The sequence below is a fragment of the Arvicanthis niloticus genome, chromosome 5, assembly GCF_011762505.2.
Source record: "Arvicanthis niloticus isolate mArvNil1 chromosome 5, mArvNil1.pat.X, whole genome shotgun sequence".
Lineage (NCBI taxonomy): Eukaryota > Metazoa > Chordata > Mammalia > Rodentia > Muridae > Arvicanthis > Arvicanthis niloticus.
Window position 1 is genome coordinate 45,107,126 of NC_047662.1, and position 124,009 is coordinate 45,231,134.

The 124,009-nt window shown below is 43.9% G+C and overlaps 1 protein-coding gene and 1 long non-coding RNA gene across 4 annotated transcripts; one reads left to right on the forward strand and one right to left on the reverse strand.

The window, feature by feature from the left end:
- Positions 1-656: 656 nt before the first annotated feature.
- Plpp3 (phospholipid phosphatase 3) lies at positions 657-76,574 on the reverse strand. Its single transcript, XM_034502326.2, has 6 exons — positions 75,966-76,574; positions 39,527-39,684; positions 25,373-25,653; positions 24,917-24,974; positions 14,775-14,951; positions 657-2,499 (listed from the first exon to the last, which is right to left on the reverse strand). Exons 1-6 carry the CDS (start codon positions 76,102-76,104, stop codon positions 2,374-2,376), a joined length of 939 nt encoding a protein of 312 aa, XP_034358217.1. The 5' UTR covers positions 76,105-76,574; the 3' UTR covers positions 657-2,373.
- On the forward strand, positions 8,617-24,923 carry LOC143442394 (uncharacterized). 3 transcript variants are annotated; one of them, XR_013110548.1, is made up of 3 exons: positions 8,617-8,755; positions 9,003-9,184; positions 23,891-24,923. It is a non-coding gene; the product is annotated as an uncharacterized LOC143442394 (long non-coding RNA). The 3 variants fall into 3 exon arrangements; XR_013110547.1 differs by lacking the exon at positions 23,891-24,923 and adding an exon at positions 17,976-18,159; XR_013110549.1 differs by lacking the exon at positions 23,891-24,923 and adding an exon at positions 10,195-10,403.
- Positions 76,575-124,009: the final 47,435 nt, after the last annotated feature.

Sequence of the window (124,009 nt, forward strand, 5' to 3'; positions counted from 1 at the left end):
CAGTTGTAGTAATTTGTAATTGTTTTTATAGCAGTGAAAAATAAACTAATGCAAGGGCGTCCTGCAGCCTACTGACAGGCTCTTAGAAAAGTTGCACCATCTGCATTCCACAGCATCCTTCCTTGCTCAAGCCAAGAACTGCTTTGGGATGTAAAGAAACATCCAGGAAGAACTGTCTGGCACACAACACTCGTTTCCAGCTTCCCCTTTTTCTTCTAGGTGTGTTGGGGTGGAGTGGGGTCACACAAGTCAGGAGAGCAGGAACCTGCTGCAGTAGAGAACCCCCTTTCTTTGATATGGGCTGTGGGAAAGACTCTCCCTCAAGCTCCCCAAGCCCACCTTATCTAGAGAAGTCTCCATATCTATCTTTGGGGACCCCCACGGCGCCCACCTCCCCTATGAAAACCCTGCAGAGCACAAAAGAGCCTTTTAAGAGGCTGGAGATGAGAGTCAGCCCCCAGCCTCCTTCAGCAAACAAGCTTCAGAGATGAAAGGACAGCTTCTACATCCTGCCTCTGCCATGGCCACTAAACAATCAGGAGCTGGGGCTCCATTAAGGTAAGTCCACTCAAGAGGCCCCACTGCAGTACCCCATTCTCCTTTCTGCAGACTCCAAAAAAACATCCCTTACAACAGTTCAGGCACCAGTGCCTTGGTTAGTCGTGTTATGAGCTTTTATTTAAAAAGCACATTTAATACATGTTTAGTTTCTCAGATACACATTTTTCACTTTGTATGCCACAAAAGTGTTTGAATATTATTCTCTTTACAAAACGGAACCTTACAAAAATACTGACAATTTAATGTTTTTTATACAGTTTTTTTTCTCTAGTTGCAGTTATTTCATTGTAAAACAATGGCTACCACAGAGCTATGATATCTTTAGTTGAGATTAAAAAAAAAAAACAAAAACAAAAAACCTCAATGCTCCTTTAAGCAGCTAAAGTAAATAACACAGGTCGAGACACAGTTTATAATCATAGTGGATATAACTAAAATTGTTTCAGAAATAATATCTTACATAGTTAACTTTTAATGTTTTATACATTATTTATATAATATTTATATATAAAATCATAGCTTGCTATATGTTGAAATGAAAGGACGGAGTCTGGGAGGATGTGCATGTGGTTGATCCATATGGTTACATGTAGCCCTTTGAAAGATTTGAAAAGCACTTTTTCTTTTCCTTCTCCTTTTCCTTGGAGGTTCAGTAGAAGGGTCCTTGTGTACTGTCTAGAGTGGGACCTTGCTTGGAAGGACACTTGTGGATAGAGGATAAGGAAAACTCTCTACACAGATCTAACCCATGTGTTCTGCCCAGCAGAACCCACCACGAACTGTCCCAGGGGTCAACCCCGAGACAATAGTGCTTTACACAGCAAGATCAACTCCTGCAAAGACCCTTTGGGCTCCCTTATCTCAAAGGGTAACCTTTTGGGCATAAAACCGGCTGCTATTCTGGCTCTCCCTGATCCCAAGGAGCCAAAAAAGTTGGTTCATTTTTTTCATTCTGCCCTTTCCCTCCCTCCCTGTCTCTTTACTGAGGCTCTTTTGATCCACCAAAGGTTGGCCATGCCTATGCATCCCTGGCCCTCACATGAAATCCTGGTAGGCATCCAGCAAGGATCTCAAGGGCGATATAGCAGTAACCAAAGTCTACGGGCTTCTACACGTGCAAGTGCCTGGTGATGGACCCTGCATGGCAGTTCCGCGTCACAGTGTGGTGTGTGAGAAGACACCCTACATGTCTTCTGAACTTGTGCTATTTGTGAAGTTCCCTCTTCCACAAAGGGTCTCCTAATCTCTAAAAGTGAGAGGCTGTGGTTGTTAGCCTGGGGATGGGGAGATGACAGAGGCCTCAGGACTTGGGGGTTCAGATTCAGGATCTGATCACTGGACTGAAAAATTGTGTGCTCATTCCCAGTATTTCGAGGCACAAAAACTTCCTCGAATCAAAGTCACAGTGGAGTGGGGTGGGCAGAGGGGCTGATTCAGTGCTGGTTTGAGCCTTGGGTGCTACATAAGAGCTCCAGCTGTTCTGGCCTGGGATTTCTCAGGTCACAAAAGGTGACCACAGCCTCTGCTCAATGACCTAGTGTTTTGCTCCTGACAAGCCCGTGTTCACTAGAACATGAACACTTAGCCAGCTGCACAGCCAGCACGCAGGACTCTGGCACTGTTGTCTCCACACAGGCAAACAACCTATTTTGGAAGGCCACAAGATAAGGCTTTTTTTTTTTTCTTTAAATGTTTTCAAAATCCATCGGGCAAAAAGCTTTTCCCTACATTCTACTGTCTGATGAGATTGGAGAGCAGCAGGAACATGCCGTCAAGCAGTCTTCAGAGAAAGCGCTCTGGAGGCCGCAGCACCTACACCATGTTATGGTGATTGTTCCTGTCGATGATGTCTACAGGAGACAGAATCTCTCTCCTGATGGCAGGGGCGGGCAGTGAGAGGGTCGTCTTAGTCTTGAAGAGGTCGGACACGAAGAACACCTAGGGCACGAATCAGAGATCCAAATCAGTAAATGCCTAGTGTGGCCTAGGAAGAGGCAACAAACACAGACAAAGAGGGCCCGAGTCACAGCTTTTTAACTGGGGGATGAGGCACAGAGAGGTCAGACAGCAATCACTGTGGTCAGACAGGAAACTGAGGCAAGGATTAGCCTGGGTCGTGAAAGAGCAAACCCTACTTTTATAGACTTTTAGTCCGTGCTTTCAATCTGCAACTTAACATTTCTGATTTCTCAAGACCAATGTGTCATGGCAGATAAGTTCCTCACAAGGGACGTGCTCATAACTGCTCAGTTATTAATCCACACTACTTTCCTTTTTCTTACAAAGGAATCCAGAGCGAGACCAATGGTGAGCCAATACAAACTCTGATCAGCAGGAGCTGGAGCAAGGAAAAGAGTCACGGTGATTATATTTTCCTGAAAGCCCCATGATATCAACCATTTGAGAAGGGGGTAGGGGGGAAGTCAAGAAGCCTGGGTCTTGACACTGAGAGTCAGCAACTTACTGGGAAGAGAGGTCAGTGGACAAACCTCCTGCCCTCATTCCCAGCATTCTTCCTCCTCCCCAGCATGTGACCTTCCTGAGTCTTTCTCATAATGATTGGGAAACATTTACAAAACACCCACTTGCAAGATGGCTCAGCCGTGGTTGCTGTCTGAGAGAAGCTTCTGATGAAAGAAAGAGTCAAGAACCCGATAAGCCCCTGGAGCAAGAAGAGTTGGCTTCCCATCGGGTAGCCAAGTAAATATGCAGAATCTGCCCGAGAGATTCACCAACAGCGAGGGGTTTGTACCAAATGATCCATTGTGATTGGCAGCTGTCAGTAGTTTAATAGGAAATCCATAACTGGGTTCATACTGGGATTGAAATATATAAAGATCCTGGCTGGGGACACTGCTCAGTGGTGCCTATCTAGCAGACATGAAGCCTAATCTGCCATAGACAGACAGACAGACAGACAGACACACACACTTCTGTACCCTTCAGCTTTCTGAGCTGAAACTGTTTTTGCATTGTCTACCAAGCACTGTGACTTCCTTCTGACCACTTACTATGAAAATAGAGTTCTTAATTAGCATTTGCTGAACTAAGTCTCTAGCAGTCATGTCCTGGCTACATACAGGAGGCCTTGGACTATTTGCTGAACTAATTATCATTAGTTCATAGTGTTCATTCTACAGTAGCACATAAATCATCAGAGAGCTGTAACAATTATAAAAAGAGGCAGGTGCTGCTGCTACTTTTTAAGAGAAGACAGGGGGCTGGAGAGATGGCTCAGTGGTTAGGAGTACTAACTACTCTTCCAGAGGTCCTGAATTCAATTCCCAGCAACCGCATGGTGGCTCATAACCATCTGTAATGGAATCTGATGCCCTCGTCTGGTGTGTCTGAAGACAGCTACAATGTGTTCATATAAATAAAATAAAATCTTTTATAAGAAATTAAGAGAAGGCAGACTGGCTACAAGATAAATGTGTCAGAATCCTGTGAATCACTACCAAATCCCTTGGTCCATTTTGTACATATACTACCAAATCAACCATTTCGGTTGGTTTTGTTGGGGGGAGGGGCTATTTCTATGCTACTAGAAGAAAATGAAGTATTAGCCCCAAAATGTAACCCCTTAATAAATGGACAGCTTTAGTGTCACTGAATGAGCCAAGGAAAAAGCTAACACTTTGCTCCTTTCCATGGTACAAAGTTTGTCTTCTAGGCAGAGTCAAGTTCGGGTGTGTGTGTGTGGGTGGGTATTAAAACCCACCTGTTTACTACCTGATGGAGGCTTGAAGCTCCTCTACTGGGGTCCCCTACACATGAGGGGAGGAGACTGCAAGCGCCCCTAGTAGACATTAACCCAGGAGGCCAAAGTTCCATCTGTTCAGTGCCTGAGCTTCTCATCTCTTCCATACCTCAAGCCCTCCCCACCCCTCTCCGTATCTCATGCTGCACTAGAAGGATGTTACCACCTGGCAGGTGCAGAGACAGTAGCCAATTCTCTACCTGAAAATTAGGCTCCTTTCATCTTAGCTCTGTATTCAGGAGGAGATCTATGTCTCTGTCTGTGGCTCTCACCTTCCCTGACTTAGCTTCGCCTTGAAAGTATTCTCAAAGCCCTGACTTAAGAGACCTTTGCCCAGAGTCCTTCCTGTATTTCCACCTACCACGGGGCAAATACAGAAGAGAACAGTTCCTCTTCCCACAAATGGTCATCCCCCAGTCTCATTTGATGGTCTCATGCCCACTATGCATTAATATTTCTGTTTCCTGAATGGTCTCAAAAGGCTTGTGCCGTCTGGAATAAAGTTCGGTAAGATGTGTCTTCCCTCGGTGCTCTGGACTGGAGCATGGTTACTGGAGATGGACTAAACCACGTGTTCTCATGTTCACAAAGGTTTGCTTCCTGAGCTTACTCCAGCTCCTTACACTGCCTACAGTACTTTGTCTGTGTAGACATCAGGTACTCAATTGTCTGTGTGTTGTTGAATTGATCAAATGCGCTCTACTTTCTGGGAAACAAGCATTGTGGCTTTGGACTGCAAATGCATACACAACTGAACACTGTGAGAGGTGGGGATGGGGGCACATAGTAAAATGCCACATGCACCCAGCCAAGTGACACCATGAAAACTTGAGCCAGACCCAGCAGCGTCCTGCCTATTGTGGCACTTTGCCTTTGGCGTGGCTTGAGGCTACACAGGCAGTTTTTGGGAATCAGGAAACATGATCTTGTCAAGACTCAAACAGGGTTCAACCTTCCTGATGTTTGAACAGTGGAACCCAAAGAGAACCATTAGAAGACTCTTGGTGTGGATTGTACACTTCCTCCTGAAGATGATTCCCCACCCAGAAAGGGAAGCCAAAGGCCCAGCCTGGGAAGGCTCTGCCCAGATTCAGATCTGCGGCTGGACCACAAGAAAAACCCACTTCCAAATGACAGCCCCGCTCTACAGATCCTCTGCTGCCTCAAAGGATGAACAAGAAGTCTCAACAAGCGAAAAAATGAGACCCCCCCAGAAAGCCAGCCCCCAAATAAGAGGTCTAGATCACACCGCCCAGAACACTTGCTTTCAATTTCATTCTGATTCTTGGAACTTTATAAATTACCAATTTTGAGAGTAAAGGATGAATACAATCAATAAACACTCATTAATTCCTAGTGTGTGTTAAGTCCCAGAACATTAATAAGACAGAGTTCTTTGCTCTGCAGGAGCTCAGAGATCAATGGGGTGGCCAGGTAAATAGCCAACCATGTAATACTATGGTTAAAAAAATTAGAATATACTTTATTTACTCTATTCCCATGTGTACAAGCATGTGCATACTACAGCATACATGTTGAGGCCAATGGATAACTTATAGGAATTGGTTCTCTCCGGGCCCTAGGTATCAAAGTGAACTTGCTAGGCTAGGTGGCAGGTTCTTTTATCAGGTGAGCTCACTAGCTCCAACAATGCTCTGTTTTAAGAACCATAATAGAAGGAAGCACAGATAATATGGTGTTTAACCCAAACACGATCGGCTGAGAATGGGCCTTGAAGGCTGGCTACACGGATATATATTTGAGTTTAGCTTTGAAGACTCAGGGGGTGGTGGCCAGGTGGTGAATGGCAGAGATCACAGCCTGAAAAGACTCAGAAGTTAAAGCCAGAATGTTTTGGAACTGAAGGAAGCTCAGTAGGGCTAAGGCAGAGAGGTCGGTGAGGCTGGGAAAGAAAAGGAAAAGAAAATCTTTAGGCATACTGAAACATCTTTTGACCCCAGAAATCATTGCGTAGTGAAGTATCCCATAGGAAGAAAGGGCATCTAAGATGCTGGTATGTCATATCTAAACAGGAGGAGGAGCCAGAGCAGGTAGTGTGACTGAAGAAAGGATTGCAGTGTCTAGGAAAGGCAGTGAAGACAAGGAGGTGGATTCTGAGATGCTGAGGATGGAATTCCAGCTGACAGAGATGTGGGGTGTGGACTTAGGGAGAAGCACTGGCTTTCTTCTAGTTCTGTTTCAACTCCATAAACCTCAGCACTGGTTATCAGGGAGAAAATTGGGGTGATTCTGTTGGGCTTTCTTCAGCCTTCTAGTATCTTGGGTCCCCAATGTATTGTCTGAGGGAAGTGATTCTGACCTACTGCTAAGTTCCAGTGTTTGGCCATTCTTTGATCGGATGCAAGGGCGGAAGATGATTTACTTACACAAACACCCTGGACAATGTCACCCTTCCTCCAGCAGCAAGGCTACACACAAACAAGGAGGCTCTAGGAATCCCACTCACATGATGGGGAGATAAGAAGCTCACAGTATGAGGCCCCTTGAAATGCTTGCTCTGTACTGCCCTCTGTCCATTGCCTCCCTGTCTCCTACTTCCCAGCCAACCAGGGGTACTGGTCAAAGGCTTTACTCTTTAAAGTCAATGAACTTGTCTTTCAAATCCAAGCCCTGCCATTATTGGGGACACAGTACCTATCTCAGGGAGTTACAGGGTACAAATGTGGGATAGTGCCTGATGGCAAGGGGGAAACTAAGTGACAGCCACCATCAATGGCTGGTATATTCAGTGCCTAGGTATATAAAAATTCCTTATTTTTCTCTACGGGAAGGCAAGAAAGAACTAGGAAAAGCAGAAAGGTAGGTATAGTGATGCATGTCTTTAAACTCAACACTCAAAAGACTGAGGCAGGAGGATCATGTTTAAAGCCAGTTTCTGCAGCCTGGTCTACAGAGTGAGTTCCAGGACAGCCAGGGCTACACAGAGAAACCCTGTCTCGAAAAAAAAAAAAAAAAAAAAAAAAAAAAGCCAGTTTCTGCTATGTATGTAATAAAACAATGACTCGTGTGTGTGTGTGTATACACATATATACATATGCGAGACTCATATACACACATATGCGTATGTATACCCACCCGCGCACACACCTACACACATGTGTGTGTGTGTGAGAGACAGAGAGAGAGAGAGAGAAAGAGAGAGAGAGAGAGAGAGAGAGAGAGAGAGAGAGAGAGTGTGTGAGTGCAGGTCCAGACTCAGCTGGTTACAGAGCTGAGTAGACAGGAGGGAGCTTTCCTTAAGGTCGATACAATCTGCTTGCAAAGGCCTATAATTTCTAGAGCTATCTTGAGGAGTGAGTCAGCATACTGGTAAAAGTCTGTTTTTGATGTCTCATCATGAATCTTCACCTGCTGTGGAGATGCCGGCCGCCCCTAGAGCACACAGCCCCATCCTGCTGGGATGTTGCCCAGCACAAGATAACTAAGATCCATGCAGACCAGAAACCAGAAGTTGCTCATCAGTCCAGCTTCTGCTTCCACTGAAGTGGGCGGCTTCGCCAGCAAAGGCATTTGGCGCGGAGCACATAGTGACAGCAGACTCAACTTGCAGCGCTCAAGAATCCTTGAGGGTTTCAACTCCTGAGACTATGTGAGTGAGCCCCTTGAAGATAGCAATCACACCCATTACACACTGAGACTTTCAGAAACCCCACCAAGTCTCTGTACCAGCATGGGGCAGATAACAGAAAAGCAAGAGAATTTTAGAATCTCAGATGCAAAGGAAAACAAGAGTCGTCTGTCTGGTCAGGGGTTTTGCCAAGTGCAGTCCTTGAACCCTCCTCCCATTTCAGAATCACCTAGAAGCTTCTCAAGTGAGCAGATGTCTGTGGATCTGTGGGTGGCCTGGAAGGTGTACTTTACCCAACATTGTGACGATCTGTGGTATAGACTAAAGCTAAGAGAACAGCAGTCGACAGTGTGGGAGGGGGATGGAGGGTCTCAAACCCTTCACCTGCCATCCTTGGGGCCTATCAACTTGTATCCCGGACAGTAGTTCCTTCGTCTCCACACTGGGAACCACCACAACCTCTCCCACCAGAGCTGGCCCCATCTTCCATTTGTCCCTCATACCACATTGTTAACAACCTTCCATTTTGTTGTTACAACACAGGCTTCGATGTGTGGTCCTTTAAATGCTCTATCGTGCTTCCCTTTCTAGAATGTGAGCTACTCCAAGGCAAGGATCCTGTTGAGTCATCAGAGCCCAGAAGTTGCAGCCCTTGATAGAAGCTGGCCACTTCCCGGGTGACTGCAGACATCAGAGCTGCCCTGTCTTCTGCCTACATTTGTAGAAGTGTGCCTTGGCCTAGGGATTTCCTTTCAGGTTTCTAGTGTTCCACACAGAACTGAGTAGAGAACCTTCTTTGGAGAAGAAAGCCCCAGGAACTGATGCACCCTCATGGCCTAGTAACAGTAAGTACTGTATAATGAAAGACAAAGCATCTTTGGCATCCTAGTCTTTTGACTCCAGAGGAGTTACTTAATTGTAGTCGTTGCTTTTTGACCAATGAAAGGCTTTCGGTGGCTGCTGGCACTGGGAATTTGCCAGTGTCTGTCTTGAGTGTTAGCCTGATGCATATGAGAGGGATCATGATGGGCTAGGAACTTGCTGCTGTGTGACACTTAGCAGGCAATTACAACCTTGTTTCTCTTGCTGCAGTCCAGAACTGAATGATGTTTCCTAATCACCTACTTGCCTCGTATTTGTACTGGTACTTAAAACAGCAGCAGCAGCAGCAGCAGCAGCAGCAGCAGCAGCAGCAAAACAGGACTGAAGAGATGACTCAGCAGTTAAGAGGACTTGCTGTTTTTCTGGTGACCCAGGTTCAGTGCTAAGCACCTGTAAGTATCCTCCAGTTCCAGGGGATCTGACACTTTCTCCTGTCCTCTCAGGGCACCAGGCTCCCATGCAGTACACAACACACATGCAGGCAAAATACTCATACACATAAAATAAAACCTAAAAGTTAAGGAAATTGAGAGAGAGAGAGAGAGAGAGAGAAAGGGAGAGTGGGAAGGAGGGAGGGAGGGAGAGAGAGAGAGAGAGAGAGAGAGAGAGAGAGAGAGAGAGAGAGAGAGAGAGAGAGAACCTGCTGTTCTTGTAAAAGAGCAGAGTTTGGTTCGTGGCCCTCACACCTGTGCCCATCCACTGGACTTGCTCATGTCCAAGTTGGCTCCCACTACACCACTGTCAAGCCGTTAGTAAGTTACAAGGGCAGCTAGTGGGTCACCACCAGCATTTTAAAAGATAAAACAGAAAATTTTAGACAAGCCCTGCCAGCATGCCAACTAGCAAGCAGCAAGATACAAGTGCTTCCTCTGGGTTTCAACTTCATCTCCTCCCTCTCAGCAAAGGAACAGAAACAGGAGATTCTTAATGTACTTTGCAAATGATGGGGTGCTGTAAAGACACTGTTACCATCTCCTGACCTATGAGTTGGCTTCCATCCCTTGCCACATTCACATCCCCGCCTACCTGACAGTGGGGAACTAGGTAGCAAGGTCAGCTCTGGGCATCACTGTCAGCAAGAAGACGAGACATCAGCTCAGGGGATGTGGGTGTCGTTTCTGCCATTCCTCTGGACTCAGGCAACACTGGACTACATCCAGAGGGGACAGGTAGGAATCTCCTCCAAGAGGAGGAAGAAGTCTTACACATTCCAGGGATAGAATGCATGCTTGGTACTGCTGTTTTAGCCCCTGAAACAACACAGGGACCTGGAATTGGTTCTGATTCAGTGTGGAGTCGGGTGTATGCTGGCTGGGCTCTCCTCACTGAGCTTCCTCTCACAAGGCTGTCACGGCCTAGCTCTTCCTCATGTGAGCATTCTTGCCCCCTCTCTCTTCCCAAGGTCACTGCTCTGGGGCAGAGACAAAGAATGCCCTCGCCCTTCCCTGCATCCTGGAGGAAGATAGCAGGCACAAAAGAGCAACTGCTAGGGGGGCCACACCCCCAGGAAGAGAAAACCAGGAAAGACTGCTGTGTGTTTATAAAACTTGGGAGCAGCTGCTTCCTCTGCTGAACCCATAGCCATGGGGGCCTGGCCCTCCTCTGACCCCTCCCAAGGCCCCCCTAATTTACCATCTGTTAGAGGGTCAGTTAGGAGGTGACCAGATATGCAAGTTGTCACCAGACAGGAAACAAACCAATGTCCGCCCCTCTGTCCTACTGCCCAGTTGAATCCAGGTATAGGTTTGAAGCTGTGGTAGAGGGAGCTGCAGAGCTGTGCAGGTAGGAAGAGCAAGGGTTTGCGCAGAGAGGCATTTGGCTCTGTCTGTCCTGTGCAACTGGAAGTCTAGTCTCTGCAAATGAAAGATAACTCGCATGTGTGTTTGTCTGGGAACGTCTCCTCTTCTGTGCTCTGGGTGTGTCTGGGCTGTGGTCTTCTGCTATGTTCCTTTGCCCCCATCCTGCAAAGGTGTGCCTTGGTGTGCTGTCCGGCCAGACTGAGTTCTAGCAGCTGTGCTGAGTTCAAGGCACTGTGCAGACCGAGTTCCACCAGATTCCAGAGTCGTTCCTTTCAGGAAAGCATTTAGTTTGTGAGCAAACTAAACCCACTCTCCCTGGGCACGCCACTTTTGTCTAGACAAATGTGCTTGCAGTGACAAAGCCTCAGACTTGGATGAAAGTACTAGCTGTTGGCCTGCTGTCCAAGGCTATGCAGGAGCTTATTCATGATTAGGGTAACATATGCTGAACCACAGGGGGTCTTAAAGATGATCCCCAAATTTAGGACATGTTTGGGGAGATTGCTCCACCTGAAAGAACAGGCCCAGCTTAGGTACACAGACACTGTCCTGCAGAAAAACCTCTGTGCAAAAAGATGGACAGGCTACAAGGCTTCCAAGCTTAACTGGCATATGAAGGGCCTAGGCTCAGAGGAGAAATCCCACCCAAGGCCACAGCCAATTCATCCTTCGTGATTGCCCCAAAGGCGATCAGCCACCGATGAATGACACCAGGCACCCAGAATAACCACAAGATTAAGCTATGGTATTAAGGCATTGCCAGTCTAGTTGAGCAGACATACACATGAGCAGCTAACGAGCAGGAGAGGCCAAAGCCGTGGCAAAGCAAAGCACTGGGATCTGGGAGAACATTAAAAGAAAGCTGGGCAGTTCTACCTTCAGGGACAGGGGGAGGTGTGGCGAGATAAACACTGGTCCTTCAAATGTATCCAGAAGCCACTCTCCAGACCTGTAGATAATTCCTAGATACTACCTCACACCTGAGATTCAGGTATGGCCATGGGAATGGACACATGGCACCGGGTCATAAATGTAAACAAAAGCCCAAGGAGGAGCAGGCAGGGGAAAGGCCATACACTAAAGGACACAGGTAGCTATAAAAGGCAAGAAAACTCTCCCTTTGGCCTCTTCATGGAACATAGCCTTTTCTACACCCTGATTATAGCCCAGAGAGACTCAATTTTGATTCCTGACTCCTGGAACTTAAAGCAAACATCTGTACTGTAGATTAGGCTTGCTCCTTACATCAGCCACGGGAGACTCATACAAGAAGTTTCACCAGAGATGAACTGGACCGTGCTCTATCAAAAGGAGAAGGAAGCTATCTAGGGCAAGGAGTCAGTGTTATAAAATAAGAAGCTTGGCATGCCTGTGGGTGAGAGGAAGGGTATGCTGGCGGTCTTAAGAGTTTTGGCTTTGTGTCAGACTGTTAAGAGTCAGTTTTGACTTCTCTACTTTTTCTGTGTGCCTTAATCCTTGACTCCTGTGTTCCCATCTTCAGTGAAAACAGTTGCCACAAACAGTGAACACTCTACGGGTCTTAATGAACCTACCCCTCCACTTGGGCAACCAGAGGCCACTGAGGCTTGGCAGGAGAGAGGTTTTCTGGCAGAGGGGGAAATGGATTATGAGCATCTTGATACCCTGTGGCAAAAGTGTTATGTGCTGCATCTGTCTGGAACTTTCTAACCCAGGAAGATGTCACTGCATGTTAAGAATCTTGACTACACAGTGGCACCCACCTTTAATCTCAGCACTCAGAAGACAGGAGCAGATAGATCTCCATGAGTTTGAGGCAAGCCTGGTCTACATAATGAGTTCTAGGTCAGCCATGGTTACATAGTGGAGTCCTGTCTTAAAACTATAATAATATTAAAGAAATAAATATCACAAATATACCTCATTCAGAAGTGAGAAGAACACTTGTTTTCCTCAGGACTCGCTGATCTTAAAGGACACCTCTATCATATGACACAAGCAGAGCAGAGGTCAGACAGCTCAGAACACTAAGGCTCCACTGCACATGAGAACTGATGGAGCTGAAACCTACAAGGCAAACAAATGCCCTCCATCCTTTCAGGCAACCTGGAGCCTAGCCACTCGGTGTCCTCACCAGATACCTCCTTGAAGACCAGCATCTCTGGCCCAGTGTAGTAGCTGGAACTTCGTGTCTGTCTCTCCTTGTAATCAAAACCAAGACGACACAATCAGGCATCTCTCAGTGGGAAAGAACACGCTGGCTTCCTTTCTCCCTGTAGAGCACTCCCAAACTCTCACACTGAGCAACCAGCCATAGCTTCCAGAGACTTCTCTGCCTGAGGCCTGTCAGACGGTTTAAGCAAAACAAATCCCTTAGTGCTGTGCTTCCAAGCTGGTGGGACCAGAAGGTCCTGGATGTGTACCAGGTGGAGTTCGGTATCTAAGGAAAAACTAAGGAGACTGAGTCCCTGTCACTCCATGTTGACAGGTAAAAGGGCAAAAGACAGGGTAAGATTTCTGTCACCTCTTCCCAAACTGTCTCCTTGGTGAAAAGAAAATTCCAGACTCAAAAGGCTAACCGGATCAGCCCAAGGCTTGGGAAGGCCCCTTACAAAACATTTAAATGACACTCTTTAAACAGCTGTCTACACAATTTCTGCCTGAGGTAGATCTGGCTGGCCTGGTGTCTGCTGCCCTTCCCCCAGTGCTAAGCACAGAGGGTATTGGCTGTGAGTCAATCTCAGAGCAGCTCTTTGGCCTTGGGTGACCGAAGTCATCTCTCCAAGCCTGGGTTGCCTCATCTCTGCAGTGGCGCCCGTGTGCCTAAAAGAAGTCACAGGGCAAAGTATCCAGGGAGGTGCCAGCAAACAGTAGGTGCTTTACAGACTCGGGGTTCAACTTCTTAGCCCACTGTGCCAGAGCCAAACAGGATAAAGGCAAACTCTCATTTCCTCCTGGAAAATAAGCTTTGATTCTCCCGAATTCTGTCTAATTGCTCCAGAGCTCCAGAGCTGTAGTATGAAAGAAAGGAAGGCTAGGAATGAGCCCCACACCTTTTAATTTTTTAAATTGGGGGAAAGGGAGACTTCAATTAGGGCAGTGGAGCTCTCTCACAAGAAGATGCCCAGAAGCCAGGCCCCATGGGCTGACCTCCTGCTGAGAGCAAAGCCCAGGAGGGTAGAGACAGCAAAGAGTTACCCTTCCTGCAAATACCCATCCCCCACTGTCATCATGTATTAAAGGGCCAGCCACCAGGGGACAAGCTGGAGGGTGACAGCTGTTCTGGGTAACAATCGGCTCCCCTAATTTGCTTTCTCTTCTGGAGACACACACACACACACACACACACACACACACACAGAGAGAGAGAGAGAGAGAGAGAGAGAGAGACAGAGACAGAGACAGAGAGACACAGAGAGAGAGACAGAGAGAGAGAGACAGAGAGAGAGAGAGAGAGAGAGAGAGAGAGAGAGAGAGAGAGAGAGAGAGAGAACACAAGTACTGAAGATAGTCATCAAAACACTGGTCCCAGCCCGGCCTACTAGCTAGCAGGTAGGTCAGGTCCTTTCACCAGTGGCTACTTTGAGCACTCTTAGATTGTCTCTGTGTTGCCAATCATACTGTGTCTGACCTTCGATGATCTGCTGAAAAAAGCAATCTCTGTTTTGGGGTAACAAACGTGTGCCCATCCTAAGTTCAGTCTCTAAGGAGTTTTGATGATATGCAAGGTCCTGAGCTAGGGGAGGGCCCCTCCTTCAGCAAACTTCTGGTTCTCCAGCTGACACAGACCAAGGTTACTGGAGATCACAGAAGAGTGTAGAGATTTCCCAAGAAGTGGAGAACAACCACCGACTAACTAGTGTCTCACCAAACCAGGCTGTGTCAGGGGACTGTCATTCTGTAGGCACTCACATGTGTGCTTGTGCAACTTTCAGTCTGCTGTGGTCACATACAGAATAAGTGGACAATGTCTAAGCTGTCTTCTGATTATTCCACAAGCCCAAACTTGTGCTCTCGAAGAAGAGGATCCACAGAACCTATCAAGTGATTCCCATCTACTGATGGGGTCCTGGAGCCTGAGGCTCTTGGGGCACTAAGAAGAGACCACTAGGAATGAAGATTCAATTGCTTTAGTCACTGGGCTGGAAACATTTAACAAGCATCACAAGCTCTGTGTGAGTGCCAAGGACAAAGGGCTACTTACTATGCAGCAGGCCACCAGAGCTCCTTGGGCAAATCCTGCCAGGACATCGCTAGGATGATGTTTGTAGTCAGATACACGTGACAATCCCGTGTAGAAGGCCATCATGAGCAAAGTGAACTGCAGGAGAGGGCGGAGCAGCCGGGCCCCGCGCCAGGTGAAGCGGGCCTGCAGGTAAAGCTGAAGGAAAGAGATAGAAGACATGCTAAATGACTTCTCATCCACAGGAACTAGAACGCTAGGCTAGTGTGCTCTACATCTCTGCCAAATAGAACTGTCTAGACGTGGTGTATATACTGTGTACAGAGCACTTAACTGGCATATGACGCCCCACAGGGAAACGCTGATCTTTCGTTTTCATAGCATAACGTTTTGATTTTCTTTCAAGAGATAGGCTAAGGAAAGCTGAGTAAGATAGTACCTACCATGAATTTTTTTTTTTTTTTTTTTTTTTTTTTTTTTTTTTTTTTTTTTTACATACTGCTAGGCACACAGTAGGCATTTAGTAAATGTGACCTTCCTCTTCTGGATCTATACTACTTAAAAAACAGTAACCAAGGTTGGCAAAGGCTTTGTTGCGGGACTGATCACCATGTAATTTACACATGTGTGAGCTTTCTCAGGGATTACAGCTACCTGGTCCCTAAGGACCAACAATTCACTGCAACAGCAAGGACATACCAAGGAGACTTTGGGTACGCTGCTCTGACACTTTCAACAAGGGGATGTTTCTGCTTTGAAAGAAAGCAACTCTATCCAAGAGAAGTTTCCAAGTCACCAGTAGGAACCTGGATTTTGAATTATCAAAAAGAGGAAATGTAAACCAGCCAGCCGATGCCAGAGAACTTTCAAGGGAAGGTTGACAGATATTGCACTGGGTAGGGAAGAAGAGTAATCCTGAAGAAAAATGGAAGAAAAAGACAAGGGAAAAAAAAAAAAATCCAAGTCACACACCACCTCTGGCCCAAGGAAAACTGAAATGACGTCAACTGGGTATTGTCCCCTCTGGAGTTATCTTGCTAGAGTTTCCGCTTTAACCTCTGGGCACAACCTACTTCCCAGGTTCCTGTGGGAACTTGGGAAATGAGGGGGAAGAATCAAGAGGAACAAGGGGGAACTTCCTACTACAAATCAAAGCAGGGGAGAGGCCAGGACAAGGAAGAGCAGAAGGAGGGGCTGCTAGGCACAAGGCAGACCTGAGGTAGGGGCAAAGGCCAGACCTCCCTTCCAGAGACAATGAGACACTTTCCTTTTGGTGGTCAGGAAGGAGCACGCCAAGAGCCAGGGAGCCGAGCTGAGGGGATAGAGAATGGACTATCCCAGAGCACTTGGGCTGTGCAGGAGCTATGTATGTCTAGGACAAAACCCTCAACTACACAAAAAATACAAAGCCACCCACAGAAAACAGCAGGTGGCTCTACCATTATTTTAACCCAATGAGTGTACTAGGATAACATCTAAAAGTGCTGAAAGAAAAACTAGTAAGAGGGTACACTGTTGTTGGCTGCTAATTCTTCTTCTTCTTTTTTTTAATCAAAATAGCTTTCTCATCTATCAACAATAACCAGTTAAAAATCTAAAAGCAAAAACCAAACAACAACAACAAAAAAATCCCACACACCACCTTCCCAAAGGCGAAGACAATTAATACAAATGAATGTAACCAAAACTTCCTCACGAAATAAGGGGCATAAAGGATACTTGGAATAGAGAGCTAGACTCTTATAAATTCTTATAAAAACTAGAAATCTCATTCTCAAGGGAAAAAAAAAAAATCCCAAAGAACAGAGCCATGGATTGGCAGATGCTATGGCAGGTGCTAATGACAAAGAAATGGGAATTTGTCTCCACTCCATATACAGTTATGAGTGCAGAAAGTGTACTGATGTGTTGAATAGACACAGTTAAAGAACGGAGAGGGTGGCTAGAGTCATTGCCAAAGGCAAAGGATGCTGGACTTGAACAAGATAGAAGATCTATTAATGGAAGTTAGGGGAGACTGGTGAGGGCTCTGACTGGGTATACAGAGAAATATAGTGGACAGGGCCTTGGGGGTCAGGCCAGAGAACCCGCCTTTTGTTAGGCAGACCACTTTCTCTTGAGTTGTATTCCATGCAATACTAAGGGTCTCACAAGACTGGAAATGCACTATACCAAGTCTTTACTATAAAATTATGAAAGGCTTTGAGTCCTTTAGGGGAAAGACCCACTTATCCTGAAAAACTTATTTTAGAGAATATCTACCTATTGAAGAAAAAAAAGCATTTGAAATTATGAAAATTGGTTTTAAGTTAAGCACTCAGTTTGATGAAAAAATAATCTAGATGCTTTGTAAGGAACACGCACGGGATTAGGTTACCATAGGCAGTAAACGTCTAGTGACTCTAAAAGCCTTTGGCCATGAGCGACTTCCTGTTTATGCTGCAATACTTTGATATGATGAACCAAAAAATCCTGCCCTTAGCCCAGCATGGTATCTATAATCCAAGCAGACAGTCCAGACAAGCGGATTATGAGTTTGAAACCCTCTCTCTTTCTCTTTCTCTCTCTCTCTCTCTCTCTCTCTCTCTCTCTCTCTCTCTCTCTCTCTCTCTCTCTCTCTCTCACACACACACACACACTATGGGGGTAGGAATGGTCTCTCAGCAAACCAAAACAAGTTCAAGGAAGAAGAGACATTCTGGGTGTCCACTCAGGTTCACCTTCTTCAGTTACTTTTGGTGATGGACAGAAGAGGGGGTGGATAACAACAGAAAGAGCACAGACTTTAATCAGTAAGCCCCCGGGAGCCTGTTTCCTCTCAGGTGAAGGAGAGTAATAACCAGTGTCTGAGAGGCTCCAGTATAGGTTGGTGGGCTACACAGAGAGCGTAGAGTAGCGCAGAGTACCACTGAGTAAGTACAGGCTTTTATTCTTATAAGTAAAAAAGAATAAAGATTTTATTCTTTAACCACTTTTCTTTAAGTAGCTCTAAGATATTTCAGTTTCCTTCACTGAAAAAAAAAAAATCTACAGACCTTGGAAAGCACTTGTGCAGAATCCCACCCTTCCCTTGCTTGCTGCCCGCCCACTTAGGTCACAGGCCTTGGAAGCCAGGGTGGGGCAGAGGAAGGGTGGGCTTCCCAACCGGACAAGGTTACATCTCCCCTGCCACTGACTCAGATGCTTCAGGCTGGGACTCCAGAAAAGAAAAATCTCATACAGGAGCGGAACTCAGGGAGGAGACAGGCATCAGAATAGCTCCAGGAAGAGAGGAAGGGAGTGCTTGTCAATGAGACCGGAGCATTGGCCATGGGAAAAGAATTCCTCGCACAGACTGGGAATGACAGCCAGCAGATGCAACAGCCAGCACTGCCTTCACATCCATCAGGAATTGGAACACTGTGGCGCAATGGACTCTTGGTCACGAATGACCCTGATGTCCATGATGAAGACACCCCTTTGCCTTGACATATGGGTTATTCAATGACTGTGACAATCTTTCCAAAACCAATAAATTACTAAAGAAAGACCTTGTGCAGTGACCTTCCACCCAGGGGCTGCTTTTGATCTGAAGTTTGTTGGGCAATGGCAGTAGGCTTTGTGGCACACCTACCGGCTCTACCACTAAATGGATGAGATTTTCCTGGTGCCTAGCCCAGTTCACAAGAGCCAACCCAGGACTGTGTTTCTGGTCTCCAGAGATTTTCTATCCTGGAGTTTAAGGGCAGTAAGTAATTCTGGAGGCTCCAGTCACTTCCAGTTCATGGTACAGGTCCAAGCGGCCCAAGAAGAGAACAGTAAACCTTGCTGGCCTAGTGCTGCTAAGCATGCCTATGATCCCGAAGCAAAAGGGACTTTCTCAGTATCAGGGAGAGCCTAAGGAGCTTCAGCAAGGACCTCCTCCTCCTCTTCCTCCTCCTCCTCCTCCTCCTCCTCCACCACCACCACCACAGCAGCTGCTTAGCAAAGGAATGAGAAGCTGAACAAAACCAGTTAGTTACCCCGACCACACCCAACCTGCTCCTGACATCTGGTTCCGCCTGTGTTTGTTTCTCTTTGTGAAAGATTCTGAGCTGAAGAATTTGGCTCAGAACTCAGGGGCTAAGCATTACTGGGACACTGTGATGGACACTGAGCAAGAGCTCTGCAGTGAGAACGAACTTCCACATGTCATCCTGCTTTGCTGAAGCCCCACTTCTTGTGTCTAGCCTGAGAGGTGGTCAGTTTTAAAAATGCTGCCAAGCATGCATTTGTGTTCAAAGACTGAAATGACACATTATCAATGAAATCTGTTCTGGTACTAAAAGTAACGGATATAATGAAATCCCCGTGTCCTAACAATTTTTCTTGCTGGTGTTAAGATTGTGCTAAGACAGAGCTGCTGGTTGTGGGTGTGAGAAAGGATTACAATAAGAGGTTTGTGTCTGCCTCCCCTCCCCAGGGCAAGGCACAAGGAACCTTGGCACCTATATCACCCTCCATAAATGGAGCTCTCTCCCTGGTCCTAGAGTTGAAATTCCCACAAGACCTCCTAATACTGAGTTCCAGCCTGGTGTTGTCTGCCCCGGTGTGAGCCTGCAGGGGGTGAGCCCTGCTTTCAGTCTCTCTAATTCTTGCTAAGTCATTTGTGTTTCATGCTGTGATTTGCATACTGGAGAAACAGGTTGGTACAGTCCTCTCCCTTCCTTTCCATTGCTCTTGGGACAGGTGACTTAAGAGAGAAAAGGCAGCTTGTGCTCCTCAGGTCCCTTACTATCCTTTCTGGGAGGCAGGATAGGTCAGCCACACCCAGAGTGAGGAACTTTCTTGCTCTCCAGTCTCCTTCTTGGCTCCCCTCTGGCCCTGGCTCCTGTGCTTGGCAGAAGGCCACATGATGTAAACGAGAGTTTCCCTCTGTAGAGTTATTATTTAACTGCTTGGAAGACAAAAGAATTCTTTTTACCTGACACTTTCTTCCTTTCCAGGAAATCAATCTCATTTTCCATCGTTATCAAGGGGAAGGAAAGGAAATGGCTATTCTGCCAAGCACTGAGTTAGACAGTGAACTAGATACTTAATTACCTGCAACCGCCACAGTCATCCGGGCAGGTGGACGCCAGGGTGCTATGGCGCAGATGAAGACACCAAGGTAGGAGAGGCCATGTTGCTCAAGGCAACAGGGGGCTCTGAATTACACAGGAAAAAAAAAAAAAAGCCTTTCTGAATCTGTGATTTAGCCCAAGGGCTGCTGCTGTCTGTAGAAAATTACTGCTTTACCTCAAGTCTTGGTTTTCTTAAACTTATCTCTTCAGTCTTTGGAGAGAAAAAAAAAAATCCCAAGGAGTGATACAGTTGTCATCTGGGACAAGCTCCAGGAGCTCCAGGCTCCTCTACCGCACCTGTCTCACGTGCAGATATATCTCAAAGGCAGATAAATCACCTGTATAAGTGAGTGAAAGGCACAGGCCCGGGAGTCTCTGCGTTCACTTCATCTGTAGAGCCAATGGTCCTTTCCTCTGTGCTCCATCCACCCCCAGCCTGAATCAGGGAGCTTCACAGACCCTGTCACAAAACTATATGGTTTTATGGTTTTTCTCCACAAAATTACGAGCATTTTTGGTGTTTCCAGGTGCTCGCATGGGTCCTGGCTCACAACAAGTGCTCACAAATGGGTGGATGAACGGACAGATGGAATGAAGAGGAAAGGAAAAACATCTGGTACAGTGGTTTGTCATCCACCCCCCCCACCCCCCCCAACAGCAATCATGTTCCAATGAGAGGTTGGAGCATGTTCTCCCAGGATCTGTGGGAATGCCTCATGGGCACCCCAGACCCTATGCTCTGGGATTCCAGACACTGAACAAAACCTCAATGACTAACAGCCACAGCCTGGAGAATGTAGCCATCAGAGGTCAGCCACTTCCCTGTTTCCTTGGTACCCAACAGATCCTATGACATATAAACAGTTCTCCCGGGGCACTACAGAAAAAGCCAATGGGTAAAGGGATCAGCAAAGAGATTGAAGCCTTGCCCCTAGACCATATGGGCTCATGATAATCTAACAAGTCCATAAGCAGGATGGAGTAGAAAAGATTATCAAACTGTGACTGTCAAATGACTGAGGGTCATCCAACACTCGTTCATTCATCAACCATTCACTGAACACTTGTTAAGGACGTGAAGGGACACAGGAAGGGCTAGGAATGGTGGATGAGGCTGTTTTAAGCAGGGTAGTCAGGGGAGGCTTCTCTGAGGAAACCTGAAAAGGTAAAAGTCAAGGTGCTGCCTTGCAGGGAGGAACCTGCATGTAAACCCGCTGCAGCCTATATATGCACCACAAAAGGGAGAGGTGGGACTCGTGATCCCAGAGGTTAGTGGTCAGCTGTCACATCCCTGCTGCAATACTGTACTGGACACCTGATACTCTGGAGGTAGGAGGCACAGTGTGTGCTTTTATGTAATGTGGGTTTCTCTGGTTCCTCCTGTTTTCACAGGATCAACCCCACCACGATTCCAAACAGCCATAATAAACCACTCATGTCCCCAAGCCCTTGTGTCCATGGGGGCATGCTATCATCTCTGTCTTCCTGGCCCTCTGTTTGAACCGTGTGACCAAGCCTTACAGAGTTCCATCTGCCCGCTCCTATCATGGCACTTGGTTCCAGACAGGTACTCACTAAATACTTGCCAAATGCTTGAATGGGTGAGGCCCAGGTCTGATGCACCTCAGGAGCCCTAGAGAGTATCAAAGAATCTAGTACCACAGTGGAGATACCAAGCGAGCTACAAAAATTGGTGTCTGCTCTGGTGTTACTGTCTTATCCAGATAACCACACTGTCCTTATACCCCGATGATGGAGGAGGGCAAAGGTTAATCTAGATGTGGTCCCTTGGGACACACAAGGCCCAGAGGTAGGACGTATAGCGTATGCTTGTAGGTGCTGTTGCTTTGTTTTTATTAGCATCTGGATCAATCTCTAACAACCCTTAACCTTGTTCTTAAGCTTCTATGCCCAGAGATAATTTAGGGTTTGGGCCATGGTTTTTTCTAAGCCATCCATTTTGCAAATCCAAACCCAATTTGGAGTGCCCTTCAAAGCTATGGAAGCTGCTGTGGATGCCTGGAGCTGACAGGCCCACAGCGGGAATGCCTAGTGTGTCTAGTCAGCCCCTGTCTTTGAACATCATGATTACATGGACAGAAGTTTGGCCCCCATGTCTTCCCTTCCACTTTTTCAGCACATGGAGGACTTTAAACTTTTTAAAAATAGAAACCTGGAGACCCGGTGGTGAACAGCACTGATGCCCACTCTTGCTTTCCTTTCATTTGTTAGATAGAGAAAGTGGGGCCAGATCAGAATAGTGGCAACCGGTCTATAAGATACATGCGACAGTCTCCATTTTACAGATGAACACACTGAGGCAAGTATCTCACTCATAGTTCACAACTAGTGATGGGCACAGCCGGAGCAGAGTCCACATCTTTCTGATTCTAGGGGCAAATGCAGGCAGTGCTGAGCTCAGCTGGTTCACAAATGATTCTCCCCAATGCTTCAGGAAAGCCACGGATTACAGGCTCTTAGAAAAGTTCAGGGTATATGGGGGAAGGGCAGGATCTAGGCCCAACTCTGGCACTTCCTGAAGTCCAACATAAGCTGGGGGAGGGCTGAAGGGCTTGCCTGACTGATCACAGGATTTCTATCCTCCTTCAGGTACTGAGCTTCAAACTTCCTTGAGAAAGTTTTGCACATGGGACCCTGGAAAGACTGGCATTTCTGTGAAATACCACACAAACCCTAGTTCTGTAGAAGAACACAGCTCTCACTTTCAGCCTTCTGCTTCTGAGCTTGCTTTAAGGCAGACAGCTTTGTGTGTACAGGTGTCTGTGTCCATGTGTGTGTTTCTGCATGCATGTTGTCTTCAAGGAATGAACATTGAATGTGTGCATTCTTGCATGTGTTCCTAAGATCCTGTGGTATATATGTAATCAGGTGGGGTGCGCACGCGTGCGCCCATGTGTTCGGGAGTGCCTTCATGCACACATATGAAAGTATACCAGGAGACAAGGGCCATCCATCCATCCATCCATCCATCCCTCCCTCCCTCCCTCACTCTTTCTCTGTCTCCTTTTGTCTCATTTTCAGCTTCCCTCCCCACCTCCCTTCTTCCAGCAGAAATGAAGGCACAAATTTTCCCCTCCCTCAGAGAGATACAAACAGGTCTTCAATGACAACAAATTCCTCACTCAGTCATCCTCTGTACAGACTCCCTTCTGTGACCACAGCTACTGAAGGACCAAGGAGTGGAGTGAGCACATTAAAGCAGACAGGAAGGGTTGCTGTCTTCCCCTTCAGGTGGGATTGAAATTAGGTCCAATGCTCGCCTGCCATATGCTGCTTTCTGAAAAGGCTCGTTTTCAGTTTTTTGTAGCTAACATAATGAGAAGGGGCCACGGTGCCCACTGGGGATGGCCATCCTTCAAGTGCCTTCTCTGTTTTACTGGCTGTACAATGTCCTTATTAACTTCTCAGATTCAAGCCTGTTTCACAAACAAGATAATCAAAGCCAAGCCCCTAAGCTACAAAGAGAAGAAAATGTTTTGTTGTGGCCTATAGACATGGTGCCTGGCACACTGCAGGACCCCCAAACCCATACCCCAAACATGTCAGCACACACCTTCTGGGTCACTGCAAAGGACACTGTATCCAGTACTGGCTTCAAAAGAATTCAGTATTTTTCTCTTGGAATAAAATGAAGGGACATCAAGAAGCAAATGAACACATACAATTCTCCTAAGCACTTTTACAAAATACTGAAATTACATTTGTGAAATTGCTTCCAGCCCTGGTAAAATACACACATGGAACAGAAACCCTAAATATCTGCTAAATTATCCTTTTTAAGAGCAAAACAAAAACAAGCAAAAGAAGAGTGGAGGGGTGCACTGTGCATGAGCGAGTGAGATCCAGGTTGGATGATTTTATAGGCTGGGGCCCACCCTGTAGTACTGCATCCTGGGTAATGGGAAGTCAAAGGCCTCTGAACTTGGAAGGGAGAGGGGGAAAGAAAAGCAAAACAAAACAAACTCTGTTGTTTTTTCCAATTCCTAATTATGTTTCTTAAGTAAGTTGAAATCAAAATGTTCTTTTTCCAAACAGCTTACACTCTTTGGGACTACATCAGACCTCTCTGCACCTTCACGCTCTGAACTCTACTGGAACAGCTGAAGGCAGGAAGTGCTTTTGCTCCTGATCGAATTCATAGAGTGAGGAAAGGCAGGGAAGGCCCTGCTTAACTGACAAAGGGAAGCAGAACCGCCCGTTCGTTGTCTCCCATTAACTAGAGCCATGGAGGCTGCCCACCTGCACCATCAGGGCAAGTCCAAGGAAGCCAGCTGCCTGGGAAGAGCATTGTGTGAACCCAAATCACATCTCTACCCCCAAGGCAAATGAACTCAGGCACACTTCTTACTGTCTTTGGATCCAGGAAATAGGAATATGCATTTCGAACTTCACACATGTCCTCCTGGACACAGATGCGTTTTGTAAAAGCCAAATTGCCCTCAGCAAGCGAGATAAGGAAGGCCAGTGGGATGGGTCACAGGGTAATGGGAGCAACCCTGATGAGCTGAGTCCAGCCCCTGAAAGCTGGGTAAGGGTGAAAGAGGACTGATTCTGTCCCCTGTGGGCATGCCACAATGTGCCGGACACTGTATGGTCACAAACCATACGGTGACCAATGGGAGGGATCATTGGGATCAGAACCCTTGAATCTAAATGGCACCACTGGTGCTTTTGTAAATTTGACAGTTCACCTGGATTCTCCGGGTCTAATAACCTTCTCCCACTACAGTGTGCTATCTGTAACAAAGGTGTCCGTGGCCTTCCAGAGAGCAGTGCTCGCACCGTAAACACTACGCAAGTACCTTGTAGCACTCTGTAGTTTCAACATGGACACACAGTCCCTACTTCACAGCAGGGTAAATAGTATTTTTAATCTGAAAAATAGGAAAAGCTGAGAAAGTAATGGGACTTCTGTTAAGGCAGCACTGAGTTCTGATGAAACTTAATGTTCTCGGCTTTTTTTTTTTTTTTTTTTTGGATTTCACATGAACTATGTCCTCAGAGATGGTAAGGGGATAAACCGGGGTTGAGCTTTGCTCCTGTTGGAGGATAGAAACTTACCACCAGATACAGCATAGTGAACATGGAGAAGGAGGCGTGGCCAGAGAAGAAGGACTTCCTGCAAGAATAAGAGAAGGCTATGAAAAGACTGTATTCACAGGGATTCACATCCCCAGTGTTCAATTGTGTTTGCTTATCTGTCTTCCCATCCTAGACTCTGACCTTGACAGCAGACACTGACAGTCGTTCATTTTTGCTTTAGATACATGCCTGGAACGTAGCAGGCACACATAAATAAACAAGAGAATGAATGAATAGGTTTACCACCACTGTATCATAGTGATTTATTTATACATCGTCTCAATTATTTGGCTGTGAGTTCTTCAAGAGTAGGTACTATGCCTTCTCCCTCATCTATACCAGAGCCCAGCACCTGGGGTATTCAGTAGACGATCTCCAAACTGCACTGTGTCAAAGATAGATAACTGCTGTGTCTGTGTGGTGGTGACACCCTACCTGGCCTCCTGTACTTTGCTGTCATCTCCTCTGCACTTGTAGTTCTCAATGTAGCCCGCAGAGCAATTGATCTGACTGAAATCAGGGTCACAGACGGCTAGGAAGTGAGGCCTCAGGCGCCCGATGGACACTTTGGCGATGTCTGTGAAGGACTGGCTGATGGCACAGCCGAAAAGGAAGCACCCCACTTGCTTATAGAGAGCGGCCACATAAGGGTTCTGAATGGTGGATCGGGACTTCTCCTTGAGGTAATAGATCCGGTAGAATTCCCCTGTGATGATCTGAAAGGAAACCAATGAGGGAGTTAGGGAGGCCTGAGGCATCCTTAAAGACCACATTTAGTGACCTAGGAGAACAGATTCAGTATTTAACTACAAGGTACAATCTACAAACTTCTAATTTCCCATTTAAGTATGCATATTCACATAAACACAAGGGGAGCATTCAAAATGCAAACATGGCTGCCATGTTCTTCTTTAGAAAGATCCTTATATCTCTATAGTATCTCCACACCAACAATAAAACCCACCCACAAAGTAAGTGTATGTATATACACGCTTATGAGACTAACCTATATGTGTAGATATATAGTCATCAAAAAAGGACTCAGCTACAGAAAACAAAAGAAAATTAAGGCTCAAGAGCACGATTAAGGGTAGTTACATGTCGGGGGACCCACGTAGGCAAATCTTAGGGTTCTGGGATGTGGTGAAGAATTATTAGCACCACAAACTCTGTTGAAAGTCTTGCCTCCATGGTGGGTGTTTCCACAGTCCACAGTCAATACCCCAGTCCGATCCCGAGTGAATCTAGCCTCTGCCACCTACTCTATACACTTGGGCTCTAAACCTCTCAAACCTCATGTGCTTCAGCCTCCTTTCCCATAAAAGGAGGCTGCTTGCTTGCAAAGTCACTGGTTTATGGGAGATAACACTGGTGGAAATGTGCTGAGTCATGGAAAGAGGCTTTTTATTTCTTATTTTTATTATTTAACATTTATTTATTTATGTTCTATACTGAGGCTTGAATCTAAGGCCCCACACTGACTGGCATCTCTAGCTCTATTTTTCACATTCGTAGTATGTTGAAAAAACAGAACACTGGTCTAACCTGGGCACAGTGGCACATATCTACAATCCCAGCTCTGGAAGGCCTAGACAGGAAGATCAAGGATTCAAGGTCAGACTGGGCTCCACAGTGAGACTCTATCTCAAAAACAAAGAGAAACACCTAGCTAAAAGCCAAGAAACATTCAACATGGTGCCTTTAGGAGTCTGAATTCCTCAATCAGGGTGGGTTTTCTCCTTAGGTTTGAGAGCCAAAGAAGGAGGCTGGTTCGCATGCTCTTCCCATAATGGACTGTCTTCCTGCTGCTCAAACTGCATGGCTTTCCAGTAAGTGTGGGCCAGAGGTCGCTCTGTAAGGTGACTGTGGACAGCATCTTTTTGTTATTTGATCAAATTGCCTTTGGTGATGCACATGTGGATAGTGCCTCTCTGTCACCGGACCAAACTGCTTGGGCGATGCACAACCATACAGTGCCCCCACCCCCTACCCCCAACTCCACAGAACAGCTGTGGCCACTTCCTGGTTGCAACTTCAGGGCAGGAGCAGTGATAGCTCATCACTCACCACAGAAGTCCCTTTCACACTTCCTCCCACGAAGGATTATGGACCACACTTGCCCTTTCAGTGAGCAGATACGTTCACAACCACAAGGGAAGCAATAGATTGGCACATCCGGGTCACTCCTTTGCAGAGGTTCTGTTATTCCTTTACAGTGGGGCAAGGCATCAAGGCATGAGTCTAATCCAGGTCCTCAAAGGCCCCAAAGTGTGGAGAAGGATGGTGTGTAGGATCAACACAGCAGCTGGGCCCAGGGACAAGCAGGGGCAGGAGAGGGAGCAACACTTGCTGACAGAGAGCCCTGGTTGATAGGTGTGCTATGTTTGTAAGAGCCACACTTTTTCCAGAACACATTGAGGATGATTCTACAGGGACAGGGATGGTCAAAGGCTGGTCCAGTCAGCGTACTTGCCTAGCTATTCCCTGAGGAAGCAGAATATTTAATTCTTCATAGGTGCTCAGAAATGCTCACTGAAGCAACAGACAAAAGTATAAGGAGCAGGAGAGGAGCCAATCCTCGGTGAGATGACGAATGACTTGGAAATGTCCCCAAATCCTTGCCAAGGTCCCTCTGATATCATATAACAGATGAAATCTGAGTGTCATGCCATGGCAGGTCAGAAATGAAGGCAACCTACTCTGTGTTGAAGAGACTGGGGCCCAAATGAATGTGAGATTGGACCCAGGTACACTCATTCTTGATCCACTTCCTTCTTCCAACCTGTTTACACTTTTACCCTTTGGAATCTCACAGGCTAACAAGTTCCAGATGTCTACTGCCACAGTCTCGATGGCTGACTCCTTCTGATTATTTATAAATCACACTCAGGTGTGTTTACATGGGGGTGGGGATGGCCACTGAATGCGTATCAAGTAACCAGGGTGGGAGTGCTCCACTCACCGGGTGAATTTGGAGCAGGTCAGCTTTTCTATCTCCACAATCATGACTTACTACTTCATAAGAGCCATGTCATTAACTCTCCAGCTTCCGAGCTAGCTCCCTAACCAAGCAGAGGCAACAGGTAACAGACAACAGTAAGGTTATTTGTTAAAACCACCTAGAAGCCAGGAGCAGAACCAAGGCTCTAGGCACAATGGCTGCCCTTGGATGGCTCCTGAGTTTCCAGGACCAGACCACTGACTTAGACAAAGAAATCCTGCCTCAAGCATCACACTGTGTGATTTTTCTGTTCCTGGTGAAAAAGAACATGTAGGTTTCTACTGAAAATTAGCATCTTTTACATGGATTTACTGGTTAGTTTCAGGTAAGAGTCACTGCTTTGTAGGACACTTTAGGGAGACTCTTACAGTATGGCCTTCTCAGAGCATACTGAGTGATGATCCTGGTAGTGAGGGGAGACAGAGACAGACAGACAGACAGACAGACAGACAGACAGAGAGAGAGAGAGAGAGAGAGAGAATATGCTCCCTCAAACTCCTGACGATGTAAGTCCCAGCAGCCATTTCTCACAGTTCCCTTCAACTCTACTTTCATTTGGCCAGCAGCTGTCCAAAAGGCAAGCCCATTGTACAGACCGGAATTCTGGGGCTCTCTCTGAAAGATGGGGTCTGGGAGATGACTGAGGAGTAAAATCCACTGTCTCTCAGTTCTAAGACTACCCAGGCTACCCAGGTTTCAGTTTGTTAGTTCTATTGTTATCGAAACCATTTCCTATGGTGGAGGAGCAGTTGCGTCTCCAAGACAGCCCGGCTGAAGCCAGTTAGCAGACGCAAGGCTCCGGGACCACATGGCTTCTGGAGCCGCCCTGACAGATTGCACAGTTAATGAGCAGCAAATTATGTATTTTCTCCATCCCTTGTACAGAAGGGTCGCGGAGTCGACAACACGGCCATAAATCATCATTATGAACCAGGGGACTCAGCTTCTTGTAATCCTAACCCTTGAAGGCTATTTAATGAAACTTGGGCCGCACCTCTGCAGGAGAGACGAGGGCTTAAACCACTCCCTGACGTGCTGCTCGCCTTCTCTGGAGTCTCAGATTTACTACTTTCGGACTTTATTCATTATTCACAATGTTTTCATTCCTGGGTCATAAAATGAGCACCATCACCCCCTCCTCCAAAGGCTTGGTCCCCACCCCTGGGGCCCTCATTCCTGCCTCAGTCAGCAAAGTTCTGATAAGTTTCACTTTGGAAAAAAAAATGCCTTCTATGTTGATCTCTCTCTGAAGCAGCTAGCATCGGATCGAGAGGGGTGATGGCTGGCTGCCAGGCCAGCAAAGAACTCTCCCCTACCTGCCTTTTAAGGAGCTTGGCCCAGAGTCTGGAAACTCATACAGAGGAAGGCATGGCAATTAAGCCACAAGGGGACAGAAAGGGACGGGTCCTGGCTGGCAGGCCAGTGGTTGGGAAGTTGTCTCCAAGTCTAAGAGTGAGCCTCTTCCTGCCTTTTGTGGTGAAAAAGAGCCCAGCTACCCACATCTTTTTGGGGATGTTAACCATTCTGGAGGGGAAGTGGAGAGGGTCTTTAGGCTAGTCTTAGTGGGGGGTGAGGGGTGGGGTGGGAGGGCCATGGTGTGGAGAAAGAGGCACCAACCCGGGAGCCAGTAAGTCTCAGTCTGATCCATCTATTACTTTGCAGCCACATGACTTCACCTGTCTGGGCTTAGGTGTCCCCTTATAGAAAATAGCATTAATAATAGCCACCTGGAGAGGCTGGCAAGGAATTCAATAGGTGATATGTCAAACGCCTGGCACTTCCAAAGGCTCATTTTGGTTTTGGTTGTTTTTTTTTTTTTTTTTAAACTTCTTGCATGGTTAGGAGGGGTTGGGACAACCTAAAAGCGCTATTTATTTCCAAGAGTTCTTTGGAAAAGAACATTTCAAACTGGGATGTGGGAAGTATGCTCTGCCAGGGCAGAAGCAGAAAATGCATGTGTGGTGGTTTTGATTTTGATCTTTCCAGGAAATAAGATAGAAGAAGCCCATTGCAGAAGGACCCCACCACCGCCGCCACCACCACTCAGCTGCTGTGTTATTTTAAACATTTTGCTCTATTTATAAATCACCCCAAGAAAAGTCACATTTTTACACAGTATGTCCTAACAGTTACTCTTCTAGAAACTGAGAAGTCTTCCCCAGTTGACTCCGAAGGGCTGCTGTTCCTATGCTCAGTTCTGCTTTGATAATATTTACTTACATAGCACTTTACAGCTTACAAAGCGCTTTCCCCTCTGCCACCTTGTCCGTCTCTCATGGCACCCTGAGGGTCACTCTGTGATTACTGGTGAAGTGAAGGTCAGAGAGGCCAGTGAGTCACTCTGAATTAGAGGGGGAAAGCAAGCAGGACAGCTTGGCAAGCCCATCACTGACACCAACCCTTCTCTTTCACTCCTGGGTTTTGGTGTGTGTGTGTGTGTTCCCCCCCCCCCCCCCACACACACACAAGATGCGGGAGGAGACTCTCGGGAGCGAGCGGATTTGAATCCCGGGTCAGAGAGAGAGAGAGGAGAGAGAGAGAGAGAGAGAGAGGGGAGAGAGAGAGGGAGAGAGAGAGAGAGAGAGAGAAGCCCCCCCCCCACAGGTGGACGCCTTACGCCTTACGGGCTGTGCCACCGCCGGTTCGCTGTCCTGGGTTCTTCCTAATGGTACCAAGATTGCTGTTTCCTCGAAGTCCAGGAAGATAGCTGGTCTTTGGTCTTCACTTCCGGAAGACAAAGGCACTCAGGTAAGGTCTTTGTAGTGGGTCGGTTGCAACCAGATCTTGGGAGCTAGTATTTAACATTTAAATACAAGTAGCACCAAACCAACCCCCTACACATCTTCTATTCCCATAGTCGCCTGTGTTTACTTCCTTGTCAGCTCTACCCTAACCCCCATATCTCAGTATGTGTATGTGGGTTACCAAACTTCTTTGGGCCAGAAGAGATTCATTGAACAAACATTTGATGATGAAGAATCATTTTTTCTCAGTCTCAAGACTAAGGGAATATAATACACTTGGGTTCTGCCTTTCAAGATGGAATCAGGAATGGAGCTGAATTTTCTCTGAAGCCAAATGTTCCATCTGCTAAAAGGAAACTGCCAGCTCTTTACCTAAGTAGAAGTAAGTGATTGGAAAATCCCCACTCAGTTGTCTCCAGCATTTTGGCACTTCAGTGGCATGCTTCCTGGGAAAGGCCATAATATCACAGACATTTCTAGGGTTACAGTGGCAATTCTGGGATCCATGGGTGTGACAACTCTGACCTCTAACACAAGAATGACAAAGAGGCCAGAGAAACCTCAGAAGCCCATTACGGCTGCAACAATCAGTGGCTGCCCTGTGCCCACAGGTCTGATGAAGAACATGGTTTGAAGTACCGTTATTTTCCCAAATTGCAAGCTCTCCCAGCCAAAAAGCCTCCTTGAAGAGATGCTTTGCCAGTCCATGCCAGTCTCCTGGCAGCTCTCTCCAGAGTGTTGCATGCTGCCAACTTCACAGTCTTCTTTCATGTTAAATTTGTCAGGTTTCCTTGATATTGTACCACTGTGCATTTCTTCCTATTTTCCAGCTACGTTCTCCGTTTCCAATGTCTCCACACCTGGCTTCTACTCTAAGTCTTCTGTAGACTGGTATCTGCTGTGATTTTTAGCTGCTTCAATAGCTCTGTGAAGATAAAATGATCTCCTAAGGACGAATGGGCCCCCTCCCATCAATCCTGTTCCTGGCTTCTGATAATTCATCCAAATGGACACAAAACTGATCATAGTAGATCAAAGTTCAAGATTAAACCCAGTCCCACCCTCCTCCACCAAACAACTTCCACCATCCTTGTATTTCTATTCCATGTGTCCCTAAACCTAACTACAAAAATCCAGAGCCTTAAGACCCCTCGCTTTCCCTATCCCATGGCCATCGGCCTCTATTCGCAGGTCCCTTGTGTCATGTTTTTTCTCTGGTTCCTCTTGTATTGCCATGACGAGGGTTCAGGTTTCACTCTTAGCCTGGTTAAAAAAACGGACCCTGCTATCTTAAAACAATATCCTTGTCGCTCTCTAGCAATTAACTGGAGTGAAAATTCCTCACCGCCAGAGACCTTGACAGTCATGCCCAGGTCTTCTTTGTCTACCTAAACTTTGTCCTTGCCCTTTTCCCTGTTTCTCCAGCCAAACAGGTCTGCTTTGCAGTTCCTGCCAGTGCTTTAGAGTTGCAAAATCTCCCCCATTGTTACAGAAATCCCCCTCTCCTGCAAGTCAGGATCTCTGATGAATATCCCATCTTTCCCCTTCAAGGAGTTCAATTGCCAGCTGGCCTTGGCATCAAATTCAGGTGTTTTCATCTCTGTACCTGGAGTAACAGGCATGCTAAACCTGGCTCCTTCTGGATGCTACACCTGGCTCCTTATCCACAAACAGGAGGGCGGTGCTAGTAGCAGCAGCTTGAGAGCCTCTGATAATTAGACAGGATACATGCTCATTAAAAACAATGATCAAGTCTTTTTATGTGAAAATATCCCAAAATCCTCTTTCTCTGAGATCCCAGGGACTGCACACCTCACAGCCTCTCTACACTTGGTGACCAAGAAACAGGAGGGAAGAATACTAGATTTTCTCAGTTTATTTCTCAGTCTCAAGTAGAAGGAAATTTTGACTAGCACTCTCATCCCTAGAACCTACTCTCTTAGTTTGTTTTTTCCCTAATTCTTTCCCCTCCTTAAGCTGTAACAGCGCTGCTGGTGTTGTATGTGCTCATCTTGTCTCTCCTTTAGACCACATGCTTCAAGGGTAAAATCACATCTTTTATCTCAGCTTATGGGCCACAGTATCTACCACAATGACTGTGTGGTATGAGGGAAGAACCCACTAAGCATCTCCTACACACAGTAGGTGGTCGTCATTGTTCATCCTCATCCTCTCCTACTCTTCCTCTTCTTCTCTTATACTGGGGGGTTGAGTCTAGGCCCTTGCACTTAGCTTGTCTCCTCTGTTTAAATCATCTCACACAAACCACTGCTATATGCTCTCACCAGTGGTCACTTGCCTGTTGGCCTGAATGTTTGGTCTCCATACATGTAACTTTTTAAGACCAAGAACTCAAAGTTTTTATAGCAGACTACAGAAAGACAAAGAACATTCTACATTAGCTCCAAATACATTGGAGACTCAAAAAATTTATTTCTTCATTAGAATACTTGGGCTTTTAAGCAGGTCAGACCCAAGTTTTAATTCTTACTTTGGCTTTTATTCAGCACAGTAACCTTGGCCAAAATTACTTTCCTTTGTAGGCTTCAGTGTCTTTGCTCACTCATTAAATGGGGGAAATAATGGCTACTTCATATAGCTGCTGAAGAGCATTTAAGATAAGGGAAATTAGTTTCTAGTCCCTCAGCTAGCTCACGAAAGGATCTGACTGTATCCCCGCTATACTCTGACTCACACAGAATCTATCCCTCAGACTCATAAGGGCTATTATTTAAAACGGAGACTTGTCAGCTTCATCCTAGATACTGATTTCAAATAGTCATGAGCCCCAAGGTCTGTGCATAGTTAGAAGGGAACTGCTGCCAGCCTCGTCTCTTTCCAGGCAGTTAGAGTGACACAGGCGGTGGAGAGGGAACTAAAGAAACCCTAGACAGAGGTGGCCAATGCCTGTTTGTTAAATCACAAATAGATGCCCCCTTCCACAAGCCCCTAGGGATAAGAGGGTCTCTGAAGAACTCTGCAACCATCTGATCAGGGGACAACATAACTGAAGGATTAATGTGGCCTCTCTCTGTTGGTGGTCTTGGTAATTACACAGATGGAGTGAATTGTAAACTGGGAGACTGGGTCTCCCACTAACTCACTGCTGGGCCAGCACAGCTTCACCTTTTTTTTTTTTTTTTTTTTTTCTTCTTCAGTTGAAAACTCAACTAACCTTTAATGAGGAGCAATGTTGGGGAACCTTGTTTTCTTGGCAGAACTCTTACAGATAAAGGGAGGTTGGGGTGGGGGGGGGGGGCTAATGAAGTCCAGATGTGGGCCAACTGAAGCCTGATCCTGAATAAACAAATCCTGGAGTTATTAAGCTCTTCTTCTTGTCTCTTTTCAGTAAGAAATTTGCATGTAGCACAGAGCATGCTCCCGTGTTTCACATGGAGCATATTTGAGGCTTTGGGGAAACAAACAGGATCCTCAGGCATCTCAGGACCAAGGCTTTTGATTCTCTGTCCATGATTGAAAGCGTACTTGGTCATTTTTATATACTTATACAAAGTACCATATTAGATCATATTGGATCAATCGCTACCTTGTGCAGCTAATAGAACATGAATTTGTAAATAAGAGAAACCAGCACACTAACTACAGCACCAGAGGTAGGCAGGCTGGGCTTTCTCAGGAATTTTTGGAAGGTAGGGGAGGAGGTAGCCAAAAGGATGCTTCCTGGCAATACCTGCTTGAGGTTTACTCAGTGCCTATCATGTTCCATCAGAGGAGAAGACCTGGCCTCTGTCCCTCAGGAGCTTGTCATCCAGCAGGAGGGACCAAACCCATGACAAGGCAATGACTGAGTAGTAAAGGCACTGTTGGCTTGTTTGAGATGGGGCACTTGCTGGATGTCCCCTGAAACAAGGTGCATTTCGCCATCAGTACCCCACACCTGGTACACTAGAGGCCTGCAGCATAGCTGTGGAAGTGGGGCAGACTGTAGAGGCCAGCGGAAAGAGGCGTTACGAGACGATTGCTCTGACTTTGCCAGTTATATGGAAGTCAATGATTATCCTTGAGTTTCAGTTGTCTCAGCTCTTAATGTTCATTCTCCCAGGATGATTCCCAGGGGCCAATAAGAATGTATGCACAGAAAAGCTACCCCACAATGTATCACTACAGAAAAGCAAGCGTGGATCACAATGATCACACATGAGAAAGCACTTGATGTAAAGGCCAAAATAAGCCCAGGGAGTTAATGACAGGTCATCCCACTTTTACAGTCAGATGGTGCCAAAGTGTGAGTTTCTCTGAGGGGAAGTAACGTGCTTATGACCAGTAGGGAGGGAAGATGACCTATGACATTCCCGTGCATTGATTCTTAGATTAAAAAACAATCTATGTGAACCCATTTTGGGGTGTGAGCTTGGCAAGCACGGAGCCCATGTTTACTGAACAGAACAATGAGCATTTGGGGCCATATTAAGATGTTTTCCCATATTATGCCTGACTGTTCCCATATTATACCTGACTGCAATGCAAGGTGCCACTAAAGGAGAGAAAGCTAGATAGGTCGTGGGATTTTACTGGTTGCTCCTACCCTGGCTGCTGCTAGAGTCATTAAGCCTTTTCAAGGCAGGGTAGCGACTGTTGCTGTGCGGACCTGGAAGGAATTCTTATTATGCTATAATTCCAGAATCTGATACACATCTGAAAAAGAGGTCAAAATGACGAGAGTTTTTCCATAGGTTCTGCCTCAGAAAGGTGTCTGCTTTCTCTATAACCTCTGACAACTTGCATCTCGAAATCACCCTCATCTCCTCCACCACCATTCCATTCCTTTGTGTGGCATCTGGGCAAACTGGATCAAGAGCATCCAGATCAGTCAAGGCTTCTCTCACGGTTTGCAACAAGACTGACATTGAGCAGAAGGACCAGGGCGGTTACGCAGCAAGCTGACTTTCAGTTCTTGCTCCCTGGCACGACTGTCCCTCAGGCTCTCTGGTGAGAAGCCTGATGCTTGGTGAAGGCAGCCAGGCTCCTGGGGCAGTCAAGCTGGGCGAGTGGGAAACGTAGCCTGCTGCTGCTGTCCGTAGCTTGTATAGCTTTACCAGAACTGATCATACCAAAGCCGGCTATTCATCTGCCTCTGAGGTCTTCACTGAACTTTCCTCCAGAAGCACTCTTGGCATTATGGCAAGCAAGCAGGCAGGGTACAGGTGACAGGAGCACGCAGGAGCACACATGTCACATGTGCCTCTGGCTGAAATGCATTGGCATCAGGAGCAGTGGGTAGAAGTCCTACTGCAAAGAGGAGTGAGAGACAAGAGCCCTCGGATCTAACTGATTGGTGATATGAAGAGAGTGGGAATTCTTTTCCAGACTCCATCTTGGCTAGGTCATATTACCACACTTTGACACTGTTCTCATTTGTGATAAAGGCAGCTAACATTTATTGAGTAAAATTTACTGTGCCTGGCATTGAGTTACTATTGTGTGTGTGTGCACGCGCGCGCTGCTCCCATTTCAGAACCTTAGCAAACAAGACTATTTACATACTCTTTCCACTTAACAGATGAATCCACTGAGGCTCATCAACTTGCAACCTACCCCTCAGCAGAGGAGCTTGGATGGGAACCAGAGCTTATACCTTTATCCAGCTCTTGGTGTTTCTTTAAGGGTGAACTTGATCAACATAGTCTCCATGTTTCCCCAGAACACAGTAGCTCCTGACCAGGGCAGCTGTTATTGCTGTGCATTTTTTTTCTAGAATTTTTTACATTATTATTTTACTATTGGCAGAGGAGGTTGGCACATGTACCATATTGACCATGTGGAGGTTAGGCCAAAGGAAAACTTTCTGGGGTTGATTCTTTCCTTCCACCTTTAGGTGGGTTCCAGGAATCAAATTCATATTTTTTGTTTGTTTTGTTTTTCGAGACAGGGTTTCTCTGTGTAGCCCTGGTTGTCCTGGAACTCACTCTATAGACCAGGCTGGCCTCGAACTCAGAAATCTGCCTGCCTCTGCCTCCCAAGTGCTGTCAAATTCATATTATAACAGCAAGCTCTTCCACCTGCTGACCCATCTCATCCACCGCCGTGTGCTGTGCATCTTTCTTGGTGTGTCTCTGAACCATGCAATGGCTTGGTTGAGACCTATGTTCCTGACAACATTGCTTATCGTATATTGAAGAGTCCAGCACAGGACTGTTTCAAGAAAATCTGAGTATCTAGGGAAAACATCAAGGTAACAGTGGTAAGTGGACAGGACCATGAAGCACCCAAGAGCAGGTGTGAAAAGAAACTAGGAGTGATGGAACCTCTGGGGGAGGCATGCAGGGGGAGCAGAGCTGCAGACCGGGACTTAGGAAGAAGAGAGCAGCCTCCAGACAAGCCACTTTAACATTTCCTTTGCCCACCCTGGGGTCAGGGAGAAGCCAGGGGCTGTGCTTATGTACAAGGTTGTGCACACTTCATCTAGGGAACTTTACAGGTGTTTGACTTTAATGACAATCCTTTTGAAGAACCGTGAACACTGTTTTGATTTTATAGATGAGAAAACTGAGGGTTACTGATACCGATCTTTTCACTTGATTCACATTGGAACGCTGCTTAATTCACTTTCTACTGCGTGCCTGCCAGCAGCCCCATGGCATGCTGGGAATAACACCTGGTAGAATGCCTGAACAGCATGTGATGTACCTGTCCGGGACCTGTTCTTATCACAAGACTCCTAGATTATAATGTGCTTTCTTAAAACATTCAATTAGCCAATCCCCTGACAGTCAAGAACACCTGTTCAAACCTCAACAAGAGATACTCTATAATTATCTGCCTTCCACAACAAATGCCCTTTTCAGGAAAAGCCATTCTTCCAGGAGAACTCACTCTCACAACCATCAATTTGGAGCAATAGTAAATTGGACCTTTAATTTTTCAGCTTTTGAACAGAGATCCTTAGTGCACCCTCCTAAGCTACTAGTCTGCCAAATGGGTTGTTTTTCTTTTAAAGATTGGAGAGAAATCTACAAGCTCCCTTTGCCATTGCCCAAATTCAAACTGTTGATTGTGTGCCTGGCTTATGAATAAGAGAGAAAGGGGGTGGGGGGAGAGCGCAAAAAGGGTTCTCAGAGTTTACAACCAGAGTAGCAAGTCACAAGAAAAACTTGTGTTACCAGTATCTTTCCTGTCACAACCCAGACCAGGCCAGATAAGCTGACTGCCTATCCCCTGGAGCAGTTCATCTGGAAAGGTTAGCCATCCTGAAAAGCATGTCTGAAAGCTGGGAAAGGGGCTTTGAAATCAGCCAGGCATGGTGAACCCCAGGTCTTACTAGCTATAGGCTCTGAGTGTGTCTGTTATTGAATCACTCTGGGCTAGAAACTTTCCATCTGCATAATGGGGATAGCAACTCAAGACTCTACAGGAGAACAATTCATGGATCTACAGGATTCATGATTCCTATCAGATGTGTTGTCTCTCCTTTTTCACCCCACGGCAGGAGTTCAAGGGCAGAGGATGAACGTAGAAAACACGGGAGGGAGTAGACAGTTGTAAAAATGTAAACCTCACAAATCATTCTACTGGCTTTCAAAGGATGACCCTCCCCGTCTTCTGTCTCAAATGGACACGCTAAAAGAGGGTAGGGCCCAGGTAGGCCATGCCCAAATTCCCAAGAGCTAGTTAGTATTGCTCAAAAGAATTCTGGACCTTGTCCATGTGTGGCACGATTCTGCAGTGTGGTTCATGGGGGCTATCCTTTAAGGGAAGCACATGACAGGCTGGACTTTATACTTACACCCCAGTAACCTGTTCAGCAATTAAGAGTTTTAATACCGTTTTCAATAATTCGGCAATTAAGTATTTTAATACTCACTGTGCTGCTAATTTTATGTTAACTTGATACAAGCTAGAGTCATTTGAGAAAGGGAAACCTCAGTGGGCCTGTAAGCATGCCTGTGGGGTACGTTTTAGATTGATGATACATATGGGAGGCTCGGCTCACTATGGGCAGTGCCACCCTTGGGCTGGTGGTCCTAGGTGCTAAAAGAAAGCACTGGAGAACAAGTCAGCAAGCAGCATTTCTTCACGGCCTCTGCCTCAGTTTCTGCCTCCAGGTTTCTGGCTCCGACTTTCCTTAATACTGGACTGCTACCTAAAAATGTAAACTGAAATAAACCCTTTACTCCCCAAGTTGCTCTTGGTCATGGTGTTTACCACAGCAAATAGACACTCTTGGTCTTTTATACTCTATTGTGACACCATGAAACAACAGGCATCCTCAAGGTTAAAGATGTGGGCTTGCTAGTAGAGGGTGGGGTCTGGATCGAATGCTCCGAATTCCAAGTCCTATCTATCTTACCACGATAGCCACGATAGCCACAGGGCCAGAAAACTAAATAGTAGGCTAGAGAACTGCAAGGACATTGTCACTACTACTGCAGCTCTGTAAAGGTGAGGCAAGACCACAGAAAACACCTTGGCTCGAGGACAAGGACAGGATTCAGCCTTCTAGCACAGCGACTTAGAGATCAGACGATGGTGTAAGAGATGTCTCAGTGCTGATCTCAACTCTACCACTTAGATTAACTAAGTCTTACTCTGTGGACATTAGAAGAGAAAAACTAATACCTACACTCCACTAGAGTGTTGTGAAGATAGTGCATATTAAATATACAGAAAGGTGTTGCTAAATGTTCATACGTTTATCTCCCAGTAGATGTGGACTTTAGGAAATAGCATTAACTGCAAAAGTCAAAACAATACTGAATGAAGTTCTGTTTGGTGGCCATCTCTTTTGGCTGGCTGAAAATGTCGGTTGGCTTGGATATTCTGCAGTACAACACAGGAGGAGGTCAGGTCAGTCAGTATGGCAGAGGCAAGAGGAAGGACACTTACCGCCAGGATGGCGATGACGATGCCCACCGCACAGAGCACAGCGTCGTTTATAGTCTCACTGACTTTCGGGGGATACTTGATGCTCTCATCATTGCAGTAAAACCCTCGATGATAAGGCTTGATGGTGCTTGTCTCGATGATGAGGAAGGGCAGAGCCGCTGGGAGTAAACACATGGGGGAAGGGGAGAGAAAAGAAAAGATATCAGTGCAAAGGACCCGAAGGGGAACATCCTACAGCAGAGGCTAGCCCAAGTATCAGACGGAAATACCAACAAAATTCCTATGTTGTTGTCTGTGGTATTCTGCAGGTCTGTGGAGCTTTCACTAAAGGAGTCACGTCTCCCCTTTCAGTGTCCCAGAGAAAATGGCATTGTTCTCCTGTTTGTTTTTCACCAAAGCACTCAAAGAGGCAGTGGAAGAGTAGGGAACGGGGTCTTCCACAGATCTACCATACCCTGATAAAAATCAATACCAGATTTAAGAATAACTAATGCAGCCCAAGGCTAATGATATTCAGTTAGATGTCCAGAGTGACCTCTCTGGGGCCCTTATCTCTGCTCTGAGAAGCTCATCTGAAGACCATGCTCCTTGTAGTTGTGTGGTCGGGCATCAGAGTCAGACAACTTGTGAGTTGAATTCCAGATCCACCAGCTTCTAGTCATGGAGCCATGGCTCCTGTTCTCAGTCCAACTCCCTCATCTCAGGCACCTCACAGGAAATGCGTGTAATGAGCAGTACTTTCCTGTATAGAAAGCCTCTTTTAAAGGGTCTGGTTCAATAGATGCCATTTCTAAGTCTTTTCCCTCACTATTCAGAGTCATAAACTAGAGTTGATCTCAGCCGGTCCATCTGATATCCCAGGTTAGAGCCCAAGGGCACAGGAAGTACCAGGCTGTTCTTAGAGCAAGCAGTGACTTGTTATCAGTGGCCTGCTAGTTCCATTCTCTCAGAAGTCATTGCTATTAGATTTTACCACCTGCCGAAAAATTCCTTAAATCCCGGAAGCAAGAGCAAATGTCCACTGTAAGTCTTGCATGGATACTATAGTCATCTCCTATAGGGAGCTTGTTGTTGTTTCCAAACAGTCTCATTATGAAGCCCTGGCTGTCCTGGGACTCACAGAGATCCACCTGCCTCTGACTCCCAAGTGCTGGGATCAACCGAGTGCCCCATTACACCTGGCTGATTTACTTCTTGAAAGGCTCTGCCATGAGCATCTATCTTATTGCCTTGCTAAAATGCCACTAATGGCTCTCCCTTGTAAGAGTGACATAAGGCCTCTAACCCTGACCCAAGGCAGGCCCCAGATCAGAACCTTTCTCTTCCAGCCTCCGGCTCTGCCAGTCTTCTGGACACCAAGGAGACATGTACAGGGTTTGGCTCACGCAGATCCTGAGACTGACAAAGGATCATCTCTCTGTTTGTGTACTGAATATTATATTAGAGAGGCCACTCTAAAGCATCCTTTAAGCACCACTGCTTCCCTTCTTCAAGGGGAATCTTTAGCTCTTTTAGGGTTTAACATCAGCCCCTCTAAGTGCCTAAATCCTTAATTTAACACTGCAAACTGGTTTCATCCAAATGTAAAATTCACTTGTGAGGGGGATATGAGGTGGGGGGTGGGGGAGCCAAAGTAAGCAGTTGTTCAAAAAGTAAAGTTCTTTTTTCATTTTTTAAAAAATATATTAATGTCACATTGCTTAAAGCCCCAGGCCGCCTCTGAAAAAGAAAAAAGTACCATGAACGCACAATTTTTCAATTACTTTGGTCCAGACCAGCAGCGATAAAAACCCTAGCTTTCAAAAAAAAAAAAAAGTGTATTTATGTATCACAGTGCATACACACATGGATTTATTTGGTTTTATTCTTTGGATTTATTTGAATTCTACGGCTATTTATTTTGTGACCCCTAACTGCTTCCTGTTAGAACAACAATTTACTTTATCAAATTCATAGTAGTGCTTTGAAAAGAAGAACAGCAACACACCACAGTATCGGGCCTGACCTTCTCAAAGTAAACACAGAGGGGCCCTGCAAGGCAATAACCATTAACTTTTGAAACTCTCCCTGCCTTGGAGTAGAGGGGGTGGGGAGGCAGTGGGTAAGTGTGCAGGCGTAGTAGTGACAGAACTCAGCTGATGTTCTGGGGTTGGCCCTGGGAGAGATATCATATGGGGCTCAGCCCATTTTTACTCTATGGCCTAGAGATTTTGAAATAGGACCAAGTTGGCTATGAAGAGAGGCTGAGAAGCCAGAAACTGATACTATACGCTAATTTTAGAGCTCTCTGTGTTGTGATGATGAGATGCTGCTAGGCTGAGCCATGGCCTCTGAGATGCTTGGGAGCCAAAGCATCTTTTTGTTGCTAAGAAAACCCCTCAGGATAGGAACAGACCCTGGGTGCCTGGCATTTGTGGCTCCAGCATCTATATTCAATAGTTTTCATATGATAGGCCTGTAAAACATGTTTCTGAGGACAAGACATGCATAAAAGAACTCTGAAGTTTCACAGAGCTAGGCTCATGATCTCGGTCGGGGTGGCTGTTCTATTTGAGAAGGTTTTTTCACATCTTCAAAATTCCCCTTCTCCGTCTGCTGAATGAAAAGAATGAAATCTAACTTCAGTTTTACTGGGATGACGGAATAAATCGATGTGTTCCTTCACTCACTCAACAAGTACGTATTGATTTTTAACTATGTTTGTTTGGTCTACAAATACAAGAATAGCCATACACTGCCCTCAGGGAGTTTCCAATCCAGTCAGGGGAGACACAAACACACAGTGTATCAGTCTAGGAAGACTTGGATGAAAGAAATTCAAGGCAGTACTCTGGGCAATAGCAGCGCAGAGTCTAAGACACACTGCAGACAAGTGATGTCAAAAGGAGAAAGGCGCCCGAGGAGATGGCTCAGAAAGAAAAGCCATCTGACTAGTTCTTTTGCCTTCTGTTTGGCTGGGAACAACACAGATAGATGCTTTATTTGCCTGTGGCTTGGGGAGGGTTTCCGGTTCTGATTATACGGGTGCTGACTAGAAACAGACAAGAAGTTTAGATTCTGTTTATTTTCTTGAAAGGCGTGGAGATATCATTTAGAAAACCCAAAGCCCTTTTCTATCTTCCTTACAAACTTGTGGTATTTACTGACGGTGATGCCAGTCAAATCTTGACTTTGCTCCAGAAAGAGTTGATGGAAACTGAATACTACTCTCCCAGCCGGACAGCTTTTTCCAGGCAGGAGACCATGCTTTGTGGCAGGACAGCAATGAGAGGAAGAGAAGGAGGTGTCCTTTCCAAAGCTGGGTGTCTGTCCCCACCAATGCCACTGTTTTTATTATCTTCCATTGTCTTCATTTAGCCTCAAACAAACAAAGTCCCAGCACCAGAGGGCAAGATGCTGGACACAGCCTCTGCCCTGGGGCAAAGTTCATGTGGTTAAGGAGTCACAAACCCAAGAGTGCCAAAATATTCTGAGTGCCATGGTTGAGGCTTGTGTAGAAAGGCACTGAGAGAACAAAACCCCTCCACGGAGCATTAGAAGTGTCTTGCAAGGGATGGAGACTTGAGTTGACATGAGTCGGAGAAGCTTTGGGGCCTATGGACCACGTACACCTATAAAGATGCACTGCAAATTAAAGATTCCAGTCTTGGCAATTACAAAACCTAGCAATTACAATTAGTACAGAATACAATTTCCAACGTTGCTATAGTCAGGAAAAGATAGCCAAACAATGAACAGAAGAAAGAGAAACACAGCACAAAGACTAATAATGCTAGTTAACATTTCCTGAGCAAGCATTATGTGCCCACACTTGAGGATTCCCACACACATTATTGTGGTCTAACAACCTAGTTACTTACTGACTGAGCCATGGAGATAAAAGAGGCTAAGTCTCAACCTCCAAGGGGCCCAAAGGCCAATCACAGAGAAGGAGCAAGTAAAGCCACCCTATGGTTCAGAGAGATTAAAGTGATTTAGCAGAGTCACTCTGTAAGTTAATGGTGAAGCTGGACGGGGTTCAAATGACCTACCTAAATCTTGGGTGCTTTCTAGAGTGAGTCACTTAAAACAGAAGCACCCATGTGTATGAGCAAATGAACCGAAAGCTCCCTCAGTAATGCCCATGCCTCTGTAGGGGAAAAATAAAAAAGGATGAAAGAAACGCTTTAGAGCAGTCAAGGCAGCCCTCCTAGCTAACGTTCTCCTAGCTACCACATGCCACACACAAACTAATTAGACACACACATGTCTAATTCAATCAAAGATCTGAAGCCAATACCCCAGAATTTAGATTTATTGATAATAAAATGTATATTATGAGCTCTCTGCAGCAAATCAGAGCCAGAAGAGACAGAATAATCTAAAGTGTCTAGACCCAGGCTCAAGCCTCTCTCCTCCTTTTAATCAAGGATCAATTAACTTCCCCTACCTCTAGGGGCTTCGTGGGATGTGTAGGCTGCAGAGGAGGCGAAATCTGAACTCAGTGACAAACACTTAATGGGCAGAAAATCAAAGCACGAAGAAAGGCCGCTGTGTTGGGTTCAGGCCTTTGAAACTTCACTGGCTTTGAAAAACTAACACTTGGTCAGGTTGGGTGGTTTGGGGGTGGGGTGTAAAAAAACACAGGGTAAGTTTTCATGGCCCACCCATTGATCGAGTCACGTGGGAAGTGTTACCAGAGTGACCCAGCCCCAAAGCCAACTCCCCGCAGCCATGGCTTCATATCTGCACAAAATTAAACACAGCCACATCTCTCAAAGTGCTTTTCAGAAGCCCTTGGTGAGGAAGGGTGAACAGAGCAAGAGGATAAAGGTGAAGTGACTGCACTTCTCTGCAGGACCAAAATCTGGAGAATCGGAGGACACTTTTGTCCCTGAGATGCCTCTCCCGAGACTCACCCACTTTTCCACTGGACCCAATCTGTAGTTATCTTTCTTGATCTTAGTCAAAAGGCTAAAAATCAGCTGGAGTTTTCTTCAAACAAGCAAAGTCTAGGATCTGTGGGGGTAATAACTGAAGCAACATCCACCGAGCACCTACATGCTTACCAGCAAAACGATACAGGACATATAACACAGGCATAGGCCCTGGCAAAGCATAGCTACTGAGGCCAAGCAGTTACCAGGACTCTCTGGTGAGAGCTTGGTGAACCTTACTGACAGGATAGAGTTACAAGTAAATGCTGTTCAAACCATTTACAGAGAAAAACACTGAGGATCAGAGAAGCAAAGCAACCTCACCCAAGTGCAGAGCAAAGGAGGAGACTCGTTTGGAGCAGATACCAGAGCTACAGCCAGAAGGCACTGAGTTCCCCTTAAAAGGCTTTAGAGTCCAGTTTGCAATTTATTTAATGTCTACAATAACTTTGAAAGTGTGTGTGTGTGTGTGTGTGTGTGTGTGTGTGTGTGTGTGTGTTGGTGGTGGTGGCGGTGTTGTTATTTTCCTTTGTACTCGACAGAAAATTGAAGACAGAAGTTTTCTCTTCTCCAAGGTCTCTGAGTGCATCGATGGGTCACTGGGATTAGAACCCAGGTCCCTCTTTTGGTTTATATTTTCTTCCTCCCTGACCTGACCCTTCTTTATAAATGTACTCTCTGTTAAAATGTGACTAAGTAAAATCACTTAAGGTCAAAATGGTCAACCCAACAACTACTTAGAGGTTCAAAATACAAATATTTATGTTGCCAGTAAGTGACAGTATTTCTATTTAAAGTAATTAATTGCTACTGGTCTTAGAAGTGTGCAAACGTTCTTTGGCTTATAATGTTTGTCCAGATTTTTAGACTGGACACAATCCAGACGAGCAGAATCTAAGTTTACTATGAAGGCGTTTCTTCGGCTTCGAAACAAGCTCCGTGGAAAACACTCGCGGTTGGCTGGTGTGAACAGGCAGTGTTCCGGGTTCAGAGACTTCCCTTGACAAATGCTCATTCTTCATGGCTGGAAAGTTCAGGCCAAAATGAAGAAACTCACGGCAGGTAGAGTCCTGCTGCCTGTTTCCTGAGCTCAAGTCCAAGGTCTCTTGCTTAGGTAAACAGAAAAGAAAGGATAGTTCCCTGAGAACTGGACAGTGTGCTGGGAACTCGGGCTACCATGGTGAGTAAGAGCTTGCACTGTGTTTCAGTTTCCCACCCTCAGGAAGTCTGGAGTCCCACGGCAAAGAGAAACCTGTCTGTGGTCTAATCCTGGGTATTAAAGAGAACTTTGGGTGCTCTTAGTTGAAAGTGCTGATAGTGAAATCTTTACTACTTTTCAGTGCTTCAGATGGAACTCAGGGCCTCAAACATGGTAAGTGAGCGCTTGCTACAAAGTGTCAGGCCTCACACCATAGAGTAATTATCAGTCTTTATAACCCTGGCCACAGCATGCATGATGCATGTCAGAGGACAAACACGAGGCAGGTCCCTCCTTTCACTGTAGGTTATGTGGATAGAAAGAACTTGAGTCATCAGGCTTATGAGGCAAATACCATCTCATGAACCCCTTCAAAAAGCTGCCACATTCACCTAGAAATAAAACAAACCAGCAGCCATAATTGCACCTTTCATTGAAAGACAGAGAGCTTCTGCCAACATTATATATTCCACGAACAAGATCCTTCTCTATAGCAAAACGTAATTGCTAGCGCCTATAGGTCTTATCATCTGTTCCCCTTAGGTGAAACAGAGTCATTTCTCAAGATCTCTTTCTTCTCTTTTAGCACCTTTTAAATATGGACAAGGATAAATCTGCATTCACTGGGAATCTGTTATGTTCCAGGAGCTTCAGATATATTAACAAATTTAAGTCTCAAAACAATCACTTCAATCGCTAGTACATAGTCATTGTAGTCAAGGGTCACAGAGGCTACAATTTGTCCCTGTCCACTTGACTGATAAGAGAAATAAGCAGGACACAAAACAGAACCATCCAGCCCAAAGTCCATGTGAAGATGAGGCCAGATAGATCTTGCTAAACATAACATGAACAATGCCTCGGTAGATGTTCGTGTGCAAGAAAGCCAACTACAAAGCTGTTGAAAGTATATTTAGCCTGAACAAGGACAAGAACCAGGTACTATACAGCTCCAGGCTCTGCGTTGGCCTCCAGTATGCTTCAACAGTTTGGCTGCAGGAGCTAGGGTACTATGCATCAGAGCTCTTCTCTGCAACCACAACTGATCTCCCAGACAACTCATGTTTTAAGCTCCTGTATTAAAACCCCAGTGAGGATCAGTTACTTCTTTCTTCTTCCAGTATATTCATGAAGTTTGTTTGTTTTGCTTTTCAATTTGGTGGTTATTTAATGCATATATGTTTTGCCTGCATGTATGCCCATGCACAATGTGCATTCCTGGTACCTATGGCAGTCAGAGAAGGCATTGGATCCTCTGGAACTGTAGTTACAGTGTGCTTTAAGCCAGCATGTGGGCATTGGGGGTAGAACCCCAGTCCTTGGCAAGAGTAGCCAGTGGTCTTAACTGCTGAGCCATCTCCAGGCCCCATTCAGAAACTCAGGCACATGGATTGATAGGATTTCATCTCTTACGGGGACTGGGGCTGACCCTAGGTAGGTCACTTTACCTCTCTTCAGTTTTTGACATCATTCAACAGGACTTTGTATAATGATTCTCAGTTTACAAAATTGTGGTGGCTGAGATGTGATTTATAGAGTATATCATCACTGGCAGGCTCGGTGAATAATCATTCTGATCTCCCCCCCCCCCCCCCCCCCGTATGTGCCAGGGAGCCAACCAACACAAAGCCTTAGTGTCAGGAACCCTTATAAGGAGGAGCAAGATGTGATTAGAATTCTGTCCAGAATCTCCTGAATCAGCCATTGGCTCATCCAGCCATTTGCCAAAGGTAGTCTGATCCCGAAAGAAAGAAAGAAAGAAAGAAAGAAAGAAAGAAAGAAAGAAAGAAAGAAAGAAAGAAAGAAAGAAAGAAAGAAAGAAAGAAAGAAAGGGAAAGAAATTCTGAAAAGTAGGCAAATGGACGGGCTGTTGACAGCAGTTTGCAGGACCTGTTCCCCTGATGTCAGGGCCACTGCTGGAGCCCTGCCGTACATTCTCAAAGGATCACACAGGGCTTAAGGTCAACAAGTCCAAAATAAAAGTGAAGAGAAAAACACTGCTTCTTATTTATCCAGTGGTGAAACATGCTCTTGTCAGCATGTGTGTGTCCATCTAAGCACCAATGCCCAGGTGTACAAAAACATCATGCTCACGTGGCGCTAAAATAAATATTGTGGACTGGCAGGACATCAGACACACCTGGAAGGCAGTTCGACAGTCAAAAGTTAAAAGGCAAGCCCACAGGCAGATGTGAGGGAAGAAGGTTGGGGCAAAAACACCACTGGAGCCCCATAGGAGCCAAGCTGTGCTGGTTGGCAAGCCAAAGCAGCAGTGGACTGACTTCCAGGCACTTCAAGGTAGAGGGTCTAAGTTGAAGGTCACTCTTTGGCAGTCCACACCGAATCTGCTTGCCAGAGATTATTCTATTTGGCCCATCCAATGCTTACAATTAGTGTTACCATTTAGTAACAGGCAGTCTCAAATCATACCCAGGTTCCCAGCTTCAGAAGCCTGTATTCTCCAGGGTCCACTGGCACTCACCGTATCCCTGCCACTGAGGCTGTGTATCCCCTGCCATATTCATCTCACTCATGCTGTGGATTTTCTTATGCTTACTTGGTCTCTTTAGTGACTTAAGTTAACTGCCTAGCTCTGTAGAGTCCTGGCTTTCCTATCTCTGCATTAAAGGATAAAGGTGTTCTGACAGTATGGAAACAGCCCTGATTCAACAATGTCTCCCATAGTGAGCACTGGCCACAGCCCACGTGTGAAGGCAGGCACTGGTACAAGTGTATACATCTCAGCCTTAAATCAAGTTGACCTTCCTATGTTTTAAGTTGCCCTCTCTAGGATTACGTAAAGCATAACAAAAGGCAGGTAGTTTTGTAGTTTCCATGTAAGAAAATTGAGGGACCAGTGAAAGGCAAGCCTTTTTTTTGAACTCTGAAGCCATCAGCAAGATTCCTCTGTAAGTCTGGTGGTGTAGCATGTAGGAGCACCTCCCTTATTAGCCAGGTAAACAAGGTGTGTCATAATAAATTGCATGGCTATGCAGCAGAAGATATGAGCTAGCCTAACCTATACCTGTCTAGGCGATCCCAAATGGTGTTATCATAGAGTTCTATTTTTAAAGGCAGTAGTTATCGGAAATAAAAACAAACCAGCTTTCACATGCTAGAAGCTCACTGGTCCTAAACAGTAACTAAAGGCCAAGTGAGAAGAGAACTATCAGATACCCTGGTATCACCAATCTTGCTCAAAATGGAGTTTGGCATATATCAGTAATACAACAGAATTCTAAAAGCACAGTGGTCTTACATATCATCATTCTGTTTACCAGGTGGAGCGACTGAGACCATCATGCTGACATAGTCGTTAATTATTCTCCTGGACTAGCCAAGAATCACTTCAGAAAAGAATCCATTTCGGTATCCTTGGCACTGAGAACACTCCCCAGCACTTAGTGAGAGCTAACCAAAGTCTGGAAGAGCCGACTCATCACCAGATACACCCTATGACTTGAAGATTCTTTACCTTCCTTCCAAACTTTAATCTCATACAGATCACAGCCAAACCCAGTTCTCTGAACCCCATCACCTCCAACAACACATTTCCGCAGTAAAGAAGAGACGTGATTCCATTAAGGATTATTCTTGAGGGACCTAACCAGTTTCGGGTGTGGGATGAGTGGCTTACAGGCAGCATCACCTTACACTTGATCTTCAGTTCTTCAGGCTTTTCCACAAAGTGAAATTCCTGTACATTCTTTTTGAACTCTTAGGGGAAGGCTGTGGAATCCCAATGATTCAGCTGTCATGCCCCACCCCACCCCAGCTATCCCAAGGGCAAAGGGGTCACTTTCAGCACACCCATAAGATCCTCTTAGGGAACCAAGTGAGAGGAAGCTTCTCGATTCTCAGAAGGTAGGTCAGACCCAGAGTTGAAACTAGCTTTGCCACTTAACAATCTATGTGATCTTGAGCAAGTTGCTCAATTTCTCCGAGCCGCCCCAGTAAAAGGAGGATCTCAATTCCAGTCTGAGGAGGAAATGTGGTATGGTAGCCATTTAACAGTTAGTTTTTTCCCCTCTTATACCTGAGACTAGCGCTGTTTATAAGATGCCAGTCAACTACACTGAGTGGTTTCCTTCTTAAAACAGCTGTACTAACAGGGACAGGGGTTCTGTCACCTTGAACTAGGACTGCCACTTGTATTGAGCAAGACTGGATCGGTTCCAGGGTGCTGTGGATAAGATAACTCTCGCTCCAGGAGCACACTCCCTGTTCCCAGGCCTGTCAATGTTCTTTTTGTAAAAGGCAGAAACCTTCAAATCTGACAGCTGCCACCTGCACAAATAATTCACGGATGTAATTTTGTAACCGAATACAGGCCCCGAAAAGCAAAAAGTTTGAAGTCCAAAATAATCGCTTTGACCTTCTGCCTAAAGGCTCACTAATCACACATTAATTTACAGTGGATTTCCTCTCTGCGTGCTGTCTATACAGGTTACACTGTCATTTTAGAAGTATCCAGGGAGTTAAGGGTATCACTAAACACCTGATTAAAATACAACCCCAACTTCTCCAGGCATCCGAGGCTTGGTCCATGCCTCATGGAGTCTGCAGAAGGGCACTAGGTAGGCAGAAAAATAGGGGAGAAAAAAAAAAAAAAGGAAATGCCTTACAGAAAAAATTATAGGCCACAAAAATTAATAAAATGTGGTTCCTGCCCTGAAAGAATGCACTTATAGCCAGTGACAGAAATGTCCATGGTGGCATTGGTAAAATGGAGGCATGAGGACACCTGATTAGCCCTCAAAATGTACAAAGACTTTGCTGTTGTTTCAGAACAAACAATAAAACTATTGAAGAATAACCCCAAATCACTGTTGCATGACCATCTCCTTGTCAACTTTTGTCCTGAAGGTAAACATAAGATAGAGGGGAGCCTATCTTTCCCTAAAACCTAAATTTGGAAAACTTTCTGCTAATAAGGAGATGAAACTGCCACTTAAAATGTCTTAAACCCAGAATTATCTTATTTGGGGAAAAGGTTTCTAGTTGAATCATCCCTGGGATAATTACACAATGAAATAGGTTGAAACCCAACAGAACAATGGAAGACATTTGTTCAGTTCTTCATTTGGTCTAGCAAATTAGTTAATCTTTTACCTTAACTAGGTAGGGGTGTGTGTGTGTGTGTGTGTGTGTGTGTGTGTGTGTGTGTGTGTGTGTATGTGTACCAATCTAGAAGGCAAAATAAATTCATTACTAGTTTTTGGCTCATAAATATCCTGTATCCCTAAGATGCCACAAGTGAGTTTGGGAGGGTTAGCTAAGTTTCTGTTGCCAATATGATTTTTAACAATTCCGAATAGATAGCAGTCATTGACATGTGTTTCTTAGTCTTGGTTCTTCTGGGAACTGACATTGTAGACACTGGACCTCATTCTCACTCTGTCCTCTTGTTCCTTTTCTTCATGTGCAGCATGAGTACAGGCCTGGTTTGGCCTAAGGTTTAGAGAGTAAGGGCTCTACAAAAAGTATTGGAGCCATTTCCAAACAAGAAAGCTTTGTCTCCAGGGTCTGTTTTTGGGACACAGGAGCTTTACTAGTGACTTTTACCTCAGCTGAGGAGACTGAGGTTCCTGCTGTTCTTTAGTGTGTGAAGGAAGATGCCAGAACATCTCCAAAAGCACTGTGTGGGTCTTCAGATAAGACTGTGACAAATGTTGGCAGCTCTTGGCTCAGTTGTGCCAAAATGGCATTGGGGGCAGCCAGGTGGGTTTTTTTGGCTGTGCCAGTTCTCTTTCCAAATACTCCTTCTCAAAAGGGATGCTCAGGAACAAGGTTCCAGAGCAGCACAACAGGGGACAGCAGAGGTCAACTGACTTTCTGCAGACTAGGGCAACTGCCATGTTTGTCTCTTAGACTGGAACTGTCAGGAGTGTGTCTCACATAAATAGAAATCCAGGTGCTCTGGGGCTGCCCTTAGTGGCCTTCTCCCCACCCGCTGCAACATGGGGACAACAAAATGTAGGCATTTCCACACCCTAGGGAGAACTGGCTGTAGCTGCTAACTCCTAGGTGGCTTGCTATAGGAACCCCATTGTTCCAAGAAGGCTCCCCAGCCAAGACTCTCTAGGAGGCCAAAACCCTATGATGCATTTTTCAGCTGTTGAGAGAAAGGGTTCTTCCTGGGATGTTTCTTCAGTGGTTCTGGAAGCCAGGTCCTTAATCCTTGCAAAGCAGCATGGAGCCAGGTTCCCTCAGAGGGACACAATAATGTCTAGAGTCTTTCTTGCAAATATAGAACAATTCCCTATTTTCTCCTTTACAACCTCTGTAGCAGAGACGGGAAGGGGATAGCAAAGCCCAGGGGAGGGAAGGTTCCAGGCTTCTCCAACTCCCTCCTCCCTTATGACCCTACCCACCTGACCCTCTGCTGAAGTTACAAAGCCCCCACTGTTCTTTCTGCCTATCTTCCCCCTCCCAGCAGACCTCCCTCCCCAAACACACACATACACTTTTTGGAAGGGCAAAACGCCAAATAACGTTATTCCCCTTCACCATGGTACTGCCATGAGAGCTGCCTGGTATGTTTGCTGGAGAAATGGAAGGTTTTTGTGGAGATCACACCATCCTCCACTACTGTTCCTCCCTTTGTTAGAAATGGACTTGAAAAGAAGAGAAAGGATTCCCAAGTGGAATCTAATTGGTGAGACAAGAGGGAAATACAAGGCTGCTAGATCAGGGACTGGGGGATGCCACTGTGCTTCCGAGAGCCAACATGCTCATGTAAATGCCTACAAAGCCACAAACTCCAGCCTCTCTTTGTCCCTCAAGCACAATGTTGCATTCTATCTGCCATGGGTAGCCCATGAGGATGCCATCATATGCATTGAGAAGGGGAGAGTTTATAGCACAAAGGGAAACCCCCTTCATATCATCTAATCAAAGAATACTCTGTATTCGTTGTAAAGCCATTGTAAGTCACTGAAAAGAGTAAAAAATGGTCTTGGGGAGGAGATGTTGATTTGGCTTTGTGCTTGTGGAATAAAGTATAATCCTTCCCCCTTTGGACCAGTCAAGGCAATGTGACACCAGACTGGTGAATTCTCTGGACCTTAAGCATCCTCAGCTGCAAAACAGGTCCTGCAGTCTTGAAAGGCTATAGTGGGGATTTCCTGAGTTGCGGAGCTGAGCAGCCAGCCACAGAGCAGGTGTGCTGCTGAGGCTTCTTCCTTCCTCTCTCCTCCAAGTACAAAAGGGATGGGAGCTCTGCCTAGGAGGGGGGCAGGTCCGTGAGAAATAATCCATCTCCTGCTGGTACTGAGAACAAGCTGCATAGGCGGCCTGCTGGCCTGCTGCTTGTCCGTCAAAATGACAGAATGGGTCGCAGGGAATTAATTATTCAACATCCCCCCCCCCCCCAAACAAATCCCGTCCAAAGGCACGGTTTGATTCCTTTCAGTACACTGACTATACAAAATACTGAGGGTTCAGTATACTTCAAAAACCTCACAGAAACCCAGGCTGGGCCTTGGCAGGAGTTCCCCGGCCACTGGGTTTTTCTGTGTGTGGTTTATAATAACACGCAAGCCTGATGCCAAGTCCTAATCTATTAAGGGACTGCCAATTAGCAGGGGGCTTAGAGAACTGGGGAGTGGGCCTAATTAGGCTTGCAAACCATTTCTCCCCATTGCCTCTCACAATCTGACACAAGGTATACTAGGCAATTGTTCTAGCTAGAACCTCTCTGTAGCCCTGTGCACACTGTGTTTTGTTTGTGTTAAGACTCTAGACATGAAAGCTGGTGCTCTGGTTCCTGCCTGTGCGTAGATGGCAGAGGTGGGATTGAGGAAGGCAGTTATTCTCAGAGGCAGACAGCCACTATCAGGGGAACTTAATAAAAAGTAATAGTGAGATTCTGTGCTCTGCCTAGACCTATTCAAGCACTTAAAATAGCAACCAGAAGATGAGAATGAATTAGTATTCTTTCCCATCCTTTTCTCTTTCCCTCCCTCCAACTCTCTTAGTGCTGGGAACAAATCCAGGTAAGCAAGTGCTCTGCCACTGAGCTGCAGCTCCAGACCAAGAATTCTTCTTTTTAATGCAATTCCATCTCACGGTGACTTGGCAATCGCTGCTTCTAAATGACATATCTAAATAATATGTCACCTTTGGCTAGAAAAGCTATATAAAAATCAAATACATATATTTTCTATATAATGTAGATAACAGTATGAATATACTGTATACAATTCTAAACTAAATGGAATAGCAAATATTTACTGAGCAGCTGTTATGTGCTGGAGCTGAGGAGTTAAAACAGGTGCTTTAGCCTTCCCCAGCACATCACCTGGAAGGTCTCCACTAGGACTCAAACCTGAAGTCTCCCCATCTTCTCTTCTGCCTTGGTAGAAACTAAGTTTTCAAACGCTTTGCCAAAATATCTTCCAGAAAGAAATAGAGTGACTCCAGAGCCAGACATCAGAGGCTTATTCAGAAGAGGAGGAAAAACCTGAGAAACAAATGGCTATAAGACACAGGAGAAAGCATATGCCTTCTCATGGCCTGGTCTCCAGACAGAGTGGGGAATGGAGTTAGAAGGTGTCTGTGGTAGGAAGAGCCAGAGCTAGGGTTTGGAGGCCCAGAGTCCTTGGTGATTTAAGGAAGTCCATTTTCCCCTTTGAGCCTCTGTATCTAGTGAAGAGAGAAGGCTGTTCAACAGGAGCCTGTCACCCAGCACCTTCTTCAGTCAAGTTCCTTGTTACACTGTACAACCCAGATGGATATGGGCTAATTGAAGATTTCCTAAGAAATGCCGGCCTCAGTCATCTGTCACCATTCTAAGCTGTTTGATCCATACAGTTTTCAAACAAGACTGAGTCGTTCCCCCCCCCCCCCCTTTCTGGCCTGATGTTTATTTAATCCGTATCTTCTCTACAATGCTAGATACTCAGCCGGCACATCTAGGGAAAGGTATAGTTAGGCAGGCTGAATTTAGAAAAGTCACTCTGGTGGGCTGTACTCTGTGGCAAGGCGAGGTAGAGACAGCTAGCTCCAGCCAACTGATGTGTGACTAACTATCAGTGAACAGCCTGGGCATTTCAACACATGTCCATCTACCCAGAATGAGATATGTGAAGGCCTATGTCACCACACTCCAGATCCTAGACAGTAGAACTCACATAAACCCACTCCGATCTCCAAGAGCGTCTGTGATCTGCTCCATCTTTGTCTCACACACCTCTCTACCCTGACTGCTCACATCCCTTATACAGACACCTTCGGGTGACCTTAACATACAGCGCAATTTCTTCCACAGTACACCTGGGTCTGCATTAGATGTGAACAGCTAGCAGACAAATCTGTCTGCTGGCAAGGAATCCAGAAAGGCAAACGCTGGTACACGGTACCGGAGAATTGGAAGACTCTGTCTGCAGCCACACACCTTCACCTTTAACAGATCCCTTGGCCTCTTGGTGATGGGGGAAATAAGAGAACATGTCTGACAGCCTGGCTCACAGAAGGCTCAGGAACTGTTTCTTCTGAGAATGTGGGGTAGTGAACCTTCCACAAGACAAACAAGTGTTAGTATAGAAGCAGGGCCATTGTTTATTACAAATGGAGATACTTGAATATGCAAAATGAAGCCCACAAGCTTTTTGGTTATTTTGTTTTGTTGTTTTATGAAATTCGAGTGACTGAAGATGTCCAAACAAAGTATAGGCTTTGGGGGTAAAATAAATTTGAGTTTAGAGTTTTGATTCACCATTAAGTGAGATGTATAGCCCTCTCGTCCAACTGTAAGATAAGGACAATATGACTAATCTCAAGACTTGCCAAAGGTTATTATAAAATCCCAAGATGCTAAGGTAACTCTGTGTGTGCCTGTACAGCCTTAATCCATGGTGATGACTACTGTTTCTTGTGGCTTTCACAAAACACAGTAGGAAGAACAAAGATGACCCGGGAGGCTCTTTGTCCCTTTGACTTAAATAGCAATAGTATATACAAAGCAATACAAAGTAATAAAGCAAAACATAACAGGCTTTCAATGTTCATTTCAACGCTAAAGGAAGATGGGGGGCGGGGCTTAATACTTGACGAAGGTTTGAATGGAATGTCCTTAGAAGTTCCCCAGCTTCCTTATATTGACAGCACCAACTCTGCTCCATAATGCATTTGGTCATTCTTCATTCATTCACTTCCAATAAATATTAAGCACTTACATTGAACAAAGCACAAGGGGGAGTCACAGGAATCCTGATTCAGGCCCTTCGTTTTCATTAGGGAGCAGTGATTTGCTACAGAGCTGTCAGTGGGAAACGGCATGCATGGGTGTTTGAGCTCTGCACAACGCCAGGAGACACCACTTTGGTTTTAGTCTGAAGTTTCCGTTTTAGGCTGAAACTAAGATGGTGCCATTGCTACTCCTCCAGGAGGGAGCTGGCTAGGCAGGCATCATCGCTTCTGCTCACCAGCTCTGGCAGGAGTTTTCACCTCCTTGTGAACTGGATGCCCCAAGGACCAGGGATGGCTGGGAACATTCATTGTTTATTGCTGTACGGTTTCCCAGCCTTCCCTTGGAACAGACCTGTGTATATCTACAGCATGTATACAGTCTACTAAAATCCTTTATGCAAGAAAAAGAAACAAAAAGCTGGAAAAAGAAAAAGAAAGGAGGGGGAAAGATGATAGAAGGGGGGAGGAAGCGGAGGAGTGGGGAAGAGGAAAAAGCAAGGGTCCATGGGAAATAACAGTTTTTGCGTGAAATGTGACCAATCAACAGGGAATTATTAGGATGCCAGATAGTTTGTAGGTCGCTGTATTCATTGGGACTTTCAAAGGAATGGATCTAGCTTGCCAACAGGCTTCATAGATGTATGACCATAATTAAGTTTCAGCTACGCCTAGAACGCTGCATTTAACCTGGTTTTTAAATAGCATCATAGTGCAGGTCAAAATCAGTTTCATTTAAAATAACCATCAAACACTGTCTCACATCAATCAAATTAGGATCAAAAGAGACATCGGTTTCCCCTTACTCATGGCCTTTGGATTCACAAGTAGGACACAGGATAAAAATAGCACATCAGAGGCAGACACACCTAATGTCAAATCAGAGGCTCCTTCCCTGGCTCCCACTTCCTTACATATATATGAGGGGAGGTTATAGGTTGAAGTGTATCCCCACTCAGAATTCCTAAGTTGAACTGTTTAGAGTGTGAACTAATTTAGACAGAATCTCTTTAGACAGTCAAATTAAATTGACATCACTGGCGTGAGTCCTGATCCAGAAAAATCTATGTCCTTAGCAAAGAGGAATTTGCACAGGTGGATCACACAAAATGGGAATAGCCATAGACAAAACAATGCAATATGCTTAGGACAGCAGACCCTTCCCTCACAGCCCCAGAATGAACCACCATGTACCTTCCCTCACACCCAGAGCTGTGAGACAACACATTTCTGTCATTTAAACTGCCAGATTTGTTTCTTACTACAGTAGCCATAGCAATCTATAGAGAGAGAAAAGAATCTACCCCAGGGAGTTTGTCTGGGGAGCACAGGAAACAATTGAACGTGGCAGGGGAAAACCTGTGTGGAGTTAATAGTGAAGCTCGACTCCAGGGCTGTGTGCACTTAATGGTGACCCTCAGCTCTAATACTGTCAAGTGATTTGATGAAGTAAGAATTGTTTTAATCGTCAACATAGAAAAACAAATGCATGTGTGCTTAATTAATTGAAAAGAAATTAAATAAAAAGGAAATATGCTAAAACGCCAGGATTGTACTGAATGGCAGACTGTGTGACCTTTCTTTCCTAAATTTTGACTAATGCCATTTAAAGTATCAATAATGGAAAATAAGTTTAGATGAATGGTTAAAAATACATGTTGGTGGCAGGAAAAAAAAAAACAACTTTCAATTTTGTTCAATTTTTACTGAGCAATTCATGCATGCAAGACCTTGTATTAGGAATTTAGTGAGTTGCTTCTCTCAGACTTACTTGTCAGGATTCTCTAGAACCCTATGTTCCTTATGAATGTTTCTCTATTTATACACAGAACTATAGCTTTTTCTCTGAATTTTACTGTCATGCAAATACTGTAGTTACAGTTCTGGGCATAGCCTCTAAACACAAACACAGTTGAAAACCCTTCCTGAATGTCCCTCAGTTAACCAGTCAGCTGCTGGAACATCTCTGGTCAGGTGCAACCAGTCCATGTGCTTCCTCCGTATCCATCCCCACTGGGGAACAATGCATTCCTGTGTCTCACAGCAACAACGCCAATCTCATGCTGGGTACCTGTTTGCAGATTCTAGGCTCCTGTACCTCCAACTTTGGATGCCTTCAATCTGAGAGCTCTTACACCCATTTGCTCAGAAAACTGATACACATTTGGAAAATGGAGGGAACACGTGAGAATTCTTCACGTAAGAATATTTGTACCTTCTTGCCTGGACCTCGTCTGTTCAACAGAATCAGTTTTCAAATGTGTAAACAAAGAAAGCCATTACTCCTCTTTGGAGCAGTGGTTTACTTGACTCAGGTCCTCCAGGCTCCAGGCGTGTGTCCTATTGCCAGTGCTTCAGACAAACCCACCCTTAGCTATTTCTTAGTTATTCCTATTGTTTGTTCCCTTCTGCCAGCATCTTACCACAAAGTTGACAGGAAGTGGGTCTTTTCTAGAAGCTTCGGCTGTATAAGTAAAGTTCATAGATGCGCCCACACACACCAACACACACACACACACGCGCACACACACACACACACACACACACGGGGGGGGGGGGGGCTAGCACTCCTCATGGAGTTTATCTCAGTGCGCTGGCCCTGCTAGTATCTCTGTTGGTTGGCTTGCTGCCTGTTAGGATGTCTGTGGTATGAGCATTAGAAGTCTTATTTTCAGGAAGACTAGATGCAAAACCCAGTTAGGATGCAGGAGCTGGCTGGGTGGGTCTGTGAACACTTGCACTGGGGAGTGCTATTCCAGAACTCTGTCTCCACACCTTCTGGTCCTCACCACCCCACCCCACTCACCACCCCGGCCCCCGAGCATGAGTGGGAATTGTGTTTTGTAAGTTTTGCAGCCACATTGGCCTAGCCTAAAGCAGACAGCCAATAAATACTGAGTGATATGGTGGCGGGGATAAATGCACTGATCACAGTGATGGCTTTGGGCCTTGTAAGGAAATCTTTGATCTCCTGGTGAGATAGATACCCTTACTAAACAGGCAATACCCACAGGCCTTTATGGATTGCTCCCCTTTCTGGTCAAAGACAGAGGGTGTTGTCAAGTCCGGATTTTACAGACTGTCCAGACTTGGCTGGCAGAGGACAGGTAGCCTCTGAAACCAACTTTCCAGGGTTTCAGCAGAACCCCTCACTGTATGGGGAAACTTTATACTTCCTCCCTTGATCGCCTGAGTCCCTCTTCTCGGCAAGTCCCAGGGCACTCTTCCAATCCCACAGTGCTCTGTGCTGAAGCCAAGCCCCAGTTTCCAGCCTCAAAGGGCCCTTTGTTTAGGCTCTCTTTCCCAATCAGCGTATCCTGAGCTTGAACCCCTAGCTTTTGAGAACTCTGAAGCTTTGGCAGTAGAGGACTTGCCAGCAGGTTTGCGGCCCTTAGCAGCTCTCACAAGCCTCAATGTGAGGGAATGTCTTTAGCTAAGAAACGCTTTTCATGAGAGGGAGGGGAGGGAGTATTATTTTAAGAGTTGCAAAAACAACTTCAAATCGACTCTTTAGTCTTTAATTGCTACCAGAAGACTGAGAACTTCTTGTTCTCTCATACTTAATTAAGATGATAGTTTTAATCAACTTTAAATGATATTGGTTAATATGCTCTGCTCAATCTCAGGCAGGTTTTGCATCAGAACACTGGAATGCACTAAAGACAAATTTCCAACATGGTCTCCCCACCTGGAAAACACCTTCAGCCAGGGCAGATGGAAAGGAGCTGCATCTGCACAGCTGCCACTCAACTCTCTGGGAGGTTCCAGAGCTCTTTGCAGAGGTCAGACAGGCTGAATCCAAGGCACGCTCGGAGTACACATGCTGCAAATTCAGCAGGCACTCTCCACCACATTTATGTCTTCTAAAGCTTGCCAATCATCTATGACACCCAGCAGTACCCAAACACTTCCGGGGTCAGGGTACACTAGTGTCAAAGAAGCTACTGTCTCTAGGCACCTTCCAATCCCCCCCCCCCCCCCCCAACAGCCTGAGAAGTAGAAATTACTGTCTCCTTTCACAGATGGAAACAGTAGTTGGAGAGGTCACTTATAAGCAAGCTAGCAACCAACAGGTCAAGATTTGAACCCAGAACAGCCTGATGCTAAGACATATCTTTCTATTGTGGCACACAGCCTCTTAAAGTTTAGGACTTCCTGACTAGCTAGGGGAACTATGATGGGAAATTGTGTCATCTGTCCTCTTCAGTGACAATATTTAGAGATTCAGCCATCAGACCCCCAGTGAACCAACAGTATCTTGGGAATACAAGCATTTTAGTTCCTGAGGGCTTCTAAGTAGAATCTACAAGGCAAGGAAACGTAGACATGATTGTGAATGATTTGTTTAAGGTCACTAACTAGCACCAGGGCTAGCAAGGCTTGAAGCCTTGATGCTTAAGTACCTCCATTGAATGGTGATGGCGTAGGGTGTGAGTGCTTTCAGAATGGTTTCTCCTTCTACAACTTGATGAGAAGGAAAAACCATGGGAACAAAGGTCAGACACAGAGAGCTACATGTTGTTTCTTTAGAAGAAGTAAGACTAACATATGAAGGTAGACTTCAACTAGAACAACTGTGCAGTCAAAACAAGGCTGGCAAGAGCCCAGATTCTTGGGTGTGGGTGTGTTGGGGAAGCAGATTATGAAGAGATGGTGAATTGGGGACATTCCTCCTAGAAAATAATTTTACTTGAGGAATTTCTTTTTTTGTTGTTTTGTTTTTCGAGACAGGGTTTCTCTGTGTAGCCCTGGCTGTCCTGGAATTCACTCTGTAGACCAGGCTGGCCTTGAACTCAGAAATCTGCTTGCCTCTGCCTCCCAAGTGCTGGGACTAAAGGCATGCGCCACCACTGCCCAGCAGAATTTCTTTAACAGTATTACTGTGCACTGAGATGCTATGTTAAGGTTTCCAGGACTCTGTAGACCACTGACGTATGAGATCAATATCTAATTTACAAAATAACCAAATCTAGAGTTTAAAGAGATGTTTAAAACTATGTTTCCCCCTGCAGATTTGACCTTGAATCTGTTTGTATAAGATTTTTTTTCCCTCTAGAATCTATGAATCCTCTAACTTCTCAGAGTATAGTTTTCCCATTTATAAACAAAGAGTGGGGAAAGGGAGAATTCTTGATGCTTCGGTCCTCTATCTTGGACATCCTAAGACAATCCTAAAGACTCGCCATTGAAACTGGGATGATCAGAGGCCGCATTGTGCTAAGATGGCTTCATCAGTGTGGCCCTCTCCTTGATAAATAATAGCAATGTTTCTTACTGTCCTTAGCATTCTTCCTCCAAGCCCCTGTTCAATATAGAGTTAACAAACCCTTGTGTCTGTTACTTTTACACAGAGGACATGGTGTATTCCTGTCACCACACCTGCCCAGCATCTGCTCCAGAAAATACAAGAGGCGGGGGCAGTATCCCATTCATCATTAGATCGTTAAATCTTCAAAGCTAGTGTAGTTCCAGGCATAGTCACTGAAAGGACCTATCTTGCATTGTTTAATAGAACAGTTTCCCAGAGGAAGTACCCAGGTACAGAAAAAGAACCAGAGGATACCTCACACCAGGAAAGTTAACAGAGTAAGGGAAAGTGACTTGGCCAAAGTGGCCCAGTAAGTTAGCCACAGTCAGGACATGAACAAGATAACTGTTTGTCTCCCTCCCATCTTGGGTCTCATTTCTCTACTGGTTTCTACAACCAGTGATGGAGCTCAAGGGTGGAGGGGTTACCCATCATGTGTGAGGCCCTGAGTTAAATCCCTGCAGTACAAGAAAATCATTCATTCATTCATTTATTCACTCTCTCTCACTTTCCCTCTTCCTCTTAGAAGCCTTCTGTAAGGTAAGGCTAGTATGAAGTAGGTGAAACTTTTTTTTTTTAAAAGCCATCATGGTTAGCACAAATTCATTTTTGTTGACCAAGTTTACCACATTATAAGATAATATCAAAGCTAAGGTTACAGTCCTAAGTTGTCTTAAGTTAGGTGCACACCCCTACTCTCAGATTCCTCATTCTATTATGGGCTATTACCGACTCTAGCCAGTTTTCTTTCATTTCATCACGATGACTTACAGGAAGCAGGTTTTAAGCAGTACTTACCTTTATAATTACACTTAATAATGCATCTATTTATAGAAAAAGAAGATACCTTGAGATTGTGGAATCATCTGAAACGAAACTTTTATTGTCCTCTTTGGCTTTATGCCCTTACTGTCTAGAATATCTTTTTTTATTTATATATTTTTCAATTAAACTGGTATGCTGTATTATAAAAGAAACTCCAAATTTAATAAGATGGTACAATAGTACAAGGCAAATGCATTTTTTTAAATTTTATTTTGTATCATTAGAAAGATTTACCCAAATCGGCAGGGGGGTGGACTCTGCCCAGAGAAAAATCAAGGAATGCCTGAGAGCTTGACTACCAAGAACGGGGTAGCACATTCCTAACTTGGAGGAAGAGTGACAAGGTTTTGGGGAAGGCTGGAAAAGCCATCAAATGTATGCGTCTGAGGCCCAAGTGTGCAAGAAAGGGAGGCAAAGATGGGAGGAAGGAATGGAGCAGGAAGGGAGGATAAAGGCCCAAGTAGAACCAAATTCCAAAGGGTCTCAAGCATGCTGTACTCTACAGACATGGGGACGGTGCTCCGAGGAAAGGGCCTGGGTGTTCAGAGCTGTCATTCAGAAGAACAACTCTCGAGTACATACTGCCCAAGGACACCTATGGATTGCCACCTGGAGATTTAATCTGCAGAGACATTTTCCCTCATCTTGTACTCAATAATACAATAGCTTGCCCTCAATGCACAGCTTTAGAAATGGGGACGGCAGAGAGAAAGGGGCACATTTTGGACAAAACTGCATTCACATCGCAAGTATTAATTAAAAGTTTCAAAGTATTTCCTGTTCACATGGCACGCCATCTGTCGCAACAATTCATCCTCATTTTATCTGTTCACCAAATGACAGCAATTTGTCCAAGGCTCCCCAGCAAATAACACAAGCATTGAGCCCACACAGAAAGAAGCTGCCTCTCAGACCTTTATTCTTATCGTTTCATTAAAGTATCACCCCAAAACACCTGGCTGTGCTTCTCCACCAATGCTGTGTGTCTGTCTTCTTGACTTCTTACTTGCTCCTTCAAGGCACGCTCTACCTTCTCAGTCTATCTCCCTGGATCTTCCACAGCACACTGTCTATCTCAACAAACAAAGGGAGAAGAGAAGATAGCTGGCCGAATTCAGGAACGTTCTCTGTGGTGGCTTTCAGACAACAGAGAATGGTGGATGAGCCAGAGATTCCCTTTCCCAGTTGCCTTGTGGGTATTTCCTGTTCGACCATTAGTGGTGCAGGAAGAACCCTGCTACCAGTCCTAAGGAGCCCATCAACGACGGGATACTGCTCTGCAATGCTGCTCTGCATTTTAAGTGTGAGTGATGTGTGCAAACGGGACTGCTTGCAGCCCTATTTAACTTTACCATGGGTCTGTGTTTGTCAAAGCTCTATGCCAAACCCCTGAGAAAGAAATGCCACAAAACTTCTTTTAGGGAGGGTAAAAAGACCTACTTTATACACTTGGTCTCATGCTAATCAGGGCACCATTGAAATCCCTGCTGAATAGGAGTCCTACAATGGCCTGGGAAACAGAGGTGGTCTTTCCAAAGCGCTGGCTGCTTCAGTCAAAGCATTTCACCCCCTGGCTTTTTAACTCCTAGGGAGAAGATGGATAAGAAGGGGAGTTAACACTGGGATCAGAGACTGCTATTTCTGTGCAGAAGTCACCCCACTTCTGTGTGACACTTGTCGGCTTCTCTGACCGTTTCTTCTAAGGCATCTGAAGCTGCTGCTCTCTTCGGTATACGTGGAATGGTAGTGGACACAGGGTCCAGCGGCCAGCTAAAGGGAGATTCTAAAACGGCACTTTCCTGGGAATCTTAGTAAATGATTTCTGCTAGAGATTAACTGGTTGAATTATTAATGCAGCATGTCACCAGCCTCCAATAAGAATTGAGACTAGTCCTGCTTTCTAAAAAAAAAAAAAAAAAAACAACACTGAAATGAGCGCCAGCCTCCTCCTCCTCCTCCACAGGGTTGTTGTGAAATTCAAGTAAGTTAATAATGCATGAAGTGCCTTAGTGCACAGCTTGCCACATAATGAGGATTCAGTCAAGTCCATGCCCTTCCAGCCTGGAGGTCAGAGTCTCACCTCTATTCTCTTAAGAATTTACACAGGAACAGGAAATACTGACATGGGTAGAAGGTTTTAAACCCCAAATCAAACTTAAATACTTTATAGGGCCTGATAATTTTAAGACATTCTGACTGCTTCACTTTACTCATAGGCTTGTTAGTGAAAATCTAAATGCCAGCCTTTACTCTCGGAGGGAAAAAGGTAGGCTGTTAGTTGGTTCATGACCGAGAGTACCACCATTCTCTATCCCAAGGCCTGCCACTCAATCTCTCCGAACAGCAGCTGCCTCACGGATGCACAGCACCAATTAGAGGACTGTAGCTCCTTCCGGGCTGTAAGATCAGGTAGGATGGTGATGTGCCTGACCACAGGGTAAGTATTCAAAAACATCTGCTGTCCTAGCCTCCTCCAGCTGACAGAAGACAAGCTACTCCAGGTGTCACAGTGGATTTTGTTGTTTGCTTGGGGGCGGGGCGGGCCAGGGTGGGGGCAGAGCTATGGAGATCTACAGTGAGAAAAACTGACTGAATATCTAAATACAGACTCTCGGACATACATGTTGTCATCTGGAAGAAAGATTGCTAATTGGTAATAAATCTTCAATTTCACCGTTGGGACAAGCACAACTGCAAACAATCAGTTTTAAGGCAAACTCATAATGGAGTTTCTTAGCTCCTCCATCAATGGACTTGGGAAAATTGAATCTAAAATTCATGACAACTTATTTCCCCCAGGGATGGAGAGCCCTATCCTGTGAATGCTTTGACCCAAGATGTATATTTTATTTTCCCAGCCAGTCCTTAGGAGCTCTGCGCTCCTACAAAGCCTCCAAGTTCAGTCCTTTCAAAGGAGTCCTTCACAAAGGTGTTAGGAGCCCATCAGGCCCCCCTGCCAGGCTGCTGGAATTGCTCTTAAATAGATTTCAATGAGAAGCCCCGAACAAAAGACTCTCTAGTAAGTTGGTAACACCTTTGGAAATATTTTTAAAGTCTCAGCTTCCTAGAAGTTCCTCCTGAGCGCAGTGTGTGCAGTTGGTGCAGAACAAAGCGCCACGCATTTAATCAAAACAGCCGCTAAGGGCAAAATGTCAGCAAATGCAAAGATGAGAAATGATGTGTTAGGCTGTTCCTCCCTAGAAGCCTACAGAGGCCAAATTGACCAAAACAGCCCCTTTGGGCAAGTGTCTAATGAAATGGGCTGTGCGGCTGAGAAACATTTCTGCCACTTCCTGTCGGTGGTTGCTAACTTTGTAACAATGTGGGTCATTTGTGGGGAAGAGGCCAAGCGGAGAAGTTCTATTTACTACGTTTAATGAACGAGCTGCATCCGCAGACACTAACCAGAGAAGCTCAAAATTTACCACTACGGCAGATTGAACCCAGGCACAAAAAGGGTCACTAACAGAGTGGTCATTATTGCTGCCTGGTGGGAGCTACACAGGGGCTCTAGTTCAAGGCCCTCCCACTCCTTACTGAGCTTCCCCATAGGACTGATTCCAGGATCCAGAATTCTTTCCTCCTTAGTACCCGGGTTTTGCTCCCCTTCAAGGTATGAGCACTTCCGGCAAATCCCTGGATGCTCCTTCTTACCCTCTCCCCCATTACTTCGAAAGATATTATCCATCATTCTCTATGTTTGCTAGCCTAAGCATGGAGAATATCAATTGCATCTCCTAGTAGACAAAATTAAGGAGCAAGGCCATAGCGAACTGACTGGTGTCACTCAAATGGTGAATTCAGAATGCTGATGCATGGGCTAGTCTAGGTAGATGCTGAGGCTTAAAAACAAATGAATTGAAATTATTTTATATTTACATATGTTTTGTCTGCATGTATGTCTGTGAACCATGTGTTTACAATACTCAACAAGAATACTCAGAAGAGGGTTTTGGACCCCCCTGGCCCCACTCTGCTCCCAGGACTGGAGTCATAGACAGTGAGCCACCATGTTGAACGTAGGATTCCTGCAAGAACAGCAGCCAGTGCTCTTAACCAATGAACTACATCTCTCTAGCCCAGGATGCTGAAGCTAGCTTTAAGTTAGTCTTCGAGAGTCTGTTGGTTAGTAAAAGTACAGTATACATTAGATATTTCTGAGGTATCCAAACAACCATAGGATGTACCATAGTTGCCTTTACTGAGAGAATCACAAATGTAACTCGCTTTGGACAACTTGGTCCCTCCAGACTGCTTACTGATAGAAAAGCAGGCGTGGGGTAAGAGGGGGAAGAGAAGACTTCAGCAACACATAAGCAGGAGAAAACAGTGGTGAAAACCAGCTTCACCAGTCGGACTCCCATCTCAGTTCTGGAACACTCTTACCATTTTCGACCTCTTTCAACTTCAGCTCTATAAAGTGGAGATAAAAGTGACTGGAACCTTATAGGCTCCTTAGAAAACCTCATCGGAACACATGTACAGCATTTAACGGGGTGAGAGGCCCACGGCTAAAGCCCAAGGCATGTAAGTAACTGCCATCACGTTGTCAGGCTCCTGTCCAAATTCCTGTAAGCACTAGCTGAGTGAGCTGTGCATCCATTCACCCTCTCTGAGCTGAGGACCCGGTGATCAGCATTGGCTTTATTCTTGTTAGTCTTCTGTCTAAACTCCACCTCCACAGTTACCTGGCAACAGCCAAGTAGGCCTGGCCCACTATAAAAGGGGCTGCTTGCCCCCCTCCTCTCTGAATCTCTTGATCTCTTGCCTCTAGCTTCTCTCTGTTCCCTCCTCCCTCCCCTCTTCCCTTCCCCCTCTCTCCACCTCTCCACGTGGTCATGGCCGGCCTCTACTTCTCTTCACCTAAACTTATGACACCACTTAAAAGATCAAAAAATCTGTTCCTTTGTGGAAAATGCCCTTAAGAACAAAATAATCGTGCAGTGAGTTCACAAGTATCCTAGTTGCTAAGACAATGTATTCTTTTTCTTATATGTTTTAATTAATGTGGCACAGGCATGATGGAAATAATTTGGGAGTTCCTCAAAAAGTTAAACATCTGATATATGATCAAGCAATTTCACTCTTAAATATAGAGACCCAAGAGAATTAAAAACACAAGGGCCTTCTTCCTATTCATAGTAGCTCAAATGGGAATAACCCAGCAAGGCATTAAGTAATAAATCTATAAACAAAATGTGGTTTATCCATACAGTGGGATATTATTGGGCAATAAAAATAAATGAAGTACTTCTGATACATGCTAAATATGGATAGGACTTTAAAACTTGAGGAAGGAGGAAGAGGAGGAAAAGAAGAAGACGATACTATTGATTTGAGTACATTCTCTATGGGAGAAAAAAGTGATTAGTGGTCATTAAGACCTGGGATGGGGAATAGGTCAAGATGGAATTCCTTTTACAGAGGTAAGTTCTAAAGTTGGTTATGGTAATAATTCTCTAATTCTGTGACAATAAAACCCAGTGAATTGGGTGACTTAAATGGCTGCCTCACATGGTATTGTGAATTATAATCTCAACACGGTTGTTTCTAGAATGTCTTTATAACACAAGACATACCTGTAACACAAAACCAGGACAACTTTCAGTTGACTCCTTTTAAGGGGCTTTTAAGGACATTTTAAGTCCTAGGCGGATGACCTACCATCTCAGTTTCACTGTGGGTGACACACATGAAGAAGCACCTACTAGTCATACCACAAGGCTTTCTTCTATAGGTGTCACACATAGAGTGTTGAACAGGAGGCTGACCTTGACACAGTTCCTAGGCTTCCAGCCAGAAGACCAATAGACTCCTGTGCTAGCTTTGCCACATCTTCTCCCAGGTGTCCCTAAGGACCTTGGGTTCAGAGCACTCACTCACTTGCCTCAGTTCCCCCAACCCTCCAAGCCAGAGATCTTTCTCCCAAGCCTGAATTAGATTAAGTATTATTAATAATTAATAGCTTTAATTTATTATTTTATTTATTATATATATATAATTTATTTTAGCTATAAATTAAATATAAAATTAAAACTTACAATAATTTTAAATACTTCTGTAGAGCTCTTCTAAACTTTTCCTTCTACCTTAAACGGACCTTACACTTGTAAATCAGTGTAGCCACCACAAAACAAAGTAGAAACTCTTCCCTCAAATTTGGAGTTACTCTAGAACCTAGCAGTTCCTCAAGAATACAGTTGCTAGCTATATGAAAATTTCCATAATCAAGGGAAAGCAAAACCCAAAGATAAAACTCCCTTTGTTCTAGTGGTTCTCCACAATAATGTCTAATCTGCCACTTTCAGCCCCATTTTCTCAGTCTGGTATTAACCCTGTTTCCAGCCTCCTCTCTGGCCTCCTCTCTCCCTGGCCCTCAGGATGTAAATGGACCACGTTACACCTCAACTTCCGCCCAAGGGCTTCCCAAATACATTTCTTTTCCCCTGTAGTTCCCTCCCCTCTACAGCCCCTTGTCCCCTTTTTGGCTTCTGGGCTATTATTTCTCCCTTGGGACCCAGTTTCATTCCTTTCCCTCCATCTCACCCCACTGCGTTTACATTAGCCCTCCTTTAAGGGTCCCATGTCATCATTAACCAAAGGCTGCTTTCCCTTCACCAACCGGGGAATTCCTTTTGGGCAAACCTAGTGCACTTTGCCCATAGCAGTTGCTCCAGGAACATCTGTAGAAGAGAAGATTGGAAAGGCAGGTGCAAACACAAACTTGATCAAATCCCCTCTCTAGATATTATACAGATTTGCTCTGTAAACTAATTGGGGTGGAGGTGGGGCAGCTATAAAGACAACATCAGTGAGAATGGCTTCCTTCGTGGTGTGTAATTGCATATTCTGCACTTTAGGGGCACATATACAGGAACCAACACACACTGCTTGCTATGACAAAGCATTTATGCTGATTTGCATTTCTCTGCAAAACTCACCAGACCTATAATTTTGTTAATTTGTGACAAACCTCAAAAACACACCATCAATACCTGATTACAACATGTACTTTGAAAGCACACAAAAATCAACTATCTTTCAAAGGCCTGCCTGTGGGCACCACCCTTACCGTATTGTTTGCTGTGTTTTACTTTTGGGGCTATCAGAGCATCATAACTTATACATCCACCTGGACCCAAGAGAAGAATACCACCAAGAGGACATTCAAAGATATGGCCTCCCTGGGTTTTGAGTGTTAGCACTTCCAGTCAGCGTATGATCTCAGAAAATTTAGTCCCAGACTCCATTTCATCACCAGCTGTGGAGAATGACTTCTACCCCAAGAACTGTTCAGAGGCATTTTAAAAAGCCCAAGCTTTGAAGACGTGAGCTCCTTTTCTGTTCTCCTGGGGTACGTTATAAAATGTGATGTCTGTCCAAGCTCAAGTCACTAAGCAGTGAGCTGAGGTAAGAGCTGCACCTTCTAGACCCAGTACCAGCTTTAAGGAAGAGAACAGATCAAAACCTGCTTAGTCTTCCAAACCCACACCAGGAGTCTCTGGCCTCACAGAGATTTGGACTAAAAGTGAAACCTGTTGGTCTTGTTCCTCTTTTGACTGACATAGGCAAGGAAATAACAGAAGACTCTCAGAGTAGTGCCACATGAAAGGTATCCAGTATGGAACACCAATATCAGAAAGGCAAGACCTTGTTTCTCCTCCTGTTCTCTCACAGTCCCTTGGCAATAAATAGCCAGTCCAGGCCTCTGGTGGCCACAGGTGAGCAGGACATCAGGCTCCCATGCCCACACTATCCCAGTTTTTATGAATGAGAAATGAGGCCTTGGTGGGGTTAGATCACATAGTGTGAAGGAGCTCCCATCACTAGGAAGAGAGGAGGGGGGAGAGGGAGGGAGGGAGGGAGGGAAGGAGGGAGGGTGGGAGAGGGAGAAGGAGAGAGGGAAAGAGGGAAAGAGGGAGAGAGGGAGAGAGGGAGAGAAAGAGAGAGAGAGAGAGAGAGAGAGAGAGAGAGAGAGAGAGAGAGAGAGAGATTATGCATCTCAGCCTCTCACTGGGAAACTGGGAAGCTTGGCCTTTTCTTTCAGGCAGTCCACTATTTGCTCACTCCTTCAGAAAGAGCTATTTTTCTGATTGAGATTAAACACATAATAATGTTGGCATTGCTCCTAACAAAATCCTAAAGAGTCCATGAATCTAGCTAGGCAAGGAAGATTTGTTTTATTAACCATCCACAGAGAGACTAAGGCCACCTTGAACTGATACCCAGTTCAAGTTCAGTTAGGTTCCACTGCCTACTCTACTGTCAAGTATGGTCTTTAAGGCTCCTGTGCTGTGGATGAAGTCCTGTAGGGCAGGTCACACATATCCGGGCTCTACTAAAATTGATGGAACTAAAGAACACATCTTCCCTGGGCTGCACTGAGGCGTGGGCAGTGAGGGGGATGAACAGCCCCAGGACAGGGTGCTGAGCACGAGGAACTGCTCTGGGGCGCAGCTTTCCCAGCTTAGCGTCAGTGTCTAACCCACATCATCAGCCAGGATAAACAGCAGAGAACATCCTTCCTTAAAAAGCAAAGAGCATCCAGGAAACAAACACTTCACTTATTTGCAAGGACATGTACTCTTTCCAGTCAGGCTTCCCCTGCACTGCCCCAGGTCAAGAAGAAGTGTAAGATCTAAAACGGGTCATTTGTCCAAATCCTCCCCACCCTTCTAGGAGAGCTGGAGTGGTGAAGTGGGGGGGGGGGGAAGGTGGCTGTTATTTGTTTGTTTTCTTCCCCCTCCGATGCTATGGACCATCTCTTTTCCAAAGGAAGAGAAAGAACATCAGGCACCAAAGGTGACCAAGGCGCCTGCCCTCTGCCTCCCCAGACAGGTCAGAAACCCGCCCCTCTTTCTTCAGCTAACAGACACCATTCGTGACCACTCTGCAAGCTTTTCTTCCTCAGATGCTTTCCCTTTAATAAGGAAGAAAGGAAAGAAGGAAGGAAGAAAGGAAGGAAGGGAGGGAGGGATTAAAAAAAGAAGGGCTTTGTCACAGAGTCCTGGAGGGATAAGGAAAGAGGAGGAGCTGAGGCCGGGATCATTACTAATAAAGACAGTGGCAACTGGCCCTGACAGCAAGAACACACTTGTGAACTTTGCACATTCAATCTCTCACCTCAGCTGCAGGCCACAGGCCACAGCCTGTCACTACTTCCCTGGTTTTACAAATGAGGAAGCTGAAGCCTGGAGAGGTCAAAGGCCATTTGTCCAAATCACACCTGTGGGTGTTAGCTTTATGTCCCCTGCAGTCCCAACAGAAGAGACTCCACAATCTCTATCGTTTTCCCAAGACTTTGTCGAGTTAACTTTGATCTGCTCAAGCCCCCACTTAGCAACCCAGTGTATTCCTGTTTCACCTCTCACTCACATAAGCTTCACAACGGCCAACAACAAGCCGAAATCGAGGCGCGACAAGTGCTGGAACATTCAGTGCAGGGACAAAAAGGCCACTACATAATTCAATTGCCCTGAAAACATCAAGCACGACACAATACAGTGATTCTAAAACAGGCCTGATAAAAATCAGCCGAAGGTTTATGAAAATACAGAATGCCAGGTTGTGTCCCAAGCCCCGCTGGGGGAAACTTAGAATCTGTATTTCACACCAGATGGATGTTTCATCAGGTGAGTTTATTAAACGTGGACATGAGAGGCACTCTCCACATTAAAGGTTACTCCTCAAATGCTGTGTAGAATTGAACTGACACACGAGGTGGGGTTTCTCCAAAAATATTACTGCCCACAGGAGGATGTCCTTGAATACGGTTTCATCAGCACCATGCTGTGACCAGCTGGGCTTTGCCAGCCCAGACAACTGCACAGGAAAGGGTAAAGAATCTCAAATTGACAGGCACGCAAAGGGCTAAAAATGGAAGGGCCACCAACTCCAGTTTTAGTATTCTCCCACCCAGGCGGCTACCTCTGAGATATCTTTTAGGATTTTAAGGGGGAAAAAAAGAAAGAAAGGGAGGATGGATGAGTGGGACAGCTATTCTGGACAGTAAGAAAACAGAGTTTGTCTACCATGCTAGAAAAATAACCTACTAAGTGCAGGCCATCTTCATGTTCATTACAGTGCATGCAGGAGAGTTGGCCGGGTCATTCAACAGAGGATTCAAGAAAATCTGTTCCTATATTGTGTGGTTCAACATAGTACATTAAGTTATGAAAACCAACACTGTTTCACTGAATTATTTAAACATGCCTTAAATGCAATAACCAAGCAAGGGAACATGGGAGGCACCTGCTATGCTTGTATAGATGTTTGTGGTTGATTGATCTAAATTTCAGAGAGAAAGTCAAAGGAAACATTCAGCCAAGGGGTGGGCGGCTACCCAGTTACCACCAACTTAGGTTAATTTTCATCATTGTCTTTGGTCAAATTTGAGTGTCTATAGCATATCTGCCAGGGTGCTCACAAAACTGGGAAGAGCTAAGTGTAAAATGATCTAGTCTCTCTCGTTTGCTGCCCTAGTAAGAAATCTATGTCCAGAAAGTAATTTAGTCCAAATCACACAGCGAGTAGTCAGTACATGTTCAGAACTCACACCTCTGGGCTTCCCAGTTTTGCTGCAGTTCCTAGAAAAAAAATACAGAAATGTTCTCTTCCTATGAGATCTGGGTCCCAGTGCATTGGACAGTGGCTTGGAATTTTAGACATAACTCACTCAATAAGCCATTTTGCAGTGGAAAGAAATTAAAGCCCATAGAAAAATCAGTGTGTCCACAAACATGTAAGTAGATTTGGAGTCAGCCAACCACCATCTAAGAAACCTTAGTTCCTATGTGTAAGGGTTCCGTTCTGTTCTCTCTATTCCACTGCCCCTCCCATCATCAAGTGGTACATAGCAATGAAGAATAATGCACAAACAATGACATTGACCCTTCATGTACCATGTATGGAACCAGCTATAAGGTTATCATCATGACTATTTAATCGCAAATAAAAACCTTTGGTTGAGAACAACCAGATTGAATGGTGTGGTTGTTAACCACCTACATTGTGTATTGCTGATAAGAAGAATTAGAACTTGTTTGGTCCAAATGGATGATGCCCCGGGGAAAGTGAAGAGGCAGGCAGCTCTGAAGCTGAGCTAGAGAATTTGTCATAAGGTCGGAGTCTCCAAATGGGATAAAAGACTCCGCTTATGCTGAGAATCAGGGAAGAACCGAAGCTGACTTCCTTGAGAATCTGCCCTTCCTTCCCTCTTTGAGAGGAGCCTTTTCTATACCATGAGATGGCATTAGAAGTGGCACAGTGGAGCTTACGTTAATTGATTTATATTTTTAAAAGCAGCTAATAGAACTTAAGACAACTGGAGATCTCTGTGGTTCTCATGGCATTCCACGCCCCAGAACTAATGTGAGGGGAAAGTAAGAAGGGGTACCCCACTGAAACAGGAGCAAAAAGGGTTTCAGAGAATCTACTAGGCAAAGACTTGCAATTGTATTTAAAAGCAATCAGTGGAGAAGGGTAACTGGGCATGGCCGTAAGCTCCCAACAGGGTTCTCTCATACCAGATTCTCTTGGCCTTCAAACAAGAGTGGACTTTTTGTTTTTCACCCAGAATTTAACATTCCGAAAAGGTATGTGAAGCAAGTTACACCACTTGAGTATTTCCATTTACATAACAGGCACATTGCAGCATCAGCTTTTAGTTTTTCCAGATACTAGGGATGAAGCTTGGTCTATATTCCTATGGGAGAATAAACAGAAAACTGTCTCTCTTCCTAATATATTAGTACCCTGTAATGCGGACCATATGATCAATAAACTGTAGAAAAATTAAATCATACTGACAGTCTCAGGCAAAAACTGAACCAAGTTGAAACATTTTTTTTTTAGGACGGCAGTGTGTAGAATATTAAAATCACATGTTGCATTATTAAATCTTCTTTTGGAAGCCAAACAGAGTTATGTTGCATAACCACCTCAAGATACACGCTAATCTAACAGATAGTTTTTCCAATTAAAGGTATTAGGAGGCATTTAATCAGTAATACTGTCCTATAGTCTGTGCTTATGGGGAAGTCTGACAACTGGTTTAGAAGTTTCACTCTTGAGAGGCACTTGCTGCAAATGAAGAGCTGAAGTGCATGCATGTACACCACACCCCTAAATTCCACCCTGAACACACAGAAAAACATTGTCATTGTCCCTGCTTACACTATAGTTAACAGGTATTACTCTCTGCACACTGCTTAATACCGCTTTCTTCTAATAAGAATGCAACGTTTCTGAGTGCCTGCCTCCCCAGCAGAAGAATGTCTAGAAGGGAGAGCAGTGGGTGAGAAGGCTGTCAGAAATCCAGCTCTGCTTTCCTAATGATAAAGCAGGAGGCAGGGGGCTTACCAACACAGGCATCAGAGATCCCACCCACCAAGGAGACACTCAAACCCTGGGAGGCCTCAGCCAAGGTAGCTGCATACAACTTCTACCTAGTTAGTGGTCTCCTCTTCCTCCCCTCACCCCAGGACCTGGAAGGATCTTTTTAAAATTCAAACAACTTGATTATAAGACCTTAAGTACTCATCTGGTTCACTATGCATGATAATAAGCCTGCTGCCACCGGGAAGGCAGGCCCCCCAGTGACAATTCCTCTGAATAGCATCTTAATGCTGAACTGCTGAGAGCTGAGCTGAGAAAGGGATCTACAGTGAACTCCCTTGCCTTTCACAGACCGCAATCTTTCCTCCCAACTGTCTCTATCACAAGAGGACCCTTCTTAATTTTAAATTCTAAGAAACCCACCGGCTCACAAAATTCTCCCAGGGTAGTTGGGCAAGAACAAGAAAGAGGCCACTGCCTAAGAGTCCTCAATAGCAGTCCTGGCTGCTAAGCCAGGTCGCCACAGTCTGCCCCGACTAACCCCCTTCCAAAGGGATGAAGCCTCCGTGCAGGAGTTCTATTTTGAGGGAACTGAACTGGGAACACAGATGTTTCTTCCGTTAGCAGTGTTGGCAGAACAGCTCCTGGACGGCATCCGAGTTCCTAATGCAGGAAAGGGCCTCACAGACCATCTACTTGAATCCACTCATTCAACTGAAGAGGAAACTGGTGGCAAGGGGCAATGCTCTGGTGACAAGTTTTGCACACGTTTACATCAAAGGTCGCTTTAAAGGAAAAAGTTCAATTTTTACTTCAACCCTGAAACTATGGTGGATGTACATCAATTGCTTTTCTCTTCCCCCTTATCCTGGTTCAATAAATCCTCTCTCTCCCACTCCAATTCCTGTGCCTCCCACCACCCTTTCAGCTGAAGCTTGCATCTGTTCTCATAAACAGAGGTGCTCTAGCGCCTCTACTTTGAGGGAGTTTAGTTCAACTGTGGCCCCCAAGCAAGACCGTGGCCGCCTTTCTTTCAGTGGCCTCCCGGCACGAGTCAAAGACTGAGCTAGTTTAAAACTGATGTCGGCGAAACGGCCTATCATCTGGCACACAGTAGGTGATCAACAAGTGATGTGCTTCTCGCTGCCCAGCACCTGGCCGGGTAGAGCCCCGTTCCACCCTCTGGGGCTTTCAGCCAAGCGAGTAGCGAGTGACAAGGCCAGCTAGCGCGACTGGCCCAGCAAGGCAGCGCGACGGAAGGGGTGGATGTTTACATGCAGCCGGGACGAGCAGCGCCACTCCGGTAGGAGCCTGCCTTGCTCGGAGACCGAGATAGGTCTCACTCACATCTGACTCGGATATAGAGCTGATAGCCACAGGTTTCCTCCAGATCTTGGAGCTCGCTCACACCTTCCGAGGTGCTGTGCGGGACTCCCAGCTGGAGATCACCCCTAAGGAGGTAGTTCCAGCTACCGCGAAAGCACAAGCACGCCCCAATTTGAATTCACAGGCCGGGGATTGGGGGTCCGGGAGGGCAGTGAGCTCGCGGCCAGCACGGCGCCCAAGGGTGGGGGAGATGGCTGCGGGACCCTGGGGGCTGACAGCGCGGCGGGGCCCGGGGTTGGGAGCTCGGAGGGAGTTGGGTGGGACCCGTGGGGCTGCGCTCACCCATGAAGAGGCAGAAGAGGTCGAGGCAGATGAGCAGCACCCGCTTGCTGCCGCCCTTCCTCGGGTTGTTGTTGAGCGCCGGGCTGCCGCCGTTCTTACTCTCAGGGACGATCGCCTTGTCGTACTTGTAACTTTGCATGGCGCTGGTTGCGGGGAGCCTCCCGGGGCGATGCGGGCCGCCGCTGCTCAGGAGCGGGTCTGCGGGCTCGGGACGCGGCGGCGAGTGTGCAGCCCGACCGAGTAGTTCCAACTGCAGACGCGGGGAGGTTTCCCCTCTGGGCGCCTCTGCTTTCCTCTCAACCCCAAACTGTTCGCTAGTCCAAGGGGAAGAGAGCCAAATCCCGAGCAGGAACTTTTGCAGAACTGTGCAGCCTTGGACGCGCCCGGCTGGCGTGCGTCTGCGTGCTGGAGTTTGCGAGTGGGCAGCGTCGGCGTCCCGCCACGATCCTCCGCAGCTACTTAATGAATGGAGCAGCGCGGAGCCCTGCGACTCGGCAGCGTCCTGCAGCTAGCTCTCCTCAGCGTCTGCCCAACTCCAACTCTGCCTCCTCCTCCTGCTCCTCCTCCTCCTGCTGCTGCCGCTGTGATCGCTCGGTTTGTTTTCTGAGCTTATATTTCACGAGCGCCTTTAAAAAGCGAGGGGGGAGGAGAAGGACCTCCTTACTTGGCTCCAACAGGATTCTGAAAGCACAGCCCCTTCCTTAAGCTGCCTAAAACGTAGGATAATTAAGGCCACATTTCCCCCACCCCCTTTCAAAAAAAAAAAAAAATCCTAAAAGAAAAAGTTGCTCTCAAACCAGAGAATCCGGGAGCCCCTAGCGTTCAGAAACTCCAAAGCATCACAAAAGGGGGAAAAAAAAAAAACACCATATAAATAAAAAGAAGCATTTTCTTGCTGACCTTTGATTAGGAGTGGGGAGAGGGTCGGTGGGAGGTCTATAATACTAAAATGCTTTATTTATTTATATATTTATTTACAAATTTCAGCCTTGAATTGGATTATCCTAAAAATACAATTTTCAAGGAAAGCTGGGTTTGTTGTTGTTTTGGTTTTAATGCTCTGCACTGGATAGCTGGGCTGGATTCAGAAGGTCCTATGACTCCGGATCCAGACTCCCTGCTCTAGAATCCTGACTATGTCTCTGTCCCTTAATTTCCCCACGAGTAAACTGCACACACTAAAGTTTTTCTCCCCAGGCAGTCATGGTGGAGATATAATTGATTATTTCACAGTAGCTTGTACAACAGAAGATCTCCCGGTTGAGCCAATACTTCTAGTTACGAATGTGGGAAAACCAAAGCCAAGCCTGCCCACCCCTTTGCTTGTCCAGCTGGCCTCCAGCATACCAAGCGTTATTGGCCTTGACTTTCAAGGAATCTAATGCTTGAATGTTCTCTCTCATAATGTTGATTACTTTTATATGAGTTGATTTTTTTTTTCTTTCAAGAAAGAGAATCAACATTTGAAGGGCCAGGAGGCTCCCCTACATCTTCCTTAGTGTCAAGCACGGAACACAGTGCAGTGTACAAATGCACATTTCTTCCTAGGGTCTTTATAATACAGAGGTGGAAATGGTTCGATGGTTCTAGCATTTTTATTGTTGGTTTTTTGAGACAGGGTCTCTCTATATATCTCTATATAGCCCTGGCTATATAGAACTCTCTATGTAGACAAGGCTGGCCTCAAACTCACAGAGATCTGCCTGCCTCTGCCTCTTGAGAGCTGGAATTAAAGGCAACTGGTTATAGTTTTATAAAAAAAAAAAAAAAAAAAAAAAAAGATTATTCTCTGTATTATTCTATATCAATCTGTACAGATTTGTGTTTTGTCTGCATGTGTGCCTGTGCACCATGTGCCTGAAGCTCCCACAAAGGCTATAAGGGCTGTCAGATCCCTAGAACTGGAGTTACAGATGATTGGGAGCCACTGTGAAGGTGCTGGAAATCCAATCTGGGTCCTCTGTAAGAACACTGATTGCTCTTAATCTCTGAGCCATCTTCCCAGCTCCAAATTCTAGCTTTTGGACACACAGTACAAATCCTATCTGACTGCCTTACTGAACCATTCCATAACTCTGTATCCCAGTCTCCCTTTCAACTGCACACCCCTGACATCCTACCCTTCTGCCTACATCATAAACCTTTCTCCTCCAACTAGCAAACTGTTTTTCCTCCGGTGCACCCTGATCTTTCACCCCCTGTCCTTGCCCTGCTCAATTCCTGCACAGAATTAATTTTTACCTTCAATATTTTGTCTAGGCCACTCTTGCAACACTCACCTCAGTCTAATTTGGTGTTGGTTAACAAAAACTAGTCATTTGTATAAATGGGCTTTGATTAGGGGCCATTGATTAATCTCAATGAGACTCTGTAGTGCTCAGGGTTTGAGATATGCTGAATTAAACCCACATTGGAACTAATTAACAAAGAGACAAAGAAAGACAAAGTCCTGTCTTCTGAAAACAAGATGCACCTAGGAAGTTTTGGAGCGGACATTTCAGCTGCCAATCAGAGGCATCATCTCCATCAAAGGAAAGCAGGTGAGGGCCCTTGGCATCTGAGAGAAGTTCCTTTAAATCCCCCTCAGGAGAAGCAGCACAGCCTCACCTGTTAAAACAGCAGCAACAATGCGAAGCTAATGTTATCATTAACAGCACTCTAAAAGGAATTCTGGGTACCAGAGGGTTTTTCTATGCTCACAATCCTCTTCACAAGCATAAACCTCCTTGAAATTCAAAGTTGCCAAATCTTCAGAATTCCAATCTGAAAAGAAAGGTAGCTTTTGCTGCCTTCTCTAACGTGTCCCCTACATTGGGTCCTCAAAGCATCTGGGCTTCCACTTCCCACTCTGCCTTCTTTCCCTTTCATAGGCAGACATAACTTGCTTCTCCAAGGCCTGAACCCTGAAGCCTGTCTTGGAGATCTGAAGGAGCAGTAGTGAAAGCCACTGCCCAAGAAACAACTGAGTGAAGCCCAGTCAGTCCATCCTACCTGCTCCTCATCTGGAAGATGACTTACATTAACCATCAATGCACTTTTAAAAGCCCTACTTCTCTCGATATACCCAACACTACTAGCTCAGCCATCACTGCTGTTTTTTTTACAAATTACTGAGATTGCTAACTTTAGCCCACACTAGCTTCTGTTCAAGGCACCTATTTGATGTTCAGGTTCTCTGGCTTAACCTCAATCACTTATTAAGAAAGATAAAAATCTGTTATCCCAAAAGCCAGATTTTTAAAAAAAAGATAAATGAATGTTTAAATAAAAGCTTTCTATTTCTACTTACAGGGCTTTCCCGACTAAAGGAGCAGAGCGTGTGTTAAGTGCTAGGTGCAGCTCTCTGCAAACAAGACTATATTTAGATAGCGTTCAAGGGAACAAAATATTTGAAATACTCATTAAAACTGACTTGAACAAGTCATGAAATACAGTGTCAAGCTAATCCCTTAGGTGATCAGATACAAAGCAACCCAAACTGCCGTTGGAACTGGCTAAAAGTTCCAACATTGAGACTGGCAAGGGGCGGACCTGTCAGCTGCCAGTCAGAAGCAGCATCCGCACTCAAAGGAAAGCAGATAAGGCCCCCTGATATCTGAAAACCCTTTGACTTTACTCTTTTTCCCCATTCTAGTTTGTCCCCCCTTGCCCTCCCTCTCCCCAGCTGTACACCTGCCACTGAACCATTTTACCAGCAAATAAACCTCAGTGAAGCCAGTATGATGATAGTTTACAATGGTGTCATTTCAAAGTCATTAAGTAATTAAAATTCCTGGTAAACATAGTTTACCAAAACTCACACATTAAAATGACAGCCAGTTCACTAGCATGGCTGTGTAAAAACTATCACATCAGCAGGGATAAACGCCTTTTTAAGAGTAACTTACCACGCGTGGCAACAACATGTCATTCTTAAATAACCGATCCCTCCCAAGAGGTTTAATAGCCTTCATTTCTAGAATCTCTCGGTTACCTCATAACTCTCTCTCTCTCTCTCTCTCTCTCTCTCTCTCTCTCTCTCTCTCTCTCTCCTAATATTTGCTTAGTCATTTTAACCCCTGGTATCTAATTAATTATTTTTATTTTTTTGGAAAACAGATATGAATTGGCTCTGGAACTGTTTGAGGGAAGAGAGTAGCAGTCACTCTACAGAGCTGTGTGCTCAAAAAGTCAGAGCTCCCTGTTTTAAGTTGTGAGAACATCTTTTTTAAGACATCAGTTTGGCTAGAAAGTGCTCATTTATCCAGGTTCTTCAAAGCTGATCCAGTCCACCGCTGGTATGTACTAATCAAAGCTGGCTGGCCGGCTACTGTGAACACCGAATTTGATATCTTGAGTAACTCCATACTTATCATCCTTAGCCAAAGCAGGAAGGAGCAGAGATGTGGGTCAGAAAAAAATCTGGTCTCTGCTGTTTGACCTGATGCAAAAACAAACCAAAACAAAACACAAGACTTTACTTTCCTCAAAACTTTTCAATGAGGTTGGCATTTTTTTTCTCTTCTGTAGAAGACTCCAAGAAGTTTTTAAAATGAAAGAATACACTTGAAATCACGTGATTCACAATAAACGAGCGAATGCTAGGAAGCCTCCAGTTAGGCCCAGCACTGCAAACATAACAAACAATGCATTAAATGAGCGCTATTTCTACAACACAGGTGACTTCAGGACTCACTAGTCCTATTTTATCGATGAGAAAATTCAGACAGGCCTATTCAACTGGATGGATCCAGTTTTCTTACAGATAAAGTGAAAGCGGGTCTCACATTAGCTCATGCAGTGCAAAGTCAGCCATGTTGAACAATCTACAGAAACATCTCCCTCTTTTCCTCTGAACGCAGGAGAGTGTTATGCTTGCTTCAGAAAGACAGAAACCAAATCCCGGAAGGACGAATTCTCCTCACCTTAGCTTGAAGGTGAGGAGAATCCTGAAGTTCTGCTAGAAGCCAGATTTGTTCATTTCTAAGTCAAGACTGTATTCATCCCACCAGGCCTCGTTCTGGAAGATGCTCTGAGCTTTCCACTTCTGCCCAGCGGTTCCCCCAGAAGGCCTTGCGAGCTCCCTTGCAGAACTGGCTTTCCTTTGTTTTTGTTAGGAAACGAGGCTTTAATTGTTTTGTTGTTTCTTACAGCATGGTAAGATCACAGTGTCATTTGACATCGTGTCTCTGAGACAAGAGATCTGTGTTCATCGTTTGTCAAGCAGGGTGTTGTTACAGGAAGAGAGCTTTAGGAATATCAAACCCGGTCTTACCGCTCTACAATCGGTACTCTTTTCTTTAGCTCAAAGTTAGAGCTGCGAAGAGAAAATGGTACAGTACTTCATGCAGTCAGTGCTGATGGGGCAAAAACAAAAGCTAGGGGAGCAGGGCGACTTGAGAAACTAGCAAATGAAGACACTGCCAAGCTTGTTCTAGTCAGGGTAAAAGCAGCCCTCGGCTCGCTCAAAAGGAGACTCGTGCTGCCACCTTGTGACGCTACAGAAAAATGCTCATACCATACTCGGGGAAAAATTGTAATTGGAGGCTGAGGAATGGCTGGAATTATTCTGTGATGTATGAACAATGGGCATGCAAGGGTAGGTAGATTTTGAGGATCGGGATATTGGTCATTTATTTGGTAGATTTCTAATGGATGTCTGCTATGTATACTCCTAACACGTCTAGGAACTAGGGGTGTTGTGGTAAGTCAAACAGACTAAACAAGCAAACAGGTTAATTCCTACCTTCATGGAGCCTTTAAGCATCTGGCTGTTATACCCATGAACTCATCTTAAATTCTAAACAGCCACAGGAGCAAATCTTTTCCATATTAAAGATGAGATTGCTAAGCACAGAAAGGTGAAGAAACACGCTCGAAGGCTGCCAAGGGCTGAGTCCCAGACTTGAACCCAGGAAGAGAGGAGACATCAAGATTTTAATCATTAATCAACACTGAATAACCTTTGTCTTCTGTCAAAGTTATAAGGAGAAAGCTAAGTGGTTTCTGAAGTGGCTGCTTATTTGTGTTTGTCTGAGAGGAAGTGGTGGATGATTGTGTGCACATGTGTGTTCATATGACCAATGAATTCACAAATAGACACATTCACTGCATTTCTGTGTGCATAATTACACATTGAATACAGACTTGTGTTTATTCACTGTTTAATCACCCACCAGGTTTGTCTGAGCACCCATGTTATCTTAGGAATCCCCATAGGACTGGGGGATAAACGTATTACAGCTTGGGGGTGCTTCCTTCACAGACATTAGTTGTTTTCTTTGGGAAGATGATAATCTCAGACACAAATCAAAGTACGTGCTTCACATGTAATATGACAAGGCTTCAAGCAGCAGTCATATCAAGAAGAGATTTGTGATTCACCACAAGGGCCCAAGAGAAAGGCCCACAGTACATGCAGGCCATGATTGTACAGCACAGCTGGAAAGGTGTGTGACAACTTAAGTGCACAGAAACAGACACACCAAGTTTCTACCTCACACACATCCTGGTTCATCTTTTCACTCTTTTAAGTCTTTGGTTGTAGAATAATGCGCTAAGCGCTATGCTGTGTGAGTAATTAGTTGTGAGTTTTAAGTTCACTTGTCAATCTTCCACTACCAACTTTTATATAAATAGGTGTTTGGCCATGAACTACATCGAAACCAAACACCTCAATGGCTTCCCTAGCCACTTCCCAGTTAACTATCCTTCACCAAAGTTGACCAAAGTTGAAATGTTCATTGTTGAACCTCTTACAACCAGTATGCAGTATGCATGAGGATAACGTCCCTACCTTACTCTTTATTCAATATGATGGCTGAAAGGACCATCCAAACCCTTTTGTGATGCTATACATTGTTCTTTTTCACTTACTGTAGGTTGCCCTACTTCCTTAGAGGCCATAACTTAGCCGTTAGGCAACCCTCACAGGATGGTTATGTTTCCATGTAGTAAATACTGTTCAGGAGTGTTTCAGAAGAGCCACACCAATTCATACTCTACCTGGCTGTGTCTTTAGCACTTGATATTGTCAGGCCTTTGGGGTTTAGCCATTTTGGTGGGGATAAGTGGGTATTTCACTGTGGTTTCAATAGGCATTTCTCTAATGAGCACTGCGTTATGTGTTCAATAGACAGTTGTCTGTGTTCTTTAGTGAGGTACACATTCAAGGTGTCTGTCCCTCCTTTAAATGTTTTCTTTGGGATTATTATATATCTTCTCTGTGAAGAATACATTTCCCCTATCTGTAACTTATCATTGTACTTTCTTGATTCTACATTTTAGAAGTCAGCAGAATTTTTCTAAACAGTGACAAATAGTAGCTATTTTAGGCTTTGCAGGGTGTGTGATCTCCGTGGCAACTAGCCAACTCTTCCACGGTACTACTACAGCAGTTAGAGAATTACTATTGACGAAGCCTGAAGAGTGACTTGGGCTATGTTTCAATCCAATTTATTTATGGACACTAAAATGGAATTTCATGTACGTTTCACATATTACAAAATACCACCTTCTGATTTCTTCATCTATATAAAAATAGAAAAACTATTCTTACTTCACAAGCTGCTCGGTGGGACGTGGCAGGCCTGATTTAGCTACTGGTCCATAGCTTGCCAAGCTCCAGTGTCTTTTATAAACCTAGGTTCTTCATTCTAATGAGTACCAGTTTATTCATCTCTTTCATCATTAACATTTTGTAACTAGGTAAGAAACCTCTGTCTAATGCAGTGTTGTGACTATATTCCCTTCACTTCACCCTACTAGTGGTATTTTATCCCTCCTGTGCCGCCTATAGTCCCTCTGGTATTGAGTTTTGAATAGGATGTGGGTCAGAGGGCAGTACTTTCGTTTCTGGGTATCCAGTGATCACACACCTTGTGCAATCATAACGTGTGTGTGCTCCACAGCCCTTTTCCTTCTGCTTCTATGTTGAATCAAATCTCTTCTCGTCGCTGACTCAGCAGCTACTCACTGAGCCTTATTGTGCAACATGGCTATCAGTGCTACGTATGGGGAAAGGGCTAAGTGGGAAACCTTTCCCAGTTTTCCAGAGTGTTACCATTGATTACACTCACCAATTTGGTGTATGATCAACAGAAAATAATTATTCTAAAAAATTAACCTCGTCTGTCATTGTAAGTCCACAATAAAAGTCAAACTAACCATGGACTTGGATCATATTAATAATTGTTATGGTCACATGAACATCTATCTTTACCTTAGGTCATCTGCTTCATTTAGTTCTACATAGATCCTGAATACACACACACACACACACACACACACACACACACACACACACACACACTTCTGAAAGGGAATCTTTTACCCTGGAAGGAAAAAAATATGAGTGTGAGAAAGTTCCTAATAAAAGCAAAGGAAAACTTCATATTTTTTCAAGATTTATTTATTTTTATCTTATGTGTTTGAATGTTTTGCCTATGTATATATAAATCATATGCATGCCCAATGCCCTTAGAGGTCAGAAGAAAGCATCAGATCCCCTGAAATTAGAGTGACAGCCAAGCACAAGCTGCTGTGCTGCCACGTGGGTTCAGAACTGGACCTACACCCTCTGCAAGAGAAGTGGACGCTCTCAACCACTGAGCCATCTCTTTAGTCCAAACTTCATATTTTTACTGACTTCAGTTTTAACAAACTTCATATTTAACAAACTTCAGTTTGTTACAGTCAGTAACAGACTGAAAGGTAACCTCTAAGAAAGTTAAGTTCATCCAAAAATCTATGAAATTACCTTACTTGGAAAAGACGGGGAGGTGTGATTGTTTCTGCTACGGTTGCGTTAAGGATCTTGTGGTAAATTTATTTTGCATGACCCAGTTGGGACCTAAGAGACAGACAGGAGCTGGGGATGTAGGTCAGCAATGGAATACTCGCCTAGGATGAACAGGGCCTTGAGTTTGATCCTCCAGTCCCAGGAGAAAGGATAGCAATAAATACATGAGGACACTGAAAAGCTCACATGACAGAGGCAGAGATGGGTGGAGTGTGGCCTGCAGTGTGGACCCAGACTCAGGATGCTGGCAGAGATAAGCAGTGGGTCCTCCAAAAGACCCTTGAGGGAAATGAGCAGCAAGGCCACACATTTCTCCACCCACCCCCACCCCCCACCCCCCCGCTTCCTCCCCTTCCCCTCCCCCTCCCTTCTTCTCTCTACATTCTTTTCTCCTTTTTCCCCTTCTCAGGCAAAGTTCACTGGCCTTTTCTCCTATCTCTGTAATTCTTGGGCACTTTAATGTACTTTCTGTGTGGACTTGCCTGTGCTGGACTTCCTGTAACTGGAGTTATATTGTGTGTGGCCTATTGCTGTTATCTCTTTTCATTTATAATGCTTTAAAGGCCCAGCCAAGTCTTGTGCACGTCAGCACATTCCTTTTTCTCATTGCTATATGTTATTTAGCCAGAGAAATATGATACACTTTTGTTTATACATTCATATGGAGATTTTAGATTGTTTCCACTTCTTGAGTATTACGAACAATGTTGTTAGCCCTTCTAAGATGAGTCTAAAGAGGGCTGTTCTGGCTTGCTTTGAAAGAATCACTCTTTGTTTTTTGAGTAGACTAGGTATAAGCAAAGGTAAAAATCAGGACTCTGCAGACTATTGTACTAATAAAGAAAAAGATGGCTATGAACTGAGTTAGGCAGGAAGAAAAGTTTGAGGGGTTCTATTTTGAAAGTAGAACCAACAGGAAACATCAAAGGTAATTTCCTATACTTTATCCTGAGTGACCAGGATGATGAAGGAGTTGCCATCAACAAGAAGGAGGATTCCTTTGAAGTGAAGCTGGTCTGGGTAGTGGAGGGCTGGAAATGTTTGGACATGCTAAATCTAGAACAATCTTTTAGACAGCTGAGTGACTGGATGGCATGTAGACAGCTAGATCTATATTATAGATATCACTTAATTTTTCTTGATAACATCAAATAGCTAATACTAATGTATTTTTTAACCTATTCAGTGGATGATTAGTGAATGCCTGCTTTGTATAAGGAGCCATTGCAGACATTTTATACAATAGTGTAGTATCTTTGCCTTGCACCAAGTTCTGTGTGTTGCCGGCTGTCAATTAAAGCTATGCAGACTCTGGAGGCCTATTGCTCTGGAGTGATGCATACCCAACCTTACATCATCAGTGGAAATGACACAGAGCAACAGGACTCCAGCACTCTCCTGGAAAAGCAGCTAGAGCTCTTAACCACTAAGCCATCTCTTCAGCCCCCAAACTATTTCTTTTTTTTTTTTCAATTTTTTATTGGATATTTTATTTACATTTCAGATGCCATCTTCTTTCCCCATTTCCCCTCCCTAGAAAACCCCTATCCCATCCCCCCTTCTCATTTTTGCTTTTATACAATTTTTTAATGTTAATCAAAGGCTTTATAAGTTTGGTAATGCTCAATAACAAGATACCCATACAATCAGAAGTGTAACCCAATACCCAACCTAGATATATCAACTATCATTGACTGGCAGAGACACTCAAACAACTGCCTCCATGTTCCCTCCCCTTCTCTGATCACCTAGCTCTTCCTCTCCTTCTCTTCCTCCTCTCCTTACTCCCCCTCTTCCTCTCCTTACTACTCCCACCTTAGCTCCACCTGCATATCACCCTTCCTGTTAAAATAAAACTTTTCTCTTAAAATACAATTAGAGCATAACTATATCAATTTGTGTCAGTAAGGTACAAGATAGACCTAATACCCAGTCCATCATTTTGTTGACTAACCAGAGCCTCTGTCATCACTCGTAAGTAAAGGACTTAGTTCTGAACTTTTTTTTTTTTTTTTTTTTTTTTTTTTTTCTTGGCTTTAGAATGAATGTCAGCTGAAAACCATCCTCTCAAATCTTTTCTCTCAAAGTAAATATCCAGGATTGGCTATGAGACTATAAGTCTTCACCCCCATCAGAAATCAGAATGACTGAGTTAATTGAAATTATGGGAAGCACAAAGCATAACTTCTAAAACTTAGCCAATTTATAGAGACCGCTGAACACCTGGACAGTCCCTATACTACAAAACATTGGAGCATCTGATCTTCAGCCTTCTGGCCCAGGATCATCTGACAGACCTAGTGATGCAGAATTATTAAGGGCTGATTACTCTGTCTTGGCAGATATAATCAGTCGACTATTCTGCAAGTGTGTCCTTTTCTGGACAATGATTTGTCTGTAGATGAAAAGAGGCAATTCTTGCCTAGTGGCTGTCTCACCACAACTGGAGTAACTCCAAAGATGTTCAATTTCTTTTTAGAACCCAAGACAGGAAGCTTTCAGGAGCAGACTGGTCTCTAATCAAAATGAACATTAATACAGAAATGTTTGAAACATCAATTCTGTGGACTTCTGATGTTTTAAAAAACAACTATCCGCCGGGCAGTGGTGGTGCACCCCTTTAATCCCAGCACTTGGGAGGCAGAGGCAGGCAGATTTCTGAGTTTGAGGCCAGCCTGTTCTACAGAGTGAGTTCCAGGACAGCCAGGGCTACACAGAGAAACCCTGTCTCGAAAAACAAACAAACAAACAACAACAACAAAAAACAAACAACTATCCATGTAAGGCAATCTGGACTGTTGTCGGTTAACTCCTCTCAGCTATTTCTGAATAAAATATAGGAAACACCCTAACAATAAACTCAGAGCCATGAATTTGCTTTAGGCCCTTAACTCACAAGCTAACCATCTCAAATCAGTTTTTAAAAGTTAAAGAAGGACTGGGTCTAAGCCTTGTATTCCTAAATGTGTTATATAGGCACAATGCCTATGAGAGTAACAATATTAATCTCACTTTTATATTAATAAGAAGCTCATACCAATGAAAACCTTAAATTTGAAATCAAAGTAAATTTTGTACCATTTAAGAAATTATAACTTCATCTTAATAACAATTGTACATGCCGGGTGGTGGTACAATCCCAGCACTTGGGAGGCAGAGGCAGGCGGATTTCTGAGTTCGAGGCCAGCCTGGTCTACAGAGTGAGTTCCAGGACAGCCAGGGCTACACAGAGAAACCCTGTCTTGAAAAACAAACAAACAAACAAACAAACAAAAAACAAAACAAAAAACAAAAAAAACCCAATTGTGCATATTTTTACTGATAGGTTATGGCTATGCAATAAATCCTAGCTAATCCTCCCTGTTCCAACAAAACTACTACTTTTCCCTAGAAAGACAGCCCAATATTAACCACCTTAGTCCCCAAGCCCAGGGAATAGGGGCACTGACTCTTCATTAACTTCTTCAAGCTGATTATGTGCACTGAGATATTAGAAGAGGGGAGGGGGGAGAGTAAATTGATAAGCCTCTGACACTATGTCTTCACTGCATCCAGCTAGAATTCCAGGACATCAGAGGTTTGAGCAGGTCTGCTCAGCTTGCTTGATGAGTAGATGCACCGAGGCTGTGTATTCTGCAATATACAATTCTGAAAACAAATTTTAGTACCAAGCTAATTTTTTGTTTGAATTCTGGAATCTAGTCTTCTGGCAGCCTTTCTCTGTCATGTCTAATCCATATAATTGTGGGAGTTTCTATGAGGGTGTGCTCCCACAGTCTTCCCATTCCCGCCTCCCTGCTCTCAAATTCCCCAACACTAGGGAATCCAAACTTTCAGGCACCAGGGCTGTCCACTTCCATTAATGCCTAACCCCTTACCCCATCCCCCCTCCTCCGATTACTATGAGGGTGTGCTCCCACCATCCTCCCATTCCTGCCTTCTTGCTCTCAAAATTCCCCAACACTAGGGAATCCAAATTTTCAGGCACCAAGGCCGTCCACTTCCACTGATGCCTGGCAAGTCCACACTCAACTACCTATACAGGTGGAGCCATGAGTCCCTCCCTTTGTGTTCTCAGGCTGGAAAATTTAGAATGGCTACTCCAGCTTGTTTCTTAGGACTATTTGCTTGAAAGTTTGTTTTCCAGCCTTTTACTCTAAGGTAAAGTCTGTCTTTGTCATTGAGGTGGGTTTCCTGTATGCAGCAGAATGCTGGGTCCTGTTTACATATCCAGTCAATTAGCCTATGTCTTTTAATTGGGGAATTGAGTCCATTGATTTTAAGAGATATTAAGGAACAGTGATTGTTGCTTCCTGTTATTTTTGATATTAGAGGTGGAATTATCTTTGTGTGGCTATCTTCTTTTGGATTTGTTGGAAGAGGATTACTTTCTTGCTCTTTCTAGGGTATAATTTCCCTCCTTGTACTGGAGCTTTCCTGCTATTATCCTTTATAATGCTGGGTTTGTGGAAAGATATTGTGTAAATTTGGTTTTGTTGCGTAATATCTTAGTTTCTCCATTTATGGTAATTGAGAGTTTTGCTGGGTATAGTAGCCTGGGCTGGCATTTGTGTTCTCTTAGGGTCTGTATGACATTTGTCCAGCATCTTCTAGCTTTTATACTATCTGGTGAGAAGTCTGGTGTAATTCTGATAGGTCTGCCTTTATATGTTACTTGGCCTTTTTCTCCTACTGCATTTAATATCCTTTCTTTGTTTTGTGCACTTGGTGTTTTGATTATTATGTGATGGGAGGTATTTCTTTTCTGGTCTAGTCTATTTGGCGTTCTATAGGCTTCTTGTATGTTTATAGGCATCTTGTTCTTTAGATTAGGGAAGTTTTTTTTTTCTTTCTTTTTGTTTGTTTGTTTGTTTGTTTGTTTGTTTGTTTCGAGACAGGGTTTCTCTGTATAGCCTTGGCTGTCCTGGAACTCACTCTGTAGACCAGGCTGGCCTCAAACTCAGAAATCCACCTGCCTCTGCCTCCCAAGTGCTGGGATTAAAGGCGTATGCCACCACTGTCCGGCTGAAGTTTTCTTTATAATTTTGTTGAAGATATTTATTGGCCCTTTAAGTTGGGAATCTTCACTCTCATCTATACCTATTATCCTTAGGTTTGGTCTTCTCATTGTGTCCTGGGTTTCTTATTGTTTCCTGGTTTTGTGTTAAGAACTTCTTGCATTTTGCATTTTCTTTGACAGTTGTGTCAATATTTTCTATGGTATCTTCTGCACCTGAGATTCTCTCTTCTATCGCTTGTATTCTGTTGGTGATACTTGCATCTATGACTCCTGATTTCTTTCCTAGGTTTTCTATCTCCAGGGTAGTCTCCCTTTGTGATTTCTTTATTGTTTGTTTCTACTTCTACTTTTATGTCCTGGGTGGTTTTATTCAATTCCTTTACCTGTTTGGTTGTGTTCTCTTGTAATTCTTTAAGAGATTTTTGTGTTTCCTCTTTAAGGGCTGCTATCTGTTTATCTGTGTTCTTCTCAAATTCTTTGAAAGTGTTATTTATGTCCTTCTTAAAGTCCTCTATCATCATCATTTGAAGTGATTTTAAGGCCAGGCAGTGGTGGCACACGCCTTTAATCCCAGCACTTGGGAGGCAGAGGCAGGCGGATTTCTGAGTTCAAGGCCAGCCTGGGCTACAGAGTGAGTTCCAGGACAGCCAGAGCTACACAGAGAGAGGAGAAAAAAAAAAAAAAAAAAAAGAAATGATTTTAAATCTGAATCTTGCTTTGCTAGTGATATGGGGATTTCAGGACTTTCTTGTGTGGGAGACCTAGGTTCTAATGTTGCCAAGTACCCTGGGTTGCTGATGCTTATGTTCTTGCACTTATCTTTCGCCATCTGGATCTCTTTAGTGCTACCTGCCCTGTCTCTGACTGGAGCCTGTCTTTCCTATTATTTTGTTTGTATCAGAAATGTGTGGGGTGGGTGTTACTACTGGGGTTAGAGGTGGGGCCCAAGATCTGCTCTGTGCTCAGGGCCAGACCAGAAAGAAGTAGCTCTCCGGGCCAGGAGGGACTTCCTGGGTCCAAGTGGGTCCCAGTTACTCCCTGTTTGGGGCCAGTGTTGTTTTCTCCTTACCTAAGATACTGCCAGGGTTTGGGCTCCTGGAAAGCTCGATTCCTCTGGGTTCTGTGAGATTGGGGGTAGAACTGCCACCCAGGATCTGCTCAGTGCTCAGGCCCAGACCGGAAGGCCAAACTATTTCTTTAATGCACAAAACCCATCAACAAGTAGAACTGGCAAGACTGTGATGACATCTTACACTATCTCATTATATAAGCAGAAAACTAGTCCAGAGAATCTGAGGGGGTTGCTTAAAGTGGGAGAAAAACAAACTCTCAAATCTTATTCCCAGTCTATTCCACTTTCCAGCACATCACACTGTTGGTTCTGTTTTCGGTAAAAAAGACTCTGCTTCAACAAAAATATAAGGAAAGGGACACTTGGCCTTATACCTCAGCTCCAGGTCCTTCTAATCTTCACATGTGGTTTTCAACCTCCCAAATTGTAAATGTGTATGCTGGTTTGTATGTGTGTGGTCACTTGCTATGACTGGAGGTCAACCAGTACACAAGAATGTCACATAACACAGTATAATAAATGATCACACAGAAATAGCCCTTCAAGAAAAAGTTGACACACCTGACCACAGTCCAGACATTGTTTTGCTACAGGCTGAAATAGTTCACATACCAGTTTATTCTCACAGTAAAGACAGGCGATATAAAAATGTACACTTTGCAGGGTAGGAAACAAAGGTACTGAGTTACTAGCTTATTTCTTAAGACCATTTTTAAAGAAGTATGTAAGTACAAATTATCTGAAACATAAAAGAGAAGTCAGTGTTTATTTCCTACAACCTCATATATGAGCTCAATTGTATGTTTTACGCATTCCCTTCTAATATCCTTTCATAATATGTATACGAACATTATATTCTGATTTTTTTCCCATTTGACCGAAGTACCACATCTCTCACTGCTGTTTGGTTTTCATAGCATCTCCCTGTGCCAAATGTCAGACCTGGGTTTTGTTTTAGCTGAAGTCTAACCAGGACCCACAAAGTACATGGTGATTTAGACAGAAAAGTTCAGTATACAGAATTACCAATGGTCTGAGCAGAGAAAATGATGAGTGCATAGGACTATAGGTGGGCACCCCTGAGTGACAAGGAAGTGAGCTTCAGCCCTCATTGGAGAAAATACAGTAGAGCCCTCTGGACTATCAGACTTTCTGTTGTCCAGGACAGAGCCAGTTCACAGCCACTGAGAAGAAGGAAGTGATTACCTGGGACCTATGCCAGGCACAGCCAGCAGCTAAGTATGCTTAAGGTATTATGCAAAGGGTGGAAGAGAAAGCTAGTTTTGCAGAGAAGAAAGCTGGAAGTTATGGGAAATTTTCACTTTCTTACTTTATTCCTGATCATGGTCTTGATACCTATTGTGCTGCCATACTGGTCAAACACAGCAGACAATGGAGTTCCCAACGCATGTGTTTCACTTTGTACTTTATCATAGTCAACCACAAATAGACTGGTTATGATGTCATCGCACACCACAGGTTACTAGCATCCCATTTCCTGCCAGTAAGATACACAGCCCTTCATGCAAGTCCAGGGGTATGGTTACACCAATCCCTAAATCACGACTTCCTAAGCATATATAGTAGTTATTTTCCTGTAGCTCATAAAATACCATGACCGAAAGCAACTTAAAGAAGAGTTTATTTAGCTTGTAGTTTCAGAGGGCTACAGTCCATAACTGTGAGAAAAGCTTGCTAGGATGAGCAGGGAACTGGCTGGTTACATTTCTTCCACACACAGGAAGCAGAGAGAAAGAACAGGAAGTAAACTCTCAACACCTGCCCTGATGGTCATACTTCTTCCAACAAGGCTGTACCTTCTAACATTTCTATAACTTTCATCTCAACAGTGCCACCAACTAGGAACAAGCCTATGTGGTTCTCATTCAAATCACAACCTCATATATTCTGGGACAATTCCTATTCTCTATCAGCTTAGGTCCAATCAGGACATAAACACCATCCAAGGACATAAACATGAGAAGCTCAATATGAAAAGTAATTAAGCTATTGTAAGGAGTAACTATAAAATACAAGGCAATCCCGGCAGTGAGGGAGACCCCAAGCAAAGACAAGTTTGTTTTTGAAAGAGAAAGGCGTTATCTCCTGAAGGGCAGAGCTCAGACCGAATCATGGCAGAGATAGGAGAAAAGTAATGTTAGGGTGTGGAAGGGAAGCCCAGAGGGCACAAGGCCTGTACTGAGAAGCCTGTGACTGCTGGTTCTCAGGCTGAGCTGGGTAAAACACAACCGAATTTGTTGCTGAGCAACAACAGCACAGCTACATGGAGCAGAAAATGCTCCTCCCTCCTGGACCATTCTAGCATCCTCTGCTGGGAAAGCTCAGTATTTTCTCACTATGCACATAAGTTATGAAATTCCATGCATCATTACGCAGGAAGTATTGATGGCTGCATTTGGAACTGAAAGGTAACAAATTCATCACCAGCGTATGGGAAGAGGCAATGTTTCCCCTGAAAAAAGGACACTGCACCACCACTGCAGACACACCCAGAGAGACCATTTACATGGGTAACTACCTACTGGGAAAAGAAAATATGTACACTTTTAAAACTGTTGGAGCAGGGTCTGGCACTTGACATTCTTACTTTGATGGTTAATTTTGTGCCAACTTTGGTCAGGCTATGGAGTGTTGTGTGTATGGTCAAACTATAATCCAGATGTTGCAGTTTAGATATGAATAAAATTAGAATTAGTAGACATTTGGCAAAGTGAATCACCCCCCCCCCCTTAATGAATAGGCCATCAGTTAAAGGATTTAATATAAAAGGTAGAGCTACAGATTGCCTGTGGACTTGAAATACAATATAAATTTTATATAGTGTCTCTGTAATTGCTAGGCTCCGCTATCACATGGAACAACCTCCTAAATTTCTCTCCACATGCGCGCGTGTGCACACACACACACACACACACACACACACACACACACACACCACATATCCTGTTGGTAAATACTGATATGTTGAGGTCAATGTCTCGGTAACCCCCTATGAGCTGGTTTGCTTTCTATTACTGTGAGAAATGTTATTAGGCTTCATGACAATGACTTTACCTGCTGAGCCAATTCATGGGCACCATGATGGCTCCTATAGTGACTGACAACCTGATTTCTATCCTCAGGACCTACATGGCAGAAGGAGAGAATCCACACTCACAAGTTGTACTCTGACCTCCATATGTGTACTGTGGCATGAGCCCCCTCTCCCACCCCATGAAATAATAAGGACATATAATTTAATAATGGCAAGTCCATCATGATCTAGGCTGTGTTAGGCCCATCACGTCATAAACCTGGCATTTCTAGTATGAGTTCATACTAAGATGGAAATGTTATAGCATGAGATCAAGCACAGAGGCACAGGGAAGTTGCATGATTAGGTGTCTTGAGCCATGTTGCTAAACCCTGGAGGAAATGCTCCCTCAGAAACATGAAGTGCACAAAACAAGCACAGTGTAGAGGTCACCGAGATGCACCTCTACATCTCCCTAGAAATAACTTGGGGTTTGGCTGTAGTTACAAAGAGGAAAGCCAACTGGCAGCCTTCAATTCCTGCTTTTTGAGAGTTCGCTTAGATTCTACAACTGAGATTTTGCCTACCTGAGGCAAACTCAGGCTAGCCTCTAACTACAATGCATGTTACAGTATGAATGTTGCTGCCCTATTCCGAAAATTCATATTGAACCCTAACCTGAGCAGACTAATGCAATATACTACAGTGTACCCAATTCTGCCCAGTTGGGACTTTTAATCTTTGCTCCAGCACCTCTCAGATCTATACTATAGTCTTAAGCCTTCTCTGTCAATATATCTTCAAAAATATTGATGATTTGTTTTTCTGTGGTTTGGGCTGTTGTTTAAATTGCTGTTGATATTGTTATTTGTTTGGTTGAATGGAAGCAAGCCTGTTTTAAAAAACACATGCACTTATTAATATATTTGAATCCTCACCTCTGTTTGATATACATTAATGTAATATGCATACACTCAGTACTTTGCTTTTCACCATACTATGTACCAAATAATATATACTTCAATGGAATTTGCAGAAATTTTTGTTCTTTAAATTTCATTTATTTATTTTAGTATATTTGTGTCATGTGCCAAAATTTTTCCTGGGGAGATGAAGCACACATGTCTAAACACTCCAGATAGGAATCCTACAACAGACCAAAGTACAGATACCACTAAAGTCCAACCTGGAGACCAATGAGTTTTATACTTACAGGAATAGAAATGACTCAAAGATAGCTGCATCACTAAAGCTCACTAAAGCATGAGTTGACATATCACAAAGCTGGGAACCTGGAGCACACTGCACAGCCTGAAGGTTGGAGGATGTCTTTTCCAAGTGTCTCAGTTGTCTAAACCTCTTCCAGACAGCTTGGCTGGTTTCTACTTCTCCCAGGCAGCTGGTCTGGTCTCAGGGCCTCCTTTGCACTCTTTTGTCCTCTTTGAGTCTTCTTTGCAGTTCAGCAGCTTCCTTCCATCTAAGTTTTTATTGTTTACTTTGTCAAGAAGGAGCCTAGTGAATCTAGTCAGTTTCAGGGACTTCCGGAAGCTATTTTAAATAGTTTATTTTCCAACTTAAGGAGTTTCCCTTCTGGATAGAATGTTTCAATCTCAGAGAAAACTGTTACACAACAATTAGAGTTTTGTCTGCATGTATCTATGTGTACCACACATGTGCCTGATGCCCACTGCAGGTTGGAAGAGGGCATTTGATCCCCTGGAACAGGAGTTACAGAAGGCTGTCACCTGCCATTTAGGTGTTAGGAACTGAATCCAGGTCTTCTGCAAGAGCAGCAAATGCTCTAAATGGCTAAGCCATCTCTCTAACAACTCCTCTTCCTTCTCCCTCTGCTTGATGTTCTGTTAAGTAAATATACTGTAGCATGACATATTCACCTAATCTGTTGTTAATGGCATTGGACTCTTGTCAGTTTTCCTGTCTCCTCGTTTATTTTAAAGTAGTCTTAAATACATAATTGCTAAGTCAAACTTTGTAACTTTGGTAAATATTAACTGAGACTGACCCTTTTAATGTATTTCTTTGCTTTAATCTGTCACCTTCCTCTGTGGACTTTTATCTATTCAAACAAGTTAGATATTTAGAAATCTCCTTCTCACTCTCTTTTTTTACTCTCTGCCGCCACAGATGCAGACAAAATTAAAATACCTTTATCTCATAATTACATTTATCTCGTAATTATATTTCAAATTGACTTCTGACTTTAATCCCTAAAATCGCTACATTAAGTCACAACCTTGTGAATCATTTTTGGATGTACTTTCTTACACTTATCAGTACCTTAGGGCACAGGAGAGAATATGAAATAGGAATTTGCCTTGGAAATTCTACCCACCCAAAAAATATTCCTAAGTTTGTCTTTGAGGACTGAAGACACACTAACTAGACCAAGAATATTCTACTGGAGAGGCAAAGATATCCTAAAGAACAGTTATATAGATATGTGGGAAGAGTGAGAGACTCCTATACAAAATCACAACAACAACAAAAACAAAACAAAACAAAAACCTTAAACCAACCAAAGGAACAAACAAAACAGACCAAAAACTCAGCGGGATAAGTTAAAGAAAACAAACTGTGGAGTTGGTGCTGGTTGGTGCTAACTGCTCCCTGTTATAGGCTCAGTGTTTGAACAACTGGTCCCCAGCTGGTGGCACTGTCTGGGGTTTCTGGGGGCCTCCCAATGTGACCTTTCGGAGGTGGGGTCTAGCTGAAGGAAGTGGATCTCCATGGGGCTGTGCTTACTGGTTGCAGCCTCTGTTATACTGGCCTGACTTCTCTCTGATGACTGTCCACGTGATACAAACCGCTGCCTCAGCTCCTGCTTCATGGACCTGGCAAGCCCTCTTGAATGCTGAGCCGAAGGTTAAATCTTTCCTCCGTTTAGATGTTTCTGCCGGGTATTCTGTCACAGCAATGAGTAAAGAGTGGTTTGGGTAAGAAGAGTCTACAATGTGCAGGGTTTGAAGGCAAGGCTAAGCATGCTTCCTTGCGTTCTAATATATAGCGTCCACTGGAAGACTTTAAGCTACAAGGTAATACAAGCAGATTTGGGGAAGGGAAACATCATGCTAGCTGTAGTGTGAACAAAAATGTGAGCAGCCCAAGCAAGAGATATGGATACTGGTACACTCTGGCTGCAGTGATATGGGTGTGGCAAAGTAAAAAGCCTGGAGACATATCCTCAGATAGGTTTAGTATTAAATTATAAAGTTCATTTTCCATAATGAGAAAAAAAAGCTAAGAAAAATCATTGAAATTTTTAAAATAAGTTTAAATATTTAAAAATGTTTAGAATGCCACTTCATGAAGGAGTCATACAGGGGTGCTCCGTTCTCATCCTTCTGCTTCTATGATTGACGGACGTTCTTACAATCACTGGCACAGGAAACCCAGAAAGAAACTTAGTTTCGGGCGAATGGAGGAGTGGAGTGGAAACAGTGTGCTGATTTGGGGGTCAGGCTAAGACACAGGTTTATTTAAATTCTAAGATAAGGTAGTACCAGATGGAAAACAGGGGCAGGGAAGGGGCATCTGTTGATGGCATGTGGCAGAGTTTCTGCCAGTTGGGTTAATTTGAATTCACGGGCAGACAGGAGAATGCCTCATTATTTAATAACAGAGAAGAGGTCTAGCCTAGACCCTGAGCGTTGGCAGTCTGCATAGCCAGAAGAGGAGGAGGGCACAGAAGCAGGGAAAGAGCAGCCTCGGGGAGGAGCTAAAGGGGGAAGCAGAGGAAGGAAAACTGTTTTCTTGTATTTGTTGCTGAGATTGAATTGTTACCAGAGATAGAGTTCAAAGAAAGCCATAAAGATGACTATTAGACTGTATCTTAGAGTTTTCATTGCTGCACCAAAACCACAATGACCAAAAAGCAAGTTGGGGAGGAAAGGACTTATTTGGGATACAGTTCCATATTGCTGTTCATCATCAAAGGAAGTCAGGACAGGAACTCAAATGGGGCAGCAGCCTGGAGGCAGGAGCTGATGCAGAGGCCATGAAGAGGTGTTGCTTACTGTTTTGTTCCTCATGGCTCGCTCAGCCCACTTTCTTCTAGAACCCAGAACCAGCAGTCCAGGAATCGCACCACCCTCAAAGGGCTGGTCCCTCCCCCACTGATCACTAATTAAGAAAATGTCTTACAGCCAGATCTTATGGAGGCATTCTCTCAATTGAGGTACCCTCCTTTCAGATACATCTAGTTTGTGTGTCAGCTGACATATGACTAGCCAGCACACTGTACAACAGAGAGTCTTTAGTCAGTGAAGATTCAATGACACTGTGGAAGCAAAAGCCTAAGTATAAGTTGAGTGAACAATAGGGAGAAAGTTGGGACAGTTTTCTCCTCAGACAAGTGTGACAGAAAAGGAAACTCAGAGGTAAAGAACTCTCTGGAGGCTGAGGTAAGGGTAAGATGGAAGGCTGTTTCACATGCACACAGGATGAAGGTCGAGTGAGACACTGTAGCTGAAAGGGCCATGACAAGAAGCTCAGCTTGAGAGGGCCTGGGTGAGTCTGATCCATATGGAAGAGTTGGTTTCAACAAAACCAAGAACACAGAATGTTGGCCTGCTCCTTTCTCTGCTTCCTGGTTTACTAACTAACATAAAGGTGTAAGACATTCCAGCCACAAGCACAGACCATAAACTCCACCTTTGCTGTCCTACCATGATAAACAAAACTATCTCCCAGCATGGACAGGCAGAGCTGAGCAGGAAAGCAAGGCTCTTGTAGGCAGAGAGGACCAGCTGCTGAGCCATCCTACATCTCTAGGGGATTCTTGGATGCCTGGATCACGCCTCTCTGCCATGTGCTACCCAGGCTGGTCTTCTGCCTTTTAGCCTTGGGGAGAGTTCAGTGAGATGGCTCAAGCCCCAGTCTCCTTGCTGTGGGACAGCTGTTTCAACTGTTCTGGGAGGAAATCAGCTCTTGTGTTCCCTTGGCACTCAGCTGCACCTAGTTCCTTGACCCCTAAAGTAGAAACAATGCAACCATCCCCTGGGATAGATGTAGCCCAGGACACACAGGCAAGGAATGACTGGTGGCGGAAATTCCTATTAATAGCAAATGTTGTTCTGATCACAGCAGTAAGTTCCTCCAGTGTACCAGGAACCTTAGTGATACCAGCTTTCTCCCAGGGTAGAGTCCACATGATGTCCTAGCAAGAACATAACTGTTCCTCACCCCTGCTGTTTATAGCCCATGGAACAGTGCGATGTGTATGGTTTTACCTGTTCTGTAGTAGGAGTGAGCAGTAACCCACCACAGGGTACCGGTAAGGGATTGACATTTGTTATATGTACGAAATACTGACAAGGCCACCTTCTCTGCACTGGTTAAATGATCAATGGTTATTGAATGAGTAATTATATTCATTAACTAAGCATTATGGTACATACCTATCATTCCCAACTATTGGGAAGTTGATCCAGGATGAGTGTAAGGTCAAGACCAGCCTGGACTAGGTAGTACGTTTGAGGCTACTCTGGCAACTTAGTGAGAACCTGTCCCCAAATTAAAAATTATAAGTATCTGAAAGTGTTGTAGCTGAGTGGTGAGACACTTGCCTAACGTGGGTGAGATTCTGGGTTCCATCCCTGGCACACAAAAAAAAAAACATGCAAAAGGAATAAATAAATGACTGTCACCCCTCAGCAGGCCCTGTCTTACATGGAAAAAGAAAAAGAATCCGAACTCAGTGACTTATGCCAGGTCTCCTTACCAGCTTAGCAGAGTTGGGGGTCCCTATGCCTCCCGGCTGATCTCATAGTTCCATGCTTAGAACAAAGTATCTGGTACCTCAGTCTCATGTTAGGCCTCAGAAATATTCCTAGGGATGTCGACATGGACATCAAGAAGATAAAGTGACAGTCCATGGACATTAGTACTAGTCAACGTTAAGCTGAACACATCTTTCCTGCCTTCTTACTTAGGTCTGTATCTATGGCAAACACAGCCTGGTGCCTGGACTGGGAAAGCCACGGATCAGGAGACCCCCTCATGTCTGGGGAAAAGAGTTATGGGACTCAGCAGAATCCATATTCCTAGAGTCATATCTACCGTGACCCCTAGCGTGTGTCATGCCATTCCTTTAGGAGCTAGCACCAGGCCTGTCCACACTGTGATCTTCATGCTAAATGTGCTCAAAGCCATTCAGTGCTGTCCTTGGTTAAAGCTTAGTCTGTTCATAGAGCCAAGAGTCTGTTTATAAGCCAGGCCTCTAGTAATAGGCTACAACAGGCAGGGATGAACAGGTCTCCCCACGAGGAAAGTACATCAAGGCAAAGCTATCACTTCTAATAGGCCTTGTGTGCACTACACCCAGCCACAAACTGTAGGGGACATTAGACCAGATGTTGGCCACCTAGGGGTTTGTTACAGAGAACAAAAGGAACCCTGATCACATCACAGTCTAAAGGCTGCCATTTTATAGATGAACAGCCCACTGGCCGAAGCCTTGGAGACCCTGGCTCTGGAAACTGGTATTGCTTTGGACTGTATGTCTCAAGCATTCAGAGAGCCTATATAGCGTGTTTGTCTTCCTGAATGCTGGTGTTCTTTCTCTTGTACAGCAACCAGTTCCCATTGGCAGCTTATGCCATGAAGAGAGGCAAGAGGCCAGGCACATCCAAGGCCCTGGACTGCCTGCTATAGCTACTCAGGCATCCACAGGCAATGGATACTACCCTCTCTTGTCAGCTTCAAGTTCACTTTCTTCATCTCTGTCATAATCTACTGGTGCACTGTAGGAGAGCCCAGCCCCAGCAACCTAATCCAGCAACACCTTCCTAGTGACATTGGACAGACGAAGCACAACTTCCTGTTCATGTGCTCTGGAGAGTCCCCCGAAAAGCCCTGTCCCTGAATCCCAGGTGGTGGTGCTGATGAAGGGCCTGCACAAAGGCAATGCAGATCTACTCCAGAGCCTGCACATCTTCTGGTCTGCTTTCCTGATGTCAGATACCACAAGTGAACCTGAAGAATATGCTCTTGGACACACCAATGGCAGCCTGGTACAGTCATAGAAGGTAAAACTGGAACCCCACCAGCTGCCAGTGTTATCAATGCCACCACAGTTGCACTTCATTGGCATCTGCTGGGACAAAGATTTCATCATCCTAAAAAACCCAGGGAATTTGACCGTTGTACTGAATACCCAGTCCCAATAAATCCACAATGGTGCCCTCCTGTCCCTCAGGCACCAGCATAAGGTTATAGCACTGTGCATGCACAACGTCATGGCCCACTCCAGTGGCTTGAGATTTGGGATCACCAAAGTCTGCAGCTGCTCATGCAAGTCTTCAAGAAGAGATGCTTTTGCAAGCAAGTTGACCCCCTGGCTGCCAAGACTGAAGACTCAAGAAAATTAACTCCAACAAACTGTACCCTGACCTTCACACAAGCACCATTGTGGCATATAAGTCCACACACATACACACATACACAAAAAATAAGTAAATGCATATAATGTCTTTTAGAAGAAGTGGGCCAGGAGAAGAGCTCAGAGCAGCCTGTACGACAAGGCTAATCAAGGAGAACAGACATGTCCTATTTCTGGAAGGTTCTCCCAGCACAGAAAGGTAGAATCGTTTGGCTCATAAAAAGCATTTTAATTTTAAAAATTGTTATTTTTACTTATATGTATAAGTGAATGCATGGCACATACATTCTCACATACATGTGCACATATGTATGCTTGCCTAAGGAGCCTAGAAGAGGGCAACAAGGGCCTATGGGACTGTAATCACAGACAGTTTTGTTAACCAACTGGTATTGGGTGCTGGGAACTGAACTTGGATCCTCTGAAAGAGCAGCAAAGCTTCTTAACTGCCGAACTCTCTCTCCAGCCTGTATTTTAAAGACTTCTACCTGTCACAGAAGCTGCAGGCAATAGTAAAAGTGACTCACAAAACTAACTAACTAACTAACTAACTAACTAACTAACTAACTAAGCAAGCAAGGGAACTTGCCAGATGAAACCGGAGTAGGGGATTCAGCAGGTGTAGGTATATCTGAGGATTTGGTGATAAGATTGTGAGGGAAAGGCAGCCTTCTGGGTTCTACTTTCTCAATTAAATTTGAAGAGAGGCTGCCTTTTGAACATGATAGGGATTGGGGAGAGGAAGTGTTGAGGGAAGAGAAGTTGTGAAATCAATAGCTCAGAGGAGGAAAGTGAGCTATAAGAGAGATGCCAGGCGGCAGTGTGGTTGTTCTGAACTTAACATCCTGTTGTAAGTCAATCCAAATTGATCTCCGAAAGAGATAAGACTAAGTTAACTAGATGCTTAGGCTCTCCACTTTCCTTGTATCTTGGGCTGGATCTCCTGAAAGCAGAGCCTAAAGCTGACATCTTGCGCATTTTTATTAGAGAGTGTAACTCCAGGGAAGAAGAATTAAGGGATCAAGATGGTTCGGTAAGGATGAGGGTCTGAGAGTCAGAGGGAGGCTCTGCAAAGTGACACATTGTTGCAGTCGAAGATGGCATTTCTAATCATCAGAACACATTGCACCTCAGGACTGTTCACTTAATTGTGGAGGCACTAGATGTGATGGTTTTATCCGTTATCTACAGTCATAGAGCGACTGGGCGTTGTGGCTCTGAAGATTAAGTTAGAAGACCTTGTGTTGAGCAAGTTTCAGGCCAGCTTGGGTAACATACTGGGGATCCTGCTTCACAAAACAAACAAACAAACAAACAACAACAATATTATTTGTTGACCGAATGTGCTTTCTGGTTGCACATGACTTAGTGTTAACACCTAGTAGTGTTCAGAAGGGGTCAAGACACAAATGAAGCCCGTGAGGGGAGGAGACAGGTGGAAGGCAGAGGTGGGAAGTGATTCTAACTCAGAACCATATGAGCTTTGGCAGGGCACCTGGAGATGGAGTGGATACTGTTCTGGTGCAGGGTGGTAGGAAGCCTTACACAGCCTAGTAAGAGGCTGGCAACGGGGCCTCGAGGAGGATTGTGGGACACTGACATCTACCCTCAGCCAGGCTAACAAGCTACTTGTGCCACATACACCCGCAGGCAGAAAGCAATAGTTCAGGCTTATGCAAAGAGTAAATACAAAGTCAGAGCAGAGCAAAGGAGTCTTATGGATTCTAAATGCTGGCTTATATTTAAAAAATAAAACCAAAACCAAACATCACAAAGTGCCCCTCTCCTGATATCTTGTGTTCCATAGTTTAATTTAAGAAGGGCTGCTTTACCTAGTTCCTGATAGCAGAATGAAGCTTTAGATGTGCAAAACTGAACTGGGTATTTCAGGGTGCCCTACGCCCCTCCCTCTCCATTCCTTCTACACCTTTTAATATGTGCCCCTCACCCTGAGCACCCACTAACGGGCTTCAGAGGAACCTGACCCTTACCCAGCCCCTGTTCACATACCAGAAACAGGGCTTAGGGATTTGTTAGTGACAGGAGAGCAGGCACTTCATAGTCCTTTCTAAAGCCCCGCTTCTCCAGTGTGTCTTTAAGTAACTTTAGAACAGCTAGTGATTTTTTATACAACAGTTTGTACAGAATCAATTTTCTCACAGAAAATACATTTCCTAAAATAAGCTTCACCTGGAAGCTCACAGCTTCAGGGCCAGTGAGACGACTTAGCAGGTAAATACACTTGTTGCACAAGCCTGATGACATGGAGTTGATCCTTGGAACCCATATCTAAGTGGAAGAAAGCAATGACTCCACAAAGTTATCCTCTGGTCTCTCTCTCTCTCTCTCTCTCTCTCTCTCTCTCTCTCTCTCTCTCTCTCTCTCTCTCTCTCTCTCACACACACACACACACACACACACACACACACACACATACCCCACACAGACAAACACAGTTAATTTTTATATGACAGTGGGTTTGAATTCTTCCTCATTGCTCACTGTTTTCTCTGGCTTTGGTAAACTTACTCCATCTCTTGTACCCATTTCCTCAGCAGCCAGGGGGATAAATATATGCCTCATAGATAGTTTGAAGGATGAGCTCATGCCTACAGCCCTTGATGCTTGGTAGAGGTTAAATGATAGCCATTACCATTCAAAATTGAATTTTCCAGAAGGCAGGGTAACATTTTCTACTGCTCTATGTTCTTAGTCTCAGCTAAGTAAAATGCTATAAAATGTCTTCTACTCACTCTATACCTCTAGGCTCTGAGAAAAGTGAGCTGTGAGCCAGACAGGGGAGAACAAAGTGTCAGGAAGTTTGACGTTGATCTGTGTAATGCTCTCCATTGTTTTAAGACAGAGAGGAAATGTGAAAATTGAGGCTCAAAGCAACTGGCCCCAGATCATTCAGCTGCTAAAGATGAGTTAAGTCCTGTCTGTGGGAGTCTGTCCATTGTACTTTGTATTGGAAATAAACATGAATAAATAGAGGGGTGGGATTTAAGGAGGATCGAGGTTTGCTTTTGGAGCCCCTCCTGTGTCTATTTATTTACCTGGCACTCCCAGGACTTAGCACAGGGCCTGCTTCCCAGGAAGTGCTCAATAAATATTTATCATTAACTGAATAAATAAATAAAGGAAGGGAAGGGCAGAGGAATGAACGAAGGCATGGGTGGATTAAATGACCTCTCAAAAAGGCATTTTTCTGTCTCAATATTTAGCCTCAGACATTCAGCATTTGCTGAATTCATGATAATGCTTCTATTCAGTGCCTAGAGAGTTCAGAGGAAGCAATTCATTACCTGTTTACCATAAGTACAAATTCAGACCAACTGCTTCAGTCACCTGTGCTTGCATTTTTTTATAAAGCAAAAAAGCAACGAGTCTCCAGCTGCAGGATCAGCAATTGCATTTGTTAGGCTGCGGGTTTTCTCGGAACAGGCCAGGGAATTAAGAAAGGAAGAAAGAAAGAAAGAGAGAGAGAGAGAGAGAGAGAGAGAGAGAGAGAGAGAGAGAGAGAGAGAGAGAGAGAAATCTGTGCAGTGTATCCCAAACATATTTTTCTTTTTCTATTCAGAAAACTTTGTGAGAATATTTTTGTTTGTATTTTAGGGGATCATATCTCCCTGGCATTAGTATTCAGCCTCGGGCTAGTAAAGCCCTACACAGGCTCCTGCAGGGACCATTACATATGTCTCCTTTGATTGAAATTAATTCCTACTTCCTCTTATGGGGGAAATGTAGTAAGTCTGACATGAACTAGGCTTGTTTATAATAAATTGTCAACTTAATAAAAACACATTAATACATCTACAGGGTACAATAAAAAACTATTGCAAAAGTCAGTTGTAAAAACAATTTGACTTAAATGACAAACATCAAATAGTTGAAGTGTGAGCAAAGATTCATCTTTGGGGAGGAAGTTCAGCGCACACTGGTGAACACCAAGAGAGGCAAATATCTACTCTGTACACCGTGTAGTGAGCACAGCAGAAGAAAATACAAATGAAGAGGTTTCTGGAGACAATTATTCTTTGGGCAGAGGTCTGGGGGTCTAGTTCATGTCAAATCAGGGACACATATTAAGATCCATGTAAGGTTCCATTCACATTTCGTTGGCCAAAGAAAGTCACATGAACAAGCCCTCCTTTAAAGTGGTAATGTATATGTCAGATGGTGTGGGGATCGGGTTAGGAGAGTAAATAGAAGCTGAAAAAGTAAACAAGCTATCATGACTACATAGCCCGAACTAACAAGAATAATTAAATAATAAAAATCTAGAGAAATTTAAAAATGACTTTATTAACTTATAAAGGAAACCACAATTTGGCAACCATACTGGAAGTTTATAGAAAGCAACTGAATGCATTAATTTTATACTTAGCAAAGCATAAAATGAAAGCATAGTCATCCTTTTGAAAGTGCTTTTTTTTTTTTTTTTTTTTTAAAAATTGTCTCCTACCATTTAATTTGCCATTATTCTTTTTGGTTATTATTTATCAAGAGAGAGGTATTTTCTTTTATTGGTATATATTTGGAACCTCGGAAAACCTCTGGGACAGACTAGGCAGTCGATGATTGCTTGTTAAATGGTTTAATAAGCTCACAGATAATACAAAGCATGCTGCTGAATTTTAGGGCTAATTATTAGTATTTTACTTAAATATGTTCATTTACATTCTGTAACACAGGAAAGCTAACTTAGGTCTCATTTTCTTCCCCATTTTATTCTACCTGAGACTTTTTATTCTTTTTGCTTTCCTCAGTTATTTATAAATACATTTTTATTTTGATAAAAATGCATTCATTTTTCATACATGCATCTAATATTGTGATAACTACCCTGACTCCCTGTCTCTACCTTTTTCTGGATCCCCCTCCCATAGTCCCCTTTCAACTTGATGTCTTTTTTTATTATGTAAAAAAAATTTATTTTATTACATAACCTACTGAGTCCATTCATAAATGCATTCAGGGTCATCCATGGGGGCATGATCAATCTACCAGAGATGACATCCCTACAGATAGTTGGCTTCCCCTCCCCAGGCAGCTATCACCTGTCAATAGCTCATCATCGAGGGTATGGACTCTTGTGTCCCTCTCTCCTCTATTACAGAGCCATGAACACTTTAATCTTGCAGGGCTCCTGTGCTTATAACCAGAGCTGCCATGAGTTCATGAGTGTGATAGTCTGGTTGTGTCCTGAAGATAGTTTCACCTCAATGACCTCTGACCTCCAACTGTTACAATCTTTTTGCTTCCCTCTTTGCTAATGCTCTCAGAATCTTGAGGAGAGGGTGTACAACATTGATGTCTCGTTTATGGAACACAGTGTCCACAAACACTCGCCTTCTATACTTTGACCCATTGGGAGTCTTTGTATTAACCATCATGCTTCTCTGATGAAGACCAAGAGATGCACTAATCTGTGAGTGTAGAGATTCATATTTACAAGAGAGTTTGGTGCCTGTCTAGCAAAATAATACCATGAGCTTCCAATCCATGGAGTCTTGGCCAAATTTACAGCACCATGCATAAGTTCCCTCCTGTGGGGTGGCCTTAAGTCCAATCAGAAAGTGGTTGGTCACCTCCATGACATTTGTGCCATTACTGTAGCCATAAGGATATCTAACTGCTATTGTAGCATCCAGCATCCACAGGTAAGACTGTTGATGAATTTTCTTCCCAGGCAGCTTGATAGGAAAGAGGAGGGAGTGAGGGAGTGAGGAATAGCCAATCTGCTGGTTTATAAGTACACACACACACACACACACACACACACACACACACACACACACACAGATGTGCATACATGCACACGCTCACACAGAGTTAAATAGAATTCCCTTTTATATGGGATAATGACCTTTCTAGAAGCCATAGATCAACAAAGAAAAGGCCCAGCGCCAGGTTTGGGATACCTCCACTCAAGATGTACGTTAGGCACAATAGGGGAAGGAATCCCAGAGAAAAATGAAGGCTACTGTCATTATCTTGACTGCCCATCAGAACTTGATAACAAGGCCCTATTAATGAAGACACCATATACATTGGTCATAGGACTTAAATCAGCTGGTATTGGACTGGGAGCCTCCTCTCTGCTAAGTAGTTTTAAAATACCAGTAAAGTTACTTTATTTTAAATAAATAAAAATGAATACTTTTGTTTGATATACACTATTTTCTTGCTGATAAATGCAGAGACAGAAAGCATACAATCTATGAAGAGAGTTTTTCTACATTTGGAAATATCCCAGGGATATATCCACTACCCATTTAGTGTGTTCCTCATGAGCATCAGTTGTTAAGTCAGAGTCTTCTTACAGTCATCTTTTGTGATTTGTTTATTGTGAAAAGCTATGGAGATTGACATTATGTATTTATGAACTTGTCAGGAGAACTGTTATCCTAGTAGGCTATTAAAAAGATTTCAGATTTCAAATAGGCTGTGTAATGTAGTGCTTTTATCATAAAGAACAGATAATAATATAAAGGAATGAGAAAGCTGATATAATCCCAAAATAATGAAAATGGAAACGGTGGGCTGCAAACTGGTTTCTTTTACCATTCAACATATAATAAACATTTCAATATCTACAAAATGATTGCTGAACTCTCTTGGCTTCATTGCATATTTTCATGATTTGAACTTCACAGTGAAGCAAGGAAGTAGTTTATACAAAATTGCATCTTTACAAGTCATTCAGAAATAATATTGAAACATCTTTTCTGCAATTTCCCTTTCTCCCCCAGACTACAGCCTTCCAACTCTGCTGCTGGTTTTAGATACATTACATAGCAAATATTGTTTTAATGTATCTATTCTCAAGGAAAAAAGATTTTACCCGTGACTTTTACATGCTGGGTCATCTTAATACAGGAAACATAATTGCTCCTGATAACTTTTGAACATTCAGATGAATGTTAATTTTTAGTCAAGGATTTGTTAATTCTTAGTCCAGTGACTTTGCTGTTTATTTTTTATTATTCATAAAAATGTATTAACAGTGTAGACCGAGTTAATTATGCAAAACCCACATGGCTTGTCTCATGAAGCAACAACTTGTGATGATTATTTTCATGTGAGTGTGTATGTATGAGTTGTTGTGTGTTCTCTATCTGCACTCATGTGCTTGCATGTGGAGGCATGAAGATACCCTGGGTACCATCCTCAGGAATGCTATCTACCTCTTTTGAGACAGAGTCTCTCTTGGCCTGGAGTTTATCAGTTAGCCTAGAGTGGCTGGCTATCAAGCCTCAAGGATTCTTCTATTTCTGCCTTCCCAGTGTTGGAATTGTAATCGTAGACCACCCTACACCCCTCGTGTTTTTCACATAGGTTCTTTGGATTGACTGAGCCATTCCCCTAGCAGCCCAGATGATTTTAATTAAGGATCTTAACTGTATAATAAGGGAAACGTAGTAACTAAAAGTAGTGTACATAGCAGGCATGGTGGCTTATAATCCCAGTACTCAAAAGGCTGCGGCAGGTGGGTTGCTTAGAATTCAAGTCCAGCCTGGGCTACATAGTGAGCTCTGGGCTAGCCAAGGCTATACAGAAAGATCCTATCTCAATCTTTCCCCAAATAGTGAACAGCTGAACTAGTGGAAGTTTTGGCCTAAACCTGAGAAGTATTTGCAACGCAGTAAGAACAAGGTGCTTCTGTCTACAGATTGTGTCTATTAAGGAGTGTTCTAGCAGATGGCTACTCAGCTAAGACACATGCCGAAAAGCCACGGCACTGAGTGAGCTCCCAGCAGCAGACTGAGAACACACACATTTTTGTAAGGGATTTATTTTTAATTTATATTTGAAAAAAAAATGTTTCTAACAGATGGAGAAAAGTAAAGAACTATTCATAAAACACTTTGGCTTAGTCCCACAAAAATGCCCCATTGATGGAGCAGGAAACAAGGTGTAGAATGTGTTATTAACCAAACTAGGAATTCATTTCTCCAATTCATAAAAGCTACTCATTTCTCTACAGCCAGTGGAAAAAGCTCCTCATCAGATACCTCTCAATACCTGCGATTCTTCAATGCAAATCCACAAGTAAATGTTTACGCCACTCTCTCCCATGACGTAGAGGAAAGAGCACTCTTTATTCAATGTTGAAAAAACACTGTCAGTGGTTGGAATTGCCAGAATGGCATGTTCCTTCTTTCTTAGACACGTTGGCAACCGTTTCATGAGAAAGGCCTGGATTTTCTGAATGAATCCAAACTTTGTAAAATGAATTTTAAACTTGTGAAATGAGCAAGAGGGCTTTTTATTTGTTTGTCTTTTAGAGTTTAGATAGAGATGCAATGGGAAATGGGCAGTCTTCAAAACTACAGAGAAGACTTCAGTGGTTACCTACGAGGCAAAGTAAGGAGCAGGGAATAAAGAGACCCACGCAGAGGACCCTTGGGGCAAGCACTCAGGGGAAAATGTTTGAGTTTGAGGTACACAGCAGCTAGAAACATGCCCTCAAGGCAGGTTTGGATAGTTCTGTCTCAGAAACCAGTTTGTCTTCCAGGTAGATTTCATTGGGTAATTATGACATTAATTAGTGTTTGCCCTATGTGTATCATGAAGTTACTATTATATTTTAAAATGGGAAAGTATCCAGCAGAACCGTGCATACATATTTTTTTTTGCAAGTCTGTTAATCAAGGGAATTTACATCGTTTTCAGTGAAGCTGGAAAGCAAAAAATCATGAAAGTTCTTTCTGCATAACTAAAAGGGGTTTGTGAAAGTGACAGTTAGTAGTTTATTCTAAAATTATCTGCACAGGTACATACCTGTTTTAAGAAAAGCCCTGAGAATATGGGTCATGGGATAAGTCTTTTGTATCTGTATCAAAAGAAGTAGATCTAATCTTCATAAAAATGAAAATGAATCAGGAAACAAAATAAGAACTTTTCAAATCTATTGTTTTCATTTGTTCCCCAAACAAAAAATAAAGGTTTTTAAAGTACACATATATACATTTTTTAAAACAAAGGAAACCCAAGCATAGTAACATACAGCTGTAATCTCAGTACTTGGGAGGCTAAGGCAGGAGGAGGGTGAGTTCCAGGCTATCCTGGGCTACATAGTGAGAAAGAGAGATCTTGTCTCTAAAGCAAAACAAAACAAACAAGTAAGTGAAAAATCCCCTCCCCATTGCCAAAACACCAAACAAAAGCACAACAAAGATGTCTGAAAGTGATCTCTCTGACCTTCATGAGGAAATGTTAAAGTCATGGTTTTGAGCCTACAGTAGAAAACAGCTTTGACCTCTTGTTCATTTTTTGGAAAAGTTCAAGAAGTTATTAGTTTTTCTTATCTATCTATCTATCTATCTATCTATCTATCTATCTATCTATCTATCACTTATTTATTTCTGAGACAAGGTTTCTCTGTGTAGCTCTAGCTCTCCTGGAACTATAGACTAGGCTGGCCTCAAATTCACATAGCTATGCCTGCCTCTGCCTCCCAAGCTTTGGGATTAAAGTGTGTGCTGCCTCCACAGACGAGTTTCTCTTTATATAGTAATTTTTGAGCATTTTCCTGCACTCCACCTATAATCTAGTGTGCTGGAAATGTTATAACTGTTAACAATCTCTTCGAACCAACAGGTGGATTCGATAATCAAAACAAAACACCAAAGCAGGGTTGCAGCATGGATGCTGCCTACAATTGTCAGGAAGACCTAAGGCTGAAACACCAAATGTCACCTTTGCATGGACTTCCTCCCACCTCGCCTCCTTCTCCCTACTTCTTCCCACTTCTCCCTCTACAATGGGAGAACCTTTCTGAGGCACTGGAGTGAAAACAACACTGAAAAACAACGTGGGAGAAAGAAAAGCTCCCTCCAGTCTCTAGAGGATCTAGAGAGGAAAATGTTCCTTGGAACCAGAGTAGACCCAGGCTGTTAAGAGAAGGCCCATGACTAGACAGGAGTCACTCTGTGGCTTGCAAGCCTGACTGCTGTGGCAGCTTGTAAATGACATCCTGAGCACCTCGGACCCATTGTTTGAAAATTTTGTTACGACTTCCGCATTGTAAGGGGCTGTCAAGTAAAAGACAGCCTTTTAATTGTTACTGTTCCAGGTAGCCCCTAGGCAGAGAAAACTCACGTCCATCAACGCTCAGGAGGCCAGCAGAGGGCGCCAGATGGACAAGTCGCACCAAGGACCGTCTAGCCCAAGTATGGGTCACTTGGGTTCTGCAGTAGCAGAGAAGGTAGAACTTCATCAAACCGCAGAGGAAACTCAGCGCCTGCCACATTTCTGTTTGTTGCCAAAGCTAACATAAGCTTCGGGTACCAGAATACTTTACTATATAAAGTTATCATTTTACTTAGAATTTAGTTCATGAAGGACAGTATCTTCTAGTCTGTACAAATAAATTATTCTTGGTTGTAAACAGCTATAAATATGAATGAACTAATTTTGCATAAGAGGCACAGCCTTTCACTTGACAGTGCAAATAACATTCCTTCCTTTACTCATTTATCAAATATTTAAAAAATGACTATAATATAATTATTCTCGGCAGGGCAAGAGGCTATTATAAGTTCTAACAATAATGTAAATGCAATAGCTTATTCATTATTTAACAGAAAAAAATTAAATAGAAATCACCAGATTGAAGCAGGTATATTTCTTTTATAGCTCTGTCAGTAGGGAAGGATAGAATTGTGCAAAATGCATAGGGATACAATAAAAAAAAAAGTTGGTTTTATGGTGTGTGTGTGTGTGTGTGAGAGAGAGAGAGAGAAAGAGAGAGAGAGAGAGAGAGAGAGAGAGAGAGAGAGAGAGAGAGAGAGAGAGAGAAGGGGCAGGGAGAGACACTAGGCTTTTAGTCAGTCAAAATCAAGAACTGGTCTAGAGAAGGGTAAGGTCAAAAGTGATACAGATGTTTCTCCACAGCACCAAGGTTGATCTCTGCCAGGAATAGCTAAGAAGTTCTCTGTGATGGTGAGAAAGATGGGCACAATTGCATGATGACTTGAAAAGGTACAGACACACGACCACTAGGAAACAACACATTGCTTTATTGAGTAGCTAGATGCTAGAGACATAAAATGACCAGGATACAAGTCATGCCGTTGAATATTTTGGGCAGAGGACACACACCTGAAAGAGAAGAGGAGGAGGATGAGGAAGAGAGGAGGAGGGAGAGGAGGAAGAGGAGGAGGAGGAGAAGAGGAGGAGGAGGAAAAGAGGAGGAGGAGGAAAAGAGGAGATAGAATGAACACTATGTTATAGCACTGTTTTTTGCTGGAATTCTAGATTAAAAGGAAGAAAGGGACAGGAAACTGAAGATAAAGCTCTACCTGAACTGAGATTTTGCTCATTTGCCACTCATTTATGGAACTCCTAAGGATTCAGGACCATGTTTATAGTGCTTGCTCTCAAGGGACTGACAGATGGTGACTGGACATGGAACAGGCAGATCCAATGGTGGGTTTAATTAAACATACTCAAGGCAGATGGTGTTGCTAAAGACAGGCTGATTGGTTGTATGTGGGAGTGTGAGGGATGAATTCATGAGGGAGGTGAGTTTCAAGAGACATGGAGATATCTGTGAAGCAGATTGTGATGAGTACCAAAGACCAAGGGGGTTTAACCATGATAGCAACGGTAGGGAAAAGCAGACTTCAAATGATATGTACACAGAACTGAAGGCAGTTTGACATAGGTATTAATTATTAAACAACAATTGTTAGATTATTAGAACTGCTGCATCAAGAAAAATAAGACAAGAGTCTGGCAGGGACCGCACATCTTAAGAAACCATGCATTTAGATTTAAGATGGAAAATTATTTTTGTAGTGATTTTTTTCAAGCTGAATTCCATCCACTATGGTTTTGTGTTCCAAGAAAGTATGTGAAATAAAATAAAATAAAGAGCACACTCAAAGGACTGGTTTAAGTGGTGCCTAGACTAGGCTACCTAGTGTTAAATGTTAATCTTTAGGTAATGTAGTATCTTTGAATACTTTTGGTGAAGGAAGAGATGAGCTATAAAATGTGCTTCATGTGATCAGTCTATCTGCACTATTGAGCCAGAAAGCCATTTCCCCTTACCCATAAGTAGTCATCAGTTTCTGTTTATTCTCTTTATTTCTCAATTCCGTCCTCTTCGACTCCTTACGTTTAGGGGCTTCCACTAGACTGGGTTCTCATCATTGATCCCTGATCAAGAGCAAGAGCCTCTAATGCACGGTTCTGCACTGTGTAGTAGGTCCTTCCCATGCACTTGCATAGTGCTTAGTTCAGTTTTTAAATTTACTGAATACACACTGGTTTTTACTGGAGTGCAATTTTCTGGAAAGCAGAGAAGTGAAGTCCTGGAGGGCTGTCAAACTTAGATGATTGCTACATGCTCTCCAGTTACTCATTCTTTTATACATTAGCAGGTTTCCCTTTGCTGCTTGGGCAAGCCCATCAGCATACCAACATGCTATAGTTTTCTTCATCCTAAAAACCAAAATCAAACAAAAACAATCTTTGACTCCATTTATTCATTTTCTATCGCTACTGTCTTCCTAGTTGAATTCCAACATGTGGGGCTGGGGAGATGGTTCCCTGGGGAAAAAGTACTTGCTACCTAAGCACATACTCAGACCTAACCTTTAAAAAAAATGCCAGATACAAAGTACAAACATCTGCAATCCCAGCATTCCCATAGGAAGACGAGGCAGAGATAAGAGAATTTCCAGAAGCTCACAGACCAGCTAGCCTGGCATGTATAGTGGGAAAACAACCAAGAGACCTTGCCTCCGACAAGATGGAGGGCAAGGACCAACACTCCTCTCATGTTTACACATGCACCATGCAAGGAAAAATGAGTGCAGGGTACACACATGTGTGCATGCTCTCTCTCTCTCTCTCTCTCTCTCTCTCTCTCTCACACACACACACACACAAATACACACACCTCAAATATGTGTCTGCTCCCTTTCATAGCCAACTTAATAGATGTATTTTCCCTCTTTTTTTTCCCCAGAAACTAATTTCACTTACAATATCATTTTCATCACTCTACTTGTGGTTTGTCAAAGTCATCAGATCCATTAGCAAGACTCCATTCTCATCTTGGCCTTTGATGTCTTGGCTGCATTAGATATTAGATAACAATGTCTTGAAATAACTGGCAACACATCTTAAGTTCCCACCTAACTCAGTGTGCATCCCTTTCTTAGAGACCTTTGACGGCACCTCTTCTTTTACAAGTCTCCAAAGCTGGAATAAATAAATCCTGCTATCTCTTCCTTTGCTCTCTATGTTCACTTCCTAAGTAAATCCAAGACTGAACTCTAGTCCTGCATATAAAGGTGGATGATTCCAAAACACCGTCATGGTTACTACTGTTCACTTGGCAAGATCTAGAATCGCCAAGGAGACAAACATCTGGGCTTATTTGTGAAGGAATTTCTAGATCTAGACTCGCCCTAAATGTGGGTAGCACTGTTCCATGGACTGGTGTCCTGGAAAAGAAAAAAGGGAGGCTACATTTCATCCCCTGATACCTCCTGAGTGTGGATGCAATGTAATGGGCTGCCTCCTCATCCTGCAGAATGATGAACCACGCCCTCAACTGTGAGCTAAGACAAACCTCTCCTTAAGTTGTTATTATCAGCTACCTTGTCAGCATACTGAGGAAAGTGACCATGTACTTACATTTTGAGATTAGACCTTTCCTCCCAATTTCACCCTTTTGTGGTTGACCACTAAGTTGGCAAGACTTGCTGGATTCCTATAGAGCACTATAAACTTACCACAGTCAAAGAAGAAGTTTCTCATTCAAGAATTCCCCTCCCCGCTAATTTTTCAGAAAAAAAAATGTATAACCCTTTCACAAAATCAAAAGGAAAATCATTCAGTTGAGCTGTGGACATGGTAGAGAGTTTGCCCAGCACGAGGAGGCCTTAGGTTGAAGCCCCTGAGATCTAAGTTTTTGGTTCTTCTCTTTTTGTTCTTTGTACCTTTCGTCCAATCACCAGCAACCTTGTGCTACTAACTTTAATCTTTCTACAATATTTTAGTGCCTTTCTTCATCTGCACTAGACCATCCCAGGAAACCTATGTCAGCTCTCATCTAGTCTACAATAGTCTTGCATCAATTCTTCTACCACTGCTCTGACAACTTTCCACACAACGAGTCATTCTCCTGTTTGAAAGTCTCCAGATGCACCACTTCTGTGAACTTCTCCACCCTCCTGGTTCGCACTAATTAGTCATATCCAAGCTCTGGGTGAGTGTTCTCGCTGGTCCTCTGGTATGGCGTGCACTGAACACTCGATGTTCCTTCTGCCCGAGATGGATTTACATTTCAGAAGTGCCTTCATTCATATAAGTCTTCCTTTACATGATTCTCCAGTGTTGCATTCCAGGACTTTCTCTGACAACCTAAATATAAATGCTTGTTCAGTCTCTTCCTCTTTTCTCTGGGTTCATTGACTTGGCTTCAGTTTTCCAGGCAGCACCCACTGCTAGCATTACATTGTCTTATATGGTTGCCTGATTCTCCTGCTAGAATGTGACAAAGACTTGCTTATCAGAGTCTAGCTGGGCCTCATTGTTGGGCATGTCCTTAAGAGGCCAGTTGTAACAAGAATGCTCAACCCTGATATCTAATCAAATTCCTTACCCTCCACTCCCTCTCTTTCAGGTAATGTCTGATCACATGACATGCCGTCAGCAGAAAATCTCACTTCAGTTTAACAAGGAATTTCCCTACTTGGCTATCAGTATTCCATCCAACAGTATACCCCATCTGTGTAAACAGAGGCCCTCTTTTGGAGTTGATTCCTATCTCTTTTCTCTCATTTATCCTCATGGCAACCACTCCTGTACTTCTTATGAGAATACTAAATAAGGGATGCTTTCCTGTCTCCAGTGAAGGCCTAGACTTTCTTCAACAGATGCTACCATTCTGAGTGATAATAAGGAAAAGTACAGCTCCTGGCTTTCTCCTGACTTCACCACCAGTGTTCAGTGAATACTTTGAGACTCTTGGTGTTCACTCAATGTCACTAAAGAAGGAATGAACAAAGGAGAGGTGCACCCACAGAGCCTGGGAACTTAAATTGTTTTTGATGAATAGTTTCATATCACTTTAAACATAACAGTATTTTTTTTAAAACAGCTATTCAACATTCATTAGTGAAAGCTTTAGGACAACTGTTAATACGAAATCTGAGTCTTGAGAATTAAGAACCTTCAAATACCAGAGTTGAATTTGAAAATCGAGTTCTCTGGCAAAGCTTTAAAGTCTTTTTCCTTAGATGGAGAAATATTTTGTTATTTATAAAAATATTTGGAATTACCTAATTTATCTTGTTTGCACTAATTAATCATGTCAAAGCTTTGTGCTTAAGGCTAACAGGATTGAGCTAACAGCCGAAGCCTTAATACCCATTTGAGGTCATTAAAAGTGTGTTCGAAAAAGCTTCAAATAATACACAAGCTGTTGGTTTTGTCAGGGATTGTTTTAATTCCAAAGGACAGCTGTAACAGAGATGATAATCACTTCAAGGTGTTGGTGGTATCCACTTACTCAAGCCTCAGCAGCTTCAGAGTATTCACAGAGATAGTCACAGAATCCATGAGGGGTTGTGATTTAACTGGTCTCAAAAGGGGGTTTGAGGTCTTCTTACATGAGCTTTCAACACACACATGAAAGCAAGATTCCCAAAATGCTGGCAAGAGCCATAATGTTTACACAGCAAAGCAAACAGCCTTTGTTATTCCAATTAATACATCTGCTTGTGAAGAAAGCCTGATCCAAACTGTTCGTTTTTCCTTAGATACATTCAGTATTATAATGTTGACTCATATTGAGGCAATTTAGAAATGTATGCAGCTACAAAAGTGAAAATAGATTATGTTAACTATGACATTTCTTACTAGGGTTCTTGCTAAAAATAACATCTCAAGCTTATTACATTTCTTTCAAAGAGTTTTAGGTATTGTCACATACATCTGCTTCTCTTTAAGACTTTAGGCCTAGTATTATTCTTCAACCTTAAAAATCAGTGATAATAAATGTCAAAGAGTAAAGTTATAAATAATCTGCCAGTGTTTTAAAGCATTTGTTGAGAAACCTTGAACTGTGAATTACTATGCTTTACAGTAATCCTAATCTATCTATCTATCTATCTATCTATCTATCTATCTATCTATCTATCATCCATCTATCTGTGATGGTTTGTATATGCTTGGCCCAGGAAGTGGCACTATTAGAAGGTGTGGCCCTTTTGGAGTAGGTATGTCACTGTGGGTGTGGGCTATAAGACCCTCTTCTTAGCTGCCTGGAAGTGAGTCTTCCACTAGAAGCCTTCAGATGAAGACGTAGAACTCTCAGCTCCTCCTGTACCATGCCTGCCTGGATGCTGCCATGCTCTTGCCTTGATGATAATAGACTGAACCTCTGAACCTGTAAGCTAAACCCAATTAAATGTTGTCTTTATGAGAGTTGCCTTGGTCATAGTGTCTGCTCACAGCAGTAAAACCCTTAGTAAGACACCATCCATCCATCCATCCATCATCCATCCATTCATCCATCCATCCCTCTCTCTATTATCTATCTATCTATCTATCTATCTATCTATCTATCTATCTATCTATCTATCTATCTATCTATCTATCATGTATGTATGTATGTATCATGTATGTATGTATCTATCATGTATGTATGTATGTATCATGTATGTATGTATCTATCTATCCTGTATGTATGTATGTATCTATCTATCTATCATCTATCTATATATCATCTATTGTTTTTCATCATATGGAGAACTGAATCTAGGACCTTCCATACATACACTGGGCAAATGACTTAATGCCAAGCTAGATCTCCAGTCTTCCTTGCCTTTTAATTTTTTTTTTTTTTTTTGAGTAGGGTTTTGGTAAATTTCTCAGGCTTGCTTTGAAAGTACTTGTAGCTCAGGCTAGTCCCAAACTCATTCTGCTATCCCTGAAAGCACTGATAAAATTTCTGCCTTGGCCTCCCAAGTAACTAGGCTACGGGTCTGTTCTTCCAGGACTGACTTCTTTTTCTTTTTAATAATTCCATTCTAAAATGAGGAGTGAGACTTTGGGGTGAAACTACTTAACAATGAAAATGTACTGTACAGAAAGTCTAGACCAACACCAGTAGTTTAACCAATGAATAGAAACAACCGGCTTAAGAACATACTGTCAAGTGGCTGAGCTGAAACATATACACAGTATTATTTTATTTTAAACATAGAGCTTTCTCTGCTACATATTATGATCATAAAGAATTATTTAAATAAATAACTATGTCTAACATGGTTTTGGCATATGAGACAGGTAAAATAACTGTAATTTTTTAAAAACAAATTTCATCTCAAGAAAAAGGTTGAAGCCATTGTAGACAAGAAACTTAAGAGATACATCAACAAAATACTTTTCATGACTTTTTTTTTGGATTTGGTTCAGAATAAACAAAACGTAAAAGTACATTCTTAAGACAATTAAGAGAAATTGAATGTAAAATATCCCACACTGTTAAGAAATTATTGTTCATTTTGTTAGAAATCACAGTACAACTATTCTAAAATAAGTTCTTAATCTGTTAAAGCTTTGTAATGAAATATTTACTAATGAGACAACCTATCTGGTTATTTGTTATTAAATATCCCAGGAAACAAATAATGAAAACAGAGAAATATGCTTGTACATTTGAGTGATATCAACAATAATGCAGTCTACTTTTGTGATGTTGAAATTTTCTTCTTTTATGGCATCTTGTTATATAGCCCAGGCTATCCTGGACTTCATGTTCTTCCCACCTTTGGCCTCAACAATGCTGGAAGTACAGGCAGACACCATTATGCCCATCTTTGAACTTATTTTCTCATAGAATGGGTTTTGAATGTAAAATTTAAACCTGTATTACAGACAAGATACCATCAACATGGTTGTTAAATGTTTAATTTTCTTTTTATTTTGAATTGAAGAATAATAAAAATGCCTTACCACAAATCTATAAAATTCTGTAGCTTTTGACTCTTGCTTCTCTGTAACCTCTGATTGGGATGCTGAGATACGTAAAATTATGCCTTATATTTAACCTGGGCATCTTAACTGCTTTGCATGGCTGTTACAAGATGCCTGTCAGAATAACTGAGAAGGAGGTTTAGTTTCAAAGATCATAGTCTGTCATAGTGAGGAGGTAACAGTGGGACCCAGCAGCTCATGTCATATCTATCAGGAAGCAGAGAGAATGCCCATGGCTGCTGGCTCTTTCTTCTTTCCCCTGATTTATTATACCTGGGCTTTAGCCTATGGGATGGTGCTACCATATTCAGGATAGGTCATCCCCTTGCTTGGTATTCCTGTCCACAACTGGGTGGTGGTGATGTCTGCCTTTAATCCTAGTACTTGGGAGGCAGAGGTGGGCAGATCTCTGAGTTTGAGGCCAGCTTGGCCTACAGAATGAATTCCAAGATAGTCTGGGCTACATAGAAAAACTGTGTCTTAAAATAAGCAAACAAACACCAAAAAACAAACGACAACAAAAAAGGAAGAAAAAAAAATAAAAGAACAAAAGAAATCTCCTGTCAACACCTCCACAGACACACTGAGGAATATTTTCCAACCCAATCACACTGATAACCAAACATAACTATCCCAAAGTTGGTATAAATGAAACTGTGCTCTCCTCTCTAGTTTTGAACAAAATTTTCCAGAAGAATATGTTAAATTCTATTAGGACCTAGGCATAGCAAACAGGCTGTGGAAATGTCAATTTCACATGTATTAAAAACTATTAATACATTGCTGGACATTTAGATTCCGATAGGCTTGACAGTTACTGGAGTAGCAGTAGGAAACATGAGCAGTGAGGTCCATAAAAAGAAACAGAATGAACTCCTTGATCAAAGTCATGGAGAGTTCAGCTCTCCAACACCCAAGTAAAAACGTGGGTGCAGTCATATGCAGCGGAAGTGCAGCTCAGTCTTCATGTGCATCCCCAACAACTGGAGCGGGGGCTGTCCCTAAAGCTGCTGCCTGTCTGTGGAATATGCTCCCCTAACTGGCCCCTTGTCTGACCCTGGTGGGAGAGGGTGCACCTAGCCCTGCAGAGACTTGATGTGTGGGAGGTAGGGAGGATACCCAGAGGGGGCCTCCACCCTCTCAGAGGAGGAGAGAGGGGATGGGGGAAGGACTGCATGAGGCAGGGAGTGGGAAGGGGACAGCAAAGTAAATAAATGTAGAAAGTGAATTAATAAATAAATTAATTCAAGCCAAAACAAACAAACCAAAAAAAAAAAAAAACACCTGGGTTCAGTAGTAGGCACCTATAATTCCAGTACTGGTTGGATAGTTAATTTATTTTTTAAAAAAGTCCCGCTGGGCAGTGGTGGCGCACGCCTTTAATCCCAGTACCTGGGAGGCTGAGGCAGGCAGATTTCTGAGTTCAAGGCCACCCTGGTCTACAGAGTGAGTTCCAGGATAGCCAGGGCTACACAGAGAAACCCTGTCTTGAAAAACCAAAAAAAAAAAAAAAAAAAAAAAATTAAATAAATAAAAATAAATAAATAAAAATAATAAATAAATAAAATAAAAAAATAAAAAAGTCCCAAACTTGCAGATATCTTGCTTTATTTGATGACACCAGTGCAATCTAATGTAGTAATGTAGTCTAGTACTGTGTTTCTCAACCCGTGAGTCATGACTCCTTGGGGGGGGGTGTCGAATTACTCTTTCACAGGGGTCATTTAAGACCATTGTAAAACTCAGATATTTACATTATGATTCATAACTGGCAAAATTACAATAATGAGGTAGCGTCAAAAGTAATTTTATGGCTGGGGGTCACAATAACATAAGAAATGGTATAAAGGGTCACAGCATTAGGAAGGGTAAGAACCACTGGTCCAGGAGTATTGCAGTCATCCATTCAGGTCCTGCTTTAGAATATTTGAAGGAAAAAATGGCAACGGTCCAACTGTATAGAGTTAAAGCAGTAACAGCTAGACCAGTGGTCAGAACTGAACAGTTTCCTAGGATATGAATCTAAGCAACAGCGACACTAAAACACCACTGTAAAATAATAAAATAGGATAGATTGCATTTGCAATGTTCTCAGGTAAGTATCCTAGGGGCATAAGGAGATCTAGCCATTTAATACAGAGTTCTGCATTGCTGAGAAGGGCGAGGCAGCTACGGTATTACATATGAAGTCCACAGGGCACCAGAAGAGTGTTTTGCCATTATAGACCTTCCCATTCACCTCACCCAGGTAACATCCCTCTCCTCACTAAATCAAGCACCAACAGGACTGAAAATTGCTCTGTAATAAAAGTGTGAGAAGAGGTCTCTGGCAATGAACATACTGGAACTCTCTCAGAGTAGCATATGATTCCAGCTGTAACAAAATGGAAAGGAGAGGGCAGGTTGGAACTGGATCCGAGTCTGGCTGCCTTTGCCTTTAGCTTTATAGCCTTGGAAAGAAAATGACAGAGGGAAAATTGAGTTTTATCATCTATAAAATGGGGACAATAACATTCCTTGATGACAAATAACTGAGTTTAAATGAACTTCTTAATCAAGAAAGCATTACATATGTTTAGCATAAGACTAAAATTAGTGTAATAAGTGAAATGTTAATTGTCAGTGAATCGACAATTCAACATGCTTTTAAGATCTCAGTTTATAGCTTTTCTTTGTATAGCTTCACACTTTAAAGACTCATCGTCAACATCATTTACTAGATTATTGGACAACACAGATGTACAGATGTGACTCTGAGCAGAATAGCTATCTCAGCTTCCTCATCTGAATGACTAGCAAAGGAACGTCTTTAACCAAATAAAAGTTCAGCCTTAAAAATAGCCGGGAAGCTTTTCAAATTTGCCAGCTAGGTTGATATCCATAAGTGAGACTTCTTGTCAGCAGGAAAGGTGATCTGAAGAATGAACAAAAATAGCCCGTGTCCAACAGCTGTGATGTCTATAATTTATACACTGAGATCATCCCTCATCGGATTGCCATCTGTACACACCAGAAAGAGCTGGTCAGTTGTATGTTTACTAGACCTCAGGAAACAAGTCTTGTGATAAGCATTTCTTCGTTCACTCTTTATGTACAATCAGCGTGACTTGAGACTTCATGTTTGAGGAATGTGACTAGGAAACTCTATCGGCCTGCACAGTGTCACAGATGTTTGACTAACCTTTAAGAATTTATCCCCAAATAGCTAACAATCAGTTTTCTTTGTGTTTCTAAATTATTTTTTTGTGGGGAAAAATTGCAAATATTTATAATGTTTTGAAACATGTTTGTATGTGTTCAGGGAACTGTTAAATGGAAGTAATGTAAGTATGAAGTTTCATATTCCTGTATAGGAAGCGAACGATCTCCAGGTATGGAAAGATCAGCTAACATTAAATAAAGCAAGGAGAGAGGCGGAGCAGGGAGGAAGAGAAGCTTAGTCATAAGTTGTTTGCCCACTCTTAATACTCTGCTCATGCTTTGGATTTCCTTTTACTATTTTTTTTTAACTTCCATTCCCAGTATACTCATTTCTTTAATCTGTGTTTTTACATCATTTCCCCCCACAATTCTTTGATCCCTTCTATGTTTTGTCTATGTTCTGTATTTACCTGCACCTGTAAATTATTTTCCTATTTCTTTTAATATTTCTCCCTTGTCTAGTCTCTCTCTTTCATATATATGTATATGTATATATGTATATGTATATATGTATATGTATACACACACACACACACACACACACACACACATATGCAAGTGCTGAAATATACTTAGGGCTGTGTGATTTACTGGGAAATTTTGTTCAAATTAGTTAGAATGGAGAGAGCCCTGGGGAGGGTGTCTTTTATCTCTGTAACACGATTGTCTATATAATTGGATGAAGAAAAGAAATAAAAGAGAGGACATAATTGCTCCGGGGTATGGTGGATGTGCTGGTTTGTCATATGTCAACTTGACACAAGCTAGGGTTATCTGAAAGGAGGGAACCTCAATTGAGAAATAGGCCTTCATGAGATCCAGCTGTAAGGCATTTTCTTAATTAGTGATTGATGGGGAAGGGCCTATTGTAGGTGGTACCATCCCTGGGCTGGTGGTCCTGGGGTGTGTAGGAAAACAGGCTGAACCAGCCCCCCATCCCCATGAGCCAGCCAGTAAGCACCCCCCCCCCAACACCCCATGGCCTCTGCACCAGCTCCTGCCTCCAGGTTCCATGCACTGTTTGAGTTCCTGTCCTGACTTCCTTCAATGATGAACAGTGCTTCGGGAGTGTAAACAATAAACCCTGTTGTCCCCAATTTGCTTTTTGGTTACCGGTGTTTTGTTTTATCACAACAATAAAAACCTTAACTAACACAACGAAGAAGGCGTATTGTAGGTGAAATGAACATGGAGGCAGAAGCAGAGACATCTAGGAGGGTTCAGAGTGAACATTGATAGAGTGAGCAGGGCCATGTGAGGAGGGGTGGGGGTGGGGGGGGGAGGAAAGAGAGGAGCCACGACTAAGAGGCGGGGATGGCCTGGGCCAAGAGATTGGCACAGCGAAAATGGCTGAATTATCTAGGGACCAGAGGACCTGAGGGAAGCGGCAGCCCAGTCCCCCGGGCTGGAGAGTTCAGGGTAGGGGTCAGGGTATGCCAGGCCGAGGGTCCCTATACCAGGTGGGGACTGAGGGATGCTGAGAGAATCTGGCGGCCAGCGTCACCTTTGATAAGTTAATAATAGGCGTCT

What these genes read in the sequence shown, in the direction of transcription:
- Plpp3 (XM_034502326.2), bottom strand. Translation starts at nt 76,104, where the DNA reads ATGCAAAGTTACAAGTACGACAAGGCGATCGTCCCTGAGAGTAAGAAC. An exon ending in CCTCTTCTGCCTCTTCATGG is followed by an intron (nt 39,685 to 75,965) that starts GTGAGCGCAGCC and finishes GTTTACTCCCAG; the next exon opens with CGGCTCTGCCCTTCCTCATC. An exon ending in AGCAAAGTACAGGAGGCCAG is followed by an intron (nt 24,975 to 25,372) that starts GTAGGGTGTCAC and finishes TTATTCTTGCAG; the next exon opens with GAAGTCCTTCTTCTCTGGCC.